Source organism: Aptenodytes patagonicus, chromosome 6 (assembly GCF_965638725.1).
Source record: "Aptenodytes patagonicus chromosome 6, bAptPat1.pri.cur, whole genome shotgun sequence".
NCBI classification, from domain to species: Eukaryota; Metazoa; Chordata; class Aves; order Sphenisciformes; family Spheniscidae; genus Aptenodytes; species Aptenodytes patagonicus.
Window position 1 is genome coordinate 39,024,237 of NC_134954.1, and position 144,179 is coordinate 39,168,415.

Genomic DNA, 144,179 nt, shown 5'->3' on the forward strand with positions numbered 1-144,179 from the left:
CACCAGAAAACTGATTTCCTACAAAAATTTTTGAATACCAAAAATAAATATTTCAGATTTTATAGCTGCCACATCACTGTAGAAAATGGTGAATTCTTGTCCTTTGGTTAGGAAAATTCTCAGAGAGGTGGTGTTTCTTTTCTTGTTGTATTATTAGATTAATTTTATCTTAGTATTATATTCTTTCTGACTAACAATCATACTCATCTTTGTGAGTGGGGTGACAGTAAGTATTTTGTGTCACAATAAAAGCATACATGTTTATTTTACATTGCTAGAACACTTATTTAGAAATAAATGTTCGTGCTTGTGAACCCTTTAGAAAAAACTCCAAACTACTGAGTTCCCTGGATTGCTAGTAGAGAATTTGTTAACCTAGAAAACATAATAAAAAAGGACACTGAAAAGATGAAAAACTGGTATTTGTGTTTTAATTAACAGCTTCCAGTGACCTCACAGTAGCTACCACCTACTAGCTATCACATGCACATCACCTAATATGCATAAGAAACATCACAGCAGTGGTCAAAACACGACTTTTACCACTTGTTCAATATACACTGCAGCCAATCAGACCTAGTTTTTCTTAAATAAGATACCTTCAGATAATTAGCACAGCGATTGCTACATCTGTTTAGCAGTTCCAAATTAATGCATTATTGAGAAATTAGTGACAACAGCTGTCTCATTACAGCAACCAAGGCAACAGAGTGGTTTTTCAAATTCCCCTCTTATGCCATAACCACCTTAAACAAAAATGATGGTCGATGTCTTGAGGTTATTTACATCAACACAACTCCACTGCCTCCACTTGAGTTATGCTGCTTTACATTGTCTAGGTTTCTGACTCTTTGCATACACGTATGATATCTTATTGTACGCTTTTATCATTAGTTTGTAAACTAATTACTAATACATTAATACTTTATTATATATTAGTACATTAATATATTTTTACATTGCCAGTTCAAGTAATTTTAAGAACATGGTGAAAAATTGAAAAGATTATTTTAAAAAAAAAAAGTATTTGTATGAACATCTCATCAATATATTGTCTCATATACACAAAGAATTAGGGTTAGTGCTGTCAGCAGCCCATCTTCTCACAAGGTATTTCACAATCAGTCAGTTTTACTGCATCTTTCTGATAAACCTTCTAAAAGTTAGGTGCTGAATCATTACCTCTCTTAACATACAGGACGTGCTGAGACTAAGCTTGCAGGACACAAATGCACAGCACAGACCTTCCAAGTGTGAGGAGAAGAGAAAAAAAAAAAAAGACAATAAAATACCGTATTACTAGTCTTTACAATTTCGCATGCAGACTGTGTCTGCATGTTACTGTTTTTCAGAGAGTTTTGCAGAATCTATCTACGCTTACATTTCTATGTCATTTGAGCACACACTTTTCAGTCCCTGACAAAATATCAGATGCCATGTTACATCCCTTCAGTGTTTGACGATGGTTGTAATTTGTTTAAAGTTTCAAGAGTGTGTGAGCAACCTTTAAAGACTGCAGGAGTTACTGCTAGACATATTTCCTCAAGTAAATACACAGGTATTTATATTACTTGAAAAAAATTACTTATTATCAGCTTTCATCTCTTTTGAAAGAGAATTTGGTTAAGAAAACAATCCTGATTATGATTTTTTTTTTTCCTGAAATGGGTGTTATTGTGTACTCTAATACCTTCTCAGTAATTTATCTAAACGCAGTACAAACAATTTCCGCATGCATTATTCCCCTTTTGGAGCCATTTTCAATGAAACTTTTATCGCACATCTAACAGATTTGTTTCAGAACTTCATAAACTAGTAATTGTGTATATTCACATCTTCAACATTAAAGTGTTGCAGCTGCAACATTGGTTCAACTATTCCTCCCCAAATAAACTTAATTTATATCTTTTTAAAAGCCCAAGTCTACAAACATTTGGAAATGAACATGTATGTGATCCACACTTTCTTAATACCACATACTCATTCATCAGACAAATTCATTAACAAAAGCAGCAAATTGCTCAAAGCATTAGCTAGCTTTCTGTAGACCCTTTTCTTCCACCTGAGAACATGCAATGTTGCAGGGATTCCAAAATGAATTTAACTCTTAACAGAGGCTGTGGAGAAGCAGCCTCTTCCTCTTTTTCTTTGCAGTGCCCCGATAAAAGGTTGAAATAGGAAGCTGGGTGAGAGGATGTTAACTAGGCAAGTAGGCACTGAACAAATGTTTTCTAAACAAGAGACAATCTCTCATCCTTGTGAGCTGCTGGAGAGTTCCACATCATGCAAATTACCATTTTATTTGTCTGGTTTTTATGCTCTTTTGCTTACTTAAAAGAAAGGTCCTGTCAAATGAAATAGTTTTTATGCATGGTTTTTTTTGGTGCCGATGAAGAAAAGGGAGACTGATGTACTCAAATTATTCTAAAGAAAAGTACTGACGAGTATCTGCTGAGGAGGGTGTACGTTTCCCACTGCAGCATTACTCTGCAGGCAGTGATCATTCATAATGCACGAGTGGGTGAAGTCAGTCCATTCTTCGGCGGTCCCAAAAGGTGCCAACAAACTATGGCAACTGCGATAAAAGTAAATTGTATTTTCTATGCCAATCCCAAATCTATTTGAAGTCATTGTTAATGGTAGTGAATTATTTACATTGTACTGTATAGAATGATATTAAATAATAAGGAAAAATATATTGGATTTTCTTTAGATTTTATAAGAGATCTGTTGAAAATATGCACCATAACCTGGCAATTCCTCCTTTCAGTATGGGAAAATTTCTACTTCTCTATAGTTTGTAACTCTATTCCCCCCCTTTTTCCACTGCATTGAAGAAATTTTCTGAGATCTGAAAATTACAGAATTTGGCCTGTTATGTCATAATCTCTAAAATAAAGATTATTTGGCTAATTTTTATTTTATTCAAAGGCAAATAAAGTGGTTTTATGCTTTTCAGAGAAATTTATATTCACTCCTCAAACACTACATTTTCAATGTATATCAGCCAGTTCTGAAAGTCCTTACAGTGAATGAGATGTTTGCCTCACTGAAATCGTGGCATGGGCACACTCATCAACACTGGCGTGAAATTCACTGTGAGGTAGTTCCAGTATTGTTTAGCTCTTCAGCCATCTCAGGATGGCTGCATGCTGTTGGGTGACTTTGATTTGTCCACCTGTGCTGTCTTTGCTCAGGTGTAGCAGTCTCATTTGCTGTGAACAACTTTAGTACATGATCCCACCCTAGGCTGTGTCTATTGTGCATTCCAATTCTACCTGTGTTAATGGGTGTCCTTAATTCTAAAAAATGTGTAATGTTTGATATCCAGACTGTTAATGTGAATAAACATGTAAATATGGCACAATGACTGCCACTTACCAGCGCCTAAGTGAAGGCGATTTTTTAATTGACACAAGGCAATCTTGTGTCTGCCCCATAACATGACGTGCTGCAGAGGGGTCGCCGAATGCGCTTTAATACTCTCAGCAACAAGTGTTAAAATTGCTTTAAACGCTGCCAGGTCGGAGGCCTGAAAGAAAGCGAACACGGCGCGGTCTGATTTCCTCAGTTTAACGCCGCAGCACCGGCAGGCCCCGCGCCCTCCCCTCACCGGCCTGGCTCTCCCTCACCTCTGCCAGGCGGCGGGCCGCGGGGCGCGCAGCACCCCTCAACAGTCACCGTCAGACGTTAACGGCGAGGCTCCTCAGGAAAGCCGTTGGTCCGCACCTCCCCGCCCTCCACAGGGCCTCGAGGCCGGACCGCGGCCGGCGGAGAGGCGGCGGGAACCCCCCGCCGGGGTGCTCGCTCACCTCCCCCCCGCCGCCCTCCGGCCCGGCCCGCGCCTCGACGAGACCGTGGCCCCGCCCGGCGCTCAGGCCCCGCCCCCGTCACGTGCGGGGGGTTTGGGGCGGGCGCACGGCTGCCCGCCCGGCCGGCAGCTGCCGCGCGTGGGGGCGGCCGCTCGCCGCCGCAGTCCCGCCGCCGCCGGAGCCGCTGCTCCCGGCCTCCCGCCCGCGTTCTCGCCCGCAATATGCCTCCGCTGCCCTCGGGCTGCTCGCCATGCCGGGGACCTGCGGGCGCCTCTCCTCCCTGCTCCTGGGGCTGGCGGCCGCGATGCTGCTGCTGCTGATGGGGCGTCCGCCTCCCGTCGACGCCGCGGCCGCCGCCACCCGCCCGCAGCAGCAGCGGGCGGCGCTGCCGGGGGGCGCCCCCGCCGCCGTGGCGGCCTCAGGTACCGACCCCCCCCCCCACCTCCGGCCGCCGGGCAGATATCTCTATTTCCCCCCTTCCCCGTGGAGATTTCTCCTCTCTCCTCCCCGCGGCCGCGCCATCGGGGCCCCCTTATTCCCGCCGCGTCCTTCTTCTCCCGGGGTGGGGGGGTCGGCGTCCTCCTCAGCTGCTCCCCGCCGGGCTGCAGAGGGGCGCGTCGGTTGAACCCGGTGCTGCGTTGTCGCTGCTAGTCTGTGAAACCAGGGTGTTGTGCTACCGTGCGAGGGACGGGCGGCATTCCCGAAGCAAAAAATAAGCCGCTACGTTTTTAATGCAGCAGGTAGCGGAGCCGTGGCGGCTGCTACGGGGCGAGCAGGATCCATTTTTAATATCGCAAGCTCTGTATGCAGCTGCTGTAGCGCGTCACTGGCGTGGCGAAAAATACAACCCAGTAGTCGTGTAGCCTGTTTCTGACCTAGCTGGAGATGCTCCCTCAAGTGCCAGGCAAACGGTCTCTGGGGAAGCGTGGCTCTGAATTCCTATTTGCTGGCAGGAATCACCAGAGCAAGATATGTGTGTATATAAAAAACAAAAAAATAGCTGTCTAACATACAGATACTTATTTTCTATGTATATTAATACCGATATAAAAACAAATAACAGCTGATATATGTGCATGTGTCTTAAGCCTATCAAATGAGTGATGGGGCTGGTGAGCTCATTAGTTTTTGCATCTCCTCTGCAGAATGAGGAAATACGTCATTTATCCAACAGCTGAGAGTATGAAAATAATGTGCTTATTTCAGTATTAGGCCTTGGTATTACGGTCAAATGTGTGAGGTTACCTCCTTGCAGAGCTGGGGCAAGTGATAAGGTGTTTGTTCTATCGTGTAGTTTAAAAAGATATGTGTATATTCTGAAGTCTCAGTGGCTCAAATTAGGATAAAACCAGTATTTTTCTTGACATATTGCCTTTCACCAAAGAATTTCAAATGGTTTCAAACATGAGTTATTTAAGACCTTTTAGCACCAAGGCTCCGTTTGGGCATATCACTAGAGCATATGTTTCATTTTTAACATATCTGCATGTTTCTATTTCCAGTTGACTTCAAGAAGGTATAAAATGTTCTTAGTTTCAGGCATATGGTTAATATTTTGCTGAATTGAAGCCAATTTACAAAGCTGCCAAAGTATGTATGTTAATTAGGAAATATAAGCAAAGATCTTGAATTATGGTCTTTGGAACAAGAAACTAGATTTGGTAGAATATGAACACGCTCTTAAATTCTCCTGATACGCTCTTAAAATGCCTTGATTTGCTTTTCGGTTTCTTTCTTGTGTGGGTTTGGTCTTTTGGTTTTTGTGGTTTTTTTCTTTTCCAAACGTTTAAACTATAGGACTTTAAAGACGAGTATTTGATGAACAGCTTGGTTCTTGTTTTTCCTTTTGAACTGATGATTTTTCATTATTTTGTTTCTTATCATGCTTTTAGAGGAATATACCATTAATCACCAGCAAACCCCACATAAAAGGCATTGGCAGCATTTCTAAATTGCGCAGCGAACATTTTGCTCATTAAAAATTGAGTGGCAAAAAAAAAAAGGGGACAGTTTTTGTAATTCAATGATCCTCTTTGGTTTCAGGTATTGATTTCTTTTCAAGAAGCTCTATTACCTTACCACCTTCAGCCCTGACCAAAATCTTTGTTGGTACCAAACAATTTGATGCCGATGCTATTGGTTTGCTGTTGCTGCTGTTGCAGACCCACGTGCCTAGTTGCTGTTGCTTTCTTTTATTTGCTTATTGTGCTTCATAGATTTTGAGGTATGAGAGTCCTGGAAGTGTCTTATAGTACGCAGCTTTCATGATCAATCCCAGTTTGTGAATGTTAAAAATTATCATTTGAGCTGATCCTCAGCATTTGTTTAAGTCATGTTTAAATACAGTTAAAGCTTTATTTCACTTGTTGGCTAGCTTTCTAAATGATCTTGATTAATTTTTTCTTTCATAAAAAATTGAAAAAAGCCAATAGTGATTATTCTTTTAAAAAGACAAGCTAATCACTGCTACGAAACTTTCATTATTCTGAAGAAGCTGCTAAGCACCTTTGGTTTTTGTGTGGTGTTTCCTTTCAGTAAAGCATGTAAGTAATTTTTGCTACATCGACATTTTTGAAATTTTAAAAAGGAAGAGCTTGACTCCAGATATGTATTTATCAGATACTAATGTCTCTTTCAATGAAATTTTTTTTTTGATGGTTTACAGCCGAAAGGTAGGCAGGATAAATGGCTGTTGCCTTTCCAGCAGAAGACTGGCAGGAGAGTAATCCCTAAGGGGAATGCTCTGAAGAGGCCACTTCTGCAGCAGCTGCAAGTCCTGTGCTGGGAACTGCCAGGCGGGCAGTGGCTTCTGGAAGTAAGGAGGGGTCTGGCTGAATTTGGATTTATGCTGTGTGTTTGTGACCCCAGTGTTGCTAGAGCAAAGGAGCCTTATCCTCCTGAAATAGGGAGGGTGCAGAGCTAAGGTTGGAGTTCGCAACCTTTTCTCATTTGACGTTCCTGTATTGATGTCCTTGTTCTGTCAAAGGTAATTATACAGTTTTACAGATCAATTCCCTCCTGGATTAACAGACTTCTGCTAGTGTAATCATTATGCTGTCTGAGAAGAGATGCTAAAGTCAGCACAGCTGTGTACAAAGGTTTGGGGTGCAGACTCTACTGCTGACATGTAAATGTAGCAGTAAGAAGGTAGTTGCACATCATGACTGAATACGTTTTTTTGTTCATCCCTTCCTTCTTCTGCCTTAAAAACAACAAAAAACTTACCACTGCCAAAAGAAGTAAGACAATTCTAAAGACGAGGCAGAGAAGACACGCACAACAGGGACTCAATTCATGGCGTTACTCTGACTCATGTTATCTAATGGATGTTGCTGTTCTTCCAAATTTTAGAAATAAAATATTCGGGGAGAGAGAGACGGGCCTCTCTGGGTAGGGTGGTGATTGCTGAAGTGGAGAACCTGTCTTGGTTCCTTGTTATTCATAGTGAGTTTTTCCATCTTCTGTGTGGCAGTTTAGAAATCTGGACTCTGGTGTGCAGAAGCAATTGAAGAGAAGTCGCTGGGAGCTTTGAATACTCAGCATTGAGGTCAGCAGCTTTGAGCACAGAATTCAGTAAATTACAGTCCTGGCTTTGATCCAGGCAAATCTGGTTTTGTTTTCCTTCTTCCCTTTTGTTTACTTTTATTGAGATGCATTTTTTACAGGAGGTACTGGTAGTGTTCTTTAATGTTCACGATGCTTGGGATATTCTGGATGTGGTACATTGTTATTCTCTTTATAATGCAGATATTGGGCAATAAACAGAGCAGAGACCACTAATTGAATAAGTGATACTTAACTGCATCAGTTCTATGGCAGATCTGACGTATACTGAATGAACAAGATTCTTCTGGAAGAAACAGCAGTTGTGTAAATAGAAGCTGTCACATTATGTATAGACAGCACATAGGATGACATACACCATCTTAATGTTGGAATTTTTTTTCCACATTGAGACCTTAAATTAGACTTGAAGTACGTTTTAAAATAGGTGTTATTTCTTCAAGTTTCTGTCATATAACTACATGTTCCATGCTGTGGGTACTCTCCATACCTTTTGTAATCCCAGCGTAAACAAGAAAAGACTTGCCATCGTATTTATTATAGGCAATTCCCAATCTGCCTCACATTCCAGAATTCAGGGAAAAAGAAATTTATTTTGCCCCCCCCTTTTTTTTTTTAGGCAGATGGCTTTGCGTATGATGGGAAGATTAGCTTGATTTTTGTAGGGTGAAATTAAAAAGCAATAGCAGCTAATAGTGGTCCTGAACAAAGGAGAGGAGAGAGTTGGAATCGCTGTGCATATTTATGCAGTTAGTTCTGTTTGTTGAGACTGATGAGATAAATATGTGATTGTTGGCAAACCCAGAAAAAAGTAAGAGATTACTTTTGTACCTGTTGGAGACAAATATGCTATCTGGATGCTGCCTGTGGAATTTGATTCTGTGCCCATTTCTCCATACTATCTGCTTGCATGTGGTGATGAGTTGCTGTCTAATGCGAAGCAGTGTTCTAGACGAGATATCTAGTTAAGATTTTTCTAGACTATTTTGTACGTTGCCTTATTCTTCCTGATCATTCAAGGAGGAGAACTTTCTCATGCTTCCTTTTTATTTGAGATACTGGAATAGAAGTATTTCTCTGACGCATCCTTGTGTGACTTACTGCTTTTCTAATCTTTGTTTTCAATGTTTCTAGTAGTGAAATATTTTTTCCTAATGACTTGTATATTGGTGTGTAGGTGGTACTTAGGTATTTAGATGAGCATTTGGTTTTGATAGCTTGTTCTGTTAATCTGAGTTTGAATTTGAGTGATAATACATAATGATGCACTTTAAAAAAAAAAAATACAGTGCTGTGTGACTGGCTTGTTTGTCGCTTGATGGCACAACCTTTATGGTTTATTGTCTCTATGGTCACTGGATAGGGGATTAGTACAGCAGCGATAAATCCAGTTCTGTTTTGGAGCTTCTGTAGCAGTCGGATACAGACCCCAAGAAAATGAGTGAGGAGTTAAAAGCTGTATAGGAGATTCTGTAGCATTCCTATAAAGAAGGAAATTCAGTAATTTTCATGACTGAGTGATTACGTAGGCTACAGTTTCTGCTCAAGAAGTCAGGGCTGTCTAACTAGAGACTTCTGATCAGCACTGGGGTTAATTGTTTTACACAACCAGCAACACAACCTTCTTATCCAGTAGGTACTAGAATATAATCGGTGTTAAGGAAAAGGTTTATTTTTAAGTTGTCAAAGCTTATGGGTTAAATTGTAGTAATTGTTTTCTATTTGGACATGGAGGAGATGGCTTGCAGTCTTTAAAATAAGACTTGTGATTTGTTTTCGATCAGGTGTAAACATTTGTTGGGAATCTATGTGTTTCTTATATGAAGAACCTTAATGAAACTTTGGAAAGCTGACTTTTGAACTGGTGAGGAATGATTCTTTCATTGTGAAATAGAACTCCAAAAGTACTATTATGCACACCCCAGCAAAGTGATTTAATGCAAGCAACTAACTCCACCTATGGAAATAAGCTCAGAAAACGTCCTTTGATTTGCTGTTCAGTTTTCTCAGCATTCTCAGCCTCTGGGATTTGTAATAATTGCTTCTCAGCTAGGTGAGAAAGTAGAGAAAGAATGTAAGACAAGACTTGTCCTCATTTATTGGAGCTGATGTTCTTAAGTGAGTTAGCTTTCTGTGCTGATCTAAGGCTTAGCAGTGCAACAAAATATCAGGAAGGGCATTAGGACACTGAGAGGTGATAAAGCATCTGCAGTTTGAGACAGAAATGAATAATGAAAAAAATATTCACAGATAATTTCATTTATGTGTCCATGCATTCCATGATTTAGGTCAGTTGCTAATACAAGAAAAAGAGGAGTTTGGGGTTTTCCGTGGTAGAGCACAAATCAAAAAATATGTACTTTTTTATTTTTCAGGAAAAGAATCAATATAAACAAAAAGGTACTGAGGAGTTCTGAAGAGGCAGGCAGCTCTCCTGAGTTGAAAGCTTGCTTTTATTGAAGCTTGTAATATATTATACAGCATCGTGCTCTATATTTCAGAAAACTTGATTTCAAGAAAATTACGTTGATAGTAGCTTTCATTGTAAAGAACTGAGAGAGACAAGGCCAGAAATGTGTTTTAGCGTTCACCGAAATGAGGCCCACAGTTACACAGTGAGGAGAAGTGGCAGGAAGCAAGAGTAATCAATGACGGCAGGAAACTACCTATTGCAAGGTGGTAGTTTTTGCAGTTCTTATTTGTTTTGTTCAAGCTTCATTACTTCTTGTCAATTTGTTGGCAGACGATACATCATCAAAGGCCAATTGATATGTAAAAACATTCACAGAATTGCTGTCAGGCTGAGAAAAAGGCAGTTTCAGGATTTGGAATGCAACTGCTATCTGGGTCACTGGGGATCTATATCATGCTTTCTCTGTGAACTAGCTCAGTAGATGAAGTCTTTGAAGACAGAGGCAAAGATCTGAGAGGAAAGCTTATTTAAAATAAACTCAATTTTTTGCATGTCAAACTTAGAAATATAGTGCAGGTTACTTTGTCGTCTTGAAAGTTGCATATTTTTATATTCGCTATATCCTTCTGTAATGAACAGGGATTTGAGGCACAACGTGACAGAGCAAATGAGTCCTCTGTATTACTCCTGTTATTGCGTTTAATTCCTAATTCATAGATCTAGCAGTCTGGTGTGCTGTAGGAACACCCAGATCCTGTGATCAATAATTTCCATTGCAGCATAGGGGTTAGTGCACTCTTGAATAATGCTTCTGTGTTCAGTGGGATGAAACTACCAGATCTAGCTCCTCCTACCTAATCCTAGCTTGCCAGAGGTGTTCCAGCACACCTCATGTGCTCCTAAACTGTCATCTTCCACACATGTCTACAAGAAGCTGTGTTCAGCAGGCTGCAAAGCAGCTATTGCGTTTCTTGCTTTGCTTTTCTGGCACTAGTTGTTGTAGAGAAAACATGAGGTTTGAAAGCGATTTTCATGCTAGCACATGCTTGAGGGGAGGATGTGAGTGTGCACAGCTTTACAATCAGCAATATGAAAGTGTATTTGCTGAAACAACCTGTGCTAGGGAACTTAAGGTTAGAAAGCTCAAGAGAATGAATTAATCTTTAGGTGTGCCCTCTGTCCCGAAGCCAGGTGTTTAGCAGGGGAGATTTCACTCAAGCTGTACCTCATCTTTTCAGTTGGAATATGCACTCCAGATCCATCCAGCAGAAGAGCTACGTCCCTGAGAAAGGGCAGTCCTTCCAAACCACATCTGAGGCTGCAGCACAGATATGCTCGTACAGCCCCACCACATCTCCCTTTCACACCTACAGAAGAGACAGTGTGTACAGAGGGTCACCGTTGGTGAATGTATTGCCCTGCCACTTTGGGAGGGACGTAGATCGGGAAGGGACGATGCTTAGAGCTTCCGTATGAGAGAGCACACATATACTGTAGTGCGAGCAGGCTCTTGTGACTAGGAGATAAACATCAACAGGCATAGTCCAGTGTGTGTGGAGGACACTCCAAAAGCACCAGTTACCTTAAACGCAGCTTCTTAGGCAGAACACAGGACTAATGTGCGGCACCAGCAGTTCTGTCAAGTAAAAAACTGTATTGTATGCTATGAATTTCACGAGCAGTTGTCAGCTGTCTGTAGATGATGTGAAGAAGATCTCCTTCTCCTGTCTTAGTTGGACCAGCTGCCGTAACTTTCCAAATGATTCTGCTTGCCCCCTGACTGTAAGCATATTATGCATTCTTGTAAACAAAATACTGACAGGTCTGCAGTTTACGGTACATGCATGGTACGAACCTGGTCATGTGTGTTCTTGTCTGATGTAGCTCCTGGGAGTCATCCTGTGTGCGCTGCTGGGATTGACAGGGCTAGGGAGTGGTCTTCTTTCCTGTCTGTCCATGCATAAGCCCCCTAAGGCTCACCAAGTGCAGGCACGAATCCTGTCAGGTTCCCATGCTATCCTTATTCTTTCCTCCTCAATTGCTTGTCCTTCTTTCTCTTCCCTGAGGTGGTGATTATGCTTCATCATGTGGGCTCTAAGAGAGTCTCCACTGACTGAAAGACTTAAGTCAGACTTCAGGGCACAATTGTTACCCTTTACAATGTGGAAATGAGACAGTTGAAGGAGATGGATTGCAGGGTCAGATCCTCCTGCTGGACTTCACACATGACCCTTCTTGCTTCAGCATTCTGCATTTACTGTTGATAGCGCCAGGTACCTAAGGCAATGCAGTCCTACCAGTGGAAGAGGCAAGAGGTGGCCTCTCATTGAGATTACATGGAAATAAATTGTGGGTCTTGGTGGGTTAGAGAGCAAAAAAAAATCTTGGCCCTCTACCTTATGATTTTCCGCATCCTGTTTTGAAAAAATTGATGGTTTTAGTGTGGGTCTTACCTGAACTACTGGCAGCTATAGCAGGTTAACCTGCAAATGGTGGCCAAATAGCTGTGGTGGGGAGTGGGTTTTTTGTGTGGAGTATGATGCAGTGGTTATAGGTATGAGTGCAAGGCACATATTGAGCCATATGCATTAGGAGGTCATGAAGCAGCAAAATAGAGACCCTCAGAACCGCTTCAACATGTCCCCAGCATACTCTCGTTGAAATGTATTATTGACATGACCACTGCACCCCAAAAGCGCTCTAAAGTCTGTAGAGTGTTGTTCGATTAATGAGTGCTTTAGCCTGTACAACTGAGTGTTGGCTTGAGTGCTTTTACTAAACACAGTGTAGTTATAGCCAGATAAATTGGAGCACTGACCCATTATCATGCAGTTTATTTTGGAGGAAAGAGTTGAATTTAGGTGGTTTTTTTTTTTTTTTTTAGTTTCTAGATGGTCATTAATAGTTCATCTGCCTTTTCTGAAATGTTTTCTGGTCGACATACTTTTATTTCTTTTTCTCATAAATCTTTTACCTGTATTCAACAATTGAGCTTTCCCACTGGAGTGTGCACATAGCTTTCAGGTTTCGTGTTGTAGGTTATTTTAGTTGCAGGTCCGAGCAACCCTTTCATTAGTCAAACTGATTTTACTTTCAGAATCATCAGTGTTTCTGTTTTCATTGACTGCAAGTGTTACCGAGTAAGGCCAGGCAAGATAAAATATATCTTTTCATCCCATTTCCTTAATAAAGCGTAGAATTTGCATCAGGTTGTGATCCCCAAATTATCATAGGATGCTGCACTCCTACTAAAACATCCAGCCAGATTTGCTAGGTGTATTAAAATTAGGAGCTGAAATAAACCACAATCAAGTGAAGATGATGTTTGTTCTTTGTGGGCTTTTCTTTCAATATTTTCTGTGATTTGAAAGTATCTGTGAGGATCTGGAATCATGGAGGTATTGAGGCTGGAGGGAATATCAGGAGCACTCTAGTCCAACCTGCTTAAAGCGGGGCTGACACTGAATTCAGACCTGGGAGCTCTTTCCTGTCAGGCCGTGAAAGGCTCCAAGAATGGAGAACCTCTCTGCACAACCTATTCCAATGATTGTTTATCCTCAAAGAGAAAAAAATTTCCTCATGTCCAGTCAGATCCTTCACTGCAATTTGTGACTGTTGTCTTTTGTTACCCTGCCATGCATCTCGACAGAGAACTTGGCTCTGTCTTCTTGGTAAACTCATGGGTATTGGAAGGCTGTTGTTTAGGTCCCCCAGAGCCTTTCCTTTGCAAGGTTAAACAAGGCTCATTTCTTTCTGTGGGTCCAAAACAGAATGCAGTTTCCAAATGCAGTCCGGCGAGTGCTAACTGAGAGGGATGAATTACTTCTCTTGCTCTGTTTGCTATGCTTCTGTTGATGCAGTGCGGTGTGCTGTTAGACTTCATCGCTTCCAGGGTGCACTCCTGACATGTTTAGCTTATTGCTCACCAGGACTCCCTGATGTTTTCAGCAGAGCTACTGCCCTGCCAGTCAGTCTCTTGCAGGTACTGCTTGAAGGTGTCAGATGCATCATTTTGTATTTGTCCCTGTTGAATTCCATGAGGTTCTTGTTGGCCCGTATCTCTGTCTAGGTCCCTTGGAGCATATTGACTGCATCCTCAGCTCGTTACCATCTACAGACTTTGAGGGTGCATTTTGTCCCCTCCTCAAATCACTGACTTGGACTTGTACATGACTATGGTGCGTGTCAGCTGCTAATATTTCTCTTAAAAATTCTGCATTTCATTTTGGGTAGGCTATTTTCCTCTAATGCATGTAAATTAGAAGAAAGTGGAATTATATCCTCTGCTGCAGATTTGGGGCTGTCTTATAAATATGATGTATACAGTTGGCTCAGTCTGAAATAGATACTACTGCGTAGCATGGACTTCTGGTTATGAAATTTGGCAAGACACCAAATTTATTTATTATTAATTATTTATTATTAACGACTTTATATGGGGAAGGCTCCCAAATGAAACTGATTGGAACATTCTCATATAAGTTATTTTCTATGAGGTAGCAAATCTGGTTGATAATTTGTCTGTGCTAATGTGAGCTAAACTAGAAAAAAGGTCAATGATGTCAAGATACTTGAAAATATAGGCTGTTTTGCTGGAATGAATAAGGAGGTGCTTGCCCCCTCCAACTATTTTTATAATTTCATTAGTGTCTATAAGTTTTTTCAGGTCATTGTGGAAAATATTTTTTCCTTTGTTCTGAAGTCTTTCATTAAGTGACCAAACAGGAGAAATGAGTAGTTTTATGTTGGGTAAATGCAGGACATCAGTAGAGCACGTGTTTGGAACAACAAAAGCTGTTAATAACATGAATTATGCCTTGTGATAAATATCACAGGAGCTGATTTCATTGTTTGTGAGAGCAAGGGAGAAAACTTACTCTCACTGGGCTGAAGGACAGATTTTCTTTGGATTATGGACCACTGATGTTGAGAAAAATCTTCTAATTAAGTTGACTGGAATAGAGACCCAGCAAAACATTTGTGAGATACTGCATAGTTTTGGTGCAGTGTTGGGCAAAAGAATCTGTCACGGCTGTTTGCCTCCTAATTAGTTGTCAGGTTCCTTTCCCCCTTTTGTTGGTTTGTTTTGAGTTTTTTTTCTAAGCACAGTATAGAAAACCTGTCCCTTTACAATTCTGTCTCCTGGATTCTTCAATGTTTCTTGGAACAGATTGTCTCAGAAATACTTAAGTGGATTTGTTTTCCCCCCCAGTCCAGTTGGCACAATATCAGAGGTGCTGAATGAATCCGAGTATTTTTTGGGGAAAAAAACCAGTGTCTACTGCCCCATTTTTAGTCTTGGTGTCAATAAAAATATTTCCATCATCCTAGAAAGGTTTCCATGGTGCTAGGTTGTTTTCTAATTATTCCCTACAGGAATTTGGCCACTTGCTGTGAAGGGAGAACTTTTGTGTTTGTGTTGGTGGTGTTTGTGTTGGAGACACAGTTGGTGGGCAGCATGTTCATCTCTCCCAACTGTCCTTTAGCTGGATCCTGGAGCACTTTATCCTGTGCTGAGCTGTAGAGAAGCAATAATGATTCAAAGCGGCAGTGGCTGAATCATTAAATATTCAGTATTGCCACTTACCTCCATGGCATCCATGTATGCAGAAGAGTTATATTATTGTGGGGGCAGTCTTGATTCAATTGTTTTGCTTCATCCTGTGATCTGATTTAACAGATCCTTCTCTTTTTTAAACTTTTTGTGGCATTTGTGGAATTTTACTTAATTCAAATTAGTAGGAATTTGCAATCATTTTAATCTGCAATCATTTTTCTAATAACTAATGTCATACTGTTGTTTTGTGGGGTTTTTTTGATCATTCACTTTATGAAACTCAACTTTAATAAAAATTTATATATGAAAGAGATAGTAGCTTGTTGGGTGCTCTTGCTTTGTTGCTGCAATATGGATTTCCTAACTAGCACATTAAAAAATTCCCATCCTGCATGTACAGGACTACAGTTAGGAAATGTTGGCCTGCAAACTTTCAATTGTATTTTCTCCATATGTTTCTTTACACACTGGCCTTCTTCCAAGGGGTTAGAGGATCTTTTCCTGTAAGTGAAAGATAAATGTTGCTGGAACATTGCAAATACCTTTCTTTAAGCAGTAGTATGAGATTTTGCAGCTTTTGGGGAAGAAAAGTATTTTCAGCAAAGAATAGTGACCAGCATGTTATTGAATAACGTCACTGAATGCATCAGTAGTTTTCCTTTGTGTTTAGCGAGTAGCATGCACTGATGTTTGAATTACTAGTTTGTAGGTTATATTATGCCACTGTGAGTTTATACAGGCATATTTGTCTTAAGGTTAAAACCTTCAGGGCATTAAATGACATGTTTGAAGAGGGTACTGCTTTGTTTTCCTGTGATTCCCCCCCCCCCCCCCCCCCCCCCGCCCACTCTGCCAAACTAAGGGTATGTTTGAACTTGCACAGATTTTTTCTCAGCTAATTCCACTCACTAGCCACCACTAAGAATTACATGAGACGAATCTTGTACCTAACCCATTAGGTTAAAAAAAGATGATTCATGCTATAGGGTTGTTGGAATATTCTTCCTCTGTCCAAGTATATTGACTGTTAAAGGGTAGGTTTGACAAATGATTAGAAATTCTCTCTAAGAAATGGTCTCATTTTGTCAAGGAGATGATGCTGAATGATTTATTTTTTTCTGTTTACATAATGGTTTGATTGTAAAGTTCATGAGTGGGAAATGCATGTTGTTTGCTTATAGGCATTTGCCCGTTTTTCTTGAGGGTATGTAATATAATGTGGGTATTTAAGGTAGCATATTTAATATAGAGTATTATGCAGATTTTGATGTTTCCATTCTGTACTTTTTTCCCAGTATTCTATAACAAAGTGTGAATTTTTAATATTAATTTTTCATTCCTTCAACTCTGACGCAAGGTAGAATGATACAGGCAGTCATTTAAAAAAAATGAAGAGCAGCATTACAGGTTTAGTATTAGCCAGTGAGTAAACTGAGATGAAAAAAATAATCTTATAATGGCCTCTGAAATGCCTGGGCAAAGGTGTTCTATTTTGTAGGCTTCAGGAAGGAACTCTATTACTAGTATTTACGTGCTCATTTAAATCTCTTTCACTTGCAAATTTATCTTTATTTGATGTATAAGTTTTATTTAAGACTTTCAGTCTTGTAGTATTAATCATTTATCTCACTTATCTAAGATTATGGAAGATGATATTTATAATAAATGAATCCTAAGTAAGTGAAGCTCTGCAGACTGCAGCATTTCGTCTTGTCTGCTGCATATCTCCCTTGCCCCAGGAAGGTGAATTTCTCAGCTTCCATCTTCCATAGTAATCAGAGTTCTGAGAATCAGACTGGCTGATACAACAAAATAGCAGCAAATAAAAATGCAAAGTTGCTATGGTAATTGTAATTGTCATAGCCTCACTAGCAGGTGTCAATTTTGAATTTTATTGAAATTCTTATTATTTATGTCAATATACAAGTACACCAAGACATGTGAAATATAATTCTGTAATGAAAATTCTGGTTTATTGTATCCTGTGAGTTCTCACGTTCTGTCTTGGGTAGTGAAACATTCTGATTTTAATATTTAAGTTGAATAAAGAAGGCATCTAATGGTGAAAAAACATCATGCAACTACTTACCAAATGAGTACCTTACAGCAGTACATGCTACGCACTTAAGAATATTCTAGTGGATTTTTTAATGACATTTGTATACCACGCAGTGTTAAAGGAATACAGGAAAAAAAAAATCCCATCTAAATTTCGTAGCTGCTTTCATGTCTAAATTTCATAGCTCTTGCTTAGGTAGCCCATAAAAATATTTAAAGGGGAATGCTTGCTTGCCTATATATCTTACTAGGTGCACTTGAAAGTGTTTGGGGATATGTTCCCACTGGATAGGCAAGTGAGTTAGCAGCAGTTTTATGGATTAGCCTGATGACATTCTTGCGTAGTTCTTACAAGCATGATCATTTCAGGAAGGTGTTTATTGATTATGCAGTAGTAATCATGAAGGATACAGCCTATAATGATCTGTTTTATTTTATTGATTTTGCAGGACCTTAATTTCATCAATATTTGGTTTGTGTCAACATTTGTGGAATGAATATCGTGCTTACTCGGTTTCTTTTATGCATCTGGTCTGAGATCTTGGTTGGAAGTGTAACCACTTACAATGGTATTACTCAGCTGTTGGTTGTAGAAGAGGGTGGTTTTGTTTGTTGTTTTTATTTATTTAAATAACTCATTGAATCAGTCCACTCTTGTATACAACAGATCTTATAATTGAAAAAGCTGAAATCTTAATTTACCTATGCAATAGTACAGATTTTGAACTCCAAGGCTGTCCGGATCATAAAATAATCCAAATCCAATAAAATAATTACAAGCACTAAAAGTTTGCATGTTTGTGAAGTGTGGTAATTTTTTTAAAATAGGAACTCAAGGTAGTGCTACAGTCTGTAGCTGTACAAGTGTGTCATGGAAGTACATAGCTGGAATGTTACGTACTGTCTATTTGAAAAATACTAGGAGTTTCTAAATTTTTTCACTTCTCTGAAGAATTAGCTCACGCTAGGCAAGTACATCCTCTATCAAAATGTGAGAGCTAGTTTGCCAGTTTTGAATATTGGCCATATGTAGTCCTGATTAAATTTAATCTTTCTTTTAAGTTGCTTCTGAATTTGGAGGAACCGATTCCAAAAGTTGTGGGGAAATCAGCTTATTGATTTACACTGACCTAATGACTGTTCAGTACTTTGGAAATTATTTCAGTGTCTAAGTACTAATGAGGCATAAATATAAAACTAATATTTGAGGGCAAGATTTCTATTGACAATGTTTTGTAATTTTCTTTACCTCCCTCTTCAAAAAAAACAAACCTCCCTTTCCATTTGTTGTTTGCTTAAGATTTGTGTTTATATATGCACACACATACATACAAAATATAAAACCCTGAAATATGTTGGTATAAAAGGGAAATAATTATTCTGTTTAAGTGAAACAAAATTGTTGTAAGTAAATAAATTCGATGAACAACTTTTTTGTAAAAGCATCAGTAAAAATTCAGTGTTAATTCTATGGAAAGAAAGGGTGCTAAGTCTATAAATATTTTTGCTGGAAAAAAAAACCTAGAATGCATAACTGAGAAAAACAGTCTATTTCTAAAGTAGTGTGATTTTTTTTTAATTTAATTCTCTTTGCTACCAAAATCCCTTTTAGAAGGGAAAGAGGCCTTGTTCTTATCTGTAAAATATGTAACACTTTTTCCAGTATTTCAGTAGATGGTCAGCTTCTCCATACTGTCTGATACGGTTTTATTATAACATGAAACTGGATTTTGGGTCTGTTTTGAACTAAATGAATAATTAGTCTTTGACCTACTAATTTACTTAGAACCTTGAAGTTTGCTCTGGATCATGTGCTAATTTGCCACAGGCAATCCCCTGTAGTTTTTCAGTCTGCTAGATTTGAGGTCTCCATTTAAAGTGCACATCCTGATGGGTTTGATTCAATGCATTCAATTTTATGTAGCGCGTTTATCACTCTCTTTTTAGTTTATGAAGCTTGCAAAAAACCTAATCTTTAGAAAAGTATTGATCTTTCTTCATGATCAGCGATCCCACGGGCTAAAATATTACAGGGAGTTGTCATCACAGAGATTACTCCAGGATGGGATGAGTGCTGGGAGGAAGGAGACTGAGCAGAGCTCTGCCAAGAAAAAAGGACAGTATGAAAGGCATGGAGAAATAGGAACTGGGAAAGAGAGTTTTCAGAAAGCAATGAATGAGCAGAAAGCGATGGGAGCAAGGATGAGATGTTTATATTTGAGATTATAGTAGATTGTTGGGTTTACATTTTTCCTACATTGCTGTTTTGTTCAGCTCTTAAAAGCAAATATATTCAGTTGTTTCCAGAGATGCAGCCTAGTCTTGATTTGGAACTGAGGAATCAGGATAGTGTGAAATGTTTTCTGAAGTACTATTTTTGTTTTTTCCTAGTAAGGCGAGGAAGAAGGGCCACCTGAAGACTGGAGTATATGCTGGAATAATGCATGTGTTGACATGAATGAGCTAGTAAATTTCCATTTTTTTCTTACCAATGTCCAGATACTTAAGGACTCTGGCACTGTGGTCTGCATGTGCCTATCACAGCATACGCTACTGAAGGAAGGAAGTGTTTCTCTGATTCTGAAATAATGGTTTATTTGAAGCAAATGTAAAAGAAAATGTTTGAAAAGCTCTGAGTTAGAACTTAATTGGTTTTTTTTTCTCCAGCCAAAGCTCACCAGAGTAGCCTGATGGGTGACAAATCCCCCACTTAGGTAACAGTGTGTTCAAATTTTTTCTATTTTCTAATCTGTTACAGTTTCTCTTGAATATGAAGCAGGTGCTTGCTGGAGACATCTAGATTTTACTAGATTGGGTTAAACTGTCTCCTGTAAAATGACTAACAGCCTTCCTATGTGTAAAAGGCACTGTTTGTCCCCCTCAGGATCTAGCCTTAGCTCCTTCATAATTGGGATTTTGTTGATGGCTTCTGTGGAAATTGATTGACCAGAAACAGGGCAAGGGGAATACTGTGGTGTCCTACTTTCCCAGACCCTGTTTTACTGCTTTGTCCCTGGAAGTCGGTAATGTATTCTGCGCCACTGCAGAAATTTTTGCCAAAGCTGTTCTTTTAAATATACATCTTAATGCTCAATTTGGCATTAAAATATTTTAAGGGAATGCTAAGCTACAGAACTGTACTGTATAGATTATGTGGTGGTATTACCTCCACAGGATTGTCTGTTCATGTACAAATGGAGCAAATGTTGATTAGCTATGGGCTCCAGTTATTTAATATTTAATTTTTTACAGTACCTTTGCATTGCCAAAAAGGAGTTCTCTGAAGTCTCTATAGTTGAACACTATTGAACAGCACCCCTGACACATGGCAGTAAAATGTCAATATCTTCTTTTTCCAAAGTGCATTTCAAGGAGCAGTCCATACTTGCTTTAAAATTAATCATGCTGCCGTTTTGCTTAAAGATGAACCTAAACAAGGGTAAGTTTTAGCTATTGCTGTAACCTGGGTCTGTCCTTATGCACCCATGTTCTTTGCCGGTCACTTCATGGTTATAGTTAGTAACATGGCTGTTTGCTAACTAGATGAAAGTTGTAACTCGCAGGGTGATTCTGGAGAGGGGTGGTACAACTTTAACCTTGTGCTAAGTGCAAGAATGAAACTGTGTCAGCTAGTTGGCAACATTCAAGTGTTTTCCCTTTTCAGCCAGGTAGAACGATTATATTTGTTATCCTACGTGTGTGTTCTTATCTAAATCTAACTTCTCTTTTCCAGAGAAATTGATTTTTACAGCTGGTTAGGTATTTGTTCGCTGAATTTCCTCAGACCTTTTGTGAACTGTGAGATTCTTTGCTTCTTGGTTCAGTTATAATGCATTGAAAATAAAATGTGTAGATTGTACTTGTAACTAATTAATAAAGACAAAGTTAAAATTACACAGGGCAAAACATTTGCAGTGTGTCTTGTATTTTAGTAGTATTTCTGTGTCATTTTAGGGAGGAAAAATAATTTTCTGCGTTTATTTTATGCTGCTATTTTAAATCAGAGGAGTAACATATAAATAGCATATAAACATCTTTTATAAAGAATCACAAAATTGGTTTTCAAATGAGATACTCTGTTACCCATTTGGAATATATAGAATTATTAGTGTAGAGTTAGAAATGTCTTTATAGACGTACATGCCCACCTGTACGTCGGGTCTATAAATGACTGCGTGGAGTAAGCACAAAAGAACACTGATAGCTAGCAAATGAAGACTACATTAGGATGTAGGGGTTATTAACAAGATTTGCAGGTTATGTGATAGCTATGAGAAAGCATAATTGAAAACTGGTCGGAGAGCTTATCCTACTATCCAGCAATAACTGTCAGAATATAGCCATAAAATAGTTACTAGAGTTTAGGGGTCACCTATTATGTCATTTTAATGCACTATGCAAGGCAGAAAAATCTGTACTGTTTCAATGCATTGTACCTTAATAAAGAACAAAAGGTAACTGCAGACTGATGGTGCACTGTGATAAGGAGAGCTTACTTCAGCATTAAATCATCCCGTGTCAGTTAGTTGCTGCCACAACTCACCTTCATGTACATGGATTTTTAATGAGCTTTAAAGGTATAATAGGCTTTTACTTTTTATAGATATGCTTTTGTAGTTTGTCACTGGCATAACTGTAGTTTTAAGGAAATTTTAAGAAGTAATGGTTGTTTTTTGTGGGCAGGAGGATTGCTTTTATATGACCTTTTTTTTACTAAGGCCAGATCTGTGTTGACTGTTTAGATTATATATTTCATTGATTTTTTTTTTCCCCGCCCCCCCCAATGGTGATATCCATTGCAATACTGCATGTGTAGTAAAACCTGATATTCTTAGAACATGTGATTTCTTCTTTACAGATCAGTGCACCTTTCATATCCCTAATTATATTAAGCCAAAAAATACGGTGTTCTATGAATGTAGAAAATGGAAAAATGATTGTTCAGTCAGCTAATACCAAGCAAATTGCACAGCACACGTTTTACCTGTCTGGTTAGCTGGGAGCATGGTAATACAGTGTAGGCAGTTTCCATAAAACACATGTAAGCATGTGCCTTTTCTGGCATGGATTTAAACATCTCTAGGCAAGGATGAGAAAAGTATCCTCCAAAGGAAGGAACTAATGAATAATTTAATTGTAGTTACTGTTCCCTCCACTCCATAAGATAATTGCTGAGTTGGGTACTTGTCTGTGTGTTTGAGAAGAGTAACTGCCTCCTTCGAGGTGTAGAACCTCTTCTGCTATAGGACCTTGGTGATAAATAGGAAAAGGGACTTACGGCTGGGTTGCAGAATGTGTAGAAATACTTCCCGGGCTGTGCCCTGCGTGTGTGTGTTCACTGCTGTATCTCACAGTTAATGATACGTGTAGTTTGGAATATAGTAGTGTGGTGCCTGTAAGGTCTCTGACCTTGACCATGTTAATTAAATCGCAGATAAATATGGTTACCAGATGACACGCTTCTCTGCAGGTAAAGAATTAAGAACAAATTTCATAGGAGTATTATAAAGAGAGATTTTTTTTGCACTGTTCTTTTGTACCCAGCTTGCAGTTCCAAGCAGTTCTTTGGCTTAATTCGGTGATGTGATTTCTGAGTTAGGACAGTGATGTGAAGCCAAATTCCAGGCATTAGATGTTGTCGCTCAAAGAAATGAGGTGTCATTTTACTGGCTGTGACATTTCTAAAGTAGCTAAATGTGGTAGGTGGCCTTGTTTCCCTTTGTCTAAGTAACTGCTGCATTTGTATGGACCTTTATCAGCAAACGTTTAAATGTCGTAGAAGCTGGCATTTCCAGTGGCCTTGCCAAGAGACAAATCTCCCTTCCTCTGAGGCAGCACAAATCAAATTAGCTAAGACTGAGTTCTTTCTTTTAATTGTAGGAGTTCTGTCAAATCTGTTTAATATTGAGATACAGCTGACCCACTTGTGTTTGGCAAGTGGTAGTGACCAGAAAAAAACAAGTTTCATCTATTGTTTAATTTATCAGCTTTGGTTTTGTTAAGCAGTTAACCAACAGTTCATTTTTGCATCTGAAATGTTTTTCAGTACATTTTATTGTGATTAAAAAAATCCTACCGCAGTCTCCATCATATCTGAGACTTAAAAGTGTCCTTAAGGACTTGTGCATTAAGATCTTTATTAAAAAAAAAAAAGAAAGCAGGATTTTCCTTGCAAATTAGATGTCATGAGTGTTAATATGACATTGTTAATAACTCAATGCCATTAAATGTGTCTGATAAATTTGCACATTAAATGCATGCAAGGCACATGAGGGAGTCGGTCAAGGGATATCAAGTTTGGAAAGATACAGATCAGTCATACATGTTGGACCACCACTGCACGCACAGTCTGAGCTCTTAGGACCTTATGATTGTTTTGCTTTTAACTAGGCTGTTACAGCCGGCCTGCTGTAGGATGCTCTGGCACACTCCATTTTATACAAAACAATAGTGAAACGTGGCTGTGGGGGGGGGAAATCGTTGTTACTGTTGGATTCTGGCTTTTTTAACTGGGATTTTTTACATACTGTCATTTCACTAGCATTTGGATTCAGAGGCATAATACTGTGTGCTCATGTCTTCTGCACTGTTACTGTCAAGACATGGAAAGTGTTTGTGTTTTTTTTCTTAAATGTCTTTCCAAAATCATTGCACACAAGCTTCAAGTGACTTGTTGGCAGAGTATATTCTGGTTGATACTAGAAAATCTAAATGATTTGCTCGTATATATTCCTTTTGGGGGGGAACAACTCCCAGCCTATTGGCATACTTTCTCTTGTGTTAGCACAAAAGATAAGGCCAAAAGCAATGAGAACTAGGGATTGAGTCTCCTCTAATCTTTGTCTTAATATTAGCGTGTGTGAAGTGAGCATTTTTCACTTGAGTAACTGCTACTTACATATGACAGTAATATGCAGGTAATTACTCTTTCAGAGCTTTCCTTGTGTAAGACTCTCTCTGTTTTCACATGGCAGACTTTTGTCTCGGTAACCCCCTCCCCCCAGGATTTCAGTCTGCATTTACAACTGTGCTTCTGTATCTTCTCAACACCGTTTCAGGCAGAGCATCAGTTTTGAAAAATGTCGTGGCAATTTCTGAACTCATAGGAGAAAGAAGTAATGGAAGTTGAGCATGGATAAAAGCAGCCAATGATATTTGACAGTTCACTATGAGAGTGAAAATAGTATAGCTGTCTACGTTTTTGCAGTCTATTTTTTTTTTCAAGCAAAAGTTTCTAAAAAAGTGGGTTTTAATATGACTGTAACTGAAGGAGATGAGAGGAAGAAATATTTTTGCACAAAATAACCTTTGAATTTACTAACAGCTGGAGGAGGAATGTAGCGATTCTCCCACCCCTGTGTTTTCATTAGGCTTTTTGTTAGCAGGAAATGGAAAAATACACATTAAAAATGTGAAATGATGGAAAGAAAGTGTCTTTCTGAGTACATTCTAGGTTTTCAATTTTTTTATTACTTATTTCAGCTGTTAATACTAGGCTCTTTTTCTCCTGACTTGATTCCAGCTGTTAAAATACTAATTTATACCAGGCATTTCTGGTATTGGTTCCTACTGGCCTGAGCTTGAATTTTGTACTACTGAATTTCTTATTTTTTAAATACCATTTCATGAGCTACTGCTGGCTTCCAAGCGATTACAGGATCACAATATTGTACACAGTCTGTTTTCGCTATTTAGTAGCCTTTTAAATAGTCATTAGCCAAGGGCAAATGACCTGTCTTCCAAGTTTTGGAAACCACTGAAATCATGCTAGTATATGTGTAACTGGATCAATGCATGGAAGATCTGTTTAGTAGCCATAATTTGCTTACATGACATAATTATTTTTTTTTAATCATTATGTGATTTAAAAACCCTCTAGCAACAGCAATTTAAAAGCAGTTTTATTCTTGAAATATCATGCATAAGGAAAAAAAGATTATATTGCTCTAAGATTATTAGGCATTTTCTGTTTAATTCAGTCGAATATGTTCAAGTACCACTGGGATCTTTTTTCTTTTTTTGAAAGTATATATTAATTTGCACAAGGAGATACAGATTTTTCTATAACACTGTAGAGAATCAAACTGGCACAGCTGGTAAGTTTTTGCTGTGTATATGATAAATAGCAATAAATTGAGGCCAATGTAGTTTTTGTTGTGTGCAGGTCACTTTTTGCTTGAGTATATGGTATATTCCATGCATACAACAGATCTAAATAAATACTTATTTCAGAGAGGCTTAACTTGGATGTCTTCACTACCTACTGTTTTTTTGATGGATTGTACTCGGCTTCTCAAGGCCTTTTCATTTAAATCAAGGTCAATGGTAGTAATCTCTTGGTGCAATGTCAATCTCAATTATAGAGGAGATAAAATCATAATTCAATTTCATTATGTTATATAGATAAATTTCAAACTTAGCCTGACATTTGACCTAAATAGAAATGCATATTTAGAATTAATGTATTTGAAAATATTTGGGTATAAAGTAGTGCAATGCTGTTGAATAGTAGTATGTCTGTAACCAAAAACTGGAAAATTGATGTTATTTGAAATAGTTTTAACAGTGGTCCATAGATATTTTAATTTATGATAATAACTTAATTTCACACTGGAAAAAATATGGAATTCTGTCCATTTTCATGTACCTGCTGTCTATGAAAAGACTCCCTAATAGTTTATTTAAAATCAAGGTGGAAGAGAAATTGAGTATAATTCAGAGCATCTTGAGACTGTTGTTCAAGCGGACTTACTATTTTCAACGTACTGCTCAGTCACTGTGATCATGATCTCTGCAAGACACTAGGTATTGTAAAGGAATGTCAGATCCTCTAATTAGCAGTAGACAAATACTATTTAGAAGTTGCAATACAGAAAGGTGAAAACTAGATCAGAAGTGTAAATCTGGTGGGAGATGAAAACAGTCAAAGCGTCTGGATGCATTTGATTACTTTATAATAATTTTACACATGTAAAAATAAATGTGTTATCCTACAGTCTGTAGACATTAGGTTATCTGTTTTTAGAAACTCAAGGCACATCTTTAAATGTGTGACCCAAGCCAAGGGTTACACTTGGAAAACAAGACCATCTGTATTATCAGTGTGATATTGCAGAGCACTTGCAAGGCACATTGAATCTCACATTGTCACAGATCCATTGTGCAAGCTTAAATGAAAAGGGGAAGAATTGCTTTGCAATTTTGGTTTTGTTTGGTTTTTTTCTTAACTGGTTAGGTATTATATTTGCTGAGTTTGGTAAACACTTTTTGGCATCTTTGTGCCCCATCTCAAGTTTTTTTTGCTTCCTTCTTCCCTGTGGTATATAACTATATGATTACCCCTCCCTTTGGCCAGAGCTTACCCTCTGTTGAGACAGAGATCCACCATACAGTGGATGAATAGCTAAGGCGCAAACTCTAGCACTTCTTTACAAACTTAAGTTATGGTCCTTAGTTATGATGTATATGACCTCCTGTTTTTTCTTTCTGTTAATAGGATCTGTTTTTACGCTGAAAGTTCAAGTAAATGACATCATCAGTCATCAGTACCTGCGACAGGCGGTTGTAGAAGTGTTTGTTAACTACACAAAGACAAATTCTACTCTTACTGGAAACAATGGAGCAGTATTAATAAAAGTTCCCTACAAATTAGGATTAAGCTTAACTATTGTATCATACAAGGATGGCTATATGTTAACACCTTTGCCTTGGAAGACTGGGAGAATGCCAAGTACGTAAGCATCTTACAGTCCTATTATTAAGCTGTATCTGTCGGTAATTAAATTTTTCTCTTCCTCAGCAGTCTGGGTAGTTACTGTCAACTGAAAATGACTGAATGAAGTCAGTCAAGGGAGGTGGTGCAGACATAACGGTGAATGATCTGTTAGATTTGTCAATATTCTTATTATTGTAAAACAGAAAATAGCCCTTTTTTAACTCTAAGTAGGTTATATTGCGATACTGTGAGTGTATTCTGAGAAATTGTTTACCTAGACTTAGCAAAGGGCTGGTAACGTGTTTTGACAAAAATCGTTGTCTTTAGTGATTCCTGGAGTGCCAGTGCTTTGAGTCCTGTATAACAGGTATAACCTGTTGTTACAGCTTCCTTTCAGCAGTGTTTCCTGTTTAACTATTGCATGCTCTTAAAGTTATGTGATTTTTTTTTTTTTTTTTTTTAAAAACAGATGGACTCTTAAGAATTCTAGCCACTTGTTTATCCATAGAAGGCATAAGACAGTAGCAAACATACAACAGAGGTCTTCCTGCCTAACTACTAAAATTCCTGCTCTGGACAACAGGAGTAATTTATTTATCCAGTCTACATATACTCTCTTACTGCTCTATTCACTATTCCTTCAGAATCTGAGATCTTACAGGATTTTTTTTTTTTGGTTGCACAGTGTAACAGATATTATCACTTTCCACAGTATACTCGTCTGTGACACTTGCATTATTCCCACAAAGTCAAGCTAATATATGGCTGTTTGAAGATACTGTCTTAATTACTGGAAAACTGTCTGGTAAGTTCAGTGTATGCAGACCATAATCTGAACACTTTGTGATAACCATCTGTACACATACAAAAAAAAATTAAGCATGTTCATATTCTCAGAGAATACCTATCTACTGAAAGCCAGATTTTCAGTTAATTGTGTAGCTGTATGTGTGGCTGTGACAAGTGCTAGACTAGAAATACACAAACCGTGGAGAAAATGGGTGAAAACGGGTTGTTATGCTAAATAGATTTCTGAGCAGTAATAAAAACACTGTTTGTGTGTTTTACCATTGCTAAGACAAAATATTCCTCTTTTATAGATGCCAAATCTCAACCAAGTGTTCAGTTTCCAAAATTTTTAATAAAGCTTCCAACAAATCACCATACTACAAATGTTACAGCCTATCTGACAGTGCCAGAGCAATTTTTCAAAGTGGACAGCTTTCTCTATACAACAGGAATTCTTCTAAATAAATCAGGTATGTAAATGTGTTGTTTAAGAATTTTTTTAAAAGAACAAATCTTCAAATTATAATGCATATGAGTGCACAGTGTTTCAGGAAAGCATACGCTTAAATTAAAAGGGCCTGAACCTGCTTCCATTGCATTAAACCACAAAGCTTTGTTCTATAGGAGCAAGCTATAAACACATCAGGTGAGTAATTGATGTCACTCTATCTTTTTCCATGTAGTATGAGAACATAACATATCTTACTACACTGAAATACTCCTTCAGAGTCTGCTTTTTATATACACGTGTGTGTGTATACATATGTATATGTTCAGGATTTCATGAGACTGTGGAACTGGTTTAGTAAACACCTTAAAAATACAGTTATGGCCAGAGTGTAAACTAGGTGAACCTAAAGAAATCAGTGAAAGTGCAGCAGTTGACTTCAGCTGTGGGGTTTTCTGCATTTTCGCTAGAATGGTTGGCTCTAGGAGCTTTACACCTAACATAAAGATTGTAAGCTCTAGTTTGGCTCACAGGCAGTTAATCTGCCTAAGCCTGTTTGAAACCAAGTAGTCACTATGTATACAGAGCACAACTGTAGTAATGTTTTCTGTGCATCTGTTTCACTGGAGAAGCAGTAAGTGGTTTCATGAGTCATTATAACTCTGCTCACATGCAGTTGGATCTTTTAGTATTTGTCATTCTATCAGATTTTTTTTTTTATTTGCATAAATACAGTAATCTCTGGTAGACTGTACTGTGTGCAGTTCCATCTTTCTTTTGTTCTTTTCTTTCTATTCCCAATGGACCTGAAGCCATGAGGCTCTTAAATTCATTGCAGCACATGAGGAGGTCACTGCATGGCTTATTTGAACTTGTCATGCTCTTTTCTTTAATTTTCATTGAATTAAAATAATCATATATATTGATGTCTTGACTTACATATTTTAAAATCTTTCTTATATATATTTCACCTCTTTAAATGTAAAGCGTAAGAGAATAAGCAGTGTTTCTCCCCTTTGAGTTTCCCTTTCAATCTGTCTGGCATGTGTTTTAAATTATTCATATACTCCTAAAGGAATAGGCTTCCTTTTTAGGGCACGTGGAAGCTAATTGGTATCTGATGCACCAGGAGTTTTCTCACAACCAGCTTCTAACAGCTTGCATAGATTTAACATTATTCTGGTACTTACTAATTCTGTTTCAGCTTCTTTCACCATGCTGTCATATTGTGCATGCTGAAGTATTTGCAAATTAGTGTAAGGAAAACAAAGGAAACAAACTTTCAGGCTGCATTGTAAAGCTTTGTATACGCAATGTTTCCTTTGAGCGCTTTGACAAGCCTCATGATTAACTATTCATTTAATTATAACTACCAAATTAGAAAGTTAATCCTTACAGGAAAGTTTAAGAGGACTGTTCAACTAAGGAGAAATGCAGCAGTCATATATTTGCATATGTCTTCAGTTTGATTCAACGTTACATATATTGCAATTACACAAAAATTCTTGTATTATCTATATTTCACATAGGTTAGCTACTTTGTAATCAAATTATCTGAGGGGAAAAACCCTTCTTCCACCCTCAAGCCAAGTTTTGCCTAATCATTGGTTCTACAGTCAGCATTGAACCTATATGTCAAAAGTCTGTTTCTCTTTTACAGATTTGGTATAGAAATGACTGTATTTTAATCACAAGACTTTAAAAGTCCAGAAGAGATATTGATTTTTATTTGACCAAGTTCGTGACAGCTGACTGTGTAGCTGGATGTGAATGAGGGCTTGCCTTTAGTTATAATGAGGATAGATTCTTAATTCTAAATATTTTTTTAAAAAATACACTATGAATGGAGAATTACAGGCAAGATATTTCTCACATTCAGGTTTCAAAAGTGTGGAATTAGCTCCTGTTGCTGCAATATGCGTAAATGTTCTTTTGACTGGGAAAGAACTGAAAGTAAATGGTCCCATTCAGATTACACTTCCTCTTCCCACAAGTACTGTAAAATCGGGAGATGCTATACCTGCATGGACATTCGATATGAAAACTGGTAAGTGGGCTAAGTTACTTGTTACCCTACCTTTTAGCACATGTATATAGTTTTGGGCACATGACGCTATGTCATGGAACAGTGATGGCACTAATATATGAGGTGGTGGTAAATAGTCTCAAATTTTATTAGGGGTTCTGTATTGGTTTTTGATTGACTAGCTTGAATTGTTCAAAGGAATTTCCCTGCTTTCATTAGTTCAAAAAGCTTTGGTAAAATTCATTAGCATTCCTGTTGAACAAATTTTTAATGTAATGGATTTTTATTTTCATGGGAGGCTAAGGATTCAGGGAACATACATTTTAGGTGATGTTCAATTTTAAGCCTGGTAATTTTGTGAATGCCTTCTTAAAAGAAAACAAACCAGAACTGAAGATTTGGATGTTTTGTTTCCTAGAGTATAGCTCTAAAGATCCTTTGACACTAAAACTGGAATAGATATTACTTCAGTTAACAAAAGCAATTCAGAAAGTGAAATGAAGGGGAAATAAGAGTTATCAAAGGGAACAACATAGTTCTTACAGTATGCATGGGAAGAGGAGGCTAGAGATTAGACATTGTAAACCTTTTGTCCTCCCTTCATGTCTAATTTTAGTCAAGAGTGAGTAATGAGCTACATACACCTATCCCATTTAGATGTCCTGTATTAGGTGTGTGTGCATTAGTGTACTGATTGTCTTACATTGTACCTTATACTTGCCATCACTCTTCATCTTGAAATATGCAAGTGAGTGAAGAGGTAAGTGTCTTACTCCGTATTAAGGCAAAAAGCTGTTATTCAACTGTTGGCGGTACAGGAGAGGACACCAACTCTAACAAAGCGTTGTTTACATGTCCAAGAAAGAAACTGATCGTCTTAATGAAGAACAACCAAAGAACATTAATTTGAATTAAGAACATGCTAATAAAAAATTGGCTAGGTTATCTCTTAGGAAAAGAGTGAATAGAATAAGTTTTGGCATAGGAGATTAAGTCTGTCTATACACCTAGAAGACTTCAGAGGGGTAACGTGATGAGAGATAGCGTTCTTCATCAAAGAAAGGGTTTTAGTCTGACATGGTGAAATAGCACAAGGGGGGTTAATTTTTTGCTGCCACAGCCACTTTTGCCAGCTCCTGTGCTCATCTGTACCTATGTTGAGCTGTTTTAACTCACTAAACAGAAAACTAGGTCAACAATGTTATTAAAACAAAAAGTTGACAGAGCTAGAGCAGTTCAGCACAGGGTCAGGTTAGAGTATAAACCAGTGTACCAGAGTATAAACCTACTTAGGCATGTTGGCCTTGGGGGTAAAGCAACAGCAGTAGCGTGGCATGCTGACCCAATAAAAACAATTAAAACGGTTTTTTCCTCTCAGATGGGGTGTACTCTGATAGAGATTCCATAAAGGCAAATTGTTTATGGTGGGTGTTCACTGACTTGTAGTGTTCCCATGGAGCCTTCACTGCTGCTTGCTGAGGAGAGGACAAGGAGGACTGTGGACAAGGAGAGAGACTTTTTGGGCATAACTCTAACTTCCACTTCTTCTACTTCCTCATCTCTTCTCTACAGTGAAAATTTGCAACTGTATTCACTGTTCTGGATGCTTATTCTTAAATATGTTTCTTTTATTTTTACCTTTGATCTGACATGTGCAAAACAACTTTTTTCTAAGGTAACTGAGTAATAGCAGGGCATTCTTTGGTCAAGGTTCTGGTGACTGAGGACAGCTGAATACCTTAGCTCTCCGGCAAGCATTCCAGAGTGTCCATAAGTAGCAGTAGGCCCCCATCTGAGCTGAATGGAGAGCTACCACTGCACTGAATAATGAGGTTCTGGCATCCAAGATGTTGCATGCAGGATGTCCCCAGCAAGGTGTTGATGCACACTTTTAAACTGAAGTCCTTGGGTAATATGTCATATTGGTAATCAGAGCTTCCATGTCAGTATTGATAGTGGTAAGGGAACAGGTCTGTGTTTGATGTTGTGTAGGCTGATCCATATGCACCAGAAAAAAGATAGAAACTGCTTTTACATGTCTGCTCGTGCAGTGTTCCCTGGGGTTACTTGAAGTGTAATAGTACTGAGACTGTTCCTGGAAAATGAGCTTTTGTAATTATAGTTCAGCTGCTGTAAATGCAGAATTTGTTGATGTATATTGAATGTGGCTTCCTTCTTACTAAATATTTTGCCTCATTAGTACCAAAAGTACTTTGTGGATTTTAACAGAATTACAAAAAAAAAAAGCTTGCATTGCAGCATTAAATTGAGAACGATATCCTTCTGTTTGAATGGCAGTAAATCATAGAGAATATGTGCTTACTCATAAATCACATTTTAATGTTTTTCTTAATACGTACTGTTTTCTATGGAGTATATTGGGGGGAGATATAATTTACTGAAGAGGACAGCAAAGATTATATAGCTTCTTATCGATTTTTTCAGTCAAGATAGAACTTCCGGAGACCTAGAATTTTTATTGCCTTTTATATGTGGTGTTTTGTGTTGTTTTTTATCTGCCTGTAAGTAGCCCACCTTCTGCACTTGTAAAACAATAGTTTTGCAGTATAGTGACATCTTGCCTTAAAATTGACAGGGCAGAGAATTTGAGGATCTGTTGTTGCCTCCATATGAGAGTTAGGGATGGAAGACTCTTCCGGCTGGTCGTGCTCCTGAGTCTGGACAAGAGGTTTTCCAAGTAACTGAGAAACCACCTCTTTCAGGGCTCTAGGTGGCTGCTGCTGCTATTCCCCTCTGCCAGCCATCACAAGTACCAGGAGAAGGCTGCAAGTTTTACTGCTGAATGATATTTTGTGTGTGTGTGTGTGTGTGTCTGCGTGCGTGCATGTGTGGCATGTGTCAGTTCTCATCTTTACTTCTGTCTGGTAGATACTTCCTTTTGCTTTGCTGAAAGAAGGGTCCTGGAGGAAAATGGAAATTATAGGGCTTATATGAATTACACTTTTTGCATGCTTTGGTGGTTGTTGTGTTAAAAAAGCTGGTGGTTCTCTCTCCTTCTCAGTATTTGCAGTTTGAAAATGTAAGGTTGTTTATATGAGATTGTTTTCTGTCCTTTAGAATTTCACAGATGGCCCACAATGAATGTGTTCAAGTGCATTAAGTATAGTTCTGTCTCTTCTACTGCATGCTTTATTAATTGTAGAAGCTGGCATACCATAATACCTGTCCTTTGCCAGACAGATGGTGAGGAATCTGTGTCCTAACAATAGACCTTTCTTGGGCTAACTGAACTGTTACTGCCTTGGGGCAGGGAAGAGGAGAGAAACATTCAGGACAAACATTGTTTATCCTATTGTAGCTTATTAGATTAAAATGCTTTCCCGCTAAGTGCTGCTAGCTGATGTTAAACTTGTATTCGTATGCTTAAATTAACTGCTCCTTGATTTTTTTAGTCTTGGCCTTCATACATACTTAAGCTTATATAATAGGATTTTTCGAATGATTTGTGTGCATATCTATGAAAGGCATTTGTTAATAGAAAATGAATTATATTAAATTAATTCCAGTAAGTAATGTTGATGCTTTGTTTCAAAGTAAATGTCCACACAAGGATATTTGCAATGAAATTGTCAAGAGAGAAAGTTTGCATGTTTAGCTAAAGCTGTGTAATAAATAGTGTATAGGTCAGAAGTTTCAGTTTTTCTTGTGACCTTGTGTATTTTTGGTAATAGCTTAATTGCTAATGGTTTGATATAGAGAAGAATCCTGCATGGCATGTGCAATATTTTGCCCTTTTTTTTTTCAGGTGCTTGGGTAAGCCGTGGGCTAGGAATGGTAAAGGAGGCAGATGGTCAATTAGTATGGACATATACTGCTCAACACTTAGGCTACTGGATAGCAGCTCCACTGCCTGGAACAAGAGGTATTGCAACAACTGGCAAAGAAATTACTGAGTAACCCAAGTAACAATGTATCATAAGGCTGTCAGTTTGATTGCTTTATTTAACAACAGAAAGGGAAAAACAACATGCAATTTGAACAGTTGGATAACTTTTGTTTGAATCCTGATAGTGTGCCTTTGTGCATATAACAATTTCCTTCAATTAACTTCAAATGCTATAGGGGGAAAAGTCCAGACTGTATTTGAACTTACATGTTTATACTATCGCCATCTTTTGGAAGAAGCCTGCAAGGGAACTGTGACTATGGAGATCTAAAAATCAGCGGGACTGTATCCCTTACTGTTGAGGATCATGTATGACAGGAGGAAATACAACACGAAAATTAGTCTTGGGTAAAACGGTCCCAGTGGATTCTGTCTTACGTAGACTTGTTGCATGTTTTGCAAGTTCATATGAAGGGATTCTTATGGGAGAAATATGATGTCAAAATTTAAAAACAGCACTTTCTGACAGAAGCACTAAATAGAAAATGTAGACCATGTTTCTAAGTCAGTTTGGACAACTAATACAAATGTAATTTGACTGGAACTGAGTAGATGTCATGGTAAGGCTTTAGTACTTGAGATGAACCTTTGAAGATCCATTATGTTGTAACCACTGTTTGTATATTTTCTAGTTTGCTGAAATAGCAAGGTGAAAAGGGAAGGATGAACGTAGTGCCATAGGAACACAAAATCACTGGAAAAGTACAGTTTAATTTATTAGTTACAGCTCTGCATATCAAGTGGAATTATTTGTTTTTGAGAACTAATTCTTGTCTGGTTTTGTTCGACAATCTAGAATCCATTATTAGTGCGGTTTCCAAGGACATAACAGCCTATCACACAGTGTTCCTTACGGCCATACTGGGAGGTACAGTTGTCATTATCATTGGATTTTTTGCTGTTCTTCTTTGTTACTGCAGGTAAGCAAAAAGAGAGGCTCTAATAAGCTCAGCATGAATGGAACTTAAGGTTGATAAAGTAGTCTTTTGAAGTTGAGACTTGTTTCCTTAGCTAAACTATAATGTGTAGCCTAATATTTCTTTAAAAATTACAGTTATTACAGAACTTCATTTTAAGTTTGTGACGTCACAGTACACTATAACTTTTAACCAAAATCTAATCTTCAGCTCTGGAAGTGACCAGTCTAGTACTTCCTAATATGCTCTACAGTCACCTTACATCTCTTTTGCATAGGGATAAATGTGGTCGGACGCAAAAGAAGGAAAAAAATACAACTAAGCTGGAGGTCATAAAAAAAGACCAGACAACATCAACAACTCACATAAATCACATCAATGCTGTCAAAGGGTCTTTAAAGTTGGAGGATAAGTCACAGTTATATACACCGAAGATTTCTTCATACAGCCCTCAAAGAAGGATGTCCATAGACACGGAAGATGGAAAATCACGAGACAATTTTAAAATCTACGCAGAGGATGCTTCTGGTCAGTCAAGAAATTCAGCCCATTCATTGGAGCCTAATGTTGGAGTTAGGCACTTACAGCAGCCAAAGCATAGTAACAGTACTATTTCCCAGGCTTCTAGGGACATTCAAGACCAAAACAGATACCTTTCACTGAAAGAGGAGATGTATGGGCTTTCCCATATCCCAGAACATCTAATGCATATTTACAATCAACCTATTGCTATTCTTCAAACCTCTGACCTTTTCCACTCCCCAGAACAATTGCATCCTGCTAAATCAGCAACTTTGCCAAGAAAAGGGCAGTTAGTGTATAGTCCCATGATGGAACCCATGAATCGCGACAGTTACATGCAAACGTTACCAAAAATGCCAGTGCACTCTCATCCACAGCCTTCTGTCTGCAGAGATGAAAACAGTACGTTAGATAGTGAAGAGGGCTTACCTTCTCAAACATCAAACTGGGGCCGGTACACTAATAGCTTACTGGAATCTGTCTCTGTTCCTGGGACATTGAATGAAGCAGTTGTAATGACTCCGTTTTCATCTGAACTTCAAGGTATTTCAGAACAAACATTATTGGAACTCTCTAAAGGAAAACCATCTCCGCACCCTCGAGCATGGTTTGTGTCTCTGGATGGAAAGCCCATCGCTCAAGTGAGGCATTCTTTCATAGATCTGAAAAAGGGCAGAAAAACAGAGAGTAACGATACCAGTCTGGACTCTGGTGTGGACATGAATGAGCATCATCCTAGTAGGAAACTGGAGAGAGAGAAAACTTTCATAAAAAATATGCCGCATTCTAAGATCCTTTACTTGGAAGATCTGGATCTGAGTAGCAGTGAAAGTGGGACCACTGTTTGCACTCCAGAGGACCAGGCTGTGAGGCACATTCTGGATGGAGGGAATGGGCCAGTCATAGAACAGCATGATGAAGAAGGTCTAAGAAGAAAAACTCCGTCAAGAAGTCATGAATCTGGTATCCCTTCTGCTAAAAAAAGGGATAGACCGTCTATCGCAAAAAGAGATAGCAAAACTAATATCTGGAAGAAAAGAGAGGAAAGGCCACTTATTCCTATAAATTAAAACACAGTGTGCTTTGTGTTCTTGCTCTCCCTGCTGGTTGTTGACCTCTTGGCTTCTTCTGTAATTCTGCAGTGTTGGGTTTACAAGGGAAATGTTGTTTTCTAGTCTCAAGAAAAGTTACTTTTTTTTTTAATATACCAATTGATTTCCTAAACTTCAACTGGGCAATTGATATTCAATGAATTGAAAACAGGGAAATGCTACTATTAAAATTTTCCTGTTCCTAATTTTGCTGGCAGTAGAGGGAAGGCCCACATTTTAATTAGCCTGTCATTCTTGGATGCACCTCTGGGAATGCATGGTGAGAAATGGAGGCACATGTGTTAATTTTTTCGTACTTGTTGCTAATGCGTTGGTAGACTAGTTAAAGCCATTCCTTGGCCTTGTTCCTAATCAATGTGACCATCTGTACAGTATTTTATATGTGAACTTTTCTAGGGATCTGTTACTACTTCTTTGTATAATGTAAAATGTTTCATCAGTTAGACCCATGACACCAGCAGATGAGCTCTGTTGGATTTATCAGCGGAGCTCTATAACATTACTGCCCTCCCTGTGTGTCCATCCATGTGCAAAAGGTTGCCAGTCCACATAGCAGTGGCAGAAGGGGGAAGCGTACGAGCTCTGTGGCCACTGTGGTTCATGGTCCCCACTGTCTTAGGATGTTGCCCGTCTGCTTTGTTTTAATTTGCTTTGTTACAAACTGTAGACATTGAAGATTGGCATCCGCTATGAAGTGTCCACATCCAGCAGAAAAGGACTGGTTCCGGCAGCATTCGAAGCTGCTGCTACTACTGATCCCAGTGTCTTGTTTTGGCCTCGTTGTCAGTTAAAATCTTCTCTTCTGCATGCTGTTGGGCCAGTTGAGCTCAACAACATAGTCTTGAATCCCTGCAGATTTATAAGTTAGAGTTTGGCCCGTAATGAAAAAGTATGCAAGTTTAGACAAATTATGCCTTTGAAATAGTTTCCCTTAGCAGGAAAGTTTGGCACTGTTGCTTTTTATTTTCTGTTTAAAAAAATGGAAGATCATCAGAGGTTTATATGCATTTATATGCATTTTGCCAGCCTGAGCTACTTTTGTCTAGGTTCTGCACCACAGAGGGGTTAAACAGGCTTTAGAAGTTGGGGGTTTCTATGAGCATGAGCGCAGATCGCAAAATTTGGTCTATAATGCAGTATAAATACTACTTATGACTCATCTTTAGAGTTAAATTTACCAAAAGTCATGAATGCATGAAATGTAACTAAGATATGTATAGAGGAAGGAAAAGGCCATCAGAATATTCTTTATTTTTAATGTTCATCTTGTCAAAGTGATTGTTTCAACTTTGGCTAACAGAAAAGTGGATGCATCCCTTAATGTGCTTCATATAGTATATAGAATGTCTTTCTGTGGCTTTGAAGCTGTTTCCCTGATGAAATAAGTTCCAGCATTTTGGCTTTGGCAGTTTGATTATAAATCATCCTAAAAAAGCTTCATAAATATTTCCCTTAGAGCTTGGTTAAGGTTCTATACCAAGACCCAAACATACAATGCCTATATCTGAATTGTGGAGTGAGGTGCACTCGGTTGTCTGCCCTGTAGTACACTCAAGAGTTGGTAAATATCCTATGCAGCTGGGCTTCTGGGAATGTTTACTCAGGAAATGTTACTGTGAAATATGTCTGTTATGTTGGGATTGTCAGTTGTCTGGTCCTGTTTCTAGAAGAATATGCAAGGTAACCAGAATGTTACTAGCAATACACCAGTCCAACTTCTTCTGGCGTGCAGTTGCTTCATGAACAAAATACGATGTTCCTATTGAGTTCACAAGTATGAAAGTGCAAAATAAGTTTGAGATAGGTATGCAAATATGTCTATAATTATAATTGGTCAAAAGAATCTGGTTTAATTATATGATTCATCTACTTCAGAGGTGAAGATGGCATATTAGCATGCCTTTGGTACTCTTTTTAGGTAACTGTAATTCAATTTTCCCATACCGAATACATTTTCACAATACTTTTTTTCTATATGCAGTTCCACTGGATTTTGTGTATGACTAACTCCCTAACCCCAAATGCTGATATTTTCATCCTTTGCTTTGTTATATACATTAGTAGAAATCAATTTCTATATTTTGAGTGTAGATGCACATTTCTTCTGAAAGCTGCTTTGACTTTTGAGGCTTAATATTGCCCTGCTCTTAGAGTTGCATCAGTTCTGATGGCTGCCTCTTCAAAAAGATAATATACTATATTCTGTTGAACATAACAGAAAATCCCTGACAAGCTGATGGTTTTGAGGTGTTAATATTAAGTTGATATGTCTCTACTTGAAATTTTGTTCACCTACAGTAACTTAAATATATTGCAGATTTTTTCAATGCATTTTTTCATTGTATATACCAAAAAGACCTAATTCCTCAAACTTACTTGTATTGTTAAAAAATACAGACTACTATAAATGGCTTTATTCATGTGAATTCAAAGGAACGAAGTTTTGCACTCCAGTGTTCTTGTTCTGCGTCCGAGTAGGTATCTGGTCACCAAAGAAAAAGGATTAAAAATGTTGAAAAGACCAGTTATAACTTTGGGACTTCAAAGTAACGGTGCCAAAAGACATACCGATGTAGTGCAGATTCTCATCTGCCCTGCTAGGCGATCAAGAGCAAAGAGCAGAGTTCAGTTCTGTACCATCATTCTAAAGGAGCTTTTGGCTGTCTGGATTAGTCACAATTTTACCCTGCACATATGGTAGTGCAAAATGGCCCCTTTAAAGGCTATGCATCAGTGATGCACTTCAGCTTTTAGCCAACAAAGCAAGTCAGAGTGGAACAGGTCTTCTTGCAAGAGTTTCTTGCTGCTAGGCTTCTCAGTAGTAGGAAGAAAGATAGAATAAAGTTTTCTGAGAAATAGGCATCTCATCATACATTGGATTGGTATCTCTATTAGATAGTAGCTCCTCCCTTGCCAAATCAGGGTGTGGGCATTTCTTTTAGTGGAATATTTAAATTCTTTTCTGGAGAGCACATGCTGCAGTTCTGGTAATACCATTTCCAAGGCTGTCTCCAGCTGTTGCTTCTAGCCATGCCAGTCAAGCAACAGCTGTCTTTGCTTGCTTTGTAGATCCCATACGCCAACTTTTCTGTGTGTAACTTGCTAGCATTTATCGCATAATGTCTTATGCTGCCGGTGACACTTGAAAAGGCTTTTCTGAAGTTGAGTTTTATATTAAAAATAAATAACTTGTTTTCTGTGTCAGAATATGAGAAAACTATTCTGTAGAGAGAAATAATTGCTGCAGTTGTATCTGCAAAGATAAATGCTACATGAAAACAGGTGATGCACCTAAGCACAAAATGACAGGGAATTCTTCCTTGGCCCTATCATGAGCATTAAATCTCGGATTTTAAAAACTCTCTATAACTCTAAAATTATTAGAATTATACTTCACATTTATATTCAGTATTTACAGAATATATTATCTGAGTCTTCATGTTCCAGCTGTATGTTGGAATTTATGCACTGGAAACCTGTATTACCTATTAGCAACTGGAATTTTTTGGGGTTTTAGATCATTAAAAAAGGGAGCTTGACTATACTGAGTTCTAAAAATTAATTCCAGAGAAAACCATATATGATGTGTAACATATGTGGAACAGAAAAAATGTTATCGTGAAATTTGTCTTCGTCGTCAAACTAATGCTTTTCTATATTTCTATATATGATTTCAATATATGAATTTATAAGAATCACTGAATTTATTTTTTAAGATTTTTTTTTCTGTTGGTTCAGTATTGCAGCACTAGCAGCGTGCTAAAATGCTAGTGCTAAAATTAGGTCTATACAAAAAGTAGCAAGGATTTGTGGCACACTGCTCTCGGAAAGGCCAGGGAAACATTCAGAGGTTTTGACTTCTTTGAATCTGGAGGTTGATTACCTTGAGAATAAGAAGTGGGCCTCCCCTCTTAGGAGCAGGGAACGAGTGGGAAAATTGGAAAGGATATGGCTTCTTTCTGATGCTTGTTTCCAAACTGATAGGTATTTGTGCTTCAGTGGAATCTATTCTTTTTGAAGAACACAAATGTTTGCAAGAATTATGTCTCGGTTCTTCACAAGATGCTTCCTGAGCTGTCACTTTTTGCAAAAAACCCACATACATACATGTACAGTTTTAAGTGAAAGGTGTTAGGTAGATATGGAACACTCGAGACCAAATTTTGTCATATGTTTAAGGTGAAAGGCAGTTAATAGACTTCAGGACAGTTTCCCTGCCATGGTTGCAGTACGTGATGTTGAGATTCTTCTTGCAGAAAGGTATACCAGTTCCAGGTCTTACCTGTTTTTGATAAGGTGGTTAATGGAGTTAGCCAAGGCTTGTTTCTGCAGATTAATTCATGTGGCTTAGGTCAGTACTTTGATGTATCATAAATTAAGGGAAGTGATCAGGCTAAATAGTATGCAGCTGTATGCACATTAATCTGGATATGTTACCTAGAATAATTGACAGTAATTTTCAGACTGTTACCGAACGCCACATGTAGAAATTTCAAAAAAAGAGGGGGAATTGCTTAAAATTCCATGTGATTAACAGGAAAAATCTTTATAGTACTGTCAGAAAATAAAAGAACTCTGGTATCTTACAAACCTGAAAGCAAAACTGATTTGATGATTAGGGACATTATTTACCAATGTAGAGCTAGAGATGATGCACAAAAAATAATCCATGATGTAGGAATGTTTAGTTGTCTGCTTTGTTTTTAATGCAGTAATTTGTACCAAAGAGGATGAAATGAATGGGCACCAGTCTAAACTCTTCTCATTAGTTAAAAAGTGAAACAGGTTAACAATATTACTGATCTAACACTGTGCAAATTAAAAAGCAGTACGCTACATCTATTGTCTAGTACTGCATATTAGGAAAATCTGAAGATAAATTAGCCTGCTGAAGTGCCTTTCTCTTTCATCAGACTTATTTTGTCAGTGGGACACCTGACTATCTAAAAAGCACATTATGTTTTTTTTCTGTTAGCCAAAAAAACCCTCGATTCATACTTGTAATTATGTAGCTTTTATAATATTTTAAAAGGCAGATCTAGTGTTTTTTATGTTGTAATACTGACTCCTGCATGTTGATGATGATGGTAATTGTTGTAAATCCTGGGGGTTTTTATGTTTTAAAAGAAATTTTAAAAAATATATCTTTAGCAATCTGAACAGTAGTATCTTTTAAAAATGCACATATGGGATCTGATTCAACTTTGTAAGTCAAGAGTAAGCATCTTGAAGGATTTACAGGTATGAAACTGACTGGGATTTTAACTTCAAAAATGAAATTAATATATGTTTATATATAAAAACTATTATAATGATAAAATCATTTTTTCAGCTGCTAACCTTCCTTGCCAGTAGAAGCAGAAAGTGTATAGAGATGGGTACTTAATTCTTTTTTTTCTAGAACCAATTTTTATCTCGATTTGGAGCCTAACCTGCATTGTTTATATAACCCAAGCTTCTGCTTTTTAATTTTTTTTTTAATTCAGTGGAATTATGCAAAACACAGTGCTATGCCTACAGAGTTAAAAATGAGCATTCTTTTATAGTAGTTTGCACTAATTTGTGCCACACTTAGGCACAAATTAGTAGTAGGCAGCTACATTTGTGTTAAAGAATTTATATGAAAGGTCATTTAAATGACTCTAATCTGAGCTTCATTTTCTTTTAAAAGCAATATTCAGTGTGTTCTGATTACCAAAAAAAAAATGGCTTCAGATTTTTTTAAGACTGGCGGGGGAAAACTGTGTTGTTATTTTAGTATTAACACTCTCAGCTTGAAAATTATTTTACCAAATGAATTTTTTTCAGTCAGTTTAAGACTTATTGAACATTCCTATATTCCCCCTCCCCAAAATGTACTGGTATTTTATTCCCCATTTAACTGATTCGATTCCTTTGAAGCAGTTGTTGCACTTCAGTGCATGTTAGAACAGTAATATTTTTACATCTTGTTATTGTGTAGAAAGGCACTTTTTAGTGCTCATTAGAGCATGGAGTTCATAAAAAGCCCGGCTCTGAGATGCTGAAACATAGGTGAATTGATGGCACTGACTGCGCTCAACACCTTGCACGTTGGAGCCTTATATTCAACACTTCGTTACCTTGGCAATTATTTTCAAAAACACTCTAGTATGGATATTGTTCATGTAAAACATTCTTGATATTCAGCATCCTGGTTTTAAGTATTTCTACCTTTTTATATTTTGTCAGAGATGTCTTTTCATCTCTGCATTTACTACAGTATCAGTGTATCTGTTGCTGAAAATGTAACTAAGATTTGTAAAATGTTATAGCTTATGCAGTATAATAAAAGTTTTAAAAAGTCATCAGTGCTTTAACTTTTATTTGAATGACTTTGAAGTCATACCTTGTTTAGGAACATACCTCTCTCACGTAACACTTTTTCTGTCACTAAAAATGTGTATTTCTGTCATCACCATAATTCCAATGACAAAAGAATGTTATTGTCCTTAAGTTTACCAGTTCTAATTCAGTCACATTCTCTGTTCCACTTCTACTGAAGACAGACATCTATATCCACATTAAACCTGATTCCTGTTTCTTGGTTAGTGCAGGTAAGGTTATTCCTTGTGTAAACTAATTTTGTTGCCATTGGAAAGGGGTACCCAGAGAGGAATATTATTTCAGGTTTTGTTCTTATGTCTAATCTCTCTTTCTCCATTCTTTTATTTAGAGACTTTCTGTGGCTCTGAGAACAAATAAAGTATTATTTATGTATGTCTGCACAGTGCATAAGACAGAGGTATCAATTCCAGCTACGAATAAGCTCAAAGTACTTAAATCCAGGTAGAAGAACAAGACAATATTGTGATCTAGAAGAACTTAAGCTAAACTTTAGGGTGTAATGTCCTATTCTTAATTGTATCTAACACTAGTATTTCCCAAGCCTTTTTCTTTTCTAAGAGTCACAAAAGCCACATTTCAGTATTTTCACCATTGTTCAGAAACCCTGCAGGCAGGCACACTGCAAAGGTGTTCCTACCATGGGGGGCACTTGCATGTATTGTATGATCACTCCTTTAATGCTCTGAGAAGCTACAGTCTTCCAGTAAACTACTGGTTTTCTTCTTACTCTTACAGAATTTTTTTTTTCAACCTTCCCGAGAAGTAATTTTTTTTTTAACCATTGCAAATCCATTAGATACTTTAAAATAGATGGAGTGAACTTTCTCTCTACAGGAAGCTAAAGAAATCTCAGGAATTTTATTTCTAATTCAACAAAAGAGAATGGTATTTTCTGTCATATTTCACTGCTGTGCAAAAATTAGATATCTGGGTCATCAGCTGATCTGTAAATGCAAATAATTAAATCAAAATTGACTGAAGTTTAACTTGTTCTATGTCAACATAGAAAACACAAAATCCAAACTACACAGATTACTCATTTAAATAAGAGTTAGAGTATGTGTGAGTAGATGATATTGTTTTGTTTGTTCTAAATAAGTTAGACATGCTATCACATTTTGATTTCTATTAAAACATAAGAAAAGATAATTGGAAAAAGTCAAGTTGCAAATCTGGCTAAGCTTCAACAAAATGTTCCCATTTTTCTTAGATTCTCAGAATAAAACTTCAAAAATGGTGGGTTCTTATTGCACATCTTTTTCTTCTGTTTAATCAACAGCTGGCAACTGGGTTAAAATAAGTGTTTCTTACTCAGTCGGGCTTTATATTTACGTTTATTGCAGGTATTCAGGTTTAAATCTTCATTACACTTATTGGGACTCTAGACCTTAAAGAAAACTAAAATTACTAAAATTTAAATTTATTTATTACCATTTGGGAAATAGTTGTTAGACTCAGGAATTCTTTGGCTTGGCCATCTGTACATGATTGCAAATGGCTAAGTGGGTGGTTCCTGCATACCATTTGGAGGCTTAGCTCCTCTTTTGAGCATTGACTATCAGGAAACCATAGCAGATCTTACAGAATGTACCTAATACTATAAATAGGTTCTTTTCCATCTTGCTTTTACTATTGCACATTTGAAAATAGCACATTTGATATCATTTCATTCAGCAGTAATGTTAAAATTAGTCTGGCTCCATTTATTACACCTCTGAATAAGAACTGTTACCTAACTGGTCTTTCAAGAATATAAAAGCTTTCTGCATTTTACATTTATTTGAGTAATTTACTTGATTGAAAGTTAAAAACTTGCAAATAAGAAATAGTGACAATTTTACAAGTATATGGCTACTTTCTGAAATACATCTACACCAGCCAAATCGGTTCCTCTGTTTGAGAAGATTTAATATAAACATTTCTCACAGCATTGAGTTAATTTTTCTGGTACCTACAGTTCACAACATCTGATTAGTCCCTTACTAATTTGTTTCTTGGTCTCAGAAATCCTGTGTGCGGAGTATAAAAGTAAGTATAGCTATGTTATCTAAAACAAGACAATCATGACCTGGTATGCAGTGGAATTCTTTCCAATAATAAATCTATTTTTGTTGTTTTAAAGTTCAGATGATTATGTTTAGGGTACTGGTCTTGTTAGGAGCCTCCGTTGATGGCTGGCGTTTCCCACATCCTTATTGACCCTTTTTTGAGGAGTGGCTTGCTGTGCACAAATGGATCTCCAAATTCAACTCCCTGGGATATCTTGGAATTGTGGAATTATTACAGCCATCTTTTTTTAAAAGAAACTACTTTGTCTATATTGCCGCAGTCAAACTGATGCTGGCTTCTCAAAGCATTATGAATGTCATCCTTTCTAATAGTACTGGACTTCCCAGAAAATGCGGTTTCAAAAGAGCTTACAGAGTAACCCTTACTATGCCTGGAAAAATCACTCAGATTTCTACTGCTGTTATGATCAGATTCTCCTAAGTGGAGGTTGCTTAAAAATCTTAAAATTAAATCCTTTTGGAACTTTGGCACATCTTCGTTAGAAAGTTTTTTGAAGCTACTTTGGGAACTTTCTGATGCATGTTCAGATGATGCTTGAGAAATAATCCATTTCCAGATACACAAATTTCTGGTTCCATTTGCTTTGCAAGTTTGCTAACGTTTGCATGAGAACCTGTTGGGTAGGTTCCATGTTTGGCTGGCGTATCCTTCCAGGTCAGAGGATTGTATACAACATATTCACCAACAGGACGTGTTTCTTTGCTGCAGTAGCCAAGTGCCAATACATTCCCTATGATACTTAAAAGGTAGAAAGGTCAGCTGTTACATAATATTTCTTAGCTAAATATGGACTAATCAATTGCTCCTGCATATAACAGTAATTCAGAGAAGCCTCTTCTCCGATGTTAGGAGTGCAAACCCACAGGAACTTCACTGATCACTAGGGGGCTATGTTGCTTACATACACAATGAATAGATTGTAAGTTTTGGGCACTGACAAGCTGAAGAAAGTCAGTTAAAATTTTACTGACTGCTGTAAACTGGATATTTAAATCCCATTTTTAAAGGTGCTGCAAATGTCAAGTTACTTAACTGTAACAGATAATATAATTACACATATATTCGCTACTATAAGGAATCAGTGATGACTGCTAGCCTTCCCTTTCAGCTTAATTCCCCTTTTGCTTCTGTTCCGTATCAATTCTGGACTTAAAGGGCAGTAACTACTGAGATTGTAACCAAGAATCCTACAAGTGAGCAAGGAGTTTGAATTTGTTACTTACTGTCATGTCATCAGTGAAGGAATACTGCTGGTCAGGTAAGATAGCTTGAGTTAAATAAATCTGAAAAGGGCTGTCTTCTATGAACTTGCTTAAGGGTGCTGGTACAAACTAGCAAAGATTAACTTCACAGGTTGGCTGAGTTATATGTATTTCCAAATTATGAAACTTGCTGCAGACTTGCAAAAGGCTCCCCAACTTTCAAGTAAACTCAGCTCCTTTTTGCAAAAAGTATAGCTCCACTGCTAAGTGTTTGAAATTATAAACTGCTCAGAGGATGTAAATGTGCCTCTCAAATACTGGGAAGGTGCTAACTGACCCTGATTAAGAAGCACAGAAAGAATCTGGTTATTTTGGCTTCAACTGATAAACTAGCAAACCTGAACAGGCAATATTTCGGCATTTCAATATCCCAGAGGGTCTAAATCTTTGCAAAATAATCTGGTTTACGTTTTTTAAAAAATTAAGTTTGTTCAAGGTGATCTACTCGGAGAGATGCTACTGAGTTCTTGCAGAACGTATCAGAATTGGAAGAATATGAATAGTGAACCAGGCTCCTACAGAGAAGTACCACGTTATTCAGAATTTGTTCTGTAGAGAAGTAAACATCAGTAACAGTAGATAAGCAAAGAGTATTTGAATTGCCACTGATGGCCAATGTCACTAATAAAGCATACGTATCCCTGATGCAACTTTTGTTTCTAATGTTATTTACCTTGTCTAAGCTCCAAAAATAAGAATGCAGACTATAGGACTAATCTGATTTGTTACTAGCAGAGAATTATGTATCAATCAGACCATTTCATTATACTGTTCCTTGCCCTTGATTTGTAAAAAATTATTTTAGCTGCCATTTCTAACCATTATGCTTCCTGTGCCTTAAAGCAGATGTTAAGACTGAGGCATACAGGTAAGGAAGGACGCGAACTTTCAGACTAGTGACATGAACACTCTTATCAGTGGTGCCTTAAGGGTTCCAACACACTGTGTGCTGGAGGGTGTCAGCGTCAGAAAGTCCGATGTGCTACAAGTTAACGGGCTATGTGAAGATTTGGCTCTTTAATGTTTAGAACACTTTTTCTTTTTCCTCTTACTTTGTGATTACATGGTAGGAGTCCTACGTGCTGACCAAGTTGAAAGCTCTTCAAACAAAGTCTACACTGAATATCCGGGGCAAGTAAATTACTATGTTTACTAATTAAAATGATGGGTAAGGATTTTACAACGTTCTTTGGGGTACAACTAGTCCTCAAAGAAAACAAACAAAACCCAGTAAATTCGGAGAAACAGCAACTAAACCTGAATGCTTCAGAATGATAAGTTGTCTTTTGACAGAAGTTTCTCTTCAATAGTACCTTAAATTATTGGATGGGCTAACCAGTCTGTTAAACCAGAGCTGCTGTGAAAGTCATTCCAGTGATGTTGATCTTAAACAGACACATGCCTCCCAGAAAAATAAACTAGTATGTTCATTTAGCCTGAACAGTTGCATGATGTAAGCTATTGAATTTTACACAATAATTTCTACATCAACTTCTCTGAACAAAAGCTACAAAAGTTTTCATGACCTTTTGAAACCCAAGCTCAGAATTAATAACCCAAATATTGTGATCTCTTGCAAAGCTACCTTAGTTTTGAAATTATATGGGATCATATCTTGCTCTGTCTTAGATTATAGACTCTAAACCTAATCCTGTAGTCTGTTTTGGGTAGTAATTGATATTCTTCTAATTTTCAATTAGAAGTGATTAATGTTTGAATAAGTATCTCAGTCATTCTTTTCAGTAGCTTTTTTTTTTTTTTTAATAAAAGCCTAAGGTAAGGATAAAAGCCTGATCAGCTAATAGTGGTCATGGTTTTTATATGGTATAGAAGAATGACTACCTTATCATTATCTGTATTATAAACAGATGTTCATAGTACATGGGTACACAAATATCTTCAGTCTTCGCTTTGGATAGTACCAGTTCATTTCTGAGATGGTCCTGGAATATGAACCTGTAATCCTTTCAGAAAGTTCTTTAAATGCTGATCTTTTATGCATGCAGTACTTACATCAGGTAGTACTGTTTTTCTGATGAGAATCCTTGTGCACCAATGTGGCAGATACAGAGATGAGCAAAATGCCCAGGTCCCACACTTTCCAGTACATTCCAATTAATCACCACCCCTTTTCCTGTCTTTTGATATATACACTCGGATATCATTCCCTTAGTCTATGGGCCAGCCCTATAAAATGCTTCTTCTGTTCATTTAGCCCATGACTTTGGGATCCCATCTGTCATAACAGTCCTTCGGGGCAGGACAGATGGTGTGTGGTGTTGGATTGTTGCATGCTGAAGCCAGTTCTGGTTCCATTATCACTGCGCTTTCTTTGCTTGGTTTCATCAAAGATGGTTCATTAATCTAGGTGATTCTTACTGTAATACCGTTGATATGGCATATAGCCACCATAGAAGTGATGATACACAGTATTACATAGCAATTATCATACAATTTAATTCATTGGCTATTTTCACCCAAAATCAAATCCCCTTGAGGTACACATTGGACTTCCCCACCCTCCCGCATCACCCACCAAGTGCACCCAGGTCCTTGAGCAAAAGCAATCCCATGGATGGGTTTGCCTTTGCCCGAGGCAGGAATAACCCAAACTGTCTTCCCCAGCATATTTTTTATGTGCGCTACAGGGACTTTATTCCCATCTACAGTATGTAGACGTTGCGACTGGGCAGGGCCTGCTCGATTGGCAGATCCCTTGGTGCTGACTAACTTGGTGGCCTTTGCTAAATGTGTGTCCCAGTGTTTGAACGTCCCACCACCCATTGCTCTCAGCGTAGTCTTTAACAGTCCATTGTATCGTTGAATTTTCCCAGAGGCTGGTGCATGACAGGGGATGTGATACACCCACTCAAGGCCGTGCTCTTTGGCCCAGGTGTCTATGAGGTTGTTTCGGAAATGAGTCCCGTTGTCTGACTCAATTCTTTCTGGGGTGCCATGTCGCCATAGGACTTGCTTTTCAAGGCCCAGGATAGTGTTCCGGGCGGTGGCATGGGGCACGGGATATGTTTCCAGCCATCCGGTGGTTGCCTCCACCATTGTAAGCACGTGGCGCTTGCCTTGGCGGGTTTGTGGGAGTGTGATATAATCGATCTGCCAGGCCTCCCCATATTTATATTTCAGCCATCGTCCTCCATACCAGAGAGGCTTTAACTGCTTGGCTTGCTTGATTGCAGCGCATGTTTCGCATTCATGGATAACCTGTGCAATAGTGTCCACGGTCAAGTCCACCCCTTGGTCACAAGCCCATCTATATGTTGCATCTCTTCCTTGGTGGCCTGAGGTGTCATGGGCCCACTGAGCTATAAATAATTCACCCTTATGGTGCCAGTCCAGATTCACCTGAGCCACTTCAATCTTAGCAGCCTGATCCATCTGCTGGTTGTTTTGATGTTCTTCAGTGGCCCGACTCTTGGGTACGTGAGCATCTATGTGACGGACTTTTACAACCAGGTTCTCCACCCGGGCAGCAATATCTTCCCACAATGTGGCAGCCCAGAGGGGTTTGCCTCTGTGCTGCCAGTTGCTCTGCTTCCATTGCTGCAACCACCCCCACAGGGCATTTGCCACCATCCATGAGTCAGTATAGAGATGGAGCACTGGCCACTTTTCTCGATCAGCCATATCTAAAGCCAGCTGGATGCCTTTCACCTCTGCAAACTGACTCGATTCACCTTCTCCTTCAGCAGTTTCTGCGACTTCTCATATAGGACTCCACACAGCAGCTTTCCACCTCCGATGCTTTCCCACAAGACAACAGGACCCATCAGTGAACAGGGCATATTGCTTCTCATTTTCTGGTAGTTTATTATACATTGGAGCCTCCTCAGCACACGTCACCTCCTCCTCTCACCATATTCCAAAATCTTTGCCCTCTGGCCAGTCCATGATGCCTTCCAGGATTCCTGGGCGACTGGGGTTTCCTATTCGAGCCTGTTGTGTGATCAGTGCAACCCACTTACTCCACATAGCATCAGTTGCATGATGTGTACGGGGGACCCTCCCTCTGAACATCCAGCCTAGCACCGGCAGTCGGGGTGCCAGGAGGAGCTGTGCTTCGGTGCCGATCACTTCCGAAGCAGCTCAAACCCCTTCATATGCTGCCAATATCTCTTTTTCAGTTGGAGTATAGCAGGCCTTGGATCCTCTGTATCCCCGACTCCAAAACCCTAGGGGTCAACCTCGAGTCTCCCCTGGTGCTTTCTGCCAGAGGCTCCAGGTAGGGCCGTTCTCCCCGGCTGCGGTGTAGAGCACATTTTTTACATCTTGTCCTGCCCGGACTGGCCCCAGGGCTACTGTGTGAACTATCTCCTCTTTAATTTGTTCAAAGGCTTGTCGTTGCTCAGGGCCCCATTTGAAATCGTTCTTCTTTCGGGTCACTTGATAGAGAGGGTTTACAATCAGACGGCAATTTGGAATATGCATTCTCCAAAAACCCACAAAGCCTAAGAAAGCTTGTGTTTCCTTTTTGCTAGTTGGTGGAGACATGGCTGTTATTTTGTTGATCACATCCATGGGGATCTGACGACGTCCATCTTGCCATTTTATTCCTAAAACCTGGATCTCCTGTGCAGGTCCCTTGACCTTACTTTGTTTTACGGCAAAACCAGCCTTCAGCAGGATTTGGACTATTTCCTTCCCTTTCTCAAAAACTTCTCCTGCTGTGTTGCCCCACACGATGATGTCATCAATGTATTGCAGGTGTTCCGGAGTCTCACCCTGCTCCAGTGCAGTCTGGATCAGTCCATGGCAAATGGTGGGGCTGTGTTTCCACCCCCGGGGCAGTCGGTTCCAGGTGTACTGAACGCCCCTCCAAGTGAAAGCAAACTGTGGCCTGCACTCTGCTGCCAAAGGGATTGAGAAAAATGCATCCTATCAGTTGTTACTTCAAAGAAGAGACCGACACCCACCTCACTACCACCTCCTTTCAGGTAGTTGTAGAAAGCAACAAGGTCTCCCCTGAGCCTCCTCTTCTCCAGGCTAAACAACCCCAGTTCCCTCAGCTGCTCCTCAGAAGACTTGTGCTCTAGACCCTTCACCAGCTTCGTTGCCCTTCGTTGGACATGCTCCAGCACCTCAATGTCTGTCTTGTAGTGAGGGGCCCCAAACTGACCTATCATCTTTGATAGGTCAGTTTCTTCACAGCCAAGACAAGGGAGGAAGATACTTTCTTTGTATTGCTTGAGTTGGCCAGCCAGTTCATCCACTGTTGGTTCCTCTCCATGTTTCCAGGTCAGTATTGCCAATGAGTTGGCATAGGACGATGGTACAAATTTCTGCCACATGGGTCATGCGCACTGGACTTCATCTGGATCTTTGGATAGCTGTTAATTGTTCAGGTCATCATAAATCACGTCCAGCACAGCTAATTCTCTCAGGTACTGGATACCTCTCTCCATGGTGTCCGCTTGCCTGGGTGACATATAACATCTTCCTTGAAGGGATACCTTTCCTTCACGCCTGAGAGGAGTTGCCTCCAGAGCCTGAGGGCTTGTGCCCCTTTTCCAATCGCTTTGTCGATGCCCCCTTCCCTAAGAAAGGGATCCCAGCTGCTTGGCTTCCCTACCCTCCAATTCCAGGCTACTGGCCCCATTATCCCAGCATTGGAGCAGCCAGGTGACAACGTGCTTGCCTGGACGATGGCCAAAATCTTTTCGCATATCTCGCAGCTCACTCAGGGATAGGCATTGGGTGGTTTCTGTCTCATTTATGAGTTCTTCCTCTTCTCATGATGGCCCTGCTTTTTCATCATCCCTTACTAAATTAACTGACTTTCGCTTCCAAGATTTCTTCTTGTGTATAGGGGTGACTGATACCAGGCTCTGCTACAGGCCCACGAGGTAAGTGAAGTCCTGATGCTTATAACCTACGAGGGGCCCCCCGCAAGCTGCAAATGTTCTACAGACAACATGGTACTCTGTGGGCAATCGGGAAAGGTGATGAACCATCCCATACCCTGAAAGACACTATGCCTGACGTCCCTGCTGCTTTCTTGAGAAATGTTAAAACTCCATATACAGATGCATACAAGATGCCCCCCCTAACCCCTGCTAGATAATCTCACCATCAGTCCTATTGAGAGAAATGATACCAGCAACTCACACAGCATACAGCAAAACTGGTAAAAAAAGACAAGGTTCCATCTTCAATAGAGTCAGGAATTCCAGGAAAATGCAATGCACCTAGAATAAAAGAAAAATATGCATGCTATTAAACCATCTTACTACCCCTAAAGACTCAATACAAAATTACTGACCTGAAAAAAACCCCGAACAAACTGCATTCAAGTGTACTTTCCACTATATATGCTGCTTAACCTTGGCTGGTCCTGAAGCTCTTACCTCAGACACCTCTGCTTCTCTAAATCATAGAATCATAAAATAGTTTGGGTTGGAAGGGACCTCTGAAGGTCATCTAGTCCAACCCCCCTGCCATGGGCAGGGACATCTTCAACTACATCAGGTTGCTCAGAGCCCAGTCCAGCCTGACCTGGAATGTTTCCAGGGATGGGGCAGCCACCACCTCTCTGAGCAACCTGGGCCAGTGCTTCACCACCCTCAGCGTAAAAAATGTCTTCCTTCTATCTAGTCTAAATCTACCCCCCTGTAGTTGAAAACCATTCCCCCTTGTCCTGTCGCAACAGGCCCTGCTCAAAAGTTTGCCGCCATCTTTTTTATAAGCCCCCTTGAAGTACTGATAGGCTGCAAGAAGGTCTCCCCGAAGCCGCCTCTTCTCTCGGCTGAACAACGCCAACTCTCTCAGCCTTTCTTCATAGGAGGGGTGTTCCATCCCCCTGATCATTTTCGTGGCCCTCTTCTGGACCCGCTCCAACAGGTCCATGTCTTTCCTGTACTAAGGACTCCAGAACTGGATGCAGTACTCCAGATGGGGTCTCACCAGAGCACAGTAGAGGGGCAGAATCACCTCCCTCGACCTGCTGGCCACGCTTCTTTGGATGCAGCCCAGGATACACGATTGGCCTTCTGGGCTGCGAGCGCACATTGCTGGCTCATGTCCAGCTTTTCATCCACCAGTACCCCCAAGTCCTTCTCGGCAGGGCTGCTCTCAATCCCTTCATCCCCCAGCCTGTATTGATACCGGGGCTTGCCCCAACCCAGGTGCAGGACCTTGCACTTGGCCTTGTTGAACCTCATGAGGTTCACACGGGCCCACTTCTCCGGCTTGTCCAGGTCCCTCTGGATAGGGGTTGGGTCGATTCTGTCTCGTTTATGAGTTCTTCCTCTTCTCACGATGGCCCTGCTCTTCCATCATCCCTTGCTAAACGAACTGACTTTCGCTTCCAGGATTTCTTCTTGTGTATAGGGGTGACTGATACCGGCACGGGTTGGTTCTCTGGTTCAGCCGCGGTGCCTGTTGCGAGGGTTGGAGTAGCCGCACTGCCTGTCGCTTTGTCATCAGATCCAGAGACCTTCTCTTCCCCTTGAGGGTACTGAATAGTGTTGAACAGGGCTCCATAGGCATGGGCCGGGCCCCGGCACTTTGTAATTTGTGTCTCTCTGGAGTTGCCAGGGTGACAGCATGCTTTTTCCAAATACTTTACTAGCTTTTCAGGATTCTGCGCTTGTTCAGGGGTGAAGTTCCAAAACACTGGGGGTGCCCACTGTCCTAGGTACTTGCCCATACTCTCCCACGCACCCTACCACTCATTACTATCCAGCCTCAGGGTAGATCTCTGGGTGGTATTCTTAAATAGTTGCTTAAATTTAAACAAGTCCTGAACCACATTCAGGAGTAGGAGCAACAGGAACATGCTGGTTTGAACATCCCAAAGATACTCAAAATTCTCAAGAGCCTAGCCTGGAGGACACGGCAAAGGTAAAGGAAGGTGACTCCCCCCGTAAATTGGCTCTCTGAGGAGAAAAGGTACAAAGCGTAAGACGCTTGCCTTCAAGTGTACCTTCCACTATATATGCTGCTGAACCTTGGCTGGTCCTGAAGCTCTTACCTCAGACACCTCTGCTTCTCTAAGTGCCAAACACATCTGCCCAAATAGCTTAGCCAGCTCAAAAGCTGCAGTCGCCCGAAGGAACAGCAGAGCACCGACACCAGAGACGCCCAGGAGCAGAGCGAGCTCCCTGAGGAGAGGCTGTGGCTGGGATGGCCCCGGCCCCGCCCACCGCCCTTCCCACAATCCCCTGGGAAAGGGGCGGGGCGAGCCACCAGAAGGCATAAAGGCGGCCGGGGGTTCTCGCGTCACCTTGATTTACAGAGAAAGCGACCCTGCCTGGAAACGACGATACCTGCTCTTTTGCCACAACTGCACCCGTCACATCAGCAAGGTGACCGGGTAGGGAGTTAAACTGAATTTTTCTGGGGCGTGGATAGAAGAAGAGAGGCGTCATGCTAAGCTACGTAGGAAAGTAGTTCATTAAAGGCAATAACAATATTACTGTAAAAAATCGTGTGCTTTAGTTTGCTATAAAAACCCCAACAAAACGTTATGGGGTTACACTTCATTTCTCGCAAGACCACGCACGCTACCTAACTTCTACCAGAACTACGTTCTGGAGAGGGCTGAACGACAAAGCAGAATTAGCTCCTGTAAGAACCCCTTCTCAAAAACAGCTCCGGTTGCAAAGTAGATGATTATTTAGTGTAAATCACCGACGATTCAGAGGCACCTCGACAGCCTCTCCGACTGACTCCCTTAACAGAACTAGGTGACTCCCAAAGGACGGAAAACACAAAAACCCCCATGGAAATACAAGAAATGTATCAGAAACGGTATGAAGCAGCCTAATTAACACCTAAGTAGCTAGAACAAAAATGACTTGCAAAACACAACAAAAAACACCCCGGGAGATGTGTCGGTAAAAATAGAGGAAGGCTATCGCCTTCTCTGAGAAGCTCAAGAGAAGACCTGAGCCGACGGTAGACATCTTTGGGGTACCAGATACCAAATAGACGCATACTGGAAGACAGAAAACAGACCGCTGTGGAGCACAAAGATGGCTTCGGGAAAGGTTCTGACAGAACAAGAGGCATCGTCACAGGCATTAGAGAGGTCCCGAGGGGGCCAGAGAGACCACAGAAGTCTCGGGGATGCAGTGAGCTCAAAAGGGAATTGAACAAAGTACCGATGTCCTCAGGGGACCGAATGGAGGTGCACGGAACGGGTGAGAGGACAGAAAGACCGACCGGGGTAACAGATGCGGACTCAGGAAGGGTTCAGAGGGGAAAAGAGGGGTGCAAAGTGCCCTCCCAAGCTAGAACGGGGCTCTGGGGCATAGGGGTTGTCTCATAGGGAGCGGAGGACACCTGAGGGGGCCGGAGAGACCAAAGAAGCCTCAGAGAGAAGAACGAGGAACTCTGAAGGGGATTTCAACAAAGTACAGATGTCGTCAGGCGGCCAGGGGCTGAATGGGAAGGGAGATGAAGTGCTACAAGGTGCTGTGGAGAACGAGGAAGGTCTCAGGAGGCATCGTGACTGTGAGGAGAAGGGTGTTGAGGGGGGCTGACGGACAAAAGGCGGCTTGGGACAACAAGGAGGAACTCAAGTGATCGTCTGAGCAGAGTACAGATGGTCTCGGGTGGCTGGGGGCTGAACACAGGAATCCTAGATAGCGTAGAGGAACAAATGAGTGCTCTACAGCTCAAAGTGCTCCAAGATGGATGTGGAGCACAAGGAAGGTCTTGGGATGCATTGTGACTGGGGGAAAAAAATGTCCCGAGGGAGGCAGAGAGACAGAAAAAGGACTGGGGACACGACGATTAAACCCAGAGGGGATCTGAACCGAGTAAACATGTCATCAGAGGGCCAGGGAACAAACAGGGGCACAGCTGGAGGGAAGAGAGGACAGAATGGCTGGGCTGGGTCCCAGATAGGTATGGACTCAGGAAGTCTTCTGAGGGAACAAGAGGGGTGCAGGGTACAAAGCTAAAAGTGTGCTAAGGGCAACCTCAAAGGTATCGATGGGCATCGTGACACCATTAGAGGGGTTCTGAAGGGGCCAGAGACACCAAAGAAGGCTCAGGGACACAGGGAGGAAGCCTGGAGGGGATTTGAAGAGAGTACAGATGTCCTCAGGAGGCCGGGGACCAAATGGAGGCACCCTAGTTGGCAGACAGGATGGTAAGAGCGCTCTGAGGCACAGACAAACCCGAGGACGGGGTTCGGAGGTAACGAGAGAGGATCAAAGTCCGCTACAGGGCTAAAACAGGGCTGTGGGACACAAAGAAGGTCTCGGGAGGCACGGTGACTGGGAGCAGAGGGGTCATGAAAGGCTCGGAGGGATAAGAGAGATCAAAAAGGAGGTAAAGGGCTACCAAAATGCTGTGGAGCACAAGGAAGGTCTCAGGAGGCATCCTAGGTGGCATAGAGAAGAAAAAGAATGCTCCTTTTTGGGAACGGAGATCTTAGGAGAGGTGCGATTGCAACAAAATGAGTCCAAAGGGGGCTTACGGAGCTAAAAGTTTGCTGCGGGGAACATCTAAGACCTCAGGAGGCATCGTGACAGTAGCAGAGGAGGGGTTCTGAGCGGGACAGCCAAAAGCAGGCTCGAGGACACGGTGAAGAAGTCCAGAGGGGATTTGAACAGACTACAGATGTCCTTGGGGGACCAGGGACTGAGCAGAGGTATCCTAGCTAGCATAGAGGACAACGTGAGTGTTCTGGAGATGAAAGATGGCATCAGGAAAGGTTCTCAGGGAGCAAGAAGGGTGCAAAGTGCGCTACAGAGCCAAAAGAGGGCTGTGGGGCACGAGGATGGCCTCAGGAGGCATGATGATGGGAGAAGGGTGCTGAGAGCGAAAGAGAGACAGAAGGCGGCTCTGGGACACAATGCAAAAGTCGAGAAGGTGTCCCAACAACGTACAGATGTCCTCCAGGGATGAGCGACTGAATGGAGACACCCTAGATGGCAGTGAGTAAGGTAAGCGAGCTCTGGGGCACAGAGAAAGCCCGAGGAAGGGTTCTGTCTGAATAAGAGAGACACAAAGAGGGCTGCAGAGCTGGAAGGGTGCCGTGGGCCACGAGGACAGTCTCGGGAGGCGTCGTGACAGGAGCGAGAGGGCTCCGGGGGGTGGTGGGAATGTGGACATAGAGACAAACAAAGGATTGCTGACACAATGAGGTACTCGGGAAGGGATCTGGACAGAGTACAGATGTCCTCGGGGGACCGGGGACCGAACAGAGAAATACATAAACGTGCACACAGAAACAAAAATTCAAATGTGAAGACATTAAGGAGGAAAAAATTTAAAAATAGCGAATAGATGGAGACACGGAAAGTAAATTTTAAAAGCAACTGGGTATGGGACAGACTAGAATGAATTAAAAAATAAAGATAGCAAACTGGATAAAAATGGGTTACAGAAAATTTAAAAGCGACGGGGTACAGGACAGAGAGGAAGCAATTAAAAAACAGGGAGAGTCATCTTGATAAAAGTAGACATAGAATGAAAAATTTAAAAGCGACAGGATACAGGAAACAGGAAAAAATTTAAAAACAGAGACAGAAAATGAGATAAAAGTACACCTAGAAACAAAATTTCAAAATGAAAAGAATTATGAGAGTAAAAAGATGGAAAATAGGGACAGGTTACTAGATAAAAGTAGACATAAAAGAAAACTTAAAAAGCGACGGCACTAAGGAAAGACAAGAAACAATTAAAAAATAAAGACAACGAATGGGATAAAAGTAGACAAAGGGCATTTAAAAAAAAGGATTAAGAAGACAAAGGAAAAAGATTGAAAAATAAGGACAACGAACTAAAACGCAGACATAGAAAATTTGAAAAGCAAAGGTGTGAAGGACAGACAAGAAAAAAATTAAATACAGACAGTGAACTGGATAAAAGGGGACATAGAAAATATTAAAAGCAACAGAGATTGGGGAAATGAAGGAAAAAAAATAAAACATAAGGACAGCAAACTAAATATTAACAGAAACGCAGGTAGTACATTTTAAAAGTGATGGGGATTAAGAGAGGAAAAGGTTAAAAAATAAATAGAGACAGAAAACTAAATAAAAGCAGACGTAAAAAAATTTTTAAAGCCATGGGATTAAGAGAGGAAAAAATTAAAAAGTAGGGACAGCAAACAAAATAGAGAGAGACATAGCAAGTACATTTTAAAAGCGGCGGGGTACATGACAGGCAGGAAACAAAAAAATAGGGGGATAGGGAGCTTGACAAAAGTAGGCATAGAAGGGAAATAGAAAAAGCGATGAGGTACAGGACAGAAGTAGTGAAAAGAAAAGACAGCAAAATAAAGACAAGGAACAGGATAAAAGTAGAAAGTTTAAAAAGCGGCAGGGATTAGGGAGATAAAGGAAAAACTTATGAAATAGGGACAGCAAACTAAAAGAGATGGAGAAAGAAAATTTAAAAAGCGAGGGCACAAAGGAAAGACAAGAAACAAAGCATAAATGCAAGGAAATGAAGACAGCAGTTGGGATAAAAAAAGACAAAGTTTTTAAAGCAACATTGATTAAGGAAATAAGGGAAAAAATTTAAAAATAGCATCGGCGAACTTAAACGGAGACGTAGAAAGACAATCTAAAAAGTGATGGCAAAGATGCGTGAGAAGAAATAATTTTAAGAAGACAGCAAAGGGAATAAAAGTAGGCATAGAAAGAACATTTAAAAAGCGATGGGGATTAGGGAAGTAAAGGGAAAAAATAAAAAATAGGGACAGCTAACTAAAACAGAGACGTATAAACAATATCTAAAAGGTGAGGGTACTAAGGAAAGCGAAATAATTAAAAGAGAAAGACAGTGACATGAAGACAGAACCGACGACTGAGTCCTTAGTGCTGCCTCTGGGAGAGGGAGAGAACAAGCAACTGTTATCCACATGGTGACTGTAGCCCTCCTCAGGCAGGAAGCCCTCCTTCTGCAGGTGCTTCTGGAGACACCGCTCCTTCCCCAAACTGATGCTAATGGCACCTGCATTTATGGAGAATAAAGCACATTCGAGGGCCAGCTTGCTGCCGTGAGGACAGGGTTTGGGGGCAGTCTGTGGCTACAGGACAGGTGCTGGAGCTGGGGACAGCTGCATAGGGTGAGCAGGGCTGGGAGAGTTTTGTTGAGTTAGGGAGGCACCCGGCACCTTTTCCAGGGGGTGGGATGGCCTCCAGGTACCCAGATGGGTGGGGGCGGCCATCTCCTGCGCCTCTTCCTGCTTCCTCTCCACCAGCTCTCAGAAAATCCCTGGGAGCTGCCCTGATGGGGCCCGACTCCCAACTGACCATCACACCCTTGCAGCCGGTCGGCACTCTCAGCAGGCATGCCCCAGCAGCACCATCCCCTAGGGCTGCAGCCCTTTCACACAGAGGGGCCGTCACCATCGGCCTCACCGGCCCCACCTGCGGCTCCTCCAGCCCCAGCCCACAGCTGCAGCCACGGCCCCTTACACCCACTGGGTAACCTGCTCCCCTGGACTCTCCGACAGCCGCTCACCAAGTACAAAGGACAACAAACACAGCCGTGAGTGCGAAGGAGACAGCAAGCGTTTATTCCTCAATGTGTGTAAGTCCCAGGAGCGAGTCTGCTCTGGGGCTCAGTGCCCATACGCTCCCCCTTCCCCTGGGACAACTCGGCAGTCGTTACTGGAGCGGCAGATACAGAGAACGAAAATACAGCGACGGGGAGCAGGACAGAGGAACAGAAAAAGGAAAATAAAATGAGGGAGAAGGACTGAGGAGCACAGAAAGAAAGGTACAGGGAAAAGGACAGCGAGATGGAGAAATCGTCCTTATTGAAAAATAATATTCATTTATATATAAATGGATTTAAAAATAAAACCCTGTATCTACTATATTATATAAGGGGTTTTAGAAAATAAAAAAATTCTAAGTAGAGATATATAGGGTCTTCAAATACTAAAATAACTCATGTACATATAAATTAAAAAAATAAAGGACTTTAAAATGAAAAAAGATTACATATATATGAAGGAATTTAAAATAGAAAAAAGGCTGGATAGAGCTATGTACACTTACTATGTGTTACATAGTAAGTCTAAATAGATATTATATGTAATGTTACATAGTAAGTCTAAATAGATATTATATGTAATCTAAGTAGATTATGTAAGTGTAAATAGATATCTAAGTCTAAATAGATATATGTGTAAATATATAGAAGTGTAAATATATAGAAGTGTAGGGAGGTCTAAATAGATATATGTGCAAATAGTCTGAAAAGATGTATGTGTAAAGGTGTATATATAAGTGTAAATAGATTAAATAGATATTCTATGTAAGTCTAAACAGATATATAGTCTAAATACATATTCTATATAAGTGTAAATAGATATATAGTCTAAACAGATATATATGTGTAAATGGAGATAATATGTAAGTGTAAATATGTCTATGTCTAAATAGATATAGAAGTGGAAATAGAGAATATATATAAAACATAAATATATTCCCTAAATATATATGTGTAAATAGATACATAAGTGTAAATGTCAATGATAGATAAGGTTTTTAAAATGCAAAGAAACCCTATTTATAGAAGGGATTTAAAAACTCGACACCCCCCCCCTCGAAATATCTCTCTATTGAAGATATAAAAGTGCTTCCAAAAGCTGCCCCTTCCCCCTTCTCCTTTTTGCCCTTTTCCCTTCCCGATTTGGGGCCGATTCCCCCAAACGGGGACTTTCCCCTGCGGGGCCGCGCACACAGAGCGGGACCTGCTGCCACGGCATAAAAATACCTTAAAACCCCTCATTCTGGGTCTGCAATGAGGGGGGGGGAAAAACCAAACTGGGGAAAAATACCCAATTTGGGGCTTCTGGGAAAGCCAAATCGGCCTGGATTTGTGCAGCCAGAAAGCAAAAAACCCCCCGTTTTCATGCACAAAAGCAAAAATCACCAGTTTTTATGTTGTGGAAAAGCATCAAAAAACCCCAAACCTGAATATTTTGGAAAAGCAAAAAACCCAATTTTTATATTATGGAAAAGCAACACCCCCCCAATTTGGGGATAATTTGGGGTGAAACGCCAGCAGTTTGAGGGGCATCGCTGGGGGTCATCCCAGCTGGATTATCCGGTGTGGGTCAGTTATCCGGAGCGGATTACCCATTGCGGGTTATCCCAGGTGAGTCGTCTGCTGTGGACTGTCCCGGGCGGACCCCCTGGTGCAGGTCATCCCCACGCATGACCCACCATGCACGTTTCTACCCACACATACCCCCCCCCGCCCCGTGTCTGTCTCCCCCCCGCGCGCGTGTGTTTTCCCCACGCCCCCCACATCCCCTGCCCTCCTGTCTTGTGCCCCCACTCCCCTCCTCCCTCCTCTCTCTCCCTCCATCCACCCCCCCAACCTTCTGCCTCCGGATCCCCGGGGTGCTGCCTGCACCCCCCCAACCCGCTCATTGCCCCCCACCCAAACTCCGACACCCCACCCCCCACCCTGCACCCCACTCTCCCGCGCTCGCTGCTGCCTCCCGCTAAGGAAACGCCGCTGCCGCCCCAGGCGCGCGCTGCCGGCGGCGCGCGGGGCGCGGAACCGCGGCGCCGGTGCCGCCCCCGGGCAAGCGCCGCCCGGCGGGCGCTCGCTGCTGCCGCCGCCTGCTGGCCGAAGCGCGGTACTGCAGGGCCGGCACCGCACAGGTGCGCGGCGCCGCACAGGTGCGCGGCGCCGCCGCCTTCGCTGGTGCCGCCTCGTGGCCCAAATGCGGTACTGCCACTACTGTGGCCCCCCCGCCGCGCCGGCGGCGGCCGGCGCATGCGCGGTGCCCGCGAGCAGCACGGCGGAGCGCCCGGCGCGGGTGCCGGCGGCGGGTGAGGGCCGGGGCCAGCGGCGAGGCGAGGCCCTTCGGCCGATGCGAGGGCGTCTCCTGCCCGCTGGCCGCCCGGGGGTGGCGGGACGGGAAGCTTCAAACCGCCCCCTGCGGCAGGCTCCCGGTCTGCCGGAGTCCTGTAGCCCCAGGTGACCCCCAAGCCCTGTCATGACGGCGGCGAGCTGGCCCTCGACGCGTCTCCAGAAGCCCCTGCGGAGGGAGGGGATTCGGCCAGGGGCGAGCTACGGTGATAGCGGTCGCTGCTGCTGCTGCCTCCCCTCTCCCAGAGGCCGCGCTGAGGACGCGGTTGTCGGTTCCTCCCCGGGGGATGCCGTTGACTGCACCCGCGTCAGGCTTGCGTGGGTTGTCTCTGCCCGGCCTCGCTCCCCTCGCAGCGTGGGCGCGGAAAGGGGCAGGTGGAGCGCCTACTGGCTGCGGACAGGAGCTGCCGCGGCTGAAGCTGGAGGCCAGAGAAAGGTAAAGCAGCTGAAGAACAAAATAAAGAGGATCCAGCCGGCAGCTGCCTCCAGCCGCAGACGGGAGACAGCCTGCCTCTCCGGGTGAGGAAGGATCCCTCTTAGTGTAGTCCTCAGCAGATCCGATCACCAGCGGGCACGGCAGGGTCTGTATGTGTAACCAAAAGCACAGTACGGCCATGCAGGGTGTGCACCTGTGAGGCTACTATCTGGGAAGCCTCATATCGTAAGAGCTGTAAGACACCAATCTATTCTTTTAGGTGGATGACAGTCAAGTGACCGGAGCTACAGAGGAGGAAGGGGGGAGGGGGAGAGAGAGACGGAGAAAGACGTGTCTGAACTGTCAAATTCTCCCAGCAGCTCCAAGAGTGGGAGCTGCAGTGAGTCCTGGACCCCTGGGGCCGTGATGCCCTTCTTCTGCACCCCGGTCCCTCCCTGTCCCCCCTTCTCTTTCTCTCACCGCTGTCATTTTTTTCGCTTTCCTGTACCTCTCCCTCTCTCGTTCTCCAAGTCCCCTTTCTCTGTCGTTCTACCTCTCCGTTTTCTTTTTCTCTCTGCACTTTTGTCCTGTTCCCCGTCCCTCTTTCGTTCATCCTCTGTCTCTGTCCTGCAGCCTATTGCTATTTTGGTCTTTCTCCATCTGCCTGTCTGTCTTCCTATCCCAATTTTTTTTTAATTCCTCCCTGTCTGCCCTTTAGCCCTTCACAATTCCACACCCCCCCCGCCCCCCCTCTGTCTGGCTCCATGTCCCTATTTTTCAATTCCCCTCTCTCTGCCTTGTATTCTAGATAGATGTTTTCTTTCTTACATTCTCTCGTTCCGGGTCCCTGTCCGTATGTTTTAATTTCTTCTCTCTCTGTCCCGTAGCCCATTTTTGTCTTTGTCATTCTCTCTCTCTAGCTCCCTGTCCCTATTCTTTAATTCCTCTGTCTCTCCCCTTTAGCTCATCGAGGTTTTTTGGTATTTCTCAGTCTCTCTCTGTCCACCTCACCGTTCCCTTTTTCAGTTCCTCCCTCTGCCCTGTGGCCCATCGCTATTCTTTGTTTTCCCCCCTCTCTCTCAGTCTGGTTCCCTGTCCCTTCCTCCTCTCTGGCCTGTAGCCCATGGCTATTTTGTTTCCACTCTGCCTCTCTCTTTGTGGCTCCCTTTCCCTATTTTTCAATCCCCCCTCTCTGCCCTGTAGCCCATCGCTGTTGGGTTTACGTGGCAAGGTGTTGTTAGATGGGGCGGGGCGCAGGGGCTGCAGGGGTGGGTTCTGTGAGAAGACACCAGAAGTTGCCCCCCTGTTGGGCACAGCCAGTTCTGGCTCCAAGATGGATCTGCGGCTGCTCAAAGCTGAGCCCATCAGCAATGCTGGTAGCGCCTCTGTGATGCCATATTTAAGAAGGGCTAAAAAATACTGCGCAGAAGCTGTGGTAGAGAAAATGTGAGTGTGAAACAGCCCTGCAGACACCAAGGTCAGCGAAGAAGGAGGGGGAGGAGGTCCTCCAGGCGCCGGAGCAGACATTCCCCCGCAGCCCGTGGTGAAGACCATGGTGAGACAGGCTGCCCCCCTGCAGCCCATGGGGGTTAACAGTGGAGCAGATATGCACTGGCAGCCCATGGAGGACCTCATGCCGGAGCAGGTGGATGCGCCTGAAGGAGGCTGGGACCCCATGGAGAGGAGCCCATGCTGGAGCAGGTTTTCTGGCAGGACCTGTGGCCCCATGGGAGGGACCCCACACTGGAGCAGAAGAAGAGCATGAGGAGGAAGGAGCAGCAGAGACAATATGTGAGGAACTGACCACAACCCCCGCTCCCCATCCCCCTGCGGTGCTCAGGGGGAGGAAGTGGAGAAGTCAGGAGCGAAGATGAACCCAGCAAAAAAGAGAGGGCTGGGGTGAAGGTGTTTTCTAGATTTGTTCTTATTTCTCCTTATCCTACTCTGATTTTGATTGACAATAAGTGAAATTATTTTCCCCAAGTCAAGTCTGTTTTGCCTGTGACAGTAACTGGCAAGTGATCTCTTTCTGCTTATCTTGACCCACAAGCATTTTTGTTGTATTTTCTCCCCCTGTCTTGTTGAGGAGGGGGCGTGATAGAGCGGCTCGGTGGGCACCCGGTGGCCAGCCAAGGTCAACCCACCACAGTTCCCTTCCATGGGGCTCCCTGTCCCTATTTTTTAATGCTTACCTGTGTTTCTTGTACCCCATCACTTTTGAAGCTAGCTTTCTATCTCTCTATCCCTATTTTTTTAATTCTTGCATGTTTCTTGAACCCAGTCACTTTTTAAATTTTCTTGCTACCTTTCCCTCCATCTCCCTGACCTGATTTTAATTTCTTGCCCATGTTTCTTGTACTCTGTCGCTTTTCGAGTTTTCTTCCTATGTCTCCCTCCATGCAGCTCCACGTACCTTTTAATTCTTGCCTCTGTTTCTTGTATCCTGTCGCTTTCAAAATTTTATTTCTACATCTCCCTCTTTCTACCTCCCTGTCCCTATTTGTTAGTTCTTGCCTCTGTTTCTTGTACCCTGTCACTTTTCGAAATTTCCTTTCTACGTCCACCTCTTCCTGGCTCCCTGTTTCTGTTTTTCATTTCTTGCCTATGTTTCTTTTCCGCTATCGCTTCAGAATTTTTCCCCGTCCCTCGTCTTGTCTCTATCTTGTTGTCCTGTTGGTGCCTTCCACCTCTCTCTCCTGCTCCCTGCCTGCCTTATTTGTTCCTCCATCTCTCTGTCCCCGTTTTTTTGCTCAATCTCTCCACCCTCCTCTCTCTACACTGTTGTCCTGCTCCCCGTCCCTCTTGTTCACAGCGTCCCGTTTTCTGGCTCCCTGTCCCACACCTCTTCTCTGTGTCCCTCTGTCCTTCCTCTTGCTTTTCTCTTCCCTTTTCTCCCTCTGTCCTGCTGCATTTAGGCACTGACCCTTGTAGCCAAGGATTTCTGATGTGCGTTAATGAATAAACTTTTCCTGCCGCCTCTGTGCCCCTGGATGTGTTTGCAGGCCCTGGGTGCAGAGCTCGTGGCTGTGGACAGGTCCAGGGGAGGGGGGTGATGTGCTGTGGGGCTTTGGCAATGGCCCCCTGTTCCCGATGGGCTCCATGGGGCTGGAGCTGGGGCAGCCCCAGGTGTGGCCAGTGAGGCTGAGGATGGGGCTGGCCCTGCTGTGTGAAGGGCCTCTGGCTGTAGAGGGGGCTGCCTGGGTAGGCCTGCCCGAGGGAGCTGACAAGGGGAACTGGCTGAGGAGGGAATCCAAGGGGGTCCCGCAGGCAGCTGCCTCCAGCAAGGAACGGCCAGTCCCTGCAGCGAGGAAGGATGTCTCCGAGCCGTCCCTGACAGAGCGCACCACCAGCACGCTCTGGTGCTGCGAGCTCAGTGCCTCTGTCGGCTGCACGTGTGAGCCGCTGGGAAGCCTTGTGGTGGAGAGAAAAGCGTTGGGGCGGTGAAGGTCTCCTGCCGGTGCCAGGAGCTGCGGTGAGTCGCGCATTCTCTCCTGTGTCCGTCTCTGCCGCCTTTCCCCAGACCTCTGCCCGCCTCCCTGCCTGCTCCTGCTTCTGTGTCCCTCTCCGCCGGCCCACCTACCAGTCTGGCTCCCCACAACTTGTTACTCTTCTGCCAGCTCTGCCCTGTACCACTTCACCTACTAATTTTTTTCTATGTGTCCCTCTCTGTGGCTCCCTCTCCCTATTTTTTAATGCTTTCCTGTGTTTCTTGTACCCCGTTGCCTTTTAATTTCTCTTTCTATGTTTCCCTCTCTCCTGCGCCTTGTCCCTATTTTTTAATTCCTCCCTCTGTCCTGTACCCCATCGCTTTTTAAATTTCCTATGTTTCCTTCTATCCATCTCCCTGTCCCTACGTCTTAATTCTTGGCTATGTTTCTTGTACTCAGTTGCTTTTTAAAATTCCTTCTATGTCTCCCTCTATCCAGCTCACTTTCTTGATTTTTTTTTTTTTTTTTAATTCTCCCCTATGTTCCTTGTACCCCATCGCTATTTAATTTCTCTTTCAACAGTTCCCTTTATCTGGCTCCCTTTCCTTAAATTTTAATTCCTCCCTTTCCTCCGTATACGCTGTCACTCTTTAAATTTTCTTTCAATGATGTTTCCTTCTATTCTCATCCCTATTCCTATTTTTTAAATTCTTTCCTGTGTTTCTTGTGGCCTGTCACTTCATAAATTTCTTTCTATGTCTCCTCCTATCCGATTCCCTGTCCCTATTTTTTAAGTCCTCCCTCTCCCTCCTGTACCCAGTTGCTTTAAAAATTTTCCTTCTATGTCTCCATTTATTTAGTTTCCTGTCCTTTTTTTTTTCCTGTCTGTACTATACTCCGTCAATTTTCAATTTTGTTTCTATGGCTACTTCTACCCAGTTCACCGTCTTTACTTTCTAATGCTCTCCTGTCTGTCCTGTACCCTGTCACTCCTTCAATTTTCTGTCTACTTTTATCAAGCTCCCTAACCGTATTTGTTGATCCTTTCCTGTGTCGTGTACCCTGTTGCTTTTTAAATTTACTTTTACATGTCTTTCTTTTTTCCTGTTCTTATTTTTTAATTTATTCCTGTCTTTCCTTGAAGCTGGCGCATTTTAAATTTTCTTTCTATGTCTGCGTTTTCATTTGCTACCAATATTGTTTGATTGTTTCCTCTCTTAATCCCTTGGCTTTTAAAATGTTGCTTCTGTCTACTTTTATCTAGTTTGCTGTCTCTATTTTTAGTTCTTTCGTCTCTGTCCTGTACCTCATCACTTTTTCTATTTCCCTTCTATGCCTACTTTTGTCAAGCTCCCTATCCCCCTATTTTTTTGTTTCCTGCCTGTCATGTACCCCGCCGCTTTATAAATGTACTTGCTATGTCTCTCTCTATTTTGTTTGCTGTCCCTACTTTTTAATTTTTTCCTCTCTTAATCCCATGGCTTTAAAAATTTTTTTACGTCTGCTTTTATTTAGTTTTCTGTCTCTATTTATTTTTTAACCTTTTCCTCTCTTAATCCCCATCACTTTTAAAATGTACTCCCTGCGTTTCTGTTAATATTTAGATTGCTGTTCTTATGTTTTATTTTTTTTACTTCATTTCCCCAATCTCTGTTGCTTTTAATATTTTCTATGTCCCCTTTTATCCAGTTCACTATATTTAATTTTTTTCTTGTCTGTCCTTTACACCTTTGCTTTTCAAATTTTCTATGTCTGCGTTTTAGTTCGTTGTCCTTATTTTTCAATCTTTTTCCTTTGTCTTCTTAATCCTTTTTTTTAAATGTCCTTTGTCTACTTTTATCCCATTCGCTGTCTTTATTTTTTAATTGTTTCTTGTCTTTCCTTAGTGCCGTCGCTTTTTAAGTTTTCTTTTATGTCTACTTTTATCTAGTAACCTGTCCCTATTTTCCATCTTTTTACTCTCATAATTCTTTTCATTTTGAAATTTTGTTTCTAGGTGTACTTTTATCTCATTTTCTGTCTCTGTTTTTAAATTTTTTCCTGTTTCCTGTATCCTGTCGCTTTTAAATTTTTCATTCTATGTCTACTTTTATCAAGATGACTCTCCCTGTTTTTTAATTGCTTCCTCTCTGTCCTGTACCCCGTCGCTTTTAAATTTTCTGTAACCCATTTTTATCCAGTTTGCTATCTTTATTTTTTAATTCATTCTAGTCTGTCCCGTACCCAGTTGCTTTTAAAATTTACTTTCCGTGTCTCCATCTATTCGCTATTTTTAAATTTTTTCCTCCTTAATGTCTTCACATTTGAATTTTTGTTTCTGTGTGCACGTTTATGTATTTCTCTGTTCGGTCCCCGGTCCCCCGAGGACATCTGTACTCTGTCCAGATCCCTTCCCGAGTACCTCATTGTGTCAGCAATCCTTTGTTTGTCTCTATGTCCACATTCCCACCACCCCCCGGAGCCCTCTCGCTCCTGTCACGACGCCTCCCGAGACTGTCCTCGTGGCCCACGGCACCCTTCCAGCTCTGCAGCCCTCTTTGTGTCTCTCTTATTCAGACAGAACCCTTCCTCGGGCTTTCTCTGTGCCCCAGAGCTCGCTTACCTTACTCACTGCCATCTAGGGTGTCTCCATTCAGTCGCTCATCCCTGGAGGACATCTGTACGTTGTTGGGACACCTTCTCGACTTTTGCATTGTGTCCCAGAGCCGCCTTCTGTCTCTCTTTCGCTCTCAGCACCCTTCTCCCATCATCATGCCTCCTGAGGCCATCCTCGTGCCCCACAGCCCTCTTTTGGCTCTGTAGCGCACTTTGCACCCTTCTTGCTCCCTGAGAACCTTTCCTGATGCCATCTTTCATCTCCAGAACACTCACGTTGTCCTCTATGCTAGCTAGGATACCTCTGCTCAGTCCCTGGTCCCCCAAGGACATCTGTAGTCTGTTCAAATCCCCTCTGGACTTCTTCACCGTGTCCTCGAGCCTGCTTTTGGCTGTCCCGCTCAGAACCCCTCCTCTGCTACTGTCACGATGCCTCCTGAGGTCTTAGATGTTCCCCGCAGCAAACTTTTAGCTCCGTAAGCCCCCTTTGGACTCATTTTGTTGCAATCGCACCTCTCCTAAGATCTCCGTTCCCAAAAAGGAGCATTCTTTTTCTTCTCTATGCCACCTAGGATGCCTCCTGAGACCTTCCTTGTGCTCCACAGCATTTTGGTAGCCCTTTACCTCCTTTTTGATCTCTCTTATCCCTCCGAGCCTTTCATGACCCCTCTGCTCCCAGTCACCGTGCCTCCCGAGACCTTCTTTGTGTCCCACAGCCCTGTTTTAGCCCTGTAGCGGACTTTGATTCTCTCTCGTTACCTCCGAACCCCGTCCTCGGGTTTGTCTGTGCCTCAGAGCGCTCTTACCATCCTGTCTGCCAACTAGGGTGCCTCCATTTGGTCCCCGGCCTCCTGAGGACATCTGTACTCTCTTCAAATCCCCTCCAGGCTTCCTCCCTGTGTCCCTGAGCCTTCTTTGGTGTCTCTGGCCCCTTCAGAACCCCTCTAATGGTGTCACGATGCCCATCGATACCTTTGAGGTTGCCCTTAGCACACTTTTAGCTTTGTACCCTGCACCCCTCTTGTTCCCTCAGAAGACTTCCTGAGTCCGTACCTATCTGGGACCCAGCCCAGCCATTCTGTCCTCTCTTCCCTCCAGCTGTGCCCCTGTTTGTTCCCTGGCCCTCTGATGACATGTTTACTCGGTTCAGATCCCCTCTGGATTTAATCGTCGTGTCCCCAGTCCTTTTTCTGTCTCTCTGCCTCCCTCGGGACATTTTTTTCCCCCAGTCACAATGCATCCCAAGACCTTCCTTGTGCTCCACATCCATCTTGGAGCACTTTGAGCTGTAGAGCACTCATTTGTTCCTCTACGCTATCTAGGATTCCTGTGTTCAGCCCCCAGCCACCCGAGACCATCTGTACTCTGCTCAGACGATCACTTGAGTTCCTCCTTGTTGTCCCAAGCCGCCTTTTGTCCGTCAGCCCCCCTCAACACCCTTCTCCTCACAGTCACGATGCCTCCTGAGACCTTCCTCGTTCTCCACAGCACCTTGTAGCACTTCATCTCCCTTCCCATTCAGCCCCTGGCCGCCTGACGACATCTGTACTTTGTTGAAATCCCCTTCAGAGTTCCTCGTTCTTCTCTCTGAGGCTTCTTTGGTCTCTCAGGCCCCCTCAGGTGTCCTCCGCTCCCTATGAGACAACCCCTATGCCCCAGAGCCCCGTTCTAGCTTGGGAGGGCACTTTGCACCCCTCTTTTCCCCTCTGAACCCTTCCTGAGTCCGCATCTGTTACCCCGGTCGGTCTTTCTGTCCTCTCACCCGTTCCGTGCACCTCCATTCGGTCCCCTGAGGACATCTGTACTTTGTTCAATTCCCTTTTGAGCTCACTGCATCCCCGAGACTTCTGTGGTCTCTCTGGCCCCCTCGGGACCTCTCTAATGCCTGTGACGATGCCTCTTGTTCTGTCAGAACCTTTCCCGAAGCCATCTTTGTGCTCCACAGCGGTCTGTTTTCTGTCTTCCAGTATGCGTCTATTTGGTATCTGGTACCCCAAAGATGTCTACCGTCGGCTCAGGTCTTCTCTTGAGCTTCTCAGAGAAGGCGATAGCCTTCCTCTATTTTTACCGACACATCTCCCGGGGTGTTTTTTGTTGTGTTTTGCAAGTCATTTTTGTTCTAGCTACTTAGGTGTTAATTAGGCTGCTTCATACCGTTTCTGATACATTTCTTGTATTTCCATGGGGGTTTTTGTGTTTTCCGTCCTTTGGGAGTCACCTAGTTCTGTTAAGGGAGTCAGTCGGAGAGGCTGTCGAGGTGCCTCTGAATCGTCGGTGATTTACACTAAATAATCATCTACTTTGCAACCGGAGCTGTTTTTGAGAAGGGGTTCTTACAGGAGCTAATTCTGCTTTGTCGTTCAGCCCTCTCCAGAACGTAGTTCTGGTAGAAGTTAGGTAGCGTGCGTGGTCTTGCGAGAAATGAAGTGTAACCCCATAACGTTTTGGGGTTTTTATAGCAAACTAAAGCACACGATTTTTTACAGTAATATTGTTATTGCCTTTAATGAACTACTTTCCTACGTAGCTTAGCATGACGCCTCTCTTCTTCTATCCACGCCCCAGAAAAATTCAGTTTAACTCCCTACCCGGTCACCTTGCTGATGTGACGGGTGCAGTTGTGGCAAAAGAGCAGGTATCGTCGTTTCCAGGCAGGGTCGCTTTCTCTGTAAATCAAGGTGACGCGAGAACCCCCGGCCGCCTTTATGCCTTCTGGTGGCTCGCCCCGCCCCTTTCCCAGGGGATTGTGGGAAGGGCGGTGGGCGGGGCCGGGGCCATCCCAGCCACAGCCTCTCCTCAGGGAGCTCGCTCTGCTCCTGGGCGTCTCTGGTGTCGGTGCTCTGCTGTTCCTTCGGGCGACTGCAGCTTTTGAGCTGGCTAAGCTATTTGGGCAGATGTGTTTGGCACTTAGAGAAGCAGAGGTGTCTGAGGTAAGAGCTTCAGGACCAGCCAAGGTTCAGCAGCATATATAGTGGAAGGTACACTTGAAGGCAAGCGTCTTACGCTTTGTACCTTTTCTCCTCAGAGAGCCAATTTACGGGGGGAGTCACCTTCCTTTACCTTTGCCGTGTCCTCCAGGCTAGGCTCTTGAGAATTTTGAGTATCTTTGGGATGTTCAAACCAGCATGTTCCTGTTGCTCCTACTCCTGAATGTGGTTCAGGACTTGTTTAAATTTAAGCAACTATTTAAGAATACCACCCAGAGATCTACCCTGAGGCTGGATAGTAATGAGTGGTAGGGTGCGTGGGAGAGTATGGGCAAGTACCTAGGACAGTGGGCACCCCCAGTGTTCTGGAACTTCACCCCTGAACAAGCGCAGAATCCTGAAAAGCTAGTAAAGTATTTGGAAAAAGCATGCTGTCACCCTGGCAACTCCAGAGAGACACAAATTACAAAGTGCCGGGGCCCGGCCCATGCCTATGGAGCCCTGTTCAACACTATTCAGTACCCTCAAGGGGAAGAGAAGGTCTCTGGATCTGATGACAAAGCGACAGGCAGTGCGGCTACTCCAACCCTCGCAACAGGCACCGCGGCTGAACCAGAGAACCAACCCGTGCCGGTATCAGTCACCCCTATACACAAGAAGAAATCCTGGAAGCGAAAGTCAGTTCGTTTAGCAAGGGATGATGGAAGAGCAGGGCCATCATGAGAAGAGGAAGAACTCATAAACGAGACAGAATCGACCCAACCCCTATCCAGAGGGACCTGGACAAGCCGGAGAAGTGGGCCCGTGTGAACCTCATGAGGTTCAACAAGGCCAAGTGCAAGGTCCTGCACCTGGGTCGGGGCAAGCCCCGGTATCAATACAGGCTGGGGGATGAAGGGATTGAGAGCAGCCCTGCCGAGAAGGACTTGGGGGTACTGGTGGATGAAAAGCTGGACATGAGCCAGCAATGCACTCTTGCAGCCCAGAAGGCCAACCGTGTATCCTGGGCTGCATGAAAAGAAGCGTGGCCAGCAGGTCGAGGGAGGTGATTCTGCCCCTCTACTCTGCTCTGGTGAGACCCCACCTGGAGTACTGCATCCAGTTCTGGAGTCCTTAGTACAGGAAAGACATGGACCTGTTGGAGCGGGTCCAGAAGAGGGCCACGAAAATGATCAGGGGGATGGAACACCCCTCCTATGAAGAAAGGCTGAGAGAGTTGGGGTTGTTCAGCCGAGAGAAGAGGCGGCTTCGGGGAGACCTTCTTGCAGCCTATCAGTACTTAAAGAGGGCTTATAAAAAAGATGGCGGCAAACTTTTGAGCAGGGCCTGTTGCGACAGGACAAGGGGGAATGGCTTTCAACTAAAGGGGGGTAGATTTAGACTAGATAGAAGGAAGACATTTTTTACGCTGAGGGTGGTGAAGCACTGGCCCAGGTTGCTCAGAGAGGTGGTGGCTGCCCCATCCCTGGAAACATTCCAGGTCAGGCTGGACTGGGCTCTGAGCAACCTGATTTAGTTGAATATGTCCCTGCTCACTGCAGGGGGGTTGGACTAGATGACCTTCAGAGGTCCCTTCCAACCCAAACTATTTTATGATTCTATGATTTAGAGAAGCAGAGGTGTCTGAGGTAAGAGCTTCAGGACTAGCCAAGGTTAAGCAGCATATATAGTGGAAAGTACACTTGAATGCAGTTTGTTCGGGGTTTTTTTCAGGTCAGTAATTTTGTATTGAGTCTTTAGGGATAGTTAGATGGTTTAATAGTATGCATATTTTTGTTTTATTCTAGGTGCATTGCATTTTCCTGGAATTCCTGACTCTATTGAAGATGGAACCTTGTCTTTTTTTACCAGTTTTGCTGTATGCTGTGTGAGTTGCTGGTATCATTTCTCTCAATAGGACTGATGGTGAGATTATCTAGCAGGGGTTAGGGGGGGCATCTTGTATGCATCTGTATATGGAGTTTTAACATTTCTCAAGAAAGCAGCAGGGACGTCAGGCATAGTGTCTTTCAGGGTATGGGATGGTTCATCACCTTTCCCGATTGCCCACAGAGTACCATGTTGTCTGTAGAACATTTGCAGCTTGCGGGGGGCCCCTCGTAGGTTATAAGCATCAGGACTTCACTTACCTCGTGGGCCTGTAGCAGAGCCCAGAGTCTGTGGGAAGATGGAAGATAGGAGGTGCCTGCAGAATGTAGGGCATGGCTTAGAAGAGCAGCAACCAAGGAGCGGCTGATGCAGAGGGTTCAGGGGATGCAAATACAGGGAAGGAGCTGTCAGGAAGGAGTGGGGCTCCTTCCCTGACAGTTCAGGAGAAGAGAAGGGGTTTCTAATGTTTTGGAACTAGGGGTTTGTTGGGAAAGGGAGGGGCGTTCATTTGCCTTTCTCAGATTGGTTTTGCAGTTGGCTTTGGGTGTCAATGAGGTCTGTTCTGTTTTAGTCTCTCCGCAGCTGACAGGAGGTACAACAAAGTCAGCAGAGACACAGCATAAACCATCCAGTCCTCCACATCACAATATGCAGGGCTGAACGCCAGATGAGTCTCATCTTGGAAAGCATTAGGTATATTAAAATATACCCTCCAGAACTCTGAGGTCTCTGCTTCTCTGTGCTTTTTACTTACTTCATTCCCAACTTAATTTTTGCATCCATTTGTTCACCATCCATCTGGATGTTACAGTCATTGTTACTTAGAGGCATTGACTAGGCACCTATTTCCAGCACAGGTTTGTCACTGTCTTCCCTGGATTTTCTTGGAGAAGAGGATGTGTATTATTTGTGCTCGTCTTTCTTTTATTGCAGTCCCAGGCATGCAAGCTTTTTCTATTATTCCAGTTTTGCTTTTTCCTTTAGTGTCCAATGAGGTTTGCTTTAGTATCAGTCATGGCAGTTATGTTCTCTTGTTCTTATCTATTGTGTTTTTAGCACCAGTTTCTGCAGTCGTGAGGTGTCCATTTTGGATCTTTGAGTCACCGTGTCACACCAGTGTGTTTTTTCCATCGGCCAACTGCCACTGTAATTCCCTAAGGGGCTTTCTAGGTAAGGAGGTAGTCTGTGTCATTTCTTTCCTGTGTACTATACCATATGTTACTCAGGTCTTGAGTTTCTCCCCTTCCCTTGGCCTGTTTACACCCCACCCCCGGCCCGGTTGTGGGATACACAGGGTACAAAAAAGAAAACTTGTTTGGTACCTCTCTAAAAATAAAAATGTGGAGAATGGTAAAAGCCAGTGAAACATTCATGACATAGGTGATACTCAACACACTCAGTACACCTAAAAGGAAAAACAAAACCACATCAACAGAATAAGGAGCTAGGTTAACAGGCAGTTAACACTTTATGATAAAGTAGTAGCTAAATTTATTATTTGGAAAAGGACAATCCCAAATACATACTACAGAATTGTTTGGGGATGTACTGCACTAAAAGCAAGTTTAAAAATAAAAACCTTTGCTTTGTTTACCATGGATGTTTATTTGTTTACAAAGCACATATTTTCTACTGTGTAGGTGAAATCAGTTACTTATAATAAAGGCAGAGAAATAAGCAACAAGCTATAAGATATACTCAAAGACATAACACTGTCAAAATCTTGGTTTAAAAATACTTACTTGTAGCACTTTCCTACAATTGGAAATACTCTGCAGTTATTACAAGGGATTCCAAGGTGCCTATCAAGTCTTGTTTTCTCTGTTGCAGTCACAAGTTGTTTAGAGTTTCTAAATTCTTCTAGAAATGAGCCGTAGAGGTGCAAATTTTTCTCTGCACAGTGGACACCACCACAGAGTCATTCTCCAGTTCACCTTGGTGGACAGCCCAAATTTTCATACATGTTATGTGAACGTTGTTACCACAGCTGTTATCTACAGAAAACAAACACCAATTTCTGTAATCTCTCCAGAAGCTTATAAGAAAAATCACATAGCAATACTAAGCAGTCTTCCCTTTTCTTTTCCTCCTTCCCCTCCACCCACATTTTAACTTGTAGGATTGTCGAATTTTCCAGATTGGAAAAGGGCTATAACAACTGTCAGGTATTTTTCCTTGTGTATTGAAGCTAGCTATAATAGCAGATCTTGTAACATTTATTCTATAATTAGAAATGTAGCAAGACAAACAACAAATTGTATACTTAACCTGCAGTAAGTGATGGGAAGCATTTTCTTTAATAACTCCTGACAACTGGGACAAACATCCTCTTCATCAATTTCTTTCTGATCAATGCATCTATCATTCTTCTGGTGCACTGTTTGTGAGAAGAGAGTTTCCTCTGGATTTTGTGTTTGTTCTTGATGCAATTGCTGAAGCACATCCTCAATTTCTTCTTCCACAATACCCAACTAAAAAGCGTCTAGCAAAAGTAAACACAAAAATTAGAAGTGTTTCAGCAGAACTCTGCACTTACCTCACTTGTAATAGTTCTCCATCTATAAAATGCAGCAGGTACTCTCTCTGTCAAATATATGCAGAATGTTTCAGCCAAAAAAAATGTTGTAAATTGTTTTTTATAACTTGCACAGAAACTGTTAATATTGCTTATGCAAGTTCTTACCTAGAATGGTGTCCAAGGCAAAAATGAATCAAAAATGTTTCTGAACTGTGAAGTTTTCAATAATTTTTCAGTTAGTTAAATTTGGTTCACTAAATGTATTGATTGAAACAGTGTTTCATCCCAAAAGGCCTTTATAGTGTTTAAGTCAGAGTAAAAAAGTTTTTGCTTCTAAGTACTGGAAATGAACAACTATGGAGGATTTTCTAGAAATATTATTTCTTGGAAAAATAAACAGCATAGTGTTTTTCTGTCTAGTGACCTCTTGAAACATGCAATAATAAAGAAGTAAATATTATTTCCTTAGTACAATTCATGATGCTTGTGAATTGAATGTATTTTCCTTCTCATTCAAGAGGCTAATCTCATAACCAAATGCTGACACTTCAGTAAAACACTGAAGGGCCTTCCTTGAAATTTCCTTATTTTCACAAGGAGAAAATGATGCAAGGTAGGATGCTCTACTAACAGCCAGCTTTGGCAAATGAATTTGTTCTCTGAAACTCAGTCTGGGTATGGTTCTGATACCACATATCACTATATTCCATAGCCAGAAACCAGTTACAAATTCTAGTCATGAGTTAAGATGAAAACCAGCTCGCTCACTACTGAAGTTATTTTGCCTATACAAAACTTCAGAAAGTAAAATGTTCTAAAGTCTAGTTCAGACAGAAAAATACAAGCTAGGTTCTGACTATGTACAAGATGTTTGGTTTTGTATGTAAATATTTCTTAAAAAGCAACTTCTTGAATGGTGGCCATTCTTTAAGGTTGGTTTGTATTTAGCTGCTTTGTCACTACTTGGGAAAAGATCTTTAGACTAACTATTTTGTGGGATGCTTACGCTATTTGTGTTATTTGAGTTCCTAAAGTTGTAGGAAAGGAAATCCAACAGAGTAGTTGAGAATCTGGCTCATAATAGCCTAAAATCCTGAGTCATGTCAGAAAGCTAACCTGGCTATACAGATTGTACCCTCTGGATTAGAAAACTTTGTGGTTTTGGTGACAGAAAGCTACAAATGTCAAAATCAGTAAGGGATTACATTTTGCACGGCTTACTTTCTTTACATACTTGTAAGTTTGAGGGGGAATCTCCATGACACTGGCAGCATTCACGAAATACTACATTTTAGATGATGTGAAAGTAGAAATGTCACCCTAAGCTAGAAAAGTCATTGCAGTTATTAGCTTATGCTGAAGGACACACTACAAAAAAAGTGATGAAAGATGAACTGTAGTTCTAGAGCTAATTTCTTATTAAATGAAGCAGCAAATTTGTCAGTGTCTACCCACTAAGAATATCTTGGGAGCACTGGGTTAACTTTAGTGCAAGGTGTTCTTATAAATGCATAGCTTTTACTGTATATATTTGAAACTGTTGCTTTTTCTGTGTTTTCAATTTTCTTGAAACTGCAGTTGTAATCAATGGTATAACACAAAGGGTTCTGTATCAGAAAGAATGAAACAAACTGGAAAATCATAGAATCATAGAATCATAGAATCATTGAGGTTGGAAAAGACCTCTAAGATCATCGAGTCCAACCGTCAACCCAACACCACCAGGCCCACTAAACCATGTCCCTAAGCGCCTCATCTACACGTCTTTTAAATACCTCCAGGGATGGGGACTCCACCACTTCCCTGGGCAGCCTGTTCCAATGTTTCACCACTCTTTCAGTAAAGAAATTTTTCCTTACATCCAATCTAAACCTCCCCTGCCGCAACTTGAGGCCATTTCCTCTCGTCCTATCGCTTGTTACTTCGGAGAAAAGACCAACACCCACCTCGCTACAACCTCCTCTCAGGTAGTTGTAGAGAGCGATGAGGTCTCCCCTCAGCCTCCTTTTCTCCAGGCTGAACAGTCCCAGTTCCCTCAGCCGCTCCTCATAAGACTTGTGCTCCAGACCCCTCACCAGCCTCGTTGCCCTTCTCTGGACACGCTCCAGCACCTCAACGTCCTTCTTGTAGTGAGGGGCCCAAAACTGAACACAGTATTCGAGGTGCGGCCTCACCAGGGCCGAGTACAGGGGCACGATCACTTCCCTACTCCTACTGGCCACACTATTTCTGATACAGGCCAGGATGCCATTGGCCTTCTTGGCCGCCTGGGCACACTGCCGGCTCATGTTCAGCCGGCTGTCGACCAACACCCCCAGGTCCTTTTCCGCCAGGCAGCTTTCCAGCCACTCTTCCCCAAGCCTGTAGCGCTGCATGGGGTTGTTGTGGCCGAAGTGCAGGACCCGGCACTTGGCCTTGTTGAACCTCATACAGTTGGCCTGGGCCCATCCATCCAGCCTGTCCAGGTCCCTCTGCAGAGCCTTCCTACCCTCGAGCAGATCAACACTCCCACCCAACTTGGTGTCGTCTGCAAACTTACTGAGGGTGCACTCAATCCCCTCATCCAGATCATCAATAAAGATATTAAACAAGACCGGCCCCAGTACTGAGCCCTGGGGAACACCGCTCGTGACCGGCCGCCAACTGGATGTAACTCCATTCACCACAACTCTCTGGGCCCGGCCGTCCAGCCAGTTTTTGACCCAGCGCAGAGTCCACCTGTCTAAGCCGTGAGCCGCCAGCTTCTCGAGGAGAATGCTGTGGGAGACAGTGTCAAAGGCCTTGCTGAAGTCCAGGTAGACCACATCCACAGCCTTTCCCTCATCCACTAGGCGGGTCACCTGGTCATAGAAGGAGATCAGGTTGGTCAAGCAGGACCTGCCTCTCATGAACCCATGCTGGCTAGGCCGGATCCCCTGGTTGTCCCGCTCATGCCTTGTGAGCGCCCTCAAGATGAGCCGCTCCATAATCTTCCCCGGCACCGAGGTCAGGCTGACAGGCCTGTAGTTCCCCGGATCCTCCTTCCGGCCCTTCTTGTGGATGGGCGTCACATTGGCAAGCCTCCAGTCTTCCGGGACCTCCCCCGTTAACCAGGAAATGAGAGCACTAATCTTTTTTTAAGCGGAAGAGGAGGAACGAGACAGTGGTCTATTAAAAAATTTTATCAGAACTCTGGAGGACATTGCTTAATGCATTTAAAGTTCATAAGCTCTACATGCAAGCCATAAAAGAGAGGCTAATACTTACATTCATGATCTCTTGGTAATTGATACTTTTTCAGCACTATAGTACAATTTATAATCAAAGTATCTGATATGTAAAAACATCAATGTAAAGTTAGTTTAACTTTACAATTTAAATGGAGCAGCCTTGTAAGAGGGTCCAGAGGAGGGTCACAAAAAACGATCAGGGGGATGGAACACCTATGAAGAAAGGCTGAGAGAGTTGGGGTTGTTCAGCCTAGAGAAGAGGCGGCTTCGGAGAGACCTTCTTGCAGCCTATCAGTACTTCAAGGGGGCTTATAAAAAAGGTGGCGTCAGACTTTCGAGCAGGGCCTGTTGCGACAGGACAAGGGGGAATGGCTTTAAACTACAGGGGGGTAGATTTAGACTAGATAGAAGGAAGACATTTTTTACGCTGAGGGTGGTGAAGCACTGGAAGAGGTTGCCCAGAGAGGTGGTGGATGCCCCATCCCTGGAAACATTCAAGGTTGGGTTGGACGGGGCTCTGAGCAACCTGATGTAGTTGAAGATGTCCCTGCCCACGGCAGGGGGTTGGACTAGATGACCTTTAGAGGTCCCTTCCAACCCAAACTATTCTATGATTCTGTAAGTCTTACAGAGAATGTATTAATTGTGTGATAAGATGAGAGAAGCTGAGCAATCTTATTGTAGTAAATTCAGTTTAATAAATTTAAATTAATTTAAAAAATGAATTTAAATCAGGGGTGTAGTCCCATTCCTGGCTTATATTCCTGTCACTTTTAGGGCTTGTTTGATTTCTTCAGTGACCTGGTTCCACTCACTAGACTGCCAAAAAACTAGCCTAGCCAAAAATAGTCATTTTCTGTTGATTTTAGTGGGGTTTGATTCAGCCTATCAAATCCCGAGACAAATAACACATACCTAACAGGGAAGAGAGAATGGGACAACTACTGTGGCAGCAGGAAACGATTTCATTGATTTCTGCATGACACTTCATGTTACGGCTTTTGTGGTTTGTGACTCCATTCGGAGTGCATCGGGGGCTTTGGTGGAACCTGCATGGGTTTCTTTTGAAGTCTGAAATGGATCTTGTGTCACTGTTTTTAACACCAGGTTTATCTTTGCTCTGACATAAACACATCTGCTCTGATATATAACATATTTATCCCCCCCCCCAGTACTGAAAACAGCTTGACGTAGGTAACTCCAGCACGCTATGAAGAAGAAACTGGCATAAATGTACTTTGCCCCGCTATCAGTCGCAGTTTTCCTTCGCAGAAATAGCTGCTGCGCCTCATAATAAAGTTGGACCGTGTGCACGGGCACTGAGCTCTTCAGCCCTGACCACCCCCACGCCGCCCTCAAGCCGGCAGGGAAACGTGGCGGCCGGGTCCGCCGGCGGCGGTTTTCAGCGCCGGGAGCCGCCGCGCCTCGCCAGCAGAGGTGCGCGCAGAGGCCCGTCCCCGCCAGGAAGGCGGTGCAGGTGCACGAGTGCGGCGCCCCCCGCAGCACCTGCCACAGACAGCGAGAAGCGCCCGTGAAAGACCAGGAGGCGCCGCCAGGCTCTGGACGACCGGCCTGGCCGCGCCAGCTCGGCCCAGCGAGGAAAGGCCCCGCCGGGCGAGCTGCCCCACGGCGTCCCCCCGCACCCGCAGCGGCGGGCCGTCCCGGCCTTCCTTCCGCAGCGGGAAGGCGGTGGGCCCCAGCTCTCGCACGACGCGCGTGGTGCTGCTCAGCGCCCGGTCCCGCTGCCCCCTCAGCTCGGTGCTTCCGCCCATCCGCCGCCGCCGCCGCATGGCTGCGGGCAGCGCGCGGCCAACGGCCGCAACCGCCTCGCCGGCCGGTCCCCGTGGCAACGGCACGGCCGCCATTATCAGAGGCCCCTCAGCGGACGCCCCTCGCCGCGGCGTCCCGCCCCGCAGGCCGAACTCCGCGGGCTCCCGCCCGCCTCAGGGGCCCAGCCGGCGGGCTGCCGGGCACAGCCGACCGGGCGCAGCCGCGGCTCGTTCCCGCCGCTCCCTGAGGCGGTCTCTGCTGCGGTCGCTGCGCCCAGCCCGGGCTCCTGCGGGCCTCGCGGTTGCTCCCACCGGCTGCCTGCAGCGTGTGGCAGCGTTGGCCTTGTAAAGCCATGAACGTGCTCGATGTATGGCTGGTATTTTTACTTTCCATTATCGGTAAGATCTTTTCAGAAAATGAAGGGTCGGCTCCTCACCCAGTTTTGTTCTCTTCCCTCGGCACACCGCGGTTCTTTTTTAACGCATTTGAAATACACGTGTTTTATTACGTGCTTTTTGCAAGGCAAAACAGTTTTGAAAACATTTACCAGAAAGGTGGGCGGGTTTCTGTTTTGTGTCGCAGTCACTAGGGGGAACTGTTGCACTCCCTATAGTCTGTAAAACTGTTTATTTTCACTTTAGGTTAAATGTCTGTATCAACTCTTCAAACAATTGATAGTCACGAGTCTTTTGATAATATCAAAGTCATTTGTGTAATTTTTACTGGAATATAAACAGGTATATTGGGAAATGGGGGTCTAACTCCCCATGATGTTTTTTAAAGGTGTAAGAAAGTCTTTTTGTCCTGTGCTAGGCTTCTCTGCAATGCCTTTTTATTTCAGAAGCAACTAAGCCCTGCTGGGAAGTGACAGAGATGGGGCAGAGCTCCCAGAAAGGTAGGAAGAGTCAGCAGAGGGGCCCCCGGGGATGCCAAAGGAGTTGAGATGAGGTTATGGGAAGGCGGGAGGAGTCGGGGGCCTGGCACTGCGCTGCATCAGAATGGATGCCCCCCCATGCCAGATGGTTAAGGAAAAGTGTTGATGAAGAAAAGCTGATCTAGCTGCAGGACCCTGATCCAGATCAGTGCAGAGGTGAGAACAAGGTTAGACAGAAAGTTTTTTTTGAATGCTAGGTTCATGAAAGAAGCAGCTGGGGATCCAGGTGCCTGGAACAGAACTACTGTAGAGTAGTATGGAAGGCACTAACTACATAGGGACTTGATATCATGACATGATACTGTGACTCAGGTGAGTTGGTCACAAGTGTGACTTCAGTCAACTCAAGTGGACAAGTCAAATTGGAAGGATTGAAGGGGCGATGTGAAATGGGGTCTGGAAGTGAGTGTAGTCAGTGTCAGAATATGCTGAGGCCACTGTTTTTAACTAAATGGTGTGTTGAATAATCCTGAGAGTTTATTCTTTCAACCAATTCATAAGGCCAGCAGACCAAGGTAGCTGGAAGAGGATCATTAGACAAAGTCACTTGGTGCAACGTTCTTCAGCAAAGTCCTCAGGGTGTAATTTTTAGCTAGATACCACAGACTTTTTGTAAAATCTGCTGGACCAGCTTGCTCATGTCCTTTTCCTTGTCTTCACCACTGTGTCATCTCTCCTGAATGATATTTTAGGAAATAAAAAATTATATTTCACTTGTTTTTGGTTTTTCCCTCACCAGACATAAGAATTCATAGCATTAACAGCCATTCAGCAATATATAGTATCTGCTCTGAGGGAAGAGGAATTTTAAGAATAGCTAAGTCCAGTCCATTGTCTTGTGATTTATACAATTCTCAGTGCTAGGTTTGAGAAAGGTACATGTACCTTGCTAAACTTTTGAAGGGTAGGATTACAAACATATATAAAGGACTAAGTTTCAGGTTTTGTTGAACTTCTTCAGAGAATGAGCTTCAGAAAAGAAACTGTTGCAGTAAATGTTATGGATTAACAGCTACCTTGTGCATATTTTGGACGCACAGTTTTCCCGTCACAGGGAGTCATTCTAGTAAGCAAAGGTGGAATATTGTTATATTTGGTTATTATATATAACACATGACAGACCGTTCCTATTTACAGCTACAAACTGTTCCATAACATGACACAAGATGTGTCATTTTGCTCTTACAAATTGATGGTTGCGTTTTGAACTATTCCTGTTCTAGAGCTGCTCTGGTATTTATTCACCTTTTGTTCTGTCTGGTTTACTAGTCTCAGAGTACAAACGTTCTTAATACTCATCCTCTTGAAATGTTACAGAATGCAAAATGACACTGTTTTCTTCACCTTCAAAGCAGATCAGCCAGTACAGATCTTTGCCAGCATGCCTAGCAGCTTGAATAGCGTATTACTAGTGTGAGAACCCTCACGCTGTGTGGCAGGAACCAGCTGTATTTAGAAATAACTGTTGTGCAATAGTGCATTTTTTCTAATGTTCTTTGAGACGGTGTGTGCCTCTTGAATTGTTTTATTGTATTTTAAGGCAATGAGAACTTCATCTTTCATGTCAGTGCATAAAAGCTTCTTGAACTCCTAAGTTTTGTTGACTTTGTAATAGGTACAGATAGGTGGCATCATCCATCTGTCTTCATCTCTCTAAAGTGTTACCATGAAGCGTCCAGACAACGGTGGATTATTTTGACCTTATGGGATGCAATTTTGAATACTGCTGGAGCCCAGTTCTGAATTTAAATTTGAAGTGGAAAGTTGAAGAAAATGTCAATTCACACCTCTGTGGAAGGTCAAAGCTCCATTTTCTGTCTACTTGGGAAGTCTCCGATTTCCAGAATTTAAGCTACATGAAATCATACAGGAAAGGGAACTCTGCCCCTCTCTTGTTGGAATTATGCTGTTCTAAGTCAAGATTTATTGTGCCAGAGAGCAGGAAGGTGACTTTTTATCTTGCTGGTCTGTGCACATGTTTTTTGGATAATCTTTTTGTATTAAACATCATTAAACAAAATACGAGCAAGTAGAAGACAGCTATGTAATCTTAAATATTTCCTCTTCCAGGTAAGTGTCCTAATTATAAATTTTATGCTTTATTCATGATGTTCTCCAAGCAGATTTTGTCTTCTTTTCCATGTGCTGGCAGCTGTTGGATACAGAGGGTGGAGAATGCCTCTACCACTACTCCCTTTCCCCCTTCATTCCACCGAAACTCACTGTGAAGTACTGACCTTCCCATTTCTGGGGAGAAGAAGGTGTCTGTGCCCCCCTCGGGGTTAGGTATTCTCTTTTGTATGCCTTGGTCCTGTTCTATACATACATACCTAAATTGTGCTTAAACCCACAAGATTCGCAGGATAAATATTTCTTTTCCTGTGGAGTTAAGTCTGACAGATGCTCCCTGCCTTGGTTGAGAATTAATTTTATCTATTTCCAAAGTGTGTTTCACAACCGCTTTATCCCAGGAACCTCTAAATACTGTGGACCAGGACAGAAATAAATTTTATTCCAAAGAAGCTCTTCAATTAAAAAAAAAAAAAGACTGAAAAATAGGATCAAAGATTTTGGGAATCAAAAAAGAATTATTAGATTTCTGAAATCTCCTGCAAATCATGAAAATAGGAGATCTATCTCCTATCAGAGATACTAACTTAGTGGTACAAAACCTAAGTATTGTAAGACTTAAAAAGGAGGACGACCTTGTGGCTTAATGGTAGACCAGGACTGAGGAGAATCTAATAATCCTGGTTCTTTTATAGACTTCCTGAGTGACCTTGAGTGAAATGGGTCAGTGCCTCAGTTTTCTATCAGGAATGTTTCCTTTCTCCTCTTCCCTGCTTTGTCTGTTTAGACTGATCCCCCCTCTTAGGGAGGGGGAGTTCAGGGCTCTCAGTATATATTGAGTGAGTTCTCTCAGTATGTATTGACAGTGACACAATGGAGTCCTGATCAGCTAGTTTCTGCTTTACTAATAATCATTAAGCAATGATCATAAGTTTGGGATTTGAATTTGTTCAATAGAACATTGACTTCTGTGAGCTCCTGGAACTGAACAGTAATTTGTGCGTAAAGCTACACAGGTACTGATCTCTGGCAGACATCAGCTAGCTGCATTCTTTCCACGTAATTTCAGAAGCTATAAATATAAGAAAAAACGACAAAGACCCCAAACCAGAAAAACCTACTTCCCCTCTTCCGCTCCACCAGAAGTATGAAGCTTGGGTTCTGACAGATACCTGGAACGGAGCACAGCATTGATAAATCGGGGCAGATCTGCAGTGGAACATTGCATGTTCAGTCTTGCCAATAATCTTGCCTGGATGTTATTTTAAAATATATTTTTAAATAACATGGGAATAATATTTACTCTTGCTTACATTCTTATATTGACACCATCAGCATGATCTCCAGCGTGGTTTCCTGACTCCTAAATGATTTAACCATTGTTAATATACCATTGTTTAAGAGGACTAGGGTTCTGAGTGTGAAACACAAAGCTTTATTATATACTACTGTGTATTAATGCCGGTATAGGGGAAACAAAAAACCCCAACAAATGAAAATCTTTTCCATGAAGAGATTTTGAAGTGCTACAGTTGTTGATGCTTCACCCGACAACTGTAGATTTGGGTGTTTTACTTTCAGTTACCTAATGTGAAGATGATAGAGTATATTTTTTTCTTTTTTTTTTCCTTGCATCCATCTCCAGTTGAAATGACTAGAAATGTTGCTTGTTATGTCAGTGGAGATACTGAAAGATTACTTTTTATCTGGCGTTGTAATATCCACAAAGTGAGCTGTCGTGGTTTAACACGGCAGGCAGCTAAACACCACACTCCCCCCGCCCCAGTGGGATGGGGGAGAGAATCGGAAAAAAAAAAAAGTAAAATTCATGGGTTGAGATAAAGACAGTTTAATAGGACAGAAAAGGAAGGGAAAATAATAATAATAATAATGATAAAAGAATATATAAAATAAGTGATGCACAATGCAATTGCTCAACACCTGCCGACCGATGCCCAGCCAGTTCCCGAGCAGTGGTCATCCCTCCCCCAGCCAACTCCCCCCAGTTTATATACTGAGCATGACGTCACATGGTATGGAATGTCCCTTTGGCCAGTTTGGGTCAGCTGTCCTGGCTGTGCCCCCTCACAGCTTCTCGCTGGCAGGGCATGAGAAGCTGAAAAGTCCTTGACTAGTGTAAGCACTACTTAGCAACAACTAAAACATCGGTGTGTTATCAACATTATTCTCATCCTAAATCCAAAACACAGCACTGTACCAGCTACTAGGAAGAAAATTAACTCTATCCCAGCCGAAACCAGGACAGTGAGCACATCAAAAGGAAGAATTTGATTTCCTGAATCTCCACTTACAATCTTTTCAACCTTGTGTTTGTTGTCACTGTTTTGTTTGGGGTTTTTTTTCCAACAATCATATAAAAAAAGTCTTGAGTGAATTTTTTTTTTTTTAAACTTTTGTGTTGGTGCTCTTTAACTGGTTTTGTAATTATATAGTGCAAGGTAAATCAGATAGGTGTTTTACCAATTTAAACCAGTGTGATTCTTGTTGAAAGCTTAATATACTAATGCTGCCTACAATATCTGGTAGGGCAGTAAGGACATTACCCTAACCTAACCTGCAAATATATTTTTCATTAGATATGGGGTTTTTGTGGGGGGTCAGTCCATCTTCTTACTTTACCGCAGTTCATCTAGAAGGCCTTGCAGATAAACAACCCCCCCAAATGAACTGTTTAGTGGGAAAAGTTGTGTATAATGTTTCATACAATACGTGACCTTTAAAGGTCTACTTCAGAAGTGGAGCAGAGAAATAATCACTAAGAAAAATTTATTTTGGCATCATAAAGTGGAGCAGTCCTGATGCTACTGACTACTGAGTCATTTCAAGTGATATGAACCTAAGTTTAATGTGTGGTATATAATTCTTCCTCTTCAGTTCAGCTTGTACAAATGACATTGTCTAGCAGGGACTCAGATCTGCAAAAGCACATTTTTAATGACATTGCAAAAAGATTAGTACTGACAGGTTTTTATATGTATTTCCTATGTGGGGCCAACTCTTCCAGCCCATTTCCTTCAGTGATATCTGGAGAGGATCTGATAAGCTTTATAGTGCTTTTCACAGGTCAAAGGGCATTGTCTTCCCCTTCACTCCAGCTGCCAACAACAAAGTCAGACATATGTTATCACCATCACACAGGAAGCTGTGAGCCTGCTTGTGTTCAACAAAGTACAAATACAGGAAGAGCGTCAGGTTAGTTAAAAGCTGATGGAGCTCTGCTAAGGTAGTATATAGCTAATAATACCATTCTATATGCTGTGTGTGTATGTTTCAGTATCAGGGAAGGGTGGTTATCTATTGTTGTTTGGTTGAATATTACTATAGCCTAAGTACAGGTATCCATTTAAACCCTTTTACAGGTGGTATCATCTCCTGAGGTGGGGCTGCATAATGTTAAGAGAATAATTACTTATTCAGTAAAGAGCAAAGCTGCAGTGGGATTAAGTAATAATGAATTGAACATGAAGTTCATTTGAACAGATACAACATCACACTGCCAATTAACAAACAGGATGTGAGTTGCCTTAAATTTGTTCTAGATTCCTTCATTTTAACATTTTAACGTACAGTATGTTGTATATCAAGATTAAAATGATGTACGATATATTAGCAAGCTCATACAATGAAATGCTGTGGGTCATGACATCTTAGTGTTGGTAAAACACTTCTCTGTAATTTTGGAATGTGAAATTGGCTTAATAGGAGCTTTATGTTTTCAGCACTGATAGCCAGTATTTTGGAACCATGTTCATTAGTGCTAAATTTGGATCTATTTGCAGCTTGTCTTCTGCTTCCGGTACGTTGTTTACTGCTTCAGGAAAGTCTTCCCAATACATTATACTAGTTCCTATCCTCTGGCTTTTGCTCAGCACGGAACAAATCAGGTCAGGCACACTGAGTTCCAACTCCTGTCTCTAAGGACCAGTTGAAGCTCTACTACAATGTACTGCTGCTGCCTGGAAGTTCTAGGCCACACCATAAATAACACATACAGATATCTGTGGGAACAGAGGACTACAGAAGTAGAGTTAAGCCCACTACTTGTCCCTGCCTTCAGGGAAGTGAGGAATGGGGTCTTTGTTCTAGTGACAGTGCCAGTGAGTGCAGCACTGCATCAGTGAACTGTCTTACTGCAATTTGTCCCATCTCTCTACTTGTTATATCTTTGTTTTCACACCTTCAGTGGCTATGCCACTGAATACTTTCAGAAGGGCCTTAAAATGGTTTGCTTCCTCTATTGAGATCACTAGCTTACTTTAAATGTGAAACCAGCACTTGAGCTTTAGCCATCCGGAAATATACATCCAGCATCCGGTGCCAGTGTCCTGCCACTTTGGAGTGCTGTGTGGACAGAAACAGTAAGCAGATATGAAAGTCTTGTGAACAGGTGTGATAGATGAGTAAATAAGACCATGTCATGACTCAAAACCAAACTTCTGAGTTCCTAGTCTGCCTGTATGTCTAGCAGGGGACACCAAGAGCAAGAAATGGTGGGTTCACAGCAACTGAAGCTTGGAGATCGTGGTAAAACTTTTCATCTAACCCAAGGGATGGGGTTGTGGTCAGAGGTTGTCCCTAAAGACTACTGGCATTAAGCACTACTTTAGGTCACTGCCCTGAGGTGGCGAATAAGGGTAGCAATAATACTTGAGCTTTCAATCATGACCTATGAGAAACAGTCCATCATGGCAAGTAACTGTTGCTTTTCTACTATAAACAGCTGGCCTCTACTCACCGTGCTGCTATGATCCTGTCAGTCTCTTCTGTTTCACTCCTGAGTGAAAGTGCTTGAACAATTTCACGTGATTGTATATTATGGTCTGTACCATTACTGCAGACTTCATTTGTGCCTGTGTAAATGTCTGTTTTTACAATACCTCAGAAGTTTGTCAGGATTTTGCTGGGGGGATAGAAAAGGGAGAGGAAGTGGACTGTTAACAGTAAAATATTATCTACCAGCTGGAAAAGAGATGTGTGACCACATGACATGACAGAGCTCATGCCCGTGTAGACAGAATGAGTGGATATGTACCTGCAGTCGTGACAAGCAGGGCTAAAGGTAGGAACAAGGGCAGGCAACAGAATGGAAGATAAGATATTGAATGAAAAATAAAATGAGGGTTATGGTATTAGCCAAGAGTATAGCCATATCATTATACATCTGCTTTAAGCTTGGCTAAAACCAGTATACCTTTCCATGATTTCAAACTGAGATATTCATCACTACGACAATCCGTAAGTCATACATGGCATCCCTTCTTGTTAGCTAAAATCCAAATGCAGGAAAAGCTACGCTTACCGATAGATTAAAAGATAAAAGGTGTCAGTGAGGAAATGCCCAGAATTAGACATATGGTGAAATTAGAGAAAGAAGAGATGGGGCTGAAGGAGACCTTTTATTCAGTTGGCATTTAAACTGCTCATTCAGAGCAGATGGCCCACTCAGAGAAGAGATACTTGGAGGGAGTACGCTTGTGGTTCTACAGGAAATACGACTGGTATTATTTTTCTTTTGCAGTCTTTGAAATTTTTTGAGTGCTCAGTCTTTTGAGCAAAGACAGTCAATGGACTAATTTGGGTTCAACTGCTGAGATCCAGTAATTCGGTTTAGATAAGGTCAAGTAGGTGGGCTGTTTGAATATACAATTGATCATCTTCATTACTCTGAACCTTTTGATCTTTGTCTATCTGCAGTTCATAGAAATGGCATTAAATAATTCTAGTTTTGATATTCTAGAAGACTGATTCTTAACAATGCTATTCAAAGCTTTGTATTGCTTAATACAGATGTCTGTACCCTCCAGTGAAACTCTAAACTATATGTACATGCAAACTGGAGGTATTGGAGATCCTCTGAAGAAAAAAAGGTTTGCAAGCACATCTGATGACTCTGCCCTTTCCTAACTATCCATTTTGGGAAATGAATAAGAGAGCTTTTCTGTCTTGATGGACTTATCTTTATGAAGGTTTATATAGATAACTTTGGAATACCAACAATGCATGATGGGGTAGTTCAGAGCATTTGTAGCTTGAAAATTTTCAGAGAGTAGTTTGCACAGGTACTTTCAATGCTGCTCTGCATGTTGGAAGCAATAGGCTCGCTCTCTCAGTTATGCTCAGTTGAAGGCTTGTTAGCTTGGACCAGTATGTCTGCACGGAGTTGTCAGCCTGTTGGAGCTCTGAACTCAGGTCATGTTCTGGACCCCAAATGCTTCTTCAGTCTGCATAGCAGAAACAAACCACTTCCAGGATTTATTCTAAAATCATGACACTTGCTGAGAAAATGGTGAGTCTGCTGCTAGGATTATCAACTGAAGAAGGGACAGCATACCAAGAGATAAAGTCAGACTGCTAAGGAGCTGAGAGGAGATGCTACCAGACAACAGCTCCCCTCAACTAAGAGCTAAACGTCAAGGGATGAGAAGTAGGCTGTGAGTAATTTGGGCTGGCAATTGTGTCCTACTGTGCTGGTTTTCAAAACCAAGCAACAAGAGGGAAGGAATGAATGGTAAGTTGGATGAATTTACATTGCATAGGGATTGCATACTCAAAACATCTACAATGTATCTTACCTACCTGTGGGTAAAATCCTGGATTAGAAATTACATTATATAGGAAGGAAGAGTCAATCTAATCCTTTTGAACCATGATAATTTACCCTCTGCTTGGGATCCTGTCTTAGTTCTGAAAGTCGTTAGCTTTCTCATACCCTAAATAGGTCTCTGAAAAATTTCCATTAACAGCAGTGAAAATTGATGCTGGTGGTTTCCCAATACACCAGTATTACATAGGCACTGAATTTATCCATTTGTAGAGTCAGTAAGTCAGTGTAGTATAAGCTGGTATTCTGTTCACTGTTGAAATGTAATTTCTGAGATTCAAAGTCTGTGAGTAGTTTCATATATATATCTAGATAAATGCAGATACAGAGATATGTCAGGCCAGGTCAAATTTTAATGGGCATTTTGCCACATATATTCCTCCATTTTTAGTCCCTTGCCCTTCTGCAAATCATATTCATGAGGTATTTATACAAAGGTGCTCTGATTAAAAGAGAAGTTGCTAATATTATCGTGGTCCTGAAAGCTATGTTTATTATAGGGTAGATTCAGACTAGATACAAGGAAGAAAATTTTTACGCTGAGGGTGGTGAAACACTGGCACAGGTTGCCCAGAGAGGTGGTGGATGCCTCGTCGCTAGAAACATTCAAGGTCAGGTTGGACGGGGCTCTGAGCAACCTGTTTTAATGGAAGGTGTCCCTGCTCGTTGCAGGGGGGTTGGACTACATGACCTTTAGAAGTCCCTTCCAACCCAAACCATTCTATGTTTCTATGATTCTGTGCACCACTGGAACAACAAGAAGTTATACCAAAATTGCTTTTTATATCCATGAGTCATTTGGATTATATCTGAGGATTTCCATGGCATGAAAAAATTCCTAGATGGCATAAAGCCAGTGGAGGTTTTTTTTGTATCCTCTACTTGAGGTATAGTAGGCATACAAACAGTCCTTAAGTGACAGAGGTGGAAGGAATTCATACTGACTGGTAAACACTTCTTACTCTTATCTTGTGCAATTTTATCTGATGGCTACCTTTCTATGTAAGTTAAGACAGAATCATGACTAAAGGAAGCCAAATAACTATTACCCAGAGAGCAAGCAGGAACAGAATACTGTCACTGTACTATGATGCTTTTCTTTATGTGACATCTGTTCTGATGTTGGGAAGGAATCAGCAAAAAATAATTCAATCTAAGTTATTTCATTCCAGTGTCACGATCTTTCTAAAGGAATTTTATTTGGATGGAAGCTGCTTCAAACTGCGCAGTATCACATTGTGAAACTGTGGTTGTTTTCTGATCGTTTGTCACAAGAGGGGGTTGGAGTTCTTTGCAATTTATAAAAGCTGATGTTCTGTGGTAACTAGGAGAGGGTGGTTTGGTTGGGTGGTGGTTGGGGTTTTTTTGAGGATAAAAGAAGTCCTTCTCATTATGGGCTTATTGTTGGATTGTACTGTTTTTAAATAATAGAATATAAAATTGTTGAAAAGCTTAGGTCAAAACAATGAGCAGTTAGTAAGAAAACAATTGTTCCATACTGGTTTTTATTTTGTAATTCAATGGCAAATATATAATTGTAAAAATTATGATGTAAAAAGTATTCTTGGGCATGGTCATACTGTTAAGCAGTGAAATTCATAGAATATGAGTTGGGAGGAAATCTCTGTGAGAAACTTCATTTCTTTCGGGAACCATCACAAGGTGAATCCAAGTCATCAGCTAACCAGGCTGAAGTAAATGAAATAATGATGCTTTGTCCACCTGAGACACTATCCCTGTTTATGCTGGTATTTGTAGGATGCCAGCATCCTGTATAAAGGCTCTCCTCTTGTTTTGTGGTAGACTGACAAATATCATTGCCCTATTTCAGAAGCCTCACTGTGAATAGGTTTTGGAAAAAGTAATACTAGAACTCTACATCCATTTTTTTTCTGGATAATCTCTGAAGAGTCTGACAGGTTAGGAGATTCTATACATCCCTGGCTCATTCATTCACTTCTAAGCATGCAGATCCAGGAGGAGGAGTGCATTCTTGGAAATGCTTGGGAAAAAGCATAGACAGTGTTATGAAAATGGCTAAGCCTCCACTTTTCATAATGGAATAGGAGGTTGTGACTGAGGAGATGGTGTCTTTCATGTTTGGTGAAGAAAAGGTTTGAAAAGGTTTCTTCTCTGGGTTTAGAGAAGAAAAGAGATGTCTCAAATGGTAAATGATTGCAAAGACTTTGTTTCGATCAGTAGTGAATTATTATGAAGCAAGAAAGATAATACAGAAATCCTGTTTCTGTCTGTGGGGATATCTAAACATCCTTGTTCCTTCTATTTCTGGGAAGAACTTAGTAATTTCTCTTTGAAGTATTTGTTTATATGCCCTTAATTCTTAGAAAAACTTTTTCACTCATATCTACATTAGCCACATTCTGTGTTTCTGTTGTGTTGCATAGTCTGTATTAACTGCCTGTAAGCATCATGAGGGTTGGACCTTTCTCTAGAAAAACTCACCATGCAGCAATAAACTGATTTCATATCTTGCACGTCTGGCAGCAATTCAAGATCTTTAAAACATCAGCAATGCTCCTGGAAGATGTCTGTACACAGCTGAGTGGCTTTGCAGGGCCGTGGCAGTGGCTTTTTCATTTTTTGCCTTTACGTGTCCAGTCTCTGAGAATATTTATTACGTGAGTTTTCGTAGAATTAAAGTAATAGAATACAAAAAAATGCAGTATTTTTAGGAAGGAAATGGTTTTCAAGGTAACAGCACATACAGCACATTGAGAAATACTACTTTAATGAATGCAAAGTCAGGAAGAATAATTTTTAAACATTGTTAACACATATAAAAGCATATAGTCAGAAGACTATATGCATCCCTTGTGAGGAACAGCATTATGGAGGCCCATTTTTTGTTCCCGAAAAGGAACACAGCTTTTTTCTTTCAGCTTTGTTTAGTTTACTTCGATATTCTGTTGAAAATACCAACCAAAAAAGGAAAAAAGAGAAAAAAAAAAAGAATAAAAGAAAAAAATCTCTTGGGCATTGCACTGGTGAAAAAAAATTGCTTACACTTAAGTGGATTTTGTCTTAGAATTACTGAAGAATTAAAGAGGGATTATATCCTCATTCTTTTCTACTGTTGTTATTGAGTACAGCCGAGTTCACAAATCAAATGTAGAGCATCATAAAAACCTGCCACAATGTGAGCTACATTTGCTTTGTATTTACTCTTGGGAACTTTGAACAAAGGTCAGCACAAGTTTCATTACCCCTTCCGTTCGCATTTTCCCACACTTTTCTTTTTCCCACACTTAAATGAATCTATATTGTGCTTGCTTATGATCATCATAGTGATTTATATTTAAAATGTGACACATATTTTTGAACCCAAATACGATGCAGATTCATGACTGGACTATTTATGAGATACTGTCATTAATTCTGTCCAGTTTCTGTCAGTAAAGTAAGGACTCTTTCTCTCTTTCCTCCTCTTGTTTTCAAGTCAGAAATACTTTTCCTTACATTTACAATGGATTCTCCGCTGAAGAATTTTTCAATTTTTTTTTCTTTTGTTTTCCCCCAACAGTGGATTTTCTTTAGAACGCAGCTTCAACATGCACATTTTCTTCAGCACTACTTTCTTGTGATCAAGAATTCAAAATGTGAGGGTAGGCACTGCCTGTCCACCATGAATTGTAGACTGCACCCTTTAGCTCCTCCTCGTTTATTATTTGTTCTGACCTTGGTCCCCAGCTGAAAGATGTGAAGCAGACTAACAAAGCCTTATTATTTTGGCAGGGATTACTATCTCTAGGAACAAGACACATAGAGACAAAAGAATTTTTTTTTTATTTATTTCTGTTTGAAACATCAGGTAGAGACTTTGTATCTTTTGCTTTACTGAGTAAGAAATTCCTAGTTCTTTGTTTTATGTGATAGAGTTTCAAATTTTATACAGGTTTTAAAAACAGCTGGTAATAGAGAAGGTTCTTGTAGGTCATGGTCTTCCCATCATAAACCCTTTGCGCTGTTCTTCAGCTGTTCAAATAAACATACCTCTGCTTCTTGTCTTCCTGCTGAGAAATTAGTACATAAGCCCAAAGAAACAGGTGTCATACTACGCTACCAAGCAGAATAGCATTTTGTTTGGAAGACCTTTCTACTGACACTGTTAGTTTTACTTATTGTCTTTAATATTAAAGCTATCAAGTTTTAAAGAACTTACAAGGGTGAAAGTTAACAGGGAAACTTACTGTATTTGTATATCTTTTAAGACAAATGTATATTTGACCAAAATAATTATTGCTCCGTTGACCCTACTTTGAGCAGGAGGTTGGCCTACACAACAATCGTAAGTTCCTTCCAGCCTGAATGGCTTTATTATTCTATGCTGGCGACAGTTACTCTGTGGTATGAGTAATCCATTTATCCTAGACAGGTAAGCCTGATAACAGACCAGATGGGCCCATCAGCTGTTGCTCCTATTATGTAGTTATTGTTTTCATGTTGCCTTTTGGTGGTCTGCATACAGGCAGAGCTCCTCTTGCATCCTGGAATCCTGTTAACCCCAGGTGAAATTTGTGTACAATCTGAGCAATGAACCAAATAGAGTGATAGTGGCACAATGACGTGTTCAGCTCTGGAATGTCAAAATCCAAGGAATTTGTATTGACACCAAAGCAATGTTATTCTGTGATCTTGAATATCCCGTGGTAAGATCAGTCTAAACTGTTTTGGAATATAACATGAATAGCTCATACAATATGAATAGCACAAACTATACCGTATATTTGAGAAAGCCCATTTAAAGACTGCACAGAGAAAGGCTTAGCTGTCTGAGATGTGCAGAGCTAGCAGCTAGCTAGCTGAATTCACTGTTGACCCACTGTCAATAATGGGTATTTTCTCATACACAAGACATCAGACAAAACAAAGCAAGTTTTATTGTATCCTGTTCTGTTAAATAAACGTCTTTCCTCATTTTCAGCACAGCTAAGATGTCATTATAATGGCTATAATACTTTTCCTAAGTAAAAATACACTCAGGAGGAAGAGTAAAAATCATCTCTGTAATATATTTTAGTTCTAAAATGAACAAAGAAAAAGCAAGCAAAGCTCACTATTGTTAGCCTAAAGCTTTTTATATTACTATTCTTCTGACATCAAAAAATAATGAAAAAACTGGTTAATTTTCTCTGTGAAAAATGTCATAGAAATTGGACACCAGGACATTTTTTTGGGGAAAAGAAATAAACCTTCTCTGCCAAAAATTCAGTATTAATGGTAATAAAAATTAATATTTTCTGAAGAAGAGCACTTGATAAAAATTTCCTGACCAGCTTTAGTTCCAATTATTTTATTTGATAATACCTGTATTACTGCAAAATGATTCTCTAGGTAAAGAACAGGACATTCAAGAGCAGCTTGTCTACTGGCATTTATTAGCTGTGGGAAAGTCACCTTTTCACAATTATATTTTGCAAATGTAATTCCAGTAGCATAAAGGTTGTAAGCACTATGGTTTCTATAATTAAGTGTACCTTCACTTGCTCTTTTTTGAATTAGTTATATTTTTCTATTACAAGGGTGTTATTTCCAGTATTCTGTTCCCATGGGAAGTTTTATTTATCAGCCTCATCAGATGCCTTGTTATGAAAATGTATACCCAACTCTTTGCTAAGTTAACTGATTATTTAGTATCAAATATCACCATCTGTTCTTATTATCTGACAAAAATACAGATGATCAGGCTAGAGGTGCCTTAACGTCAGTGTGAGTTTAAAGTTCAGATGTTAGATACACTGGCATAAGCCATATCTTCCTTCCTACCATAGAATTTGAGTGAGAAAAGGATTAGAGGTGCTGCTTCTGTAGTTTGTTCCTGTTTCATTGCGAAGGCACACCCTCAGAATGTGGGAAGCGAATGTCTTTCTCCTGAATGTGGACTTGAGTGCTGTGATTATCTTATTTGATCAATAGACCAGTTTGCTTTCTGCAAGCATTTGCTATATGGACGCTGTGGGGCATAGTGAGAATGGAGTTAAAACCTGGGAGAGGAGCCTCTGGTGCTCCTGAGGGTTACTTTTAGTTAGCAGCGGAGCTTTGTGTGGTGCCATAAATCAGGTACCCATAAAAAGAAAAATTGTTACACAATTCAGAAGGAAGTGGAATATGATAAACTCCTGTTTACAGCCTGAGTGACTTCCTTTCAAGCCCTCTTCCTTCTTTAGGAAACAGAAAAATTACCCTAAGCTATTTGACGAATTAACGTCTATTGAATATATTCAATACATATTAATTCCTGTTGTGACGGAGCATAGACAACTTAACTGGGGACTCTGGGGCTCATCGTGCTGGGCACTGTCCAAATGCATGTTGAAAAGGCTGGGCTGGCTCTAAAGGCTTTACATTTTAACTACCAGAGAGGGAAAAGAAAGGGCTTTCTCCTTCCTGTCTGCTCTTCCAACTGTAGGATATTTGATGCTAGTCTGTAATTGTGGCTAAGGAAGCTTCTGAAAGATGCTTTTCTTGATGGGGAACCACACAATTACAATACGGCTACTCAGTCTGTAAATGGATTTTCAGTAAGAGCAAAGCTGCTAAAACTTGTATATATTTGCTCTGCTTCATTAAAATGGAACCCAACACAGCTTTTAAATGAAGGCCCAAAGCACTACACTGAAGGTGGGCTGTAATCTTCAGTTTGACTGTGTTCTGTCATTCATTATAAGCTAAATTGATACAGTGTGTTCGTCAATGAGATACAGCTTCACTGATGACTGTCAGTGGTATTTCATGGTATTACTGTAATGTTTAGGAACTTGTTTCTTGGGCCCTGCATCCCTTGTGCCACGCAGGGGAGCATACACTACAAGTGATTGGCCCTGCGTCAGAAAGTTTGTAATCTACGTGTAAAAGAAGAGATAACATACAGATACAGACAAATGAGGAATGAATTAAATGGTCAAGATGACAGATGAAAAAATCCTGTAGAAGTACATATAAAGAAACTTGCTCTTGAACCCTAGAGTGCCTTTTATCCCATTTTACCAGGAACAGAAAACAGAAAACTGTTAAGCTTCATCATTTCAGTGAAACAAGTAACTTATTTTAAAATCCAATCACTTAAACGGTTTCTCATGGCCAGCCATCAATAAGCTAGATGACTTCATGTGATTTCTTACCAGTGTTCTCTGTTTAACTACAGCATGAGGGAATATGAAGGAATGAGCGGAGTTTTTATTGAGTTTGCTGCTTAGTCTTCAAATTATGAAGTCAGACCTCTGCCTAATACTATGAAAGGGTGTGAGAAGTGTTCAGTGTTTTAATCTATGTACTTTCTACAGAGAATACAGTTTTTCAGTCCACCCGAACTGCTATGCCTGCCTCTGTAAATTATGTGATTCTGACTAATATGAGCACATCAAATTTTCCTTTATTAATAGTGCCCAGTGTTAGATGTGATCATAAAATACACGTCTTCATTTGTAGCTTGGATTTTAGAAATCCCCATAGACCAATTGAGGAAGTGTAAAGAGACCAACCCGAAATGTCCTGGGAGAATTTCCAAAAAAAACAAAGCAGCAAGAAATAAAAATCAAAATAACATCTTTAATTTTCTCAGCCCTAAATTCTTAGAACACAACTACTGTTTCAACTTTCTTGCAAAATCACACTACTATCATTTTGATATTGTGCAGCTACTGCAGACTGAGAAATGTTGCAGGCTGTAGTTAGGGACTCTCTCTGTTCCTGCCTCTTCAGCCTCTGTCCCCCACCTCTTTTTAATACTGAGTGCCTATTCGAGCTTACTTAGAGAACAGGCCTCGCAACTGAGAGGAAATACCTGCAGCCAGCTGTAGTCTCCACTCTCCTTACTTTCCTTCCCAGTTCTAAAGAGGACTGTGACCTATGCAGACTGGATTGGATAGGACTTGGTGGTTTTCACTCTGTTGCTACCATAACTTTTGCTCTTGCCTGTTCATGGCCTACTTTGTCTTCAAATCAGTTCATGATGCTGGGCCTGCTTAGAACAAGACACTGTTCCAGAAATTGTCGCAGGAGAGAATCTAAGCTGAAGAAGTATTCTCAAGGGATTGGATGGAAAGCTTGCTTTTATAAATTTTGGGAATGGGTTCCTTAACTCTTATCTTGGTATTCTGAATAAATCTTCTACAGTTATGAGGCTTTTGAGACATCAAAGTATACCATCACAGATCATGGTAGCATGAGATATCCAGGATAATAAAATTAATAGGTCCTATAGCTGCTTTCTCTACTGGGTAGAGTTAATTCATTTTTACTGATGGAAAGGTGGGTCCCTGGTGGAATTTTGCTATGTCACTGTTACGATTCTGTGGTCCTAGTGATTTTTTTTTCTTCTGATTCTTCAAAACATTAAAAAGTTAGCATTTAAGATCTGACATCAAGATTTCTCATAATACGCAAAACTTCCTAATGCTGCACCTGTTAAAATAAGTCATTCTGTTGCATTTAGTGGGACTAGTCATGTTATCTACAGCTTGATGTGCACTTAAGTGATTTACTGAAGACTAGCCAATGTATTCTATAATCTCGCCTAATGCATCTTTATTATATTGCTGTTGCAGGTGGATATATGTGGATAGAGGATAGGGAAATACAGATTCCTGTAAGGAGTATTTAGAAGATTAACCTTACTAAAGTAATTCATCAACACCACACTTCTTGATAATGATTAATTCTTACACTTTATTTATCACAGAAAATTGTTGGTTTATAACACTTATATTAGCACTGAGCATACAGTACTACAGAGCTGATGCCATATAGTTAGGACGATGATGAAGTCCTTGGTGGTTCTTAGTCTCTGAGATCAAGGTGATCACTTTCTTCTTTGATTTTCATTGACTGTGTCTGATGTTCTTACGCTGTTGCCCACTCCTTCCCAAAAGGGGTGTTTCAGTGCTGCTTATCTCGTTTTTGACTTTGCTGATCATCCTTCTTGTGTACTAAGGAGGATGTTCTGCTTATCTTGTCTGACAAGTTTGGTTACTTGAATGCCTGCTACATGTACTCACTCACCTGTCTTTGTCTGTTTGGTGGTCACATTGATCACGTATTTGTATAAAATTTTTATACATTATGTCCAGTTATGGCAGCACAGTATTAGGAAATACTTAGGTACTGTGGTTAGTTACTTTATTTTAGTATACTGATATTTGGGTCCAAGGCAAGTGAATATTAATTATATCCTGATTAGTACAGTTACAATTTATGGGTGTTAAAAGGCCTCTATTTTGCCTACAATGCAAATTTAAGCAAAGATCGATAACAGTTTATCTTAAGATAGAAAACTTGCTGTAAATTTTCAATAAAATTATGTAACAGATGAGAGCCATATGAAAAAATTATTAATAGATTCAATTTAATCTCTCTCCTGGAAACATGGAATAAAGAGTATTAGGGAATATTTTATTTAGGTTTGTCCCCTCACTAATATTGTTCACTTTTCTATAAGAAGACTGTGATGCCTGGCACAATACATGATGCAAAACTGGAGTCTGGGATACAGTCATGAGAGACACATCAGAAGTTCTTTTCAGACTCGACATTCATATGTCCAAGCCCTGCAACCATTTAGATGAAAGTGCTTGAATCTCACACAGTGAAAGGCAAATCTAGATGTGCTCCCATCTCCCCGGGGCACGTTTCCCTTCCTTCCACATATTTTTCTGAAGCAGGACTTGACATCACACTCTCACACCAGCACCTGCTTCTTTCAGCAACTGTCTTCTCCCCCCAGCAACTACAGCTGGCAGCGACTGTTTGCGTTGTGCTACAGCAGACACAAGAGGAGGCTTTTGACTGTTGGAAGAGCTTTCATTGCTCAAGCAGCTGTTCCTGATGTTCCCTGGGGAAAAGTCAGAAATCTGGATGGAAGCCAGTTGGACCACATGAATTTGGGTGTCTTTCACATAAAGTTATTGCATTATACTTTGTAAGAGGTTCAAGCAACTTTTAAAACTCTTTTAAGAATAGGCTATTGATTGTCAACATATGAACATAAAGTAATTTCTAAACTGCCATTTTTTCATCAATTATCCATGTGCATTTTTTAAAATTAGTTTTTAGACACAACTGCAAAACATTAAGTTCTAAACAGATTTTTTTCATTAAGCCTTTTCTTCATAATACCACATTTGAATTATAATACTAGATATAGAAATCTGTAATATGCTGATTGCTAGCAGCTCTTCATTCTAATGTTTTTTTGTTAGAGCACTAACAGAAGGAGCAGTCCACAAAGGGAATGCAAGCACCATAAGAATACACCAATATCCCTTAATAAGAAAAAAAAAAAGAAAATGCAAACATCCACTCATTATTCTTGTTCAAGAGCTACTACAGCAGCTTAAAAGCTGCCTCACAATCAGCCAAACAGTGGTTCAGCTAGTTGATCTGTGATGTGTATGATGGAATTCTTTTCTACTGGCTTGTATGAATTTTCCTCAAAGCTAGCTAATTCTACAAGGTGGGCAAATGATTTCAGATTTTTTTTTATGGGGTAAATAATATACTTCCATAAATTAGGACTGTTGTATATAACGGCCATTAGATCTCACACACAATTAGGTTTTGTAGCTAGCATGTTATCTCCAGTGGATACAAGCAAATGTAGTATCCCTGCTGCTGGAAGGCCACTTGTGCCTGTCAGCACATCTGTCCAGGCAGAACAGAGATGCTGATACCACACTTGCCTGCTCTTGTGTTCTCCCTAGACTAGCACCTTTTTCTCTATTGGTCCTCAGCATATTGAAGTACAAACGTTGAAGAAGGCTGAATAGGTAATATAAGGTTTTTCAATGCACATCCTGCATAGTCTCAATCATTTTCTATTTGAAAGTAATGAGTAATTTATCTTGGTTGGTGATTCAAAATTATTGAACACACCCCCCCCCCCCTCAACTTATTAAAGTATGCTTTTGCATGAAAAGAGTGTGTAAGGCAGAGGAAACAACAGCATCAGCAGACTGACGTGTGTTGAGTTGCATTATGAATTTTGGGATAAAAGGTGCTTATTAGGGTTGACAGCCGGCTGAACATAAGCCAGCAGTGTGCCCAGGTGGCCAAGAAGGCCAATGGCATCCTGGCCTGTATCAGAACTAGTGTGGCCAGCAGGAGTAGGGAAGTGATCGTGCCCCTGTACTCGGCCCTGGTGAGGCCGCACCTCGAATACTGTGTTCAGTTTTGGGCCCCTCCCTACAAGAAGGACGTCGAGGTGCTGGAGCGTGTCCAGAGAAGGGCAACGAAGCTGGTGAAGGGTCTGGAGAACAAGTCTTATGAGGAGCGGCCGAGGGAACTGGGGTTGTTTAGCCTGGAGAAAAGGAGGCTCAGGGGAAACCTCATCGCGCTCTATAACTACCTGAAAGGAGGTTGTAGCGAGGTGGGTGTCGGTCTCTTCTCCCAAGTAACAAGTGATAGGACAAGAGGAAATGGCCTCAAGTTGTGCCAGGGGAGGTTTAGATTGGGCATGAGGAAAAATGTCTTTACTGAAAGAGTGGTTAAACATTGGAACAGGCTGCCCAGGGAAGTGGTTGAGTCCCCATCCCTGGAGGTATTTAAAAGACGTGTAGATGCGGGATTAGGGAGATGGTTTAGTGGACATGGTGGTGTTGGGTCGACAGTTGGACTCGATGATCTTAGAGGTCTTTTCCAACCTTAATGATTCTATGATTCTATGATCATACATGGGCTTGTGCCGTGACCTGTACACGCACTAAGTTGACTCTCTGTCCCCTTCCCCCCAAACTTGTCTGCTGTTGCTGGCTTAGGACTGTACTCAAGGTTTACCTTGAAGACTGTCCAGAGTCTTGAGCAGGTTGTTCATGCCCTCTGTGGGACTCTGGGAGCCCCCTGGAGCATAAATGCTCCAGAGTACTCACCTTTTGCTTTTAACTGAGGCTAGATGTGCCAGGAGCCAGTAATGGTCTGAGAAAGTTCTGGCTTCTGAAAAGAATTATTTTGCCTTAGAAAAGTGCAGAAGGTGTCTATCCTGTTTTGAATGTTGTATTTATCAGCACCGATGGAGACCACTTGCCCCTGAATCAAACACAGTGCAATGTGGGTTTGGTGAATGTAGCTCAATGTGAGCTCTGTACATAAGGCATTGCTTCTGGTGGACTGTTTTCCTTCTTGACAATATAGTTGCTAATATTTCAAGCTCTTTGATTAATGAATCATGCCTATAAATAGTTATATCAGCTATGTGTAATAATTATATAATTGTATTGGCTAATTTATTTCAATTTTTCTCTACCAATGTAAAGTTCACACATTAATATCACTAAGTACCCCAAAGTGTCCCTTTAATTCCCCAATGTGCCCTATAAAAATGCATCTCTCTAATACCTTAAAGGAGAGTATATCTGTAACAGTTAATTAACTTAATATTGTACCTATTTGCTCTTCAGCCTCCTATGTACCTTCTCTTAAACTAGAGAGAAAATGTAAACTTCATGGCATTTCCAGGAAGCTAATAACAATTTATGTTAAAATAATGCTTGCCATGTAAAGTTTACAGTAAGTAACAACCATAGATTCTCTAAACCAATACATAAGGAATAATTTATTCCTCTATTCTAATTTATGAGATTGATAAGCTTTATGAATGGAACAAAAATGTTGTTCTCATTAGCTGTTGGTTGTCTTTAACAGTATCTGCTAAAGGCTTTGGCTTATTTTTCAAAGGGATTTAAAAATATACCCCCATGAGATTCAAACTTGGTTAATTACATTTTGAAATAATCCAGACACATGCACTGTTTTCTTAATGTTCATTTTTGTTGTGATATTCCAGGATCAAAAAAAGGACATAGATTATGTTTGCCCCTCTTTTCTTCCCTGCAGACATATGCACATCTGGAGTGTTTAAAAAATCTGTTAAATTTGAAGTTAAGAGATTGTGTCTAATGTTAATACTGGAAATATTTGTAGTGATTTTTGGCCTGCAGTTTATTAAGCAACCTTACGATATTTGTACCAAATGCACAATAACATGTAGCAAAATCATGTTACGGATCATCATGCTTACCTTTGGATTCTGTTTCCTGGAGATATTTTTTTTTTCTAAATTAGAGATTGAAAATGGCACCATTGATCCTCCATGGTTTGGAACCGTTGTTCAGTAAAATGCAATTTGCAAAGTGAGTTAGAACCTCAAGAAAGGGTTTTTCCAGGTCTGTTTTTTCGGAGAATTCTGAAAGGAGTGGTGCATTCAGAGTGCGGTTCTGCAAGCTGTGAATGCCACTCCTTGAAGCGTTTGAGTCTTCAAAATCCCTTGGTAGCCTCTGGGTACATACCATGTTTTATAGTTCCAAGAATTTGGTCCTGTGTGGCTGACTGGTTCAGAATGGGGCTCTTCATCAGTCTCTTCTCCTTACACCCCTCTTTGGCCATGTATCCAGAATGCTAGTTTCTACGAGAACGTTGTGTGTATGTTCTCATTATTGTGTAGGGCTGCCATTTTGCTTTCATTTTCACCAAAGCATTAATAAGGACTGACAGCAAGTATATTGTGACTGAGAAAAGAATATAGGCCTTTTCTTTGCACTCTCCTGGGAGAAAGAAAAATAGTATGAGCACTTCTGAAATGACTGAGGGGCAGAGACAGGAGTACACTGAGAACTGACTCTCAGCTGATGCAAAGAAAATACCTGCAGCTGTATGTGTAATAATTGCAGATAGAAAAGGTTACAGTCTTGCTCAAGTACTACTCTCTGCTTGCTCTATGGCTGTAATTATTTCAGTGTATTTGTGTTGGTCATTGAAATGATCTGTTCCGGTAGCACTAATGCCAGGTAGTTTGCTCACATCCCCCCCCCCCAGCTTTTTTGAGGCACAGTTGTGTTTTAAAATGAAAGCTAGACATGCAAAGCCACCACCAAAGATACCAGGATTATATATGTAACTCACAACAGCCAATTTTAAATGTAACTCATACTGATCTGTACATTATTTAGCTATATAGGTTTATACTGCTTGTGAAAGCCAATCAATGAAGAATTCTCTTTGACCTAAATGACAGCCATCTGCATTTTGCTTTTTCACCAGTGAGTTCTCCACTGGCTTCTCTCTTTTATTGCATTGAAGATTATGTCTAGCAGTTAATGGTATCAGACTATTTTTAACTTTTTGTCTCATTTTATCTTGGTAATGTCTATCATTTCTATAATAGCATCCTGCTTTTCAAATGTGGCTGTCAGTGTATTTCACTGTGTCAAATTTTAGATGTCATTAGATGTCATTACTTTAAATGTTAAATCCTATGCAGATTCCTTACACGGCAGGTAAGTATTTTCAATAAAGGGCAAGAATATGTTTCTTTTTCAAGACAGTTTTTGTCCTGAGGAGCTATATTATAAAGCTAGCATACCCTATTAAAGGCACACAATTAGGTTGTTCAGCAAAACTTCAGCACTTTCAAACCACTTTTATGTTAAAACATAACACAACAGAAGTGAATCCATACTTTAAACAAAATGGGCTGTACTGTTTATTGCACAACTAGATATTAAGCCACACAATCTCTTTCTGATTAAATTTCCTAATTAAATAATGCAGCTTTGCGAAATACTTGCAACCACAACCAAAGTTGGCTGACTTTTGCTTTGGTTTGGGTTGTTTTTTATACAGGCACAAAATTCAAAAGCAGCTTTCTTGGAATGTGAGAATTCTTTTGAGTAATCCATGAGTAATTCATGATTCTGCATCAAACTCCAGCAAAAAGAAACTTTTAAATACGGGAATGTATTGGTGTTATAAATTTGACCAACTATTCAGAGAAGCTGCAGTAAAGTCGTAAAAAAATCAGTCTCTTGCAGGAGATGTTAAAGTTCTGTTTGACCTGTTTCTGCAGCTGAGACAGCTGTTCTTTAAACCAGTCACTTAAATTCAGAAAAGTGTCAACCGGTGAATGAATAGAATCTACCTTCCATTTAATGTTAAATAATTTAAAAGGAAATCTGTTAGTTATTTATAGGAAAAAGACATAGTTATGAAATTGTGGAATGCAGGTTCAGGCACAAATATTAAAGGCAAAGATTGAGTAAGTACTTAAAAAGACATCTCTATTATCTGTAGAGTTTTTATTAGATTTACAGTTCCAGTTTTTATGTTTATTTAAATCCAGATCTTTAAGTGCAAGCCATGGGTTCCTCCTGTCAAAGTATATGACTTACAGTAAACGTTTGTATGAATATCAGCAAATAAAACTTTCACAAGTCAGTAGTTTTAATAATCACATGCCTACAAAAGCTGCAATAGCTTGAAATGCATTCCTTTTACATGCCATAGTGCTGTTATGAAGGGGAAACGCTTCTTTAAAATCAACCCTATCTGATCAAACCACACCCAGTCTAGCCCTTGTGAAGATGCTGTAGAGCTATCTCCTAAAAGGATATATTTAATTAAAGAGGTGCCCTGCTAGGCAAAATGATCTCCTAACCCCACAGGATTGGAACAATGAGTGACAGGAAAGAAACAAGTCTATTTTGATGTGAGGGGCTCCTACGCAGAGGAAGGAAAAATCTCATCAGGAGACCTTCCATCTGCTTCAGGATGTACTGAAATTGAAAGGATTACATGTTCCAAGGACACAATTGTACATACTTTTAACTGTGCTGTGTGAAGTGATTTCTTTTCTCCATGTTACTAGGCTGACAGTAGATTTCTATAAATTGGTTAGTCTAAGAGGTTACTGGAAATTCCAGTTGTAATCACCTTTTAATTTAATATCCTAGCCATCATCCTGTACTGAGTTCTGGTCTAAGTCTCCTATACTTTCCTTGCTGCTGCTGTTCCATTTTGTACAATATCAGTAACTAATCACTGAGTGTGAATGACAATGACCTTGGACTACCATGCTAGCGCTAATACTCCTTTGGAAATAGGACATTGTGGCCTACTCCCTCACTTCCCTGTGTAGTTTGTGAAATTAGCATTGTTTTATTGCTTACAAGTGATTCAAAACTAAGTAGTTATAAAAGGATGAAAACCTTTCCTTCTGACTTTGTGGATATGTTTTATTCAAATGCCGGGTAAGTTTTTCAATATACAGTGGATAGATTTTTTGATGTAATTTTCTGTGTGGTTTGCCTGCAAAACTGAAAGCTAAAATTCATACAGAGCAACTTAGCAGTAGAACCAGAGCAACTATAAATGAGGACAGGGAGAACATAATTTTTTGTAAATAAGAACTGTTTAATCTACTCAGCACAAGCATTTTCTATTTTCAAAGTTCATTTCCTTTTCTATTACACACTTTAGGCTGGAAATACTGTAACAACCTTGTAATTAAAAACAACCTGAATTGCCGTGGAGACCAGAAAAATAGAAGTGCTTTCCATAGACCAAGTAAGGAATAAGCCAGACTGGGAATGTCAAGGTACCATTTCTGGAAATTTTATCTATGTAAACACAGTTATATGTAATTTTAAGTTTCAGACTAATATTCTTTTAAAGTAACCTAGAAAAGAATGAATATCATTATAAGCTGTGTGGCTGGCTTTTGTTTATCTGTGGGATGATTTCCAATTTGACAAATGTTTTCCTTCCTATTATTTTAGGCAGAATGCAGATATTAGGCTTAGGATCGTTAGATCTGAAGATTGTGTTACTGTGCTGGGGGGACGCCTTGAATGAACAGCTGCCTGTTGTCCTGGATCTTCCATTTGCTGAGGCAGAACAGAGGCAGAATATCTGTCTAGGAATCCTTCCAGCTCCAACCCTCTAGGCTGTGGTCAGCCAGGTGGTCTGGGCCCAAAGGAGTTCAGTGGTGGAACCACATATGATATTTGGGATGACCAGTATTGACTATGTCCTGTTGCATGATCTTGTGTCATGTCTTCACATTAAGTCTCTGGAGTATACATCCACACATCCATGGCCTGGGCTGTATCAGCAAAAGTATAACCAGCATATCAAGGGATGTGATTATTCTACTCTACTCATCCACTCATCTTGTTAGGCCACACATGGAACACTGTGTGCAGTTTTGGTCTCCCCACTTCAAGAGGCATTTTAAAACTGGGAAGGATCTAGCAGGGAACTACCAAGATGATTAGAGGGTTCTAGAACTTGAAAAATGAAGAAAGATTGAAGGAAGTTGGTTTGTTCAGCCTAGAGAAAAGAATGCTCAGGGGAATCTAATCACAGTCTTGCAATACTGGAAGGTATTTATAGACAAGATGGAGGTTGTCTTGTCACTCTTCATTAGGAGAACAACTAGACATTGGAACAGGTTACCCAGAGAACTGGTGGACTGTCTCTCACAGGAAATATTTAACCCTGGATAACCTAATCTAAAGCCCCATTTTCAACAGAAGGTTGAACTAGATAATTTCCAGACATCCCTCCCACTCTAGGCTTTTCTATGGTTCTGTGCTCAGGAGAGTAGCTGTCACAGTGTAGAGCCTAGTCAGTGGCCAACGAGATGGGATGGCCAGTCCACTATGGGCTAAAGCGATCAAGCCTCTGAGGTCATCCTTCATATCTTTTTCCTGCAGATAGTGGGGGGGTCTTTGCTGTCTGCAGGTTCATGCATTTTGAGGTTACTGATGTTGTCCACAGTACCCCTTCCGGGCCTGACCCTATGGCTACCACTTCATTGTCATGCAGACTACCGACATGGATTTATGGAAACTTTGTCAGACTTCGCCAAAAGGGCTCATGATGCCTTTTTTTTCTGTAACTCCAGTGGACTGAATGGGAACATAGGAACCTTCTTTCCAAGAAACACCAGGGTTGCTTGCAATGTTTAGATGTCTGACTGCTTTCTATGAGAGGCAGCATACCCCTTCCACTGCTAAGTTGCATTTTACAAACTTAAACCTCCTAAACCTATGACTGTTTACCTTTATTATTTCTTATGTCCTTGCTGAGATTTATGAGCTGCTTTAGAGATAAAAAAACCCCTCCAATTAATTTTATAAAAATGAGGCACCCAAAAATAATCAGCGTAAAAAAATTTCACTCTCGCTTTTTTAATAAGATTAAATGTATTACTGTGTTTTTCATACAAGAGAGACTGTATCTTCAGGGCTAAATAGTGAGGAACATATGAAATTTTACTCTTTTTGAAAATCTCAGTTATTTCTTCTTAAATTACTCTGGTGATAGTCATACAACATGGACAAATATTTCTCATTCAGAAGGCGTTTCATAGGCAACTGCAGTCAAACAACTGCATGAGGTGCTTACAAACTTAAGTGTAGATTATCACTGGCATTGCTGCAAATGACAGTTTTGTTTAAAATTTTTAATGTTAAAAACTTAATGTGGCCCTTTTTTAGTCAAAATTTAGGTGACAAATACCAAAAATAGAAAAGAATCCTGAAAAAATATTCTAATTTCTTATCCTAAGGAAATTGTGACTGGGGGCTAATACTGAGAAATAAACATTCTGAGGCTCCTATTCAGCTTGTTCCATCAGATTGGGGCTCACCTTATCTAGGGAAGGATTTTTCAGCCTTATATTACCTTAAGGAAAATGCTAGGCCTACATCCAATGAGTATCACTTGAATCTCTTGGTATATATCTCTTGAATCTCTTCCAGTTCGTATTCTAGAGGAACTATTTTATAAACAAATTACATTCTTGTAGAGATTGTGATCTGAAAGCTGGGCAGTACAGTGGTACAAATACACCTGCTTGTTTTACATATGCCAAATCTATGCATGCTCAGATATAGCAGATAAACAGTGTGAAAAGGTTGTGACTTGCAGAAATAAAAATACATTTTCCTCCATGTGTAATTTTAGTGGCCAGCTTTGACACGGAAAACGTGAAAACTGAACATTTACAAGATTTTTATCTTTCATTGATGTCTAAATATTTGAGTAAAATAGCTTATTTTGGTGTAAGATGATCAACGATATACAGAACGAGAGAATAATAGAGGTATCTAAATGCTATAATATTTACTGTATTTATTGATTCCATTTTTCAAGTGAGAGCAGTTGAAGGGCATTATGAATTATGGAGGCTGACTGCATTCAGGAAAGCACCTTTATATTATTTTAAAACATTGCACTAGTAATCGTACAACTTAAACATACCTAAGAAAGGCAGACAGCTGAACTCCTTACGAACACAGAATATGGGGGACTTACACATGGTCAGAAACAGGTTTCATGTCACTAGCATTTATTAGGACATGCTGTTCCATACAGAATGTATTTGTTATACATCTGCATAGGAGCCTTATTTTCTTAATTTCTCTGTGATACACAGAGAGATTGAAGAAATACAGAATGGAAGGATGCTTTTCTTTATTGTCCCGCGAGTATTTTAATAGTGTCTCAAGAAAAATGTGGACTACTTTGAAACACAGTAAGTAGAAAGATAGCAATAGAAATCACAGTTAGTAGAGAAATGGCTAGTAAATCATCAGGCTGTCCATCAGCAAAATTTATGGCTGAAATGAATAAAGTTAAAAATGTATCAAAATTTTCACTCTTAGTAATGTACTACCAATTAAACACGTACACCATGGTATATCTTTGGGATGTATTGCAATGGTAGGGGAGAAACAAAGAAACAAGTATGAATGGATGGGAAGGGAAGTAAATAATACAAATTTGAGGAAAAAAATAATCCCATATATTATTTTCTTTTCTTGCAAGGGAGTAAATATTATATTTGAACTGAATTCCTTGCCAACAGGTCTGGCTAAGTCTCATTCTTGCCATTTGATCTATCTTGTTTTGCATTCAAATCAGGATCTGTGCCTTACAAAAAATAAGAAAAAGTTTATTGGTTTGTAAAGTGTTGTTTGTTAACTCTAGTGAAATTGTTAATTCAGAGCTGGTTTAACTGAAAACGGTATAATTTACAAAAGACTTAATATGACGCCTCATTAAAAAGGAATTTAATTTCACAAGTATCCTGAATGCCTATTAGGCAGCCTGATCACACTTCTTGTGTGGTAAGACAGACCCACATTAAAGTAAGCAGAAGCAGCTTTGTTTCAGAAAACTGAGGGCTTCATTATATGACTGTCTTGCTTAAAAGCCATCTTAGGGTCATATTGTTACTGACAACAATCTCGTATTTCTGGTATCTCCCCATGGATGGCCTGTCATCAGTTCAAGTAATTAGTTCCTTATCTCCTTTCTGGTCGTCTCTTCCCCATTTCTGTTCTGCATGTTTTCCTCTACATGTCTTATCAGTGCAACCTCTGGCCTTTCTTTAAAGTTTATCTTTTTCTTCTCACTATTATTATGAAATGCTTGAGGGATCATTGCTTATATGAACCTCTGTAATAATTTCTGAATCTACTGTTAGTTTGTGTGATCTGTAACAAACTAGGTCTTTGTCTCATTTTTCCTACTTCTGCCCTTTGAAAGTAAGCCTTACTTATAATTAATCTTGTTTTTTATAATAGTAAAGCTATTCTCAACCGGTTGACTTCTGCAGAGAAATTATTAATTCCTTTCTTTATGATAATTACATTAAAAATAAAAAATTAACTTGAAATCTGAAGATACAGCCATAAGAAATGGATAGATTCTTATTCAAGTAGTGATAAAGAGAAAGAAGTGAGCTGGCTTCCCACTGGAAGGAAAAAGAACTTTAATGCTTACTGACATAAGCCTTCCTACACCTAACAGCTTGTACACATTTGTGAAATCTTTCAAAACAACAATTGCCACAGAAGGAAAATAGCCAGCTTGCAGACAATACCTTCTGTGACCTCAACATCCAAATCCTAGTCCAGAAAACAAATGTTTCTTTACTACTTGGATGTGCTCAGCAGGGTCATAGTAATTTACCAAGAACTTATGCTGAGGGCTAATGTCCTTTGGGGAAGAAATCTTGTATTTCAGAAATCTGAGACATGTTCTGCAGACAAAATTAATGATGTTATAAAACATTATTATAATTACTCATGCAGAACTTGATTGATGCAGTATGTTCTGAAAGTTCCCCTCATATTATTCATAATTATCTTCTTTTTAAAAGCAATGAGATGTTCTGACTATACAGTTTCCCTTCTGGGAAGAAATATTTTGTCTTGCAACAGTTTTGTAAAAAGATTCTTTATGCACTTAACACAAAAGGGTAATTGTGGTTTAGAATCGCTGAAGTATGTCAGTCGGGATGGGCTGCTTTACTTATTAGAGCTGTCTACACTACAGAGAAATGCTTGTTGAAGTGCGAGGAGGTTCTGATATATTTCAGTGTATTTACACAGTGTAATCGATCCCAGCAGAGATGTATCGATCTATTCACAACCCTACAGTTTCAATATTGCATTATGAAGTCTTGGAAAACAGATGGATGTTACATCTTATCCTAGAGGCATATGGATTAGTATGAAGTCCTATCCCCTTCCTTCATTAGCATTTTCTCTCTTTTGCTCTTAGATTTTTTTAAAATTCACATGGCTTTGGCAATGGTTAGGGGGAGCCTAGTTTGATCAAAATGTTCCATTTTCTAGATTTGCTATTTTCTAGATGTGCTCAACTTTAGAAACTTTTCTGCATTCTTTTTTTGCCTAGAGGTAAAACATAAGCCTGGAATGAAAATAGCACCTCTTTTTTGCAGAGTCTGAGGCAGAAGGTAGACTAAACACAGCTTTACCTGTCAACATACTGTATAGTGCACTAAAAGAACAATGACTGGCTAACCAAAGGCTATGGTGAGTGATGTTTCCTTTGATATTATAATGTCAGTCTCCCCTGTGTGATCATTTATCTTCTGTTGGTGAAGGCATTCTTAATAGTTTTGTAGAGAACTCCTGTCTCTCATATCTAGTACCATGGAGTTCCTGTCGTTATTGGGGTCTAGTTTTGTTTTGTTTTGTAGAAACATATCAGAATGCCTACCATTATCTCATTCAAAATAACAGTGTATTTTTTGAATGAGACTATCCCAGTTTTCTCATTCTAGGGTATCTCTCTTCACTCCCGATAATTTAGTACCTGAGTGCTGCAATATTTTTAGTGGATGTTTATTGCAGTTACATTTTTGTGAAGTATAGAGTACTAGTCCCATGTTTGATGGAGAACTAGAGTATAAAGGATCTATTTACTTTACACAGTGCAGAACAATCCTGAGATCCCCAGATAGCTCTACTAAATTGTCTTGTGGAAATATACAGCATAAAGCCATTAGAAATACTAGCTGGGGTCCTGGAAATGATACAGTTGTGTTGTTATAGCACCACAATAGGACTAATTAGCACTGTTTCTCAAATTAAGATACCTATTATACATCCAGGTTTGGAGTTTGAATGTCTCTGGACAGTGCTGTCCTGACAGAATGAGCAGTGATACTCCTAGTGGCTGTGGTTCAATGAAAGATCAAGACATAGGGGGTATGAACTTTGCCTTGATATGGATTTGGAACACGGAGGAAGAAAGCATATTGACTAAGACCACAGAAGCACTCCAAAATAATAAAATTAGCATTTTAGACCTAACGTGAGTGATTTGCTCAGTTACCCCAGGAATCCAGGGAGTTCAGTTCTCTCCCCTCTGTCTGTGCCTAAGGACATGCATACTAGACTATCATTTTTACTATGTCCTGTTTTCTTTACTCACCGTGCAGTGTGCAAAGTATACTACTAATCATATTGCTGTGTGGTTCTTTGAGCTTTTGTGGTTTCCTGGTATTAACAGGATTGTCTGAAAAAGGAAACAATGCCAGGATTTTCAAGAATTCCAGCTTGGACGCAGGGGAGTTGGATGGAACATTTCCTCTGTTGTATGTCATGGAGTTTAATGGTCAGTTTTGATGCTCTGGCGTTCAGGCTCCACTTTTGCCATTCAGAGTAGTGAAGCAATACTCTGGTTCAGATTCCAGCTATAGTATGAAAATTTTAGCATCTTTCCAAAATTGTAGGAGTGTAGAAAAACAGGGTTGGAGGGGCCTCAAGAAATCATTTAGGCTATACCCCTGACAAAATCTGTTTGCTCCATAATCTTTCTGACAGCAGTAGAAATTATTAAGTAATAGCCTGAAACAAACTGAGTCATACAAAAAATCTGACTTACATGCTGGGTGAAATTTGCCCTTATGCAGAAGCCAGCATAAAACATCCCATTTCCTCTCTTAAACTTGCATTACAATTTCAGCTGACACAATCCTTTATGATCTTTGTGGGTGGACAGCTGGTGGCCAGAAAGGTTCAATCCAGAGAGGGATGAAAATCTAGTGGGAAAGAGCCTTTTATTTTTTAGCCCACAGTGTGGTGTGCTTGACTTACTATTTTTCTTCTAATGGATTAAACTTTCTTTACCTCATAAATCATGTATTTCTACACTGCTGTCAGTATAGCAAGTCAAACTGAGGTTAATGTATAAATGATTAGCCCATAGCTGGCCATTGTATGGAGAACTGTGATTCATAGCTGCGCAGGCTCTTGGATTTTAAAGTAAATATACCAATACTTTAGAGTTTCCTAGTTTCATCTAATAAGAATACTCTAGAAGAGCTAAGAACAGATAATGTGTATGCTGCAAATGAACTCAAACTGTATTCAGAAAGATTAAGCACTGTTTATTTTTATGCCTGTTTGGCTCTGTGCTTTGTTATTTTAGGGGCTATATCTGGGGGTTGCAGGTATAATAATTTTTTTAAAAATAATAATACTTCATTGAACATACTTCAACTTTAAAAAGCAATCATAATTTAATAATCAAAAAGCTAGTGATAAGGATCCTGGAGGGACAGGAATAAAGGCTGTCGTGAATGATTATAATATCATTCACTCCTGTACATTTGACAATTTCTACCAGCTGAGGATCTACATATTTCCCTTTCTCTGAAAAGCATGAGGATAAACTGGCAGCAAGTTTGCAACAACATCTCTCATAGCCTTCACATACCAGGAAGATGCATAGTAGTTGTTTTCCTTCGCCGCTAACATGCATTTACATTTATATCAGAGATAAGGTATCATTTTTTGGGGGGAAAGTACAGCAACTATACTGGCAAATGAAGAAACAATGTTCTTTTTTTGAAGTGTACACAAACACATTTCAGTGCTTACCATTTTCAGCACTGAAGTTTTCCTTTAAAGTTGGGACTGAAAACTGAAATTAATATATTTAAAGTCATACCAGGCTTGGAGTATACAACATACCAAATTTTATAGTAGTGTAGACAGATCCTAATAAGATTTGTAACAATTACATTATATTCTTTAGAGGCAGAAAAGGCCTCCTCCCTGAAGAGTTGGAAGTCTGAGAAAGAATATGATTTTTTTTTTTTCATAACCCCTTACAGAGCTCTGTAAACTGGACTTTTAAAATAAAACTCCTTCTTCAGGTAGTCCACACAAATAATGAAATGCAACTGCCACAATGGAGTGTTCAAAAGTTACATGAAAACCTGATTTTTATGTCTTGAATAATCACAGCCTCTTGCTCTATAGAACAGCCAACATTCAACACCTTAGAGTTAAGTTCTGTAGGCACTGTAACATAAAAAATATTAGAATATACAGATTGTCATAAGGTATACAATTCTTTATTAGCTTTGTGAACATAAACCAACATTAAATACTTTTTCCCTAAATTGATGTGCAGGTAGAAACACTAGAAGCCAATGCATTGCCCTTGTATCGTGGGCCAGAGTTGGTAAGACATTGCATTTACTGTCAGAACTGAAGCTGGCTGCTTCATCTACTATAGTTTCATGAAATAGGTCCTAGCATAATTTGTAGCAGAGACCTGTGGACTCCAGTGAGTTCACACATCAGTATAACAATCTGCTTTCCTCAAATATTTATGAACTTCATTTTGTTCTTTTGGCAGTCATGTGGATGGAAACCACCGTAAAGTCCAAGCATTTCAATGTGTTGCTGAGTGTAATCACGAGTACACCATTTCCATTCACGTGGTTTGAAGCTGACAAAAGCATGAGCAAGGATCAACGTGTTTACTCATTTCAGTAATTGGTTTTTTTCACATTTCTAGGGTCTGTAAGATCACATCTGTTATTACGGGGTATCTGGTTGCCTGGACTTGTTCTTTCAGGTTATCTATGTAACAAATAATGTAAAATGCAATATCCTGTCATAGCCGTGTTAACCACCTGCTAGTCTTTGCAATGTTGTAACTTCCCCAAATTTATTTGTTACTTTAATGCTATAGGTATGGCGAGTGGAGGTTTCCCTAAAGGGAGATCACAGGGATAATTATGGTTTAAGGTGAAGTAGATGGAAGGCAGCTGTGGTAAATGGAAGTAAATTAGTGTCATTATTTCTAACGAATATGTACACAGTAAAGCCTCCTTTAATATGCTTGGAAAAATGCAGGCAAGAGCTTTTCAATTTCTTTGTGGCACATAGTTACCTCAAGGGGAAAGGAACAAGTACAGTTACTGTAACACCTGCTGCATTTTATAAGCTCAGTAAGGGCTGGAAAGAAAAGCTGTCTAGGATTTCAAACAGTCATTTCGGCATAGATTTCTGTTAAGAATTACATATAAATTATGACTGTGCCTGGAAACCGGTAAGAAAAAAGAATTGCCAATGTGAAATCATTACCTCTTAGTTGTATAATTCTTCTAAAATAGATTAAAAGGTTTCACACACTAGATGCTTTGCCTTTTTAAGGCTTACGTTTTATTATTTGTTGAAGGTACTGCATCATAACAAAGTGACTATTGAGTTTCCTGACACTCTGATCTCTGCTCTCCAGAGTATAAGACCCTGCATACTTTTCCTGTGATATAAAGAGTAGGAGCTATAAATACTTGAAAGCCAACATTATGGTGAGGGCCTGTAAGCTATTGCTATTAGGTGAATTTAGGCTGTTACAAAACTGGTTTGAGAAAACCAGTTTGGTGGGTTTTTCTGGAAAACAATAGGGTCAATGAAAAGCTGGCGTTTATTCCTTTTCCTTGCTCACTTCACTGAATTGCAAGATTAGACCTGTATCCCCAAATAATTCATCTCTGGAACATCAAAGTCACATTCCAAATCCCTGCTTAGGTAACCATATTATTCCATTTCTGGATTTGTCCAGTCGACAGTCTCCAGAAATAGAACCTTACTCTGGGATCCTCAGGGAGGGTCAAAATAGGAAATCTGGTTGGGGTTTTTTTGTGTAAAAGGTTGTATTATCTGGCCTGTAAGTATAGGAGGCTGTTGCCAAAACAGTTAAGTCTACTGGGGCAATGTGTGGTAAGGTGCACTTCGGCACTGAAAATGCTGGGAAATGATTGGCAGCAGGGATATTGCTTTCCTGTAATGAAAAGAGCACACACGCAAGGATTCATTTACAGATTAATTTGCCAAATCTCTGCTGATTAAATATTTCCTCACTAAACCTTTTACCCATCTGTTTCTCTGGAAGTCTTTAAATATTACCAGTTTCACTCTAAAATAACCAGTAAGCTGGTTTCTAGAAGGAAGAGATTATACTGATAGTTTAGAAGTGCTAAATCCAATCTGTTTCTCGAAGTCTTCTTACTTTGCATAGTTTAAAAACAGAGAAATTCAAGAATATTTTATGTGTAAATTATTACTGAGAAGAAATACAGAAGACAATCAGAGTAGTAAGCAACGAAAAAGTCAATCAGAATTTCTGATTTCACTGTTTTCATATGGAAGATAAAAGTACTTATAGCACTTTGACATAGATTGAGACTTAAAATACAATGGAATTCCTTCCATTCCTTTTACAGAACCTGGGCAGTAATGCAAGTTTCTTGCATTCATATTTAGCTTCAAGGAATGAAGATCTAACTACTCAAGGTGGAATAAATTCAGTATTAAGAAATAAAATTGTTTTTGGAGACCTAAGATTATAGTTGGTATTGAGTTGACAGATATTTTTGATGAAAGCCGGCAACAGCTTTTGGTTGTAAGTTATATTTTATTACTATTTTTTCCTCATCTTTGCAGATCACTTAAATTTACAAAGGATGGTACTAATGTGACAAAAGAATGCAAGAAAAATAGGTATAATGTGGTATTTATTAAATTCATACATTAAATACAGACATCTGAGCAATTTAAAGTAATTTAAATAGACTTTTTTGCATTATATTTAGATTATTTTCTAGTTTTAATTTGTGAGGGGACACAAATAAATTCTCAGAATTTTTTAATTGGAATCATGAGCCAGTACCATTTCCTTCATCATCAGGATTATTGAAATTTTCCAGGTTACCTGTAGTGCCTGTGTTAAAGTAAAGCATGTTTTGTCTGAGCCACATCCAAGAGAACTGAATTTGATTTTTGTCATGAACTTTCCAAAATAAACTGAATAAATGTTCAAAAAATCAGTATGTTAGAGACACAAGTATTGACGGTAACGTTACACTATTGAGATCGGGAGGGGTTGGCCGTTCATTTTCCCAACAACAGAGAGCAGTTTTCTTTATTTTCCAATATGGTTCTTATCATTTAGGTTTTAAGTTTTGCATTTTCTCGTGAACACATCAAAATCATTTGACTCAGTCTCTCAATACCATTTTTTCCCCCAACAGATTTAACACAGATGGAAAAGAGTAAAGTGCTGAGAGAAGTGGAAGAGGGCACATGAGTGAGCTGGACAGAAGGGTGTCCTCCTGCTGAGACCCTCTTTGCTCTTCCCCTCCCCTCCTTCAACAGAGAGAAGGTGTAGTCCTCAGATAAGAGGCTGAAGATGGAAAAGGCTATCTGGCAACATGGTTGAAGGCGCATCATGACACGCTAAGCCCTGCCTCACATAAGAATTTTAGTTTTCCCAAGGTAGTGCAGAGCTTTTGGGACATTGTCATTTGAACCTTGACTGTGTGGGGTGAGACCAGAACCTTTTGTTCTGCTGTCAGCCCCAGAGCTGCCCCTCCCATTCAGGTCATTTCCATCTCACTGGAAATTACCCCTCACAGCAAATTATCTACTGAGAAGAGCACTAATCGCTGTTGGAGGAGGAGTTGGGGAATGGCTGGGCTAGGCAGAAAAAGAAGAAAAGCGCCTGCATCTGTGAACTGATATCACTGGTAGGGGGATAAAAAATTTGAGCTAAATGCTTGGGATGGGATGCGAAAACTTTTGTTCCAGTGTTCATATCTCAACAAAGAAAGATTTTTCCACAAATTAGTGTTGTATGTGTATGCACTGGTATAAATAGAAATGTTCTAAAATAACATTATTTGACAAGCTGATATAATTATTTTCATATTTTTCAAAATAAAGATTGGGGGGTTTCAGTGAGTTCTCCATACGTTATCAAAACTTGACAAATTCTTTCCTCTACATTCCCTTCCCCTTCAAATTTTGCAGAAGTAAAAATGAGTAAAATGAACCCTTGGAAAAACTTGTAATTTTGCCTACCTTCCATTAGAAAGAAAGTTTTCCTTTTTAAGGAGGAAGTGTAAAGTATCTAAAGGTAAATTCTTATTTAAAGCTCAGCCCAAAACTTTTCAGGTAAAGGTGCAGCCATCTTTGCTTTTCTGTCTAGATGACTCTGTATATTTCCATAAATGGCAAGACTAGTGCTATTATGGTTAGTATTTCTCATAAAATTCTTGATCACACAACAGCGAGGAGTGTAGTTGCATAGTGGTGAAAAGATGAGGAAGAGCTCAGAAACTGTGAATTAATCTTGCTTTTTAGGAAGATGAACCTTTGAATATTGAACTTACACATTCCAATAGTACTGTTCGTGTGAAGACATACTAACCCTGGGGGATGTGATTAAAAACTTATCATTCTTCAGCCTTTTTTTGTTTGAAGAAAAACAATATACAAACCTCTGTTGTGTAATTTGCCACAATGGTTTTCATGTCTAGCCAAATTAAAATTGGGCTAAGCTTTGAAGTTTTCTTATTACCTCTGTTTCTTCATATTTCATTTGTTTGCTTGCACGCATGGGAATGTGCGCAGTGTTTTTGGTAGGCTTTTTGTGGAACACCAATAATCTGCATAGACTAAAAGGTAGTAAAGACTAAAAAGGTCATAAAAGCACAGTGCTGCAGTACCTCTCTAGTTCTACTATTCCGTTACTTTATGGTTACCCAGCATTTTTAATAGTGGGGTCCTAAGATGAGGGTGTAATTGTGAGAAGTTGTGCAGATGGTCGTTTCTCTAGTCTGAGTTTGAATGTAGTTACGAAGATGAGTTGTTAAGGACATATAGAATGCATCTGTGTCAGGCCTGTGGTCTGTCTAGGCCAGTACTCTTTCTCTATGAATGGCAAATAGGAGATGCTAGTTAGAGCTTGTGAACCTGGCCCATATCTGCAGATCATTCCCCTTTGTACTGCCAAAGCCATTGGATTAAGAGTGAACTATTTATTTTATTTTTTGTCTTTGTAAGTTTGCTTAGCTTTAGCAAGAGGCTTACTTTGCTATTTTTCCTTAGCTGAACCAAAGGTAAATCCTGTTTGTTACTGCAGAAATTAAATCCACTGCGTGTTTTATGTGTTTAAGAAATTGTGCCTGCTGAACTGATGTCCTTCTGTGTGTAGGCTTAAATGCATTCTACTGTGGGTTCAAAAGATTGCAAATAGTGGTTCTATATGAAAAGCATACTTTATTGGCAGCAGTCACATATGTTTTCTGAATCACTTGAAAGCTTTGTGTAAAACTACATATTTCACTTATTAAGCTGCAGATATTTTAATACCCACTTGTGTTAGTCAATTTAAATAAGGAATGATAGTCAAGTTGGTCATGGATCACCCCTAAGTTATAAAGCTAGTTGTTCTTGCAGGTGTTAAGCAATGAAAGTTTTGAGGGGCAAATTGATCACCAGCTATATAACCTCATCCCAGTTCAGTCATACTGCAGGAATTTGATAGTTTTGTCAGAGTTTATCAGATTAGTTCTCAACTCCTTTTTAGTACCTGTAACTGAATCAATCAGTGTTGCTACTGCTAATAAAAATCATCTGAATTCTCTGTAATTAATGTTTATGCACACTTAGCCTGTTCCATTTCTTTCTGTCTTTGCTCCATAAATTTGTTTTCTCTCTCTTTCTTTCTCTTATACCCTTTTTCTGTTTTCTAATCACTTTAATATTCCCACCCTTCTTTTTTTTCCTCTTTATTTGTATCTGTACTTGGTTACTTACCACCTTTTCTGTCTTACTGCAGAACTGAGCAACCTCAGAAGAGTTGCATTTCTTTACTGTCTAACCTTATGGTCTGGTTTCTCCTGCTGTAACTTGGTGTGGATGGTTATCTACATCAGAACCCTGCTAATGTGATAACGTGTGCTGACTCTCTGCAAAAGCTCAGGATCAGCTTTCCATAGTCCCAGTTGCTTTTAATGGAAGAACAAGTTACATCTGTGGCATTGCTTTCCTATGATTCCTGCTGGTATATGGATCCAGCACTGCTGGCTACCAGTGTAGTTTACGAGAAATGTGGCTTTTTCAGAAAACTAGCCCAATACCGGTAGTTTAGAACAGTTCTGTTCTAATCCCATGTCTCTGGTTACCCCAGTAATTATTAGATCTAGCAGATAGCCTGGCCCTAGATATATGTAATGCCTTCTGTGATGAAGAGAGATCATACTTTCCTCAGATTAGGGATATGCATGCAATGATACTCAGCGGAAGGTTAATTTCTTACGTATTGTAAATATGAGCTTCTTTCCTACTCCCTGACTCCAACAATAGTCGCCATTTTTGGAAGGTTTGTGTTAAGCCAAGTACTAGGTTGTTTTATTCTTTTGCTTTTTGTCTGTTTTTTAAGTAACTCTTAGTTAAAGAGGTTGACACTTTCTAGCACAAGTGACTTGTATTGATGGAAAAGATAATATTGCAATTTCAGAGAACTGTGTGAAATGAACTATGTCCCTGATGACAAGGAACTTTTAAGAAATTTAGTATGTTAAAAATAACTTGATGGCAGAACAGAGATTCTGTGGAATATAATACCATGGAAGCTCTTGATTTTTCATTTCTAACTGTTGGAACTGCATCAGGCAATGTGACATAAGTGGTCCCATTCTAAAGGCTTTAAACAAGAAAATTGAAACAGTGAGTGCAGGCCTGCCACTTGACAGAGTATCTTGAGGAAGAGCTGTATGACTTGAATAGGTTTGAACAACTTGTGAGTAGAACTATCAAAGCAACAATACATTTCCCCTGTCCAGATTAGTCTAATACTCATCCCAGAGTTTTAAATCTCCACAATTATTAAGTTATTTTGATGTTTATAAAGTTCATAGCTGTTGGAAAGAATCTGCTCCCTTTAAGCTTCACTGTTTCGGTTTATATCCTCTTGTTCCATCACAGTTAAGTCAAAAGTTTATCCATATGTATGCATTGCCAGCCAGTTATGTCACTTTCTAGGCACAGCTGAAGTTTTCTTGTTATATTAGCAGTCACGTCAATGATGACAGATGTCGTCTTTTCCATATTCATTTTGAGATCATGGGACTAGAGTCTAATTTTCGTAAGGAATATTTGCCTGCAACAAATGTCAGATTGACCTAAAAAATGTTTTATTCTATACTTCCTCTCAGCTTTATTTTCTCAAGCTAGCTGGATAAGAGTTATTTCAGTTGTAATTATACCATTATAAATCATGTTCTATCATTTATATTCCCTCATGAATGCTTGACAGAAAACATAAGGTTAGGCAGTCATAGAGCAGTGAGGGCTGGCTGCTCCACAAGAGGTGGTGAGCCAGGAGCTGGGCGTGGTGACGCAGGCAGCACTACCCAAGTGAGGTAAGCAAGGCAGGACCGCTGGGGGGAACCAGGGTCAGACACAGCCCCGGGATGGCCAGGCAGGGACACCGAGACAAGCTGAGGCCAGACCAGGATATCAGCCCACAGGTGGGCTGGATCTACAGGGCCCATGACCAGGCAGAGGCTCGGCTGCATCACAGCAGGAGGTGTGCTCAGGTGGGGGGGCAAATGGTAGAGGCTCAGCTTAAAAGCAGCTCCCACGGGAAGGGGGTTTGATCCTGGGCTGTGGTGCTGCCTGGGAGCCTCTCTGCATGGTCAGCGAAGAAAGGGGGACAGCCTGCAGCTGCACTCTCTAACTTGGCCCTGAGCCCAGGCAGACAAACCTCTAGGAGGGGGGATACTTTTAGGGCCCTTGCATACACTTTGCAGTCTTTAAACTTTTAAGAGTTGTTGAACACTGGTATATTTACTTATTCCATTGTCTAGTAAGATTTCTAAACCCATATTTAGAATCTTGATTTTTTCAGACTACTGGAGGCTGAAGATCCTTCACAAAATCCCATGGATGTTATGAATGTTCGTGGGAGTTAAAGACTTCGTTTCTTCTCTGTTTTACCTCTTCCAAGTTTATTGTTATTGTTTTGCTGTTGCACTGATACTTGAACCGTTGTCACCTGAGGTATGACCCAGGCTAAATGACATATGTAAATTATCTTTTGTTTACTCTGTGCTATTCCATTTTATTGATATTAAGTAGCAGCATCTGTGGGAAATGTCACCAGCTGTGCAGGGTAATGAAGCCATAATGCAGGGCTTGTTTTCTCTCACATGTTCTGTTTAGTTCCATGAGATGCCTTTCTCATAGCAAGGGTGTCTTAAAAGTTTTGTGATCACAGTTCCCCTTGCTTCTAGTCTGCCAGAGCAGTTGTTCTTGTAGAACTTTGCAAACTGAATGTCTGAATTAATTCGGGGTGAAAGCAACATATCAAGAAAGAGGACTTTATTTTTTTAACCCTGTGTCAGTTTGGGTTTTAATTATACTAGTTGTTCTGGCATAAATGAGAAGGGGAAAGGTAATGGGGTGAATGTGGGCAGGCTGTGAGCATCAGGGAAGGCTACTGAAGCCAGCATTTCAACTATCTACCTGCTGGGTGCACAAGTCTAATTTTAAAGCATTTAGTGCTAGTACCAGTATAGGGTATTCTCTCTATCTTCCAGCTCTGCCCTTGCTGCTTCCTCTGTCACGTGGTGTGCCAACGCTTCCATTGAAGTGAACTGGCTTAAAGGGATCATGGAGTGTGTGGAGAGCAGGAATACCTTGTGATGATTTTCCCACTATTTCCTATTGTGAAACCATGTATCTGGAATGGACCAAATTAACCATGGAAGCACTTACTGTATGCTGCACATGGGAAGACCATATTTGATACCAGTTATAGAGTCTCACTAATATTTCTGATGTGAGGAAGAACCTCTGTTTAGAAGAAACATGAAGAACCGATCAAAGCTTTGTGGGTTTGTTCTAGTAAATCTTCTTTGATGGTCTAATTCAAGACAGCAAGGTCATGGTATAGAGAGCACCTATTGAACCATGTGAAACATAAGGGCTTCTAACTTAGCTTTTTAAACCTTTTTGCTTCTACTTAGTCTCATGTGTTAAACGTGACTGGTGTTGCATTGCTTACAAAAGTAAACAGTGTAATAGTTAAAAACTCACATTTCTGTTCCCTGCTTGTTTTAGCCTTTCCCACAACGGTTGGTATTTGCTTTAACTATAGGACTGAAGTGTTAAAACAGTTTTGAATCTACCACCTGTCATTCTTATTTTGTTCCTCCACATTGCATACATAATTTCTTTTTTCTTGATACAAACACTGTAATTCTTCTGGATTATATTACTCCTTGTGTGAAATAAGGCTGGTAACTCTCTGAAGTTGCATTTCTTGTGCAAAATAAGACAGAAGCATACCGTGCCACAGAACAACAGCAAACGCACCGTATTTTACTAGTGGCATAAATTTCCATGCTGTGTGTTAAGAAATTGATTTATCAACCCTTTAAGGTTCTTTAAAAAAAGGGTGTTTGGAAGTTTTTAGTAATTCAGTGCATGGCACTTGATGCAATTCTGTCAGTCCTTTTATCTGCATAAACAGTTTTATGACTAAAGGGTGAGACGAATGGGGATTTGGTCCTGCAGTTCTAAGTTCCTTTGCTATTGTTGGCTCCCAGCCAGAGCAGCATGGAGTAAACATGAAGCATTTCTCTCCTTATCCCTGGCATTTGATAATAGTGGCTCCAAACTGATTTTTGCGGCTAGCAAGCAATACGATGACCCACTGGAATTCCTAAACTTGTATGCAGTGACCTATGTCATTCTGAATGGAGCAACAGTGCGGATTTACTTAGACTTACTGTGTCGGAGAGGGTGGTTACTGCCTGTTAATTTTACTTTGACCTTATCTAAACATTTTAAAAGGGCAAAATAAAACAACAAAGTCTATTACAGTAAAGCAAATCTATTTCATGTTGCTACCTCATGCATAAACATTTTTGTTAGTGTATCACAAAAATTATTTCTCCTACCAAAAAGACTAGCTAGGCTTATGCTTTTCAGCTTTTGTGTGGTATTTTTAGAGCCTAAACATTACACAAAAACATAAGAGAAAATGAATCTAAGAAATAGCTGTGCAACTCTGTTATGAGTTGATGCCAGTAAAGTTTTTAAGATATTTCCTTAACAGTTTGGTCCTGATCCTAGGGCTGTAATCTTCAAAAGGGCCTATAAAGGTTTCCTTGCCTAGCTGGGGCCCTCACTATAGATTTGAAAGTGATGAACTGTTAGTCTCTCTATATGGATGATACTTAATTATAGAGTATCCAAAGTATGTGAACACCGTAAAAAGTACCCTAAAATATCATTGGTGATCTATTAGATTGTTTTATCTTAGCTTTTTGAGAATGTATGATATTCAAAGATAATTTTAATGTAGATTTTCCAGAATGTGTATGCTCCTCTTTTCTAGTCATTGGTTATTGGAATTAAGTGGAATTAATATATGTATTTAAAATGCTTTGCCTAAACCAGCGTTTTGGATTGTGACAGAGACATCTTCGAAAATTAGTATTTATGTTTCTTGTCATCTGGAAAACACCTCAACTGAAACAGTGGAGAAAATTGTGTCACCCCAGAAATTATATTAGATACTTTTTTCCCCATCACTGATAGTCTTAAACAAATGAATATAATTTTTTTATCTCCACTCACCTGAAAACTTGGGAAATTTTTGCATGTATGTCGTTCAGTTCTTGAATTGCCATTACACAGACTGGGGCCTTGTTTTCCCCCTGTGTGTTCTTGATATCTGGGCAAGTCCAGCTGTTGCACAGACAGAACCTGTCCTGGTTCTGTGTTAATTATTCCATCTTTCATAATTTTTTTTTTTCATTTTTGGGAAGGTGTTCTTCTAGTGTAAACCCTGCATGTGTTCATATAGGACTTCAAAGAGTCAGTCTTTCAAAAAATCAGAGAACTTAGATTATTGTACCATCTTTTTCTATTATATATATTAATTTGCTCAACAAATAAAATTTTGTATTTTTCATATCTTGTAAGTTGAGATCATTTCCTGAGTTGGTATTGCCTCATTCATTGAACCTTGGGTAACCTTCTCTCTTAATTAACTTTGAGAAAGCATCTAAGTGTAAGCCTACAGATTAGTTTTTATTTCTGCGTGTACTTTACTGTCTGCCAGAAGAAACATTTAATTTCCTGGTGACGGGAAGTCCTCTTTGAGGAAAGAATCCCATTCTTTCTGCTGTTATTATGAAGTCCAATACTTAATTGCTTTCTCAATCATGTACAAACAAGTGATTTTTGTGAATTTGAATGAAATAAATACATACAGGAAATATTGTTGATCATCAGCTTGTATTCTTAACATAAATATAGTAATCTAGACTGAAATGCAAATAGCATTGCTAGAATTTTTAGAATACTGTTTTGAAGAGCCATAAATATCTCTTAGACTTCCAAAATAGATAAACCATCTTAGACACATGCGCAAGTTTAAATGTATCATAGCTTCCAAAAGAGCAAATTGCTGTTTGTCAGTAGGTGTCGAATGTCTCTTGACTTCTGGCAAACAGTGTAATATTGGAGGCTGGCTCTGCGTCAACTTCTGCTGATGGAATCTGCAATAGCTTCCTATAGATAGTAGTCAGTAAAACCTCTGTAATATAAGCCGTTGCCTAATAAAAAGTAAAATTCATTCCTGCCGGTGCCAAGTATGACAATTCAGTGATTTGAGCCAGCTCTAAGCTTTGCCTTTTGCTCTTAAGAAAGGTTGATGTATCATCCTGCTTAGCTTCATTTGTTTGGGGCTCCCAGATCTTGTCTCACTGCTTGGACCCTGCTTGTCCGCTTTGTTGTCACTTGGATGACATCTGCAGAATTGTTTAGGCCAATAGCTTCTATAGAAACACAAAAGTTTCCATAGTTTTTAGTAGAATGTTAAGTATTTCAGTATGAGGTTGCACTTTATGTGTTGACGTGTCTTTCTTCTAGAGAAAAATGCTGTTCTATCAAAGGCATTGGAAAGACTCCCATCACTGTCGGAGAAAAATGATTCTCTTTTTTTTTCTTCCCCCGTTTATGCTTTTTTTTTTTTCTGTTTTACACATTGTAGAAAAGCTATGTCTGCCTTTAAAGGCGTTATGATTTTTTTTTTTTTTTTAGAGTTTCTGGTCCGTCACCCTCCTTATCCTCTATGCAAGAAGGAGTTCTAGATAAAAAGTGGCAAAAGGTGACATCTGGACTTGTTATTAGTGTAGGCCAAAGTTATATTAACTAGAAATTATTAATTCAAAGAAAACGTGAAACTAGCTGTATCATACTCTTATTAGAATAACTGGAGTCCTCCTTGGAGACAAACGCTAACTGAATGAGTGTTACGTCTTAATTCTCAGCTCTTTTACATAGATCTTCCTCTGAAAAATTTTCCCTTTTTATCCCCCTATGCCTAAACATGGGTGAGTAAAGACTACTTACTTTTTCATCTTTGGCCTGAATACAGAAGAAATTTTCACATACTGGTTTTACTGAGGGAGGTAGAAAGGAAAAGAAAGGAAAGAATGCCTCATTTGGAGTCATCTTAAGAAACTGCACTAATCAATGAGCAACAGATGGACTGGGTTGATCTCTATAAACATCAGTGGGAGCTTCTCTTGGACTCAAGGAAGGGGCTGCAATGCCACGGGGAATAGACATTAACAGAGTGCAGAGGAAAAGACATGTGAGTGTCTGCTCATTCCTGATGGCAGAAGGTCCATGCAATAATTAAAATAATGTATTTGTAGCTAATCAGATCTTGAGTATAACTGCCTTTTTTGAGATGTCAGGAGTTTGTCTTAAGCTATTTAGCATCTACAGATAATGTCTACTCTGGCACTTTGCTGCTGCTTCTGAAAAAAAAAACCCAAGGAAAACTGTAGGTTCAAAATTATCAAATTGTCACTTTATTCATGGTTTGTCATTGACCATCTGCTTCCTAACCGTCCAATGTGAATGGGTAGAATTTGACTTCAAACTGAAAAAACTAAAAAATAAAGTTCACATCTTGCCTTTGGCTGCCACTGTTGGGAGCAGATAGGCCAAGTAGTACATAGCGGGGAGGTGTTGCCCTCTCAGATTCAAGACAACAGGCTTTTGTTATCCATTGCTAAGGTGGATCCAAGTGAATTATTGAATTACTAAATATTAATTATTTATCCAAGTGATGGATAAATAAGAAATAGATGTTGAGGGACTAACTAATTGATCTGGAAGAAGTGTAGGAGTTTTAAAAGGTAAGACTTTCAACGTGGAGTTGATGGAATTACATAAATGATAAATATCGGTCAAAAAATGAATCCTATGAAAGTACCTGATGGAAAAGAATATTGCCTGAATACTTAATATAGAGACAAGTTAGATGTTATCTAGGAGAGAGTTCATGTGCAAAGCTACAGCATGAGTTCTTGAAATACTCTTGGATGGTATAAAGCAAAATGCACATGATTTCAATAGATTTTAAATAGTTATTTTAAACATATTTCTTCACTTGAACATGATTGTATTAGTCATCCATTTGGATACATTCAGAAAGAGCCATCATTGCATTCTTGCTCTTTAATTCTGAAATATAATGTGACTTTAAATGCTGTATTGAATCAGTGGAGGAAAAAATGTTCTCTGTTTCTACAGTGCACATTAAAAGAAATAAAAGCTTTTTACGTGTTGTATCTTTGTTTGGGTGGAGGGGGAGCAATGAAGAGGAAAAGCATTTCAATCAGAGTAAATTTTTAGTAAGTTCCCTCCTAGCAAACTTACCTATTTGAAAAACAGTTATCTCTATGGACACAGCGAATGTCCAGGCTTGAATAGCCAACAAAAGACATACTCTCAGTTATGGAAGCAGCTGGTAATTGATAATTGTTGTGTTGTGAATTTCTCATTTTGATGCGCTGAATTAGTTTTCTACAGTTTACTGTAGTCAGAGGAGTTATTTCTGGAGTAAAGAGTTGAGGCTAATATCAGTTCAAAATATATAGTATTTATTGTTAAGCCTTTACTATTTAATTTAGCTGTAAAAATTAGAGGATGCCTGACTTCCAGGTGTGTCTTATGATAAAGGTGGAGTAGCCTGAAGTGGCTTTATTGAAAAGGGAAATCAATTCAGTACAATCTTGTAGTTTTGATCACCTATTATGTTATGCTTTCTTCTGGTCACATTTCCAGTGCTTCACTGAAAAATCAACATTTACTGCCTACTTCTGAACAGTAAATATGTAATTTTAGCAAGAATGTAGAAGTTATGAATATTATCATAATCTAGGAATTCCATTACTACACAGTAGAGTCTGAATGTCTGCTTCTAAGATCAACTAAAAATTAAGCTTTCTATCATACATCTCCACAGGCAGTAACGAAAATACAATTGAGAAAATGGGCAGATGAAATTTAAGATACGCTAGATGAGTTAGATGAAAAAGTAAAATGCCTCTTGTAGGAAAAGGCATCTCTGAAATATAAAGCATTCTTGGACACCACAAGAGTAAATCTGGGTTTATGTTTCTGCACTAAATGATTTTTTTTTTTTTTTAACTGGAGTATTGTTATTAGAGAAATAACAGTTAAGATGTTGCTCCTGAGATCTGAAGCCCAGACTACTTAAGGTAATCCTGAAGTTCAGGGTAAATAGAATAATGTCCCACTTGAGATAAAAGCCTCAGTGTCACTCCAGACTTCTTTAATTTATGAAAAGTTGTTGTGGTTTAACCTCAGCCGGCAACTAAGCACCACGCAGCCGCTCACTCACTCCCCCCCAAGTGGGATGGGGGAGAGAATCGGAAGGGTAAAAGTGAGAAAACTCATGGGTTGAGATAAAGGCAGTTTAATAGGTAAAGCAAAAGCCGTGCACGCAAGCAAAGCAAAACAAGGAATTCATTCACTGCTTCCCCTCGGCAGGCAGGTGTTCAGCCATCTCCAGGAAAGCAGGGCTCCATCACGCGTAACCATTACTTGGGAAGACAAACACCATCATCACTCCAAACATCCCCCCCCTTCCTTCTTCTTCCCCCAGCTTTATATGCTGAGCATGACGTCACATGGTATGGAATGTCCCTTTGGCCAGTTTGGCTGTGCCCCCTCCCAGCTTCTTGTGCACCTCCAGCCTTCTCAGTCGGTAGAGCATGGGAAGCTGAAAAGTCCTTGACTAGTGTAAGCACTACTTAGCAACAACTAATACATCGGTGTGTTATCAACATTGTTCTCCTCCTAAATCCAAAACACAGCATTGTACCAGCTACTAGGAGGGAAATTAACTCTATCCCTGCCGAAACCAGGACAAAAGTAAATACGTAATGTGAATCTAGATTAATCCATTCGCCCACTTCTATCCCGTCTACATGTTAAAAGTAATCTGTGCTGTCGCCAATAAGGATTAAACATCTTCCAAGAGCTGTCATAGTCAACCACATCTCCCATTTGGATGCAGGTGGGCAGCACTTCTGAAGAGCTATAACCAGTAGTATGCAACTATCTTGCTTATCATAATGCGTAATGTAGATACTTTATATTTTAATAGACATTCTGAAGGCATCATCTAAGCCACTTCTGGACCTGACCATAACAAGATATCGAATATATGGCACAAGTGTGCTCAAAAAACCCTGTATAGCCGAGCACCCAAGCAATAGGTGCTTGTTTGACTCTTCCTGAATTTTTTAGATCCACACGTTCAGGTTGGGTGTCCCCTGAGAAACAGATTTTCATTAGTATTTCCTGCTTTTAGAATTACTGGAAGTTTTGAGCCTTTCCCATAGCACATCACAGTTCTGACTCAAAAAAAGAACTAGACAGTGAGAGGGTAAGCAAAAGTAATAGTTAGAAGGTTTTTTGTAAGTCTTTGCTTACTAAAGGCACAGATGACTAGAGCTAAGCAATATCCGTTGTAGCTGCATAAAATAACAAACTCTAAAAGATGGGAAGAATGATCTAGCATAGTGACAGATCTCTGGCACGTGTGCCAGAATGAGTACATGGCCAGCAGTATGTGAACAGGGCCCAAATATGTAAGGAACAGAGTTGAAGAGCGCAGAAGGTAGAAAATAACACATAGCATGAAAAAGATTTGTCTTCACCAGCCTAGCAGCATAATGGCAGAGCAGTTTGGCAATCTTATGCTCGATTCTAGGCCTCCCTATAATTCAGTTTACTCAGTATGTCAGTTTTCTACTTTGAAAATAGGGATAGTATATTCTGACCTTGCTGGGATGTTGTGAGGATAAAGTTTAATGAATTTCAGAAGGCCACTCTGATGCTACTGTGTCGGCTGAACCTCTTGTTGGATATAAAGAGCAGCACTATTCTTGACTGACAGTTGAAAAATCATAGATAATGGGATTTACGTAGGCAGCTTTCACGGGAAAAGCATGGGAATTTAATTTTGTTTATTGAATGCAATTAACTAAACCAATAAAAAGGCAAAACAAAAATAACTAACAAAAAAACCCCTAATGTTTGCCATTTGTGTGATAAAATGGAAAAATATTTTGTAAAATTTGGCAACATCTAAGATTTGAATGAGAATGAATGCAGGGTGAAAAACTGAGGGAAGTTGGAGACTTATTTTTCCAAGCCAGTTTGCCTGCCCCTAATTACATTCACAAAATTAACCTTGTGTTGAACCTGGATGGATTCTAGACTAACATTTGTTGAATTACATGTAGAACTTAGAAAAAAGTAAAAGAACATTATACGGCTATCAACTATGCATTATTAAGATGTATTTCATCATAAGATTTTGTAGTTCACTGTAGGACAAAGCCTGTAACCAATTCCCTTTTGTCAGTGTTAATATCCTTTTGGCTTCATATGATAAACTTTAAGCTTATAATGAAAACAGAGTATTTTATTTCTTTTACATGAAAGGGAACTACACAAATGCTTTTAGGATCTGCCTTATGATTTCAAAATAGAATCAATTTTTAAATAAAATTGCTCATCACAGTGTTTGGCTGTCCATTTCTAAAAATGGTCACTGCACCTTTTACAAACTAATTTGTGTTATCTGCTCAGGCTGTAAGTAGTGGGCATCATAAGCACAAGGAATTGTTTTGCAATAATTTATGTTTAGTGTAACCTAATTATTCTTATGTGATAATTGGACTTGCCTTATGCATGTACAGTTTAGACTTGGCTAATAATTGTTCCTGTTGGTCTCGTGAGTATGGAATAACTTCTTTCCCTCAAGAATTTCACTATCAATCGTAATACCTACTTCAGGATATTTTGCTCCCACTGAAGTCAGTGACAAAAACCACCAAAATTTCCACGTATGTCAATATATTAAACATATTAAAATAGCTAGTGGGTCCGTAATCCTTACCTGAATCATTGTGTATTGTGGCTAAAATACTAGGGGCAAACAGTGAATTCTTACTGGTTTCCCAATTGGTTTTTTTGTGAGTTTTGTTTTTGTTTTTTTAAACAAGAAAAGTCTAGTATGTGTTTAGAAATACTGGAAACATAGAGGAAAGTACCTGCACGGAGATATGAAGCGGTTAGTTATGTTCATTATTTTAAGAAGATCATTGATTCTCATTGTGGGTTTGATGTTTGTTACTTCAGTCAAAAAGCTGAGATTGCTTTTCTTGGCGTTGCTCCCATGTATGACCTGTTTTTGCATACATCTGAAAGATAAGCTGTCTGTAGCAATCTAGTGCATTTTAGACATGTAACCGTCATGAGCAGAACTTTCCCCATGACCAAAAGGCTGCCTGCTATAAGAAAATTGGAACAAGGTGCTGGGCATCATAGAAACACCTGCAAAAAGAAAACCAGTCATAACAAACTAGTTCTCATCTCAAAGAAAACATAATCTAGATGGATGGGATGAAGAGTTGGGAAAAAATAAATGTTAACAGATGTGACAGTAATTGTTCTGATATGTAACAGATGTGTGATAATCGCGTATTTTTATTTTGTGGTATTTAGAAATGGATTAAAGGTTAAAGGAAGACAGGTGAAAGATGTGTGGGGAATTAATTTTTACATTGATTGGTTCATTTTTCTTAGAAGACCTTCACTGTCCCTTTGCTCACCTTTGAAAAAGCAGTTCCATCAACTGCATTTTGGTTGCTCTACCATTAAGTTGTAAATTGTTTGTGAGATAAAACCAAAATTATTCTTTTGAAGAAAAATCTGTATTGCTTTCTACATTTTCAGGGCTACAGACATGCCTGAATATCTTATTTTTTCAATTTGATAGTCCTAGAAATGGAGTTTCACCACCGTACTGCCTGTCACTTTTTGATATACTGATATGAATCAGGTTCTACTCTTTGCTGTGGGAATGTAATCCTGTATCGGATTTGAAAACCACATACACAGAACATTGTGTAGGATGAAGGTCCTTTGCAAGATCATACTTTTCAAAAGGATTAAGAGGAGGGGTTGTTTCTTTCTCTTTTTTTGCCAACTCAATGGCAAATGTGCCATAAGGGAATGGAAGTTAAAGAAATTTGTTTATGCTGTAATATCCTGAAGGTTAATTACTACATGTAATAAGGGATCAGAAACAACACCATGAAGCAATTTAAGTGAAAAGTCATGTTTGAGAACTGCATACTTTAGCTGTTGCTTGCTCCTTTTGCTCTGTATTAGAATAAGAAATGCTGGACAAACTCCTGGTATTACACCATTTTGTGGTGTAATATATACCATCGTATTCTGGATTTCCTAAGGCATCTGACAAATTAATATACCCTAAAGGAAAAAAAGGTGGAATGCATTGAAAGCTAGTGATGCTGCTAACTCTGTGCAAAATAGAAAATGTAAAGTCTCATAGCAGCATTTAGCGTCAAGTAAAGTGAAAAGACAAAGGAATAAAGAAGATGCGAAAGGAAAAAGATTTAAATACTTGCTGCATTTTTCTTTATGGTATTTTCACATTCAAAATATTTTAGATTTTTATTTCATATCAGTTTGCTAAGGGTCTATTTTCTAGAAAAGATTTGATTTTTAAGGATAGCTTGCTGTAGGAATCATCCGTGGATGAGCCATAATGCTGACTGAATAGTAAGGTTAAACGCTTTCCATACCTCCCAGCGCCCTTGCTGGAGCAAATGAGTCATCTTCATGTGACATTTTGAGGAAGAATTGGAGGTGATGAACAGGGTTGCACTTTGATTACTTACAGTTCTTGTAGGAGCCACAGGAGTTCTAATTATCTAGCCATGCAGAGATGCTCTGATTGTGGTGCTAAATTTCTCCTGCAACTGACCCATTGATTAAGGAGAAGTTAGGTGGTAGAAATCTGTCTTAATTTCTGCTTCAAGCCTGCCTAAAGTAGGGTATTTCTCCTGAGAATCTGTGCTGTTCTTCCTGTGCTGTTTCATTCTCATATGTTTTTCTTTAGGGTAGATTATGGCATCTACTGGGAAAGATAAAGTGCCTACAAGTAAGCCACAGTTATCATGGTATGATAAAAATGCAAACAGACTCCTGTCTGAGATGGAAATAGATGGAAATAAATGGAAAGAAAATAAATACACAGGACACTTGCAATTTATGAAATAGCTAGTTAGATTTGTGTGTGTGATACCTGCAGTAGCTTTGACCTTTCAGAGGTCATGTTTCTGGGAGAAAATATTAATACATGATACTTTAAAGAGATCATACAGTAGTAAATAATTTAATTTGGAAAGTGTTCTCATTTCTCATGTGCTATGATAACAGCATAACAAACACACGAAATCATTGTGGGTGGCAAATTGTAATATTCTCTGTTCAGCTTAATTTTCTTTTTCTGTATTACCTTAGGTTTTTGAATGACAGGAAAGCAATTCAAATCTGTGTTTTGTTGCTTATTCTCTTAAATTTAAAGCAGTAATGCCAGAAGTATACTGAAGGTTATTACATACAACATCTTGCGCGTCCGCAGTGAGTTAGGCACACGTTAACAAAAGCCAGTACAATTATAACTTTAATGAACTTTGTGAAGTAGCTTGAAATCCTTGAAAATTAATCTTGTGGTAAACTAATGTTGCAATATAGTGAATTGAGATAACCTACTGAACTCAGTGTTGCAGCTGTTAAACACTGATTAATTTCTATAGTAAATAGCAGTTCTTTCTGTCTTCGGTTAAAACAGGCAAACAAAAGTATCCAGATATCTGTACATCACGGGACAGAGTCAGAAAATCAGGTTCAATTCAGAGGTGAACTTTGTAAGTTGGGCCAACTTTGATATGAAAGAGAGAATCAAGTTGTCTTTTTCCATAGTAAGTAATTATTGTTGTTGGAGAGGATTTGAAGCAGAGTCAGTGTGTTTTGTAAAGTACTTGGAAGTAAATAATGTTAGTTTGTATAAATAACAAGGCACAAATGGAGATATTCACACCACTTACTTATAGGCATATGAGTGTGTAAATTAAGCAGTTACTCTGTCCAGGCTTCTAATATAGTCAATAGATAGAAAGAAAGGAATTGTAAATATGCCATCAGAGGGTCCAGCTCCAAAATCTCTGGCTTACAGTAGCTTTACCTGTACCAATGAATGACTTAACTGGGTTTCTGCTAGGTCTTAACTGCTATGCTACAGACAGATCCATCTAGCTTTATTCACAGGAAAGCTCCACTGAAATCAGTGAAACTACAATATCTGTGTACAGTCATTTCCTCAGTTTCTATTTCTTTGCTAGTCCACAGAGGATGGCATAGGTCTTGCCTTGCTTAACTAGTCCTTTCATTTCAAACAATGATCTGTGCTTTTAGATGTATTCTAAAATTCAGATTTGTATTTTGCTTCTGTCAAGACTCATGGAAGAATTTGTAGGGCTGGTGCAAGAGAGACATAGCAGAATTTATGGTTTGATGGCTATTTTGTCTCTTTGTTTAGGTTGTTTGGGATTCTTACATTTTAATTTTTTTTTTTTAATTTCAGGAGAGATGATCATTGGTGCAGTGACTAGGGTCACTAAGATTTCAGCTCTTACCTTTCATAGACCTGAAGCCAACATTTTCAAACATCTTCCCTCAAAATAACATGCCTTTTTGTTTTCAATTTTTAATCTCTGTTTTCAAAGAAAGCCACAGCAGTGTGTGATGGGAAGCAGGCAGATGAAAATTCTATGATTTTTATTGTGGCTGAGAGCAGATCTTCCCTGTCTTTTAAATGCAACACTGTATCAAGTCTGATGCAATTCATAATGATGCTTTTATGAGCAAGTGTTTTACTATGATAGCACTGCAGTTTGGTACTAGTAGGCTGTATTATCAAATCTAGTCTTTCATTATAGGCCTATAGGAAAGAGATAAGAAAATTAAAGTTTCTGAACTGTTGTATCAGAAAGAACCTTTCCTTCCGTCATGTAATATACCTTTCATTTCCTTCAAAGACTTGTTGGTGCTTATAGAGTAATGTAGCATTTTCTTTTTTTTATACTGGTTGATGAAAGCTTAATCAGACAAAAGTTGGAAATGATTGGGGTGAGAAGTGGTTTCAGCCTGTAGGTTACAGGAAAATAGAGAGTGGAGTCAAACTTGAAAAAATAACAATGTAGCAAATAAAGCTAGTGGGTATGGCAGTATTTTCTATTTTCTCTATCAAATCTCTGTAGCTGAAATCTTAGAGGGGAACAGCGTTGACAGCACTGACATCAATTGCAATTGTTTCTCTAATTAATAAAGAAATGCGTTTCTCTGTGTGTAAGTTTAATGGTAATAGCTTTCACAGCTAAAATGTCTTACTATAGAATCCTAATTCAATTGTTTCTTCCCTGTTTCTTTTACCACTGTAGCTAATATTGCTGTCGTAATTCAGGTATATTAGAACAGCGACAAGGATGAGTAGTTGGCAGCCTTATTCTATGTCTGCAACCAGAACGGTTACTCTTGTGTCTGGCCAGGAAAAAAGGGATGTTATCATTTCAATGGGTTCTATTAGGGCTGTTATCATATCAGTAAGTATTTAATAAAAAGATAGAGCATTTTCATCTTGTCCTTTCAGCAGAGAAGATCAGCTACTCATCTTTACAGCTAATATCTAATAGAAGGTATATCCATGCAGTATTCGTAATTCCCTATTGTCATTCCTCTCAGACTTTGTGCTGTATCAGCAACCCGGAGAGCATTTTTGCCAAGTGGCCCAGTTTCTATTAGCTGAAAAATACTGGGCAGTCTCCTGCTATAACCCCTGCTGTGTTCCAGTTCCTGGGTATAGTATATTACCCGTGAAAGTAATGTCATGGAAAGTGAAAATTGATTTATCAAAACGATCATATAGACTGTTTACAAGACTTGAGATCAACTCTGTTACCCGTTATAGCATTTCAAATGTCATAGGAGAAGAGGCTTAGTAATGTTGAAAAGGAAGAACAGGCAGCTTTGAATGTGGTTTGTACATTTGCAAAAGGGGAAATACTAACTCTGAGATTAGGGTTAGTGATAAAACCACAGACTTGACGTGGATAAAGAACTGATGTACAGAACTGGTGTTCTGTCTTATCCATTGGCTGTAAAACTTTTTGTTAAGTTTTTTTTTCCATAATCCTAAAAACACAGCATTAGGAGTTATTTCTTAAGAACCACCTGACTTGGATTTGATTTTTTTCCTGCTTATCATCAAGTGCATGAAGACCAGAAATAACATATTTTTTCAAGAAAAAGTAAAAGAAAGGAGAAAACTGGTTGTTTTTTTTTAAATTTATTTTTTATTTTTTTATAGGGAGACTTGTTCACTGGAGAAACCTAAAGCATTGGGTGACACAGAATATGGTTGCAAGAAATGCACCTGCTGGTTTACAGCACAGGACTTGCTTTGTGGAATGATTTCTTTGGGGGGACAGGGAAGGTATCTCAGCTTTATTTTAGTTAGAGTTTGCATACATCACCACTCCTAACCTGTGTGAAGTTAGCAGTCCGCATTAACTTCATATATATTCCCAGAAAAATACAAGCGTACAACTTTGAATCACTCAGTTGCTGAAGTCTGCCCATCTTTATGTGCATTTGTAGATTCACATCCATCTGAAAATTAGTAGCATGTTGTGTTATGCAGGAACCTCACAATCTGTTGTCTGGACATAGTGGATTTGAATGTGCATTGGGTTTGATACTTTTTACCTGGTTTTCTGGTGCAAAAAGGCTGGGAGACATACTAATATGAAGCTTCTGCTGATGTTTCAGTTGCCATCTGTATTGGAATTGCACCATTTCACTTGGTTAGAACAATACAGATTAAAAGGTTTCTAATCTGAAACCGGAGAGATGATAAAATATTATTTGATGAGAATACAATTTGATGGTGATTATTAGAATATACACCACCACAGTGTACTTTGTAGGCATATCTGTAGTGACATACCTACAAGAATAAAATATGAACTTGTAAAAATGTTCTCATCAGTTACAGTCAAAGGGGATGGGATTGTTAAACAAGTTTATTTCAACAGTGAGAAGAAAAACCTATTAAAGCATGCCACCTATCTTAACCTTATCAGAAACATATTGATTGTTGTATTAAAATAAAATATGTTTTAGCTAAATTCCCTTCAACTAAATTTAGAACTTGGAAGGACATTAAAATTCTTAGCCTTTTTTGATTCTTTGAAATCCAATATATAAAAAAATACTCTAAACAGAATTACTGCAGATAAATTCAAAGTATTTGCTTAGTGTTTGGACTGTGAGCAAGATTCTCACCCATGAAGTTGTATTTCATGCTGTTCTGTGAAAAGAACATTTGTATTTTCACTCCTAGCACACTCAAATAATGTCATGTGGCTTCTATATCTCAAATCAAAACTGTGCAACATAGCCTGAATTCTTAAAACAAACCTTTGCATTGTCTATAAATTAGTATTTGTTTTCTGAGGTAACTAAGCAAATAATTTTGATTTGTATCTTAGATTTTAACTTCTGAAAAGTGATATGCTATCTATGGAACATTCCCAAATAGATAAAGGGAGTACATTAAGCATACAGCTTAGCATCTGTTTCACTTTTACTTTGATGAGACTTCTAATTATATTGTTTTATTTTGAATGTTACTTTCTGAAAGAAGGTTTAGTGTTTTCAGATGCGTAAGTGCAAAAACACAGAGAAACAGGCCAGGTGAGAATGTGATCACCAAGGTGATTGCTGGACACTAAAAGGGGTGAATTGTCCAAAAACATGCCTGTTCACAAATGAATTATTTATAATAAAGTTTACATCTTCAATTAATTTAAAAATACTTTTTTTTTTTTTTTTTTTTTGGTAATTTGCATCACTCAGAACCCATACCTATAGCTTTAACTATCTTGGAGAAAAGTTTCAAAGATGTTCAGTGTTTGTTGGAATACTAAATACGCTCTGTATTATTGCTTTCCTTTTGTATGGATAATTCATTTTGAATGACATAGTGGAGTCTGCTTTTTTCCTATTATTATGCCAAGTTGAAAGAGTCCACAGTACAAATAAAATTGGAAGTTTGAAGGTCAAATATATCTTAAAATGTGTTCTTCAAGAATATTTTTCATTTTAGAAGATGACAGATAATGCGCAGAGAGGAACATAATCCGTTAGACACAAATCTAATATTCTGTTTGGGGAACTGTAATTTGCTGAAATTCCTGAGAGTCAAACATGCTGTCTATATTATGTCACTCACTGCAGGGGAAAAAAAAAAAAGTAAGGGAAATGCATTTGAGAACATTTTATTACAGTTCTATGTGCTTTCAAAAATTATATTTGTCAAGGCTCATAGAATAATTAGAATATAGTTGAAGCCAGGCTTCTATTAGTAGTCAATGATTAGCATATACCCTCAGTGTCCTCAGTGAGTTTTAAAGCCACCATAAATGTCTTTCTAAGTAGAAAAGATTTGAATTTTTAATGTAGGAAGCAAACTTTGCCTGAGAAAAATACTGTGGGATGTTTTGTACATAATAATAACATCAGATCGATTTATTTTTTTCCTTTATGGTTATCTTTCAGGGAGAAAATAGCCTGAAAGCAGAATCTTCATCTACTTCTCCAAGAAAATAAATCAAAACTTTGTGAAAAAAATTCATAATCACCCTTGTAAGTGGAAACTCGGTTTCTGGCCTCCTACCTGGAGTGCTCCCAAATAGGGCAGAGAGTGTCTTGGAGACAGGAAAGGTAATTAACATTTCTGAGAAGACTCTATGCTCCAATGAAGAACGCTTTGCTTTGCTAAGGTTCCTGACTGGGCTGTATCCTTTTCTGTCCCTCACCACCCTTATTCGTTACCCCAAGGGAACATTTCCTCTTCTCTGCAAGTAGTAGATTTAATGCTCTGGAAAGATTTCTGTATTCCTGACCGGACTTTTAAAAGCAGGGCTTGTTAGAAGCTTTCCAGCTCATTAAACAAATTGAATTAACTTATTTAGTCCTCAGGCCTGGGGATGGCAAAATTCAATTCTGTGGAGGTGGCAGCCTGGACAATCTTCAGCCTCCCCTTCTGTGTGCTTCCGCTTCTTTTCCTTCTTTATGCCCAGCCCTTTTGGAGGGATGCCTGACAGCTGCATGGTCTTTTTCCCCTGAGCTTCTCACACAGCCTCTGCTTTTACGGTGATTTTTACTGTCCCATTTGAGGCCTTAGGCAACTGCCTTCTTTGCTGACTGTTAAAACCGATGCATGGGATCAGCCCTGTTTAGAACAAAATTCTCCTACTAGAAAACAATTACTTGAGATACAATGTGTGCTGGGAGAATATTTCTCAAGAGGTGAAGGTGAATGCCCAGCTTCCATGTAAATCTGTCTGATACCACGTGTTAATTAAATGTTTCTATTGAGAAGGAACATGTGGTATTGTTTGGTATCATGAATTAACTACTCAAATGAAACAAACAAAAGGAATTACTTTTCGTTGGTGTATGTCTGCATACATGCACAATTTAAAGATATATTTTAATCAAGGGTTTAAAATAAATTTAGATAACTGTGGCCTAGACAAAAGCTGACCCAGCCAAAAGCATTCTGTAGCTTGTCACAAGATGGTGACATCATTCACAACATACAAACACATCCCTGCCAAAATTTTTCAAAATACAACAGCTGCAAGTTTTCTTTTAGATGAGAAAGTTATTGAAACAATATCTGAAGGAAATTTATAGCTAGGGAAGCTTCTATCACAAATGCTTTGATAAATCTTTAGAGAATGAAATAAATTGCTCTGTTAAACTATTTGTTAGTTAAAAGGTATAACAAATAACTAAGATGGTTTTAGCTAAACTATTTTACAAATCCATTTTTATTTAATTTGAGTACAAATAGAGATTGCGTGCTGGTGGAAATTCAACTCTTATTGCAAAGATGGGGACTGACATTTCCTTTTAGGAGCACAGTAATTAAGATGTCCAAAACTTAGTACTTAATAATAAGGAATATTACTATTCTGTTGTTTCTCTAGATTTTCACTTGGATGACTGTTTCCTTTTGATTTTAAAATGCTAATTTCCCCAGCCATTTAGATTTATTTCTTGGCTTAGCATATACATTTAAGTAACACATCCATAGATAAATGGATTTTGCAGAAACTTCATACATGAAATCAAGATTTCATCAAAGCTCTGAACAAGTATGTGTATCCAAGTCATATATATTTGCTTCAGGTCATGTTTTTCATTCAAAGGACCCTTGATGTATTTCATGGCTGACAGCATAGTCAAAAACAAAACAATGCCATACTGTGTAAAGCCAGTGGTCTGTCTAGCCCATCAGTGACTCCAACAGTGTAAAGGAGAGGCTGGTCAGGAAGAACGTTTGCTTGGACAGTTCCTGCTATCCATGTGTATTGGGCACAACTGGCAGGAGTTTGGTAGCAGGGGGACTGCAGGGAGACCTCTGTGCGAGTAGGTCAGGGACTGTCCTGTGCCAGACACACCTGGCTCCAAAATGGACACGCTGTGCACCAGAACTGAACCAGTCAGGGGAGTTTGTGGTGCCTCTGCAAACAAAATTTAAGAAAGGGCGGTAGCCACTAGGCAGCAGAAATGCAGGAGATGCAAGAGACAATGCCAGGGCAGGAGGGACACCTGAGCAGGGGCAAAGGAGAAACAAGAAGCACACCCGGGCAGGAGGAACAGTAGAGAAAGAGAGAGATGCTGAAGGAAAGGAGGAGAAACAGGAGAGATGCCAGGGCTGGAGGGGTGCCTGAGCAGGGGCAGGAATGAAGAGCTGCCTGAACAGGACTGCAGAGAAGGCATAGGAGAAGGTACAGCCCCCAAAGGGCCAGTGGCCAGTGGAGGAACCCACACGAGAACAGTGGAGTAAGAATCGAGGAGCAGCAAAAGAAAAGAAACCATTGTTAACTGGTAAACAATTAAATTGATTGGAATTCCCCAACTGTTTTGTTGCCCATGACAGCATGCCCTTCCTTCTTCCTCAGCATCCAGAACTGTTGTTTTGGGCATCTTAGAGGGTACACCTCTGCCCTGTCTCTGTTTCTGCGTATCAGATCATGAATTTGTTGAAGCTTTCTCTGAACCTTGATTATGTTGTCCCCTTTCAGTCTTTCCCTTCCCCCTGAAGAGTCCCAGCCCATTTAGTCTGTCCTTCTAAGGCAGCTATTCCATTAACTTGATATTTTCAGTTGCCCTTCATGGGCCTTTTCTAAGTAGATTACATCCTTTTCAGAGGCGTCCATCCTTTCTGAGGTGACCAGACCTGCATTCAGCACTCAGGATGTGGATACAGCAAGATTTTATACGGTCACAAAATGAAGCACTTTGTCTTGTTTTTCATACCCTTCCTGAATGATGTCTGATGATCTGTTGGCTTTTTTGGCTGCCACCGCCTGTTTGAGTCACTGATTTCAGAGAACAGCCAGTGATGAATCCAGTGTCCTTTTCTTAAGCTGTAACTGCCAGTCCCAATTTCAGTGTCATGTTGGCATGGTTTAGATTCTCCCCGCCTCCCCCACCCCCCACACCCATAGCGTGTTCTTTTACACTTATCTACATGGAAGTTCTTCTGCCATGTTTTTCCCTGGTTGCACAGTTTGGTGACTTTTGTTACTTGCTGGGGAATGGCATTTGATATCATGAAAGAGCATGATATCATCCACAGACCGGGAGATTTATTACTCTCTCCCTTCTCCAGGTCATTGATTAAGACGAATAAAACTGCCTTATCCTGCCCACTCACTTGTGCACACTCCTGACGCTTCTCCATCCTGAGAGTAGTCCCTTAGTCTGTATACTTTGCTTGATACCTTTGAAAAAGTCCATAGGAGAGGACTCCAGGCCTGTGGCTGCTCGATTTATTTAATAACATAACCACATAAAGCAAGATCTATGCAAATTACAGATATATGTTATTGAATCCACTTCTAGAACTACAATTTAATGGATTACACACTTATTATTTAATCAGTACAGCTAAGCTTTGTTTCCGATATTTATCAGAAGAGACAACACACAGATACGACTAATGAAGCAAAAACCCTGAAGACATAATACTTGAAGTTGAAGTACGTAATGTATGCATTCCTAGAAGTATTTCTGACTTAAGTGGAATATGGCTGTCAGAGGATATTTTTAGACGTTTTATTTTCCTCCCATTAGAATTAATTTGTTAAACAGAAATAGTTATAGCATGGTATGGGGAATATAATCTGTCACACTTGGAACAAACCTCATTCAAGTAAAAACTTTATGATGATATACAGTGATTAATAAAGGGAGAGAACATTTGATGGAAGTACCTTTTATTTTTCATTCTGACACTTTTGTTGAATCACAGTAAACTGTGGTTTATAATTTATGTCATATATCATATGGGTGTCATGTATCATATGAACAGTATACAGATGAGGTAAGAGATGAAACATTACCCTGTTAAAGCTAAAAGAAGTCTGGCCGTTGCGTGGAACAACCACCTTGATTGTCAGTGTTTGCAGAGACCGCTATCATACTCTCCTTGACTCTGAGGGATGGCAGCCAATCCATAGAGATTGCTCTGAGGACAGTGATGTCTTTCCCCTTGTCCTATTGCTATTTTAGGTGAAGTAATAGTCTAGCCAACAAGGATCATACCCATGTTTGCTTAGTGAATATGTTTTCTGCTCCCTCTTATTTGCTAGCATTTCTATGTAAGCAGCACTCAAAATTATCTGTTATTTGATTTTAAAGTTATCTGATTTATCAACTTGTCACTTTAGAATCAAAATTTTAAAAATGTGAAGCTATTAGGACAAAACAATATTCAGCAAATTTTAAATCCCTTTTGTTACTGTAAAATAACTACAAGTCCTACTGGTAACGGACCTAAACTCTTTAAATACTTGCTTTTGTATTTACAGCTGAACACTTGTAGTATTGGGTTGCAAGATGGAAAGGATTGTTGCA

The 144,179-nt window shown here is 40.2% G+C and overlaps 2 protein-coding genes across 2 annotated transcripts; one reads left to right on the forward strand and one right to left on the reverse strand.

Moving 5' to 3' along the window:
* Positions 1–3,062: 3,062 nt before the first annotated feature.
* Positions 3,063–43,166, forward strand: FAM171B (family with sequence similarity 171 member B). The gene is made up of 9 exons (XM_076340594.1): positions 3,063–3,103; positions 3,747–4,234; positions 26,901–27,134; positions 27,832–27,924; positions 28,220–28,378; positions 30,236–30,403; positions 34,149–34,265; positions 35,086–35,209; positions 35,484–43,166. Exons 1-9 carry the CDS (start codon positions 3,063–3,065, stop codon positions 36,796–36,798), a joined length of 2,739 nt encoding a protein of 912 aa, XP_076196709.1. The 3' UTR covers positions 36,799–43,166.
* A 2,101-nt stretch (positions 43,167–45,267) lies between these two features.
* ZSWIM2 (zinc finger SWIM-type containing 2) lies at positions 45,268–81,177 on the reverse strand. Its single transcript, XM_076340595.1, is given in 17 exon segments — positions 45,268–45,351; positions 45,353–45,403; positions 45,405–45,503; positions 45,505–45,806; positions 45,809–45,966; positions 45,968–46,014; positions 47,591–47,738; positions 62,221–62,520; positions 73,846–73,901; positions 74,924–74,990; positions 75,328–75,449; positions 75,451–75,493; positions 75,495–75,576; positions 75,852–76,067; positions 79,350–79,385; positions 80,737–80,818; positions 80,956–81,177. Coding segments are annotated over 17 exon segments (2,115 nt in total).
* Between the last annotated feature and the right edge of the window lie 63,002 nt (positions 81,178–144,179).

Excerpts from the sequence above, each read along its gene's own strand:
- FAM171B (XM_076340594.1), top strand. The coding sequence starts at position 3,063 with ATGGGCACACTCATCAACACTGGCGTGAAATTCACTGTGAG. Across the intron at positions 4,235-26,900 it reads CGCCGCCGTGGCGGCCTCAG|GATCTGTTTTTACGCTGAAA; the intron begins GTACCGACCCCC and ends TTCTGTTAATAG. Across the intron at positions 28,379-30,235 it reads AATTCTTCTAAATAAATCAG|GTTTCAAAAGTGTGGAATTA; the intron begins GTATGTAAATGT and ends TCTCACATTCAG.